This window comes from Esox lucius, chromosome 10 (genome assembly GCF_011004845.1).
Source record: "Esox lucius isolate fEsoLuc1 chromosome 10, fEsoLuc1.pri, whole genome shotgun sequence".
In the NCBI taxonomy this organism is placed as follows: domain Eukaryota; kingdom Metazoa; phylum Chordata; class Actinopteri; order Esociformes; family Esocidae; genus Esox; species Esox lucius.
The window spans coordinates 7,665,806-7,792,205 of NC_047578.1; the positions used below are offsets into that span (position 1 = coordinate 7,665,806).

Sequence of the window (126,400 nt, forward strand, 5' to 3'; positions counted from 1 at the left end):
GGGTGATGTGGTTATGTTTCCGTACTCACGTCAGATATCTGGATGGGGGTGATGTGGTTATGTATCCGTACTCACGTCAGAGATGTCCGGATGGGGGAGATGTGGTTATGTTTCCTTACTCACGTCAGAGATGTCCTGATGGGGGTGATGTGGTTATGTTTCCGTACTCACGTCAGAGATGTCCTGATGGGGGTGATGGTTTCCGTACTCACGTCAGGATCCTGGAAGCGCTGTTTTGGATGTATTGCAGTTTCTGGAGACTTCTGCCAGGGATCCCGATGAAGAGTTATTTGCAGTAGTCCAGCCTCAGTCGCATGGATGAGCTTCTCTGCATCAGATTTAGTCCGAGAGGGACAGAGTTTGGCTATATTTCTGAGGTGATCAAATGACACTTCACACAGTTGTTTGCTGTGGGTGTCAAAAGTCGGGGAGGAATCAAACTTTACACCCAGATTGGAGACTGATGGAGAGAGAGGGACCAAGAACATAACCTTGTGGCACACCACAGGTGACGTGACGGTTCTGGGACCTAGACCCACCTTGCGACACATACTCAGTCCTGTCTGAGAGGCATGAGTTGAACCAGCCCAAGGCTTGTTCTGTCAGGATTTTGGACATATCTTTGGCCACTAGGGGCCCCATTGTATCTCTTTTTGGTTTTCAGTCTTTGTCATTATGTCCTATTGTTGTCACCTGTGCCTTGTTGCATGTTTGTCTATGTAAGTCACCCTTCTCCTGAGCAATTTGCTCAGTGTTTCCAGTGCCATGACCAAGTCTAGGTCTATCCTTTGCTGTGCCTCATCTGGATTCTATAGCTACCTTGTGAAAATGGTATGGTTCTTTTTGTTTTTTCTTGACTTTGAGCTTTGACATTTTTGAATATTTTTGGAGTTTACATTTTGGATATTTCCTATGACAGTTTGGACATTCCTTTTCATCCAATAAAATATTTGCAGACATTGCACATAACTGTCATCTGGTTTTCTGCATTTGGGTTCACCATTTTGATCTGTTCCAGTTCTCACACTGGTTCTAACCCTGTGTTTCTGACATGTTCAGAGTCCAGTGGTAATAGGAGGATGAGTTGGTCGATGATGTCGAAGAGGGGACAGTAGGTCGTTGGTGACCCTGAGCAGGGCTGTTTCAGTGCTGTGGGCCGGAAACCTGACTGGAACGTCTCAAATAAGCTGTTCTGTTTGAGATGGTCCTGAAGCTGTATAGCAACCACTTTCTCCAACACCCCGGAGAGGAAGGGGAGATTGCAGATTGGCCTGTAATTGGCCAGCATTTTTGGGTCCAGGGTGGGTTTCTTTGGCAGCAGGCTGATGATGGCGGTATTAAGTATAGGAGGAACACATTCAGATTGAAGGGAGTGGTTAGTAATCTGGGTTATCAAAGGGCTTAGTGGTTAATAATCTGGGTTATCAAAGGGCTGAGTGGTTAATAATATGGGTTATCAAAGGGCTGAGTGGTTTATAATCAGGGTTATCAAATGGCTGAGTGGTTAATAGTCTGGGTTATCAAAGGTCTGAGTAATCTGTGTTTTCAGTGGGCTGAGTGTTTATTAATCTTGGTTGTCAAAGTGCTGAGCGGGTTAATAATCTGGGTTATCAGAGGGCTGATTGGTTAGTAATCTAAGTTATCAAAGGGCTGAGCAGTCTGGGTTTTTAGAGGGCCGAGTGGTTAATAATCTGGGTTGTCATAGGGCTGAGTGGTTAACAATCTGGGTCATCAGAGGGCTGAGTGGTTAATAATCTGGGTTATCAAATGGCTGAGTGGTTAATAATCTCGGTTATCAGAGGGCTGAGTGGTTAATAATCTCAGTTATCAGAGGGCTGAGTGGTTAGTAATCTGGGTCATCAGAGGGCTGAGTGGTTAATAATCTGGGTTATCAAATGGCTGAGTGGTTAATAATCTGGGTTGTCAGAGGGCTGAGTGGTTAGTAATCTGGGTTATCAGAGGGCTGAGTGGTTAATAATCTCAGTTATCAGAGGGCTGAGTGGTTAGTAATCTGGGTCATCAAAGGGCTGTGTGGTTAGTAATCTGGGTTATCAAAGGGCTGAGTGGTTAATTATCTGAGTAATCAGAGGGCTGAGTGGTTGGTAAACTGGGTTATCAGAGGGCTGAGTACAGGGATACAGGATTTCAGCAGGGCTGTTGGAATAGGATCCCAGGATCAGGAAGAGGTATTCATTATTGAAGTCATTTTCTCAACATCTCACTGAGTGACTCCAAGGAAACAGGAGAGAGATTGAGGTTTTGGACCTTCACTAGGAATAGACACAATAGACAGAGTAGAAATGGAGATGAGAAACCTGATGGTGTTGACCTTAGTTTTAAAGAAGTCACTAAAGCCATTACACAGCACTTCAGTTGGCTCAATAGGGGACTGGTACCTGGGTTTCAAAGGATGGTGGAGAACAGGTGCTTTGAGTTCCCACAAGTTTTACTGATCAGGTTGGAGAAGAACTTAAACCAGGCCTCTTTCATGGCATTAGAATAGGCTTTTCGGCACTTTATTGGGCAGTTTGAATACAGCAAGCTTGACTTCCTGAGACGCCGCTCTTGGATACGTCCAGTGGTTTTAGTGTTTCTCAGGTCTTCGGTAACCCAGGAAGCTGAGCGTGAGAAAGTGACATCCCGTGTTTTAAGGAAGCACCCTGCTAAAGGGATTGATTGTAGAAACTCCTCAGCTTCATCCATTGACGAAAAAGCTTGTAGGTAACAGGTTTAAGAAGACACCTGACAAACTTGCTGCATCTATGTTTTTCCAATTTCCAAAATGCATGCAATTCTTGTTCTTGATTAGAGTGGGAAGGAATGTTAATGCCATTGCAACACCTTTGTGATCTGACACACCAAGGCCATAGACTGTTGACAGGGGCGGAGTCAGTGATGGCCAGGCCAAATACGCCCTTAGGTATGTATGGGGACATCAACGAGTGGTTTCAGGTCTAGACAGGTAATCAAACTCAGAAACGTAGTAGCTCATGGAGTAGAGGGATTCCGATTTTACCGCAAGACATTCTGAAGAGCACGGTTCAGGCAGAGGCAGCACGATGCTAACCCGCCGTCACGGCCAGTGCTGTCAGCTTTCCCCAAGTAACCGCACCCAGGTGGACAGGCCTCATTAAGGCATGAGTAAACGCCCGGCCGATGCCAGGTTTCAGATGCGCACATGAAGTCAATCTTCTTGTCCGCTATGTGGTCATGCAGTAGGAGGGGTTTATGAGTGAGGGACCGGGCATTGAATAGTCCCATAGTGACAGGCAAGCCAGCTGTAGATGGAATAGGAGCTTTAGATGGAGTAGGAGCTTTAGATGGAATAAGAGCTACATAAACTCTTTGTGGAGGTCTCAATCTACTGACACCCACTCCCTGTTTTTTTTTATTTATTGCCCTGTGTGCAAAGATTTTGCAGTGTTTCCAAGTACATGAGGAGCATCCATACGACTTGGCCGGTGTTGTTCATAAATCAACTCTAATGGGCATGTAGTACTACTCTCAGTGAGAGCGCAAACAATGGACTTTGGTTCGGTTTTTAGTCTCCTACCCCCTCGTCGTCCTCGACGACTGCATTTATTCCCGAACGATCCAAAATTGAATAAGGCTTTTCTTGATCTCCACACACAAGGCTGTTTTAATCCATTCAAAACTTCTGAAGAAACCTCCTGTGTATTGAATTAGGATTGCTGTTATTTCTGGAGCTTTGATAAACTTATTGATTGCTAGATATTGCCATTACATTTTTGATTAGCTATCAAAAAACCAAAGGATTATAAAATCAATGCACATAAAACACACTCAAAACAAAATAATAAAGGACACGTTAAGGATAAGGTTAAGAGTAGATTTCAGGTTGTGTGTGGGCACATGTACAGTGGATATAAAAAGTCTACACACCCCTGTTAAAATGCCAGGTTCTTGTGATAAATCATGTCAGAACTTTTTCAACTTTTAAAGTGACCCATAACTTGAACAATCCAATTGAAAAACATACTTAAACTTTTTCTTCTTTGAGAAAAAATTTATAAAACTCACAATAACCTGGTTGCATAAGTGTGCACACCCTTAAACTAATACTTTGTTGAAGCACTTTTTGATTTTATTACAGCAGTCAGTCTTTTTGGGTAGGAGTCAATTAACATGGCCCACTCTTCTTTGCAAAAGCACTCCAAATCTGTCAGATTGCGAGGACATCTCTTGTGCATAGCAAAGAAAAACTGCTGCCACCACCATTCTTCACTGTGGGTATGGTGTTCTTTGGGTGATGTGCAGTGTTGTTTTTGTGCCAAACATTCCTTTTGGAATTATAGCCAAAAAGTTCAGCCTTGGTTTAATCAGACTATAACACATTTTCCCACGTGCTTTTGGGGGACTTGATGTTTGTTTTTGCAAACTTCAGCCGGGCTTGGATGTTTTTCTTTGTAAGAAAAGGCTTCCGTCTTGCCACCCTACCCCATAGCCCATTCAGATGAAGAATACAGGAGATTGTTGTCACTTGTAGCACACAGCCAGTACTTGCCAGAAATTCCTGCAGTTCCTTTAATGGGGCTGTAGAACTCTTGAAAGCCTCTCTGACCAATTTTCTTCTCATCTTTTCATCGATTTTGGAGGGACGTCCAGTTCTGGTTAATGTCTCTGTTGTGCCATATTTTCTCCACTTGATGATGCCTGTCTTCACTGTGTTCCATGGTATATCTAATGCTTTGGAAATTCTTTTGTACCCTTCTTCTGACTGATATCTTTCAACAGTGAGATCCCTCTGATGCTTTGGAAGCTCTCTGCGGACGATGGCTTTTGCTCTAAGATGCAACTAAGAAAATGTCAGGAAAACCCTACTAGAACAGCTGAACATTATTTGTGATTAATCAGAGTCACTTTAACCCTTGGTAGCCTATGGGGCTTTCGGCCGGATTTCACTACTGGGACATTTTGGGTCCTAGATTCATTTCTGTAACAGATACAACCTATTATGATGTATCCTGGTAATACCAACCCCTCTGGCTACAATAAAAACACATACTTCTGGGTCACTATTTATAAAACTCATCTGTTTGAAAGGCAAACATTTTTTTTTCTGAAAACATTTCTGCCATTCAGCATCAAGATTTTTTTTTAAAGCATTATGAGATTTTGTGTCAATGGTATTTCCTCATACTTTCATGCCTTTACTATCAAATTACACTGTAATTGGGTTGAAAATAATGAAATAAATATATAATAGAAGGTAAAAATATAGGCACCCCCAAAACATTTGGTTCTTCAACCTAGAAATGAAACACTATTAAATGAAAGATTAAAAACCAATATAACGGTTCCTTTAGGTGTAATGAAACAAAACGGCCAGCAGGTGGCAGCACTAGATCGCTAGTTACGTTTGGACTTATATATTTTATAAACTGGCTACAAATAATATACCATTGGAAAGTGGCTACAAATAATATACCATTGGAATCGGACGATTATGGCAAATACATTTTTCTAAATATTTATGCAAATGAGCACTGTCCGTGGTATCGCGGATGTCGACTATGGATGGTTAAATGATGGCAAGTGTGTAATGACTGATTTAACAAGAGTTTGAATGTGTAAGAAATCATGTCTGAACATTTGTTTATTCTGAACACAGCCACATCCCCAGTTATAAGAGGGTGTGCACACTTATGCAACCAGGTTATTGTAACGTTTTCATTTTTCCCCCTTTCAGATTTCAGTTTGTTTTTCAATTGAATTGTTCACATTATAGGTCACATTAAAAGTGGAAAAAGTTCAGACATGATTTCTCATTGCCTCATTCTTTTACATCACAAAAACCTGGCATTTTAAAAGGGGTGTGTAGACTTTTTATATCCACTGTATCTCTGGGTATGTGTGGTGTGTGTGTGTTGTGTGTGCATGTGTGAGGGGTGGGTTAGTGTGGTGTGTGAACTCAGGCCAGAAGGGCTGCAGTTCCCAAAGTGCCATGTTGCTTCTTTGTTAGTGGTTCCGTGGGCCTGCAGTACCCTACAACCTGTGCAGTGCTGTTCTCCTCCGGGCTTCTTTGGCACCATGACGGCCCATGTCTCTTCTTACCTCAGAGGTGGTATTGTTTGTTCTGTGTCTCATTTCAAGAGAACAGAGAGCGAGAACAGAGAGCGAGAACAGAGAGCGAGAACAGAGAGACGGAAAACAGAGAAAGAGATATATACAAAAAAAAAAAAGAGACAGAGAGAGAGAGAGAGAGAGAAAGAGCAACAGACAGAGAGAGAGTGTATGTGTGGGGCACAGAAAGAAAAGAGGGAGAGACAGACCAACACAGTCAGGGAAAAAGAGCGAAAGAGATAATGCAAGAAAGAAAATCCTCCCCATAGAAAGTTCTGTGGCTGCCCTTTACTTTCATTTCTCAATCATCTCCGTACAGAGCTACGGACACCAAGACGGGTTCAGTAGCTCATTTGGCATCCGGGTGGTCCAGTGCCCCTTGCCATATCAGCGCATATGCACACTTCAGTCAGCACCTGGAAAAACCAGGGGAAAAGGGAGGCAAGATGAAGGGTGTGAAGAAGAGAGGCGTTGTGTGGAAGTAAAGGGGTTAAATAGACACACTGTGCTGTCCTCCGCCAGTATGCCTCCAGCCACGACCAGCCTTAATCAGACTAACCCCCCATTTAATCCCAGACAAGGGGCCATGCCGCCATCTAGTGACTACTTTTTTTTTTTTACATGTGTGTACATACACACAGACATACACACCCACACACAGAGATTCACACACAGGGAGAACAAGACACACATATACACATAGAGTAGAGACAGACACACAGGGGGAGATGGATACACATACAGAAACACACACACCTACACATACGCACAGGGAGAGATAGAAACACAAACACGTACTGTACACACACACACACACACGTACATAACTCACAGGAGAAATCATCTCATCCTCCGGCAGCACCACGGCTCCGGTTAAGACGGGGTTGTAACCCAGGCTCCTGTCAGGCTCTGGGGCAGGTACGGTCCTTACCGCAGGGCACTGAGGCATAGCTGCAGACACCGCCGCCGAGCGAGCTAACTATGGACGTCTGGGGAACGTCCGGCCAACCCTCCGGTCGGTGTGGTAGTGTACCGGCGGTGGGGAGGGGGGGGGGGGGGGGGAGACAAACGTGGAGGCCTGACGCGCCGAGGAGCTGGCCATGAGGAGGGGGCGGGGAGCGGGGGCTGTTCTCGGCTCGCCCCGCGTCTCTCGGCAGAAGCCGCCTAGCCGCCTGCGTCCGACACACGCTCCCGGTTTTCGGACGTCGGGCCCGAGTCAGTACCAACGGACAGCCCGTTTCCTGCCGTGGGTCACAATTACACAGAGACACCCGGCGTGTAAACAGAACGTCACGACAGTCATTACCGGTAATGCGCGTTAGGGTATTCAAGACAGTCATTACTGGTAATGCGCGTTAGGGAATTAGCATGTCATCGTGAAATATCCGTAACGGAGTAGCTTTACAGCTGGGACTGACAAGCTGTCAATGATGGGTTTACGGAGACATTTTATTCAGCTTCCACATGCAAGTGTTTATAGAAGTGTGTGTATGTGATTAGCCCCCCAATGGCAACAAGGACACAGAATTACAGTCAATGAAATGCCCACAGCGGTCTAAACCACAGAACCGTAGCGAATTAGGAGAGTCAAGCTAAGCGTTGCAGCTTTGGGAGGTTACAACTCATTACCTGTCAATCAAGTTTGTGTCATACATTCCTGTGTCAGGAAGAGGGGAGGGGAGGGGCGAGAGAAGAGATAGCAAAGTGTACAAGAGAGAGAAGAGAGGGAACAGAATAGGAGGGGAAAGAGAAGGGGAAGGGGGAACAGGAGAAAAAGTAGACGAGAGAGGAGTGAGCTAAAAGAAAAACATTAGAAGTACACTGCTCAGCCAAAACATTATAACCATCTGCCTAATACACTGTTGGTCCTCCACATGTCGTCAAAACAGAGCCAACCCACCGAGGCATAGACTCTGCAAGATCCCTGCAGGTGTCCTGTGGTATCTGGCACCAAGACATTAGCAGCAGATCCTGTAAGTTGCGAGGTGGAGCCGCCATGGATTGGACTTGTTGGTCCAGCACATCCCACAGATGCTCAATCAGACTGAGATCTGGAGAATTTGGAGGCCAGGCCAACACCCTGAACTCATCATCATGTTCCCCAAACCATTCCCAAACAAAGTGTGCTGTGTCCAGGGCGAAGTATCGAGCTGAAGGAGGCCACTGCTCCCTCCACCGGCTTGCCGTGTTCCCACAGTGCATCCTGGTGCCATCACGTCCCCAGGTAAACAGCGCACACGTGCACGGCCGTCCACGTGATGTGAAAGAAAATCTGACTCATCGGACCAGGCGAACTTCTTCCAGGGTCCAGTTCCGACCCATTGGAGGCGCTTTCAACGGTGGACAGGGGTCATGATGCGCAATCTGACTAGTGTGCAGCTACGCAGCTCCAGACACAGCAGGGGGTGATGCACTGTGTTGTGACACATCCCTCCTGTAACCATCATTCAAATGTCCTGTAACTTGTGCCACTGTAGACCTTCTGTCTGTTCGGACCAGACAAGATAGCCTTTGTTACCCTCACACATTGATAAGCCTTGGGCGCCCAACACCGCCGGTATGTGGTTTGTCCCTCCTCGGACCGCTGTCGGTAGGTACTCACCACGGCAGACCAGCAACACCCCACAAGCCTTGCCGTTTCAGAGATGCTCTGACCCAGTCATCTGGCCATAACAATTTGGCCCTTGTCAAAGTCGCTCAGGTCTTTACTCCTGCACCTTTCTCCTGCAACCAACACGTTCACTAATAGAGCTAATTGTTCGTTTACCATCTAATCCACCAAGACCCAGACGTGCCCTCGTTAGATGATGATCAACATTATTTGCTTCACATGTGAGTGATATGAGTCATAATGTTCTGGCTCATCAGTGTATATCTTTATATTGTGAGAGAAACAATCTGAGGGACAGCTAATCACACAGTTTGTTTGGTGCCCGAGGCTTTTCGGTCATTTCAACACCAGTATCCTGCTATTTTATGATTACCGTTTAGTACCATTCTCATTACTTACCGTTGTTAATATGGAAAATGGTTTCTTGTTATTATCAGTATAATTGCCTGTTTTGCCATTGGTCTGACCATTGTTTTTTATGTAGACTTTGTCAGTGTAAGTAACCTTACTAACTAATTTCATATTGTAGACTCTTCAAAGTAGCAACACTTTTCCCTTGATGGCAGCTTTGTACACTCAGCTTTGTACATGCATTCTCGCAACCAGCTTCATGAAGTAGTCACACGGAATGCATTTCAGGTAAAATTTTCCTTTGCTGAAATAATTTTCTAAATGCAATAGTGTGGGTATACAGAAGACCATCAATATGTCTTTACTGTAGTAGTCTACATTATGGCAAGAACAGCTTAAATAAGCAAACAGAAAACAACACTCCAACATTACTTTAAGACAAGAAGATCAGTCAGTCTAGAACACTTCCAGAACTTCCAGGACATTTTCTCGAAGTGCAGTCGCAAAAAAACGTCAAGCATTATGATGAAACTGGCTCTCGTGACTGCATAAATCAGGCCTTTATGGTCAAATAGCTGCAAAGAAACCACTACTGAAGGCCACCAATTAGAAGAAAAGACTTGCTTGGGCCAAGAAACACAAGAAATGGACATTAAACCGGTGGAAATCTGCCCTTTGGTCTGATGAGTCCAAATCTGAGGTTTTTGGTTCCAACCGCCGTGTCTTTGTGAGACACAGAGTGGGTGAACAGATGATCCCTGCATGTATGGTTCCCATTGTGAAGCACAGAGGAGGTGTGATGGTCTGGGTGGGCTTTGCTGTTGACACTGTCTGTGATCTTTTGGGAATTCAATGCACACCAGACCAGCATGGTTACCATAGCATTCTGAAATTTAAAGATAACACTTCTGATGAAAACACTTTAATTTTCTAAGGCGAAAACAAGGCTTCACAATGTACATTTCAGTTTTGTTGTTGATAATTTGTTTTCTTTTATATTTGTAATAATGACTATTACTTAAAGAAGTTTGCTTTGGGAATTGTCACAACCATTCACTCAGGCAATAAAGCATATTTTGAATTGATATGACTATAAAGAGGGATACAAAGTGATATATAGAGAGACAACATAATATGTGGATGGAGTTAGTGATAAAGACAGAATGATGTAGAAATAAAGAGATAGAGAGACAAATAAATACAGACATAAAGAGACAGACTGATATAGAGGCACTGTCTGTAGAGAGATTAAGAAATATGGCTGACCTATGGCTCCCCTTAGCCCAGGGAAACCTACCCCGAAACTCAGTTAGTAAACAGAACTCATCAATTACACACACACACACACACATCCCTCACCAGCTCTGCTTTCTGTCAGCAGACCGAATAGAGGAAAGACGCCACTTTTTATGACACGCAGGGCCTCCCGAAAATAACACACAGCACAATAACACTGTACAGGACCCGCCATTAGAAAGTCATCTGTGGCCTACCGGGGAAGAGGGAGGGCCGGGTGTGGTGATAAGGCGGTTTCTGGGAACTCGCCGGTCCAGACAAACCCTCTCAACTCTCTGACACTGGGCTAGCTGATGACCTAGACAGCTGACAAGGCCTGGGAACAGAGAAGGAACTAACTAGGTCTCTGAGCAGATTTAAACTAGAACAAAGATGGACGGGTATAGGGCGATTCTGGCAAAAGCCAGATTGGTCTAATCCAACTTTGAAGTTCCCTGGATACTGCATGTTTTATATTGCATTCATACATGGGCCAATTCAGACCCGAGTTAAGCCTCAGTTAAATAGACCCGACATACCTTTTAATTCACTTTTATGTCGTTTTATCTATAAGCACATTGTGACCTTGAATTTAATGATTAGGTAACTGTTTAGGTAAGTGTTTCAACAAGAAATTTGTATGGAGTGAAGATGAAAGGTGAAATAAATGAAGGTGAAATAAATGGAGGTGTCTTGATATACAATGTTCCGGCCTTCACTTCGTGCCTTAAAAATTCCAGCACAAATCGTTTGATCGAGCCTGCTGGGTCCAAGTGGAAGAACATATTGCAACAGATCCTTTTGTCAAACAGAAATAACACAATTTTCTATGCACTTCATCCAGCAGTGTGATAATAGATATTGATGAGTGCTTGATGAATGGCTGAAGCGTTTAAGCGATGGATTCCACATTATGGGCTGGTTAACTGTTGTTTTAGGAGGATATCAACATATGGTATCAGCATTCTCACAATTCATGAACCATTGTCCCGTTGTGCAAAAATATCACGGTCAATAAGACAACGTTCCCCGGGAGGTCTTGATTCAAAGTCAATAGTCCAGTGTCAGCCATTTTATGAGCCCAGACCAAAACTCTTCACTTCTGAAGGCTTCATTCATACTTTAGGGAGTCTGTAGAACAAACCCGTCAGACCCTGTGACCCCGTGACCCCGTTAACCCTGTTCTGCCTACACCAGGTGGCTCCATTTGTCACATTGCACCCATCACAAGACCCCACTGAGGCGAATAAAGGGCAGTCCCACTGAAATCAACAGGGATGGTCCTGACCAATCGAATCTGTCAAGAACCTCAGTCATCTGGGGTGATCCTCAAACGACGTCCGTTCACCAAGGAAACAAAGAAGACACCTCGAAGACGCCTGAATAATCTACTGCGCTCCAGATTTGAGCCTTCATGACTAGAGCGGACAGAAATACGGACAGGCAGAAAACGGATGGGCAGCACAATCGCTTTAGAAACAAACCCTCACATTCTGCTCTTGGTCTCGTACCGTACGTTTGACTGTGCTCTGGGCTCAGGGTCTGCGGACTAGCATTTCAGTCGTCGGCGAGTGCTGACAGACTTCGTGTCTGTGTCCACATTAGCTTTGCGCTGGCTGCACCGGCCTGGAAACTGGTTAGTGGACACAAACGAACAGCAACATGGCGTACTTATAACATCAAAAAAATCTAAAAACATAGACATAGAGACCCTGAATGGAAAAACTGCACATGGAAATATACACTACATATGGGTACAACGTTTTAATACTTTAACAGGCAGCTGAAGCTATTTAAATTTAAATACATTTTGTTGGCTTATTTCCTCACCACAGCCAATGGCATTTAGTTAACTGACCATGCTCTTTACTTCATCAAGGTCTGCATCTACTTGCATTAAATTATGGTCAGTGTGACTGTGAGAAAAATGGAGCCCCGATAATCACCCAGGTTCATTACATTGTATAAAATAGGAAAGTACAAAGTTGAAAAACCTTGTAAATAAAATGTCGTTAATCTAAACCTACATTTCTAAATGCATGAGCTCCGTAGCTCTCTGTAGGATGAGCTCCGTTGTTGTCTGTAGGATGTCTAGTTGTCTATAGGACGACACCTAACTGTCAATAGGACGACACCTAACTGTCAATAGGACGACACCTAACTGTCAATAGGACGACATCTAACTGTCAATAGGATGACACCTTACTGTCAATAGGACGACATCTAGCTGTCTGTAGGATGACATCTAGCTGCCTGTAGGATGACATCTAGCTGTCTGTAGGATGACATCTAGCTGTCTATAGGATGATATCTATCTGTCAATAGGATGATATCTAGCTGTCTATAGGATGACATCTAGCTGTCTATAGGATAATGTGGGAGAACTGCATGACAGGATCCCTGGACTTGTCTTCCGGACTTGTCTTCCCTAGAAATGGTTTTAACACAGGATTTACATTTTTCACCTTTTTCAAGTTTATCATCTATTTCAATTTAAAATTGCTTCCGTGATGCTGGACATATTTTCCTTTTCCAATTTTATCTTTCTGTTTCTGTCCCTTTCCTTCATTATGTCTTTCCATTTGAACTTTCCTCTTTATTTCTCACTCTCTCTTTCTACATCTTTTTCTCTACCGCGCTGTTCCCTAACTAACACTGATTCACACACAAACGTGCGCACTTTATCTGAAATACTTCATCCAAATTAATAGATCAAATAGTCATTAATGTGGGACTGAAGTATTACAACAGTCTTGATGGGCATCGAGACCTGTGGACACAATATAACACCTTCTCCATTCAAATGGTTGCCCACGGCTGCTTTCTGGAAGCCATACCTCACCACGTACCTCTCGTTTGGCTTAGAGTGTGTAGAACCACCATCTGAAGGCCACATATTGTCAACATGGGAACGTGGCCATGTTTCCTGAACATGAATATCACAAGCTTGCAGTAGTAAGCAGTTCAGGCTTTATATGATTGATAATTAAGCAGCTTGTCGGCAGAGACTCACACACACACACACACACCTACAACATGCTCAGTGGCAAAGAGTCACCCAGTACAGTTGCTGTTAATCTTAAGAAATGTGTGTGTGCGTGCGTGCGTGTGTGTGTGATTATGACTGTTGGTTTTTGAGGGGGAAGCAATTCATTAGCAGCATAAGTCGGCTTCATCCTCTTTGCTGCCAAAACAAACCCTGTTGGGACCCTTACACATCACCCCATCACACCCATCCTTTCAGATCCCTCCGCCCTCTCAGAACTTTCCAAGTTCACACAGAAACCCGCCAGCCAAGGACAGGGAGAAGAAGAAAGGGCACAAGGACAGGGAGAAGAAGAAAGGGCACAAGGACAGGGAGAAGAAGAAAGGGCACAAGGACAGGGAGAAGAAGAAAGGGCACAAGGACAGGGAGAAGAAGAAAGGGCACAAGGACAGAGAGAAGAAGAAAGGGCACATGGCAGGTTTCTAGGTGAGCTGCTGTCCGTGCACAGATTTGTTCTTTCCGATAAGTTTGTTTGTTCCCAATCCTACCGGAGCAACTTCTGGCTATTAACCTGTAGGGAAGCATGTTAGGACACTTATGATTGTGTGCATCCCAAACAACATCCCATTCATGATGCACTAATGGGCTCTAGTTAATAGTGAACCAAGCAGAGAGTAGGGGGGCATTTAGTACAGAATCCAAGTCACACAAAACAACATAGCATAGGACTGACATAGAGGTAGTCCATGGGTTTGGATATTTTCGTATTCCCTGGATTTATGATATCTGACGGATACTTTATAATTGAATAAAGCCAGCAACACACTTTAGACCAGCTGAGGATAACACCCATCTTTAACGCCAGAAGAGGATAACAACCATCTGTTACACCAGAAGAGGATAACACCCATCTTTTACACCAGAAGAGGTTAATAACACCCATCTGTTATGCCAGAAGAGGTTAATAACACCCATCTGTTACACCAGAAGAGGTTAATAACACCCATCTGTTACGCCAGAAGAGAATAACACACATATGTTACAACAGAAGAGGATAACACACATATGTTACAACAGAAGAGGATAACACACATATGTTACACCAGAAGAAGATAACACCCATCTGTTACACCAGAAGAGGATAACACCCATCTGTTACACCAGAAGAGGATAACACCCATCTGTTACACCAGAAGAGGATAACACCCATCTGTTACAGCAGAAGAGGATAACACCCATCTGTTACAGCAGAAGAGGATAACACCGAACTGTTACATCAGAAGAAGATAACACCCATCTGTTACAGCAGAAGAGGATAACACCGAACTGTTACATCAGAAGAAGATAACACCCATCTGTGACATCAGAAGAGGATAACACCGAACTGTTACATCAGAAGAAGATAACACCCATCTGTGACATCAGAAGAGGATAACACCGATCTGTTACATCAGAAGAGGATAACACTGATCTGTTACATCAGAAGAGGATAACACCGATCTGTTACATCAGAAGAGGACAAAACACATCTGTTGGACCAGCTGAAGACAAACAGATTAACTAAACACCTTAATTCCTGTTGCTCTCCAGTTCAGCAGTCAGCAGGGCACCAGAAAGAATAGAAGGAGGATGGAGAACCGCCTGAGGGTAGATGAGAAAAATTAAAAATGTGACTTCCATGATCCTGCATGTGTGAATGACAATTAATTAGATCTCTAATGGTATCAGTGATGTTATACAGTGTGTGTGTGTGTGTGTGTGTGTGTGTGTGTATATATGTGTGTGTATGTGTGTGTGCAATGGAGGCCAGAGGCTGGGGGCGGCAGAGTGGAGCAGAGAGCAGAGGAGAGCAGGGTCTTGATGCTAATCCGATGTGGTCTAACCACAGACTGCAACACAATGTCCTCCACCGTAACCTGCAGGACTCAACCGATACGTGAGGTTGGCAGGCGCCCTACAGAGACACAGTGCTATAACATCCATGAAGCTGTTTCAAGATAAAGCCGGTGTACTGTAGGTTGACCCCGTAGGTTGACCCCGTAGGTTGACCCCGTAGGAGGACCCTGTTGGATCGATGTCGGACTGGGATGGATCAACCCCATCAGGCCCCACGAGGCATTGGTTTTGGATTTGTGTTTTATGTATATGTTTCTTCACCCTGCAGTCAGGAAGGTCACACTTAGAATAAAGTTTAGAGCTTCCTAGATGGTTCAGGAAGTAAAATGTACACAAAGTTTACACACACACATTTCTTTAAAAACTTTTCAAATAATGGTTCACCTTTATTTGACCTATTCCACATTTATAAGCATTATAACCATCATTTTTATCAAAATGCTTACGGTATGAATGACTGGCAGTTTTACTTCCTGTATCTTTATTTTGGAAAGGGGGGGTGGAGCTTGTAGCTCTACAGGCTTATAGGCTCTACAGGCTGGTATGGTTGTTGTAACTAAAGTTATTCAATATAATCCATAGAAGAATTAGCCTCTGGAACAGTTTTAGAACCAATTTGACAGCTAAACTCATGGGTATCAGATCAATGGTTGGTTTTACATATTTCTTTTTACATTTAGCAGACGCTCTTATCCAGGGCGACATACAAGAGCAATTAGGATTAACTGTCTTACTCTGCTCAAGGAAAGAACAGATTTTTCACCTTCCCAGCTCTGAAATTTGATAACACCCCTTCTCAGTTTCTGGGCAGATGCTCTAACCACTATGCTACCAGCTTGCACGCAGATATATTTTTTTACAGCAAGCTAGTCGTGACAGAGACAAAGAGTAAAGGTGACAGTCTACTTTCTCGGCAGGGGCGGTTTGAAAACCACTCTAACAAGACACCAGACACTACCATGCTGGGGAGGTTGCATACCGCAGTGCATGCTGGGAAGGAGCAAACTGCAGTGCATGCTGGGAGGGAGCAAACTGCGGTGCAGTGACCAGCCTGTGTTTGCAAAGCATCTTATACGATGAGCGCTGATCTAGGATCTGCACTGGATCATAATGAATACAGTCAGACAGAGGGGTAACTGCTCCCACATCCCCTCCAACTGAATTAATGAACTACCATCCCTCCATCGCTTCGTCCCTCCGTCTCTCCGGCCCTCCCTCCAGCCTGTGTGGGATTTGATTGATGGAGGCCTGTGCGGTGACACTTAGAGAAGCTGGCCGCGTAGCGTTAGCCAGGTCCCTGCTCCAATCAATCAAAGCATTTAAATAATCAATAGGATGTGAAGGAGGCAGGCAGCCCCGCAGGGAGGAAGAGCAGGGTCATCAATCCCGGCGAGGCACTCTGTCCTTCCTCCTCCATGCTCAGGGTAAGTGGATGTATACAACACACCCAATGTTCGCACCTCCCGCTCGGCCTGAACACACTCACCTTGCCGCCCGTGTGGCACACGCACGCACACGCCCCATAGCGAGGCACGCATGTAGAGAAGTGCAGTGCGTAAACACGCCGGCACGCAGAAGAACACACGCAAGGAGGTAATCAGGACATCTTGACACTGCGGGGCTGTGATTAAATCCCACAGATCCACTTCGCTGCTGGTCATCATCCTCCGTAGTCCTATGCAGGAAGTACACTGTACACGCACACACACACACACACACACACGCACACGCACACAGTGGTAAAACGTTCTGCGCCCATGCTCCCTGCTAGATCACCAGCAGGGTCATAATGGCCATCGAACTGTTAGGATAACGCAAACCAACAAATAGTCCAAAACGACCCATTCACTGCTCTCCCAGGACGGATGTTAATCAAACACATCACAGCAAATACACTACTTCCACGAGACGATCTATGGCTCCGAGATCATTTCAGACAGCAGGAAGCTGCGATCTTCAAATAATCTAGACTGTTATTTATGTGTTTATCAAACCCAGTTCCCTCCGCCCTTTTTCTCAGTGCCTTAGTTTGTGTGTGCGTGCGTGTGTGTTCTATCACGGCCCTGTCTGCAGTGTGGCACTCCAACCACCCTGGCTTGCAGTGCCACAGTGCCACCCGGTGGTCATTGTGAGGGATTGCGGCGCTCCTGTGCCGCAGGGCGTCGGAGGTGACGGAGGACGATTCGGATGCACGGCAGACCTGGCAGATGACAGATGTGACTGGCTGACTGACTCTTACACCATTTGAAGCTTGGCCATTCATGTCACTGGTCCCTGTCTGTGTCGTCCCACTGCCTGTGCCATTAGCCTGGACACCAGCAGAATGCAAACCTGGAGAATAACTTAACTTTCAGCCAGAGGCGAGATCCTTCAAGTATGGAGAGGAAGCCGAGGGTGTGTGTCTGTATGTGTGTGTGTGTGTGTGTTTGTGGGCATGAGTGGTCAATGCATGTGGAAATCTACATGTCTCCCGTTACATGTTAAAGTGACCCTCAGTCATCACAGTCTGACCGCTTCCTGACGCGGTGGAGCCCCAACAAACATGTTACACAAGGAACAAATTAAGTTCTCACAAGTGAAGCACTATCGGTAATGCATGATCTTCTTCATCTGGGCCTGTCTGGCTGCTTGACTGGCTGGTTGACCGGCTGGATGGCTGGGAGCATCTGGGGCTTAGGAGTGATGTGTAATTACTACTGCCGATAAATCCTGCTAATGAAAAAGAAAGAGGAAAACTCAGGGGAGAGCTAGCTAGCACAATGTAACACAGCAGAACTCCCATCTATCTGGGGAGAGCTAGTTAGCACAACGTAACACAGCAGAACTCCATCTATCTGGGAGGTAGCTAGCACAACGTAACACAGCAGAACTCCATCTATCTGGGGAGAGGTAGCTAGCACAATGTAACACAGCAGAACTCCATCTATCTGGGGAGACGTAGCTAGCACAATGTAACACAGCAGAACTCCATATATCTGGGGGGGAGCTAGCTAGCACAATGTAACACAGCAGAACTCCATCTATCTGGGGGAGAGCTAGCTAGCACAATGTAACACAGCAGAACTCCATCTATCTGGGGGAGAGCTAGCTAGCACAATGTAACACAGCAGAACTCCATCTATCTGGGGGAGAGCTAGCTAGCACAATGTAACACAGCAGAACTCCATCTATCTGGGGGAGAGCTAGCTAGCACAATGTAACACAGCAGAACTCCATCTAACTGGTTTTGTAGCAGACAGGGAGGAGGGGGGAGTGAGCGGAAGGGGATATGGAGAAGAGCGTGTGTGAGAGCTGAGCAGAAAGAACGAGAGCGCGAGGGAAGGACATCAAGGGAGATGTGGGGTTGCTGTGCATTTCATAGGCGGCTGGTGCCATCTAAATCGGGGAGGATGGGCTTCGGGTAACGGCTGGATTGGAATAAATGAGAAACGCTATTGGACACGTGCTCGTTATAACTCGTTATGCTACTATATTCTCTCCCTTCCAGGCCTCGTTGTGATCCGTCCTCAGCCCCGGCAGCCTGCTGTGATGCATTTAGGGACTAATGATGTCTGTATAATGGGTTCCCACATGAAAAAAACCCCAAAAACATATCAAATAAGGTATTCCACAAGCTCCAGTAATATAACATACTTTAAATACATGATTTAGTGTATTTCTAGTGTATCTCAAGCACACTATACATACAGTTTATTACCATTACACATCAGCACGCTTATTAAAAGTGTACTTCAAAGTAATTGGTTTTATACTAAAAAGTGTTTTAGTCTAGTAGATAATCACAATCAACTGGCATTCCACTTAAACAACGGTACTATTGTATATGTATTGAACATTATCATTTTCATTTAAAACTCTGCTTGTGGGTGATCAGGAAAATGATACATATAGTTTCATTGCTAATGAAGAGTTTCTGGCTGCATTTATTCAGTCCACGGAGCTATGATCTTTTTTCGCTAATTGGTATTTGTCACCAGCTGGAGCAGCTGTGATTTGAAAATATCTAATGCAATTGGTCAAAAGACTAATTAGTGTGAAAAGAATCCGATTTTGGCCGGCAGTTTAAATGCAGCCCTTGGATAGTGCAGACTCCAAGATAGTCCCCATTCCTCAGGCTCTGCAGATGGCTGCAGGATCTGTGTTACGGTTAGGCATTTCTCCAGAGAGGTATTGTACAAGTCAGCTCATGATAGTAGCTCAGTAGATGACACACCTTCGGTTGATTTATGCCACATCTGAGCTGGGGAAGGCGCCACAGAAAAAGTTGACATTGGATGTACATAGGCAGCCCAATCCCGATCTGATTTAAAGAGATTTTCCAACAAATTTGTGTTTCAATCTACGATATGTTCCCCTAATGACCGACCCAAAAACATTGTTGCTCAAACAAAAGGGAATTAGTCTCTGAGTTGCTACAAATATACCCTAACCTAACCTAATACCAACCGTGAATGCCCCCTGAATTTGCCTCAGGGAAGATGAACCAACAGCAAACGCGTCAGTTAGAATAGTGAGTAAAAATGTGGAGCAAATTGCTGCTGAAGTTTTAATTTATAATAGGATGATGCCCCTTGTATTTAGCATAATAAAATGTTTTGATGTTTATCTTCCAACTGAACAATGTTGTTCTTTTAATTGAACATTACTCATTCAAAAAAAATGAACAATAATTATCTCTGCAATGAGAATAACTTATGTAAAAAAATCACACTGGCGCACAGTTGTTATCTTATCACAGTTAAACATTATTGTAATTTGTTATTCCAACCCCAACATCTTTGTAAAGTTGGTTTTACTGTTGCCTGAGAAGATACTAATGGCTACTTGTTCAACAATTGGTTCTTGCAACCGTTAAATAAATGTTGTGTGAAAGACATTATGACATGGACACGTCATCAGGTATTCAACTGAATGTTCAAACATTCCACATTCCACACTTCCATTATAAGCAAAGACCCAAAACACTCAGAAAAAAGCGACCTGGAACGGTTAAGTGAAGTTGGGAGCCAGATCAGAAAGGCATGCACTCGTGAAAAAAAGCATCTACTAAGCTAGCTTATTTTAAGTTAGCAGCTACCTGCTCTACTTCTTCAATTTCCTTTAGATCTTTGACTGTTGCTGTGGACTCGTGAGGAGAGGCCATACAAATTGAAAGGAGAGAAGTTGGTTGAGTCCAGTAGAAAGGTGAAACTGACATTTTTAGAATTCTTATTTTCCAAAGCATGTGCAACCTGCACCACTGTAGATCTGGTTTGTTCATGTGATTAGTATTTTCTCAATTAATACTGTAAACTTAGGTAAACTAAATGGTTATGCAGTGTTGAAAATTTTACAGAGATAAAAGTAAGCTAATTGTGAATTATTTAGGAAATCTGTGTCTGTATATTTGGCTGTAATTGTTATTTCCTTCACACTTTGGTTGCTCTGTGTGTCACGGTGTTGGAGTCAAAAAGCTCATTAATTAGCGGTGAGCCTATTATTTACACCATGGATATTCTACAGCATTATCTCCAACATAGAAAGAAACTAAATCACAGCTACTCCCTGTGTACTCCACAAACACACACTGGCTTTCCTCAGCCAATCTGTGGTCCCCTGCTGATGCATGCTGGGAAGATGGAGGACCTGATCTCAGTGAGTGACAGCCAAATCCAGCATTGTGCGAAGCCAGCCCGACACGACTCAAACCTGCAACAGGGCTTGTTGATGCAGCCTTCACTTGGCAGTGGCTCAGTAGCAAAAAAGGAAGAGCCTGGCTTGGAAGGAGAGAGAGATTAGAAAATAACACACATCACACAAAATAACACAAAATCCCATCCTCTGTATGCCTGACTCACTGGCATTTGACAAGAGCAAGCCTCTGTGAAGAGAGAGTAGAAAGGAGGGAGGAGATGGAGGAGGAACGGAGACATACAGACAGGAACAGAGAGAGAAAGACAGAGAGAGAAAGACAGAGAGAATGTGACACAAAAAGACAGGGTGAGGGAGAGACTGAGAGAATGACAGAGGGAGAGCTAGAGGCAGCCCTCCATTATCCTCCAGCTCACAAGGAAGAGAGCTGAGGTGCAAACTGAAGTAGAGAATTCTCAGCAAAGTTTGGAGGGCAACAAGCAAGAAACAACAAATACTTTTTTATTTCTTCCATTGACCTCGAAGAGTTGCAGAATATCATCAGTTTTCTGTTCCAAAGCCAAGCTCTCAGCTCCCAGCCGAGAGTCACTAACACACCGTAACTAGACACAGCAGACCAACACACAGCCAGCAGTAGCCAGGATTATGAGAAGCCTACACAAAACAAAACAGGAGTGGTTTCCTTTTGCCAAACAAAACATGTTCGTTTGCTCCAGTTGACAAAACATTTTGCAACTCAAACATTTTGTTTGGCAGAATAAATACACCCCAGGTTTCACAAACAGGCTAGTTTGAGGACAGGCTGGAAGCAGAGGCTAGAAAGAAGAGGAGAGGGGGAGAATTGGGGAGTCTATAGGCCACCATGTCCATAACATTATCATCTAATTTCAGCCCCTGACCTGCAACATTATCATGTCATTTCAGCCCCTGACCTGCAACATTACCATGTCATTTCAGGCCCTGACCTGCAACATTACCATGTAATTTCAGCCCCTGACCTGCAACATTACCTTGTCATTTCAGCCCTGACCCACAACACTTCCGGGCCATTTGCCCCTGACCAGAAACATTGCCGGGTCATTTGCCCATGACCAGAAACATTGCCGGGTCAATTGCCCCTGACCAGAAACATTGCCGGGTCATTTGCCCCTGACCAGAAACATTACCGGGTCATTTGCCCCTGACCAGAAACATTGCCGGGTCATTTGCCCATGACCAGAAAAATTGCCGGGTCATTTGCCCCGACCAGAAACTTTACCGGATCACTTGAGTGTGGTTGTGTGAAGAGTGAGGGCAGGAAAACTGGAAGACCGGCAGACAGATTTCCTAAACATCTGTAGCGGTGGTCACTGATGAACAGCAGTTGCAAACATTCCTATTTGCAAAACTGTGAAAAATATTTTGTTGTAATATTAATTTTAATCTTCACCCAGTGGTCCTTGAGCCCAACCCAACATGAGCAGAGGAATAAACCCTTCTCTTAATCATGCATTATTTCTTACTCCAACTCCTCCTCTGTCACGCACTGCCTGAGGGGGTAGTGACCAGACACACACACACACACACACACACACACACACACACACACACACACAGGTTTCTGGAACCGCCTGAGGTTGTACTGTAGTAGAGACCAAAGAAAATAATCACATTATCTCGGTGTCACTTGCAGAAGATAACACACAACCACACTCTGTGTTCACAGCTGTGCACCTCTCCCCGGGCTGCAGGGCAGAAGAAAGGCCGGCCCACGCAGATGCACAAGACCCAACTTCCCTGAGTTCACCCTATTAGTTAGCACTACGAGGAAGCACTATGATGCAGAACTATGAGGTAGCTCTGTGAGGTAGCACTATGAGGAAGCACTATGAGGAGGCACTATGAGGAAGCACTATGAGGCAGAACTATGAGGTAGCTCTATGAGGTAGCACTATGAGGAAGCACTATGAGGAGGCACTATGAGGAAGCACTATAAGGCAGAACTATGAGGTAGCACTATGAGGCAGAACTATGAGGTAGCACTATGAGGCAGAACTATGAGGTACCACTATGAGATAGCACTATGAAGTAGTACTGTGAGGTAGCACTATGAGGAAGTACTATGAACTATGATTTAGTACTATGAGGTAGCACTATGAGGTACTACTACGAGGAAGCACTATGAGGTAGCACTATGATGTAGTACTATGAGGAAGCACAATGAATTTGGACGACTAGCCACTCCGACACGAACAGCTGACTATAGTATGGACCTGTTGCCTTCCTTCGGCCTGTCTGACTGATCCCTCCTGACCTCATCCATTGACACCCTCCTCCCTCACCTACCTCCCTACTGGATTCATCCAATAACATCCTCCTCCCTCCTCTACCTCTCTACTGGATTCATCCAATAACAACCTCCTCCCTCCCCTACCTCCCTACTGGATTCTTCCAATAACAACCTCCTCCCTCCCCTACCTCCCTACTGGATTCATCCACTAACAACCTCCTCCCTCCCCTACCTCCCTACTGGATTCATCCACTAACAACCTCCTCCCTCCCCTACCTCCCTACTGGATTCATCCACTAATAACCTCCTCCCTCCCCTACATCCCTACTGGATTCATCCAATAACAACCTCCTTCCTCCCCTACCTCCCTACTGGATTCATCCAATACCATACTCCTTTCTCCTTTAATCCCTCCCTCCCTCTTGACCTCATCCCCTGACATCCTCCCCCCTCCCCTCTTTCCATCCCTCCCTCCCTCTCGGTTCTATTGCGGGTGTTGTTGTTTTTTTTAGAACTAAACCAGACCATTCCTGGGTCGCTCTCAGGGTTCTGTAAACATCAGAGGTGAACCCAGCAGGGCTCGTATGAGAGGGACCCAGCAGAGGTGTCAACAATTTGGACTTCTTCATGTTGGAATTCAGCCAGTGCGTGAGACCCATGGGACTCATTCCGAATAATTATATAACACTTACGTCCTGGTAACAGGGGTTGAGGAAATAAGACAATACGTTAAGGATGATGACCACTGGAGGGTTTATGTGCTTACCAAAATATCAAGAGACCTGCAGTCACACTACGGAGAAAACAAAGACAAGACAGTGGGGATGAGGAAGAGCCATACTGGAGGAGGTAGACCTCTGCATTATTTCTTTGTTGGGGGTCGAGTGGAGTGGAGAAAAACAGCTGCAGGCGAAAGGAGCCCTACATCATTGAGATAAGCACAGTGCCAAGTCAAGCAAGGCCAGAGGGAATAATCAGATCCATCCCGAGTCTACAGCCCAAGCAGGGACAGGATTCTGCTGACAAAGCACTATTGATTTGTATGTCTGGAAGCTGGTGTCTGCTAACATTACAGAACCCAACATGCTGTTTAACCTGATACAGGCAGCAGAAAAAATAAAGGAAACACCTCAGTTACCTTATTCACCAAAGCATGTCCATTACTTATATGCCACGTAACAACACCTTGTGCTGGTATATTAAATGTCTTGCGTTTATGCCCAGCTTTTTACAGTCCGGTGAATGAGGAAACCAACGCCTCTCCTTTATTTTGACTCAGCTGTTCTTTTGTGTAGGTGGACTTTTTCTATTTTTTAGGACTTTTTTTTTACCATTCACTAACTAGAGTGCAACCTGATTAAATAAATATGTGTATATATTAATTACTTAGGCATTAAAATTAGACAAATCAAACTGCTCACAGTTCTACATATTTAGACTACCATATAACTTACTGTAGAATTCTATTTCTGTAGTACATTCAAAAGAATATAGTGTACTATACACCACTCTGTATTAACTTGGTGTGTAGTGCTAATTGTGTAGTATTCTGTGGAATACTATGCTGCATACCAGTAGATGTATAGGTTACAGCCAAGTCACATGTAATGTGTTTTATTAGTGTTGCATTTGCTGTGTAAAACAGCAACACCCATTACTCTTTGGTGTCATACAGCTTGTGAGATGGAAACTCCAGGTAAACGGCGTAAACATGTAAATCTGGTGAAACTTGACGTATCCCCAATGAGCAGACTGAGTTTAGGAGACTGATGGATGATCGCTGTGACACCAGCAATGTTAAGAACGTTGCTCGCCCCTCGGGATGCGCCTAAATACAGCTGGAAACGAAGGGGGGGGGGGAAATCTACAGGTTCTCCTTTTTGTAGTCCCAGTCGTGTGAAAGCAAATGGCCTTCTTTTGGGGCAAACGTGGAGGCGGCAACAGGAGACGCTGAGAAAGGCATGAGCAGGTTGACACGCTCTGATCCGCAGACAGGCCCGTTGGGGCATTCTGTACGGCGTTCTCCTCATCTCCTCGGCCCTTTTGTGAATGATAACGGGTCACTCTCAGGTAAGGTGCCTGACGATCCAAAAGGAAACTGGAGTGGTGAATTATAGGGTTACAGCCGCGCGGAGTGTGACGTTTAATGTCTGTACAGAACCTCCTCGGTTATTTTCTCTGGCCACCATAAGTCTATAAGTGCTTTTGTCTGACAGGCTTCACTTTCACCGCTGGCTGTGTCTCCACACATCTCTCTACGAAAGAAGGTTTTTCCACTATATCCTGGCCTTGTTTCACGCCTGGCTGGTTATTCCGTCTTAAAAGTCCCCGGGGGAATCATAGGCATTTAGTTAATATTGTTGAAGTTATTTGGCTTGTTCTACAAGTCAGGACAGGCAAGCTAAATTGCAGTCGTTAAGGTTAGTCGCATGATAATGAATTGTTACTTTGCCATTGCCAATATCAATACCTGACTCAAAGCTAACTGACCTAATCTAACTTGTGAAAAGATGTAGGCTATACACACCTACAGCAAAGTGGTCATTAAATCCTTTGGCCATTGTTAACCGTTGGGAATAGATTTGCAGTTTAAACGACTTCATGAAGTGTTCTTCACAAATTTTCAGTGGCGCCACAAGACAAAATAATGCGATCCATAACGCAATGGGAGTAAAGATTATGGGTTGAATTGAAGGCCACAAGGGGCCCGCCATCAGCCCCTGGACCTTGCAATGAAGAACACAGTTGATGCATCGTTCCGTCCTTAAAATGATGAAGGCTTGGAAGCAGAATGACAGCTGCATCTTGAGAAATGCTCTTGCTGAGGGATTTTCAAGTGAATTCACTTTGGTGTTCTAAAACCCTTATGTAAATACATGACCTTGAATGCAAACCTTTCTGACAAAACCTTTGAATGTTTTTAATGATTTCTTATCAAATCTGGGAAAACTATGTGCTCGACCCTGCCAGACACCATGTTATTTTTCTGATAGCCCAAACTCTAACCATTTGCTCACTACCATCCTACCACAGAACAATTACGCAACCAACAATTACTCAACAAAAAGCCAATTCCGTTCATTATTCTCATGATTACACAGTTCACTTAGCAACTAAGTGGTTGTTTGGTTGCGTAGTAAATGAATAAAGCATGATCACAGTTCCGGATCCAAGAGTTGACCCCGTTAAGTCCGAAATATGGATTGGTGCTGCTAATGAGTTTTCAACTTGCTGCCTACTTAACAGGAGGGGGCGAATTAGTCCAATCGGAGGATGTATTCATGGCTGTAGGGCTGAGCTGGGTTTTGGAAAGCTGCCATGTGATTATCAATCAGTGGGCGCTGGGCTGGAGGGACACATTTCAGAAGTCATGGGAGAGCACACATTCGCATACACACACAGACCTACTAGGTTTACTGTACTTTTGAGGACATTTGGGGAATTAAATTCCATATACAATTTCAATGCTATCTTTTCTAACCCCTAAACTTAATCTAAACCTCAAATCTTAACCCCTAAATCCCTAAAACCCCATCATAACCCTAAACCCAGTCCAATATAGCAATTCAAAGAGCTGAGGACCAGCAAAATGTCCTATTCCTCTTCCTTGGTTGCCATGGGTTACTGTACCTGTGATGTCATCTACATACACACACACACACACACACACACACAGACACACACAATAAGCTCTCATTTACAGGGAATACAATGTTCATCTCTATTATTTTGGCCTGATCCACCCCATATGTTCACAAATATACACACACACACACACACACACAATGCATGGTGGAGTGAGACCAAAGCGGCCACTTAGCGGACAGTTCTTTCCTGGTCAGGCAGCGGCGTAACCCTACATCACCCTACAGCCACCACAGAGCGGGGGCAATGTCCGCCAGCCGGATCTGTGAAGACACGGTGCCGCCACAGACATGGTGCCCCCCACCCGCTGTGCAGAAGGCACCGGCAACAGCGTTGGACATGGAGCGCTGGCGGCGCTACCAGTCGAACCAGAGAACTGCAGGGCGTCGCGACGGACAGAGGGAACCAGGGGCTCCGGAGACTGCTGTGAGGCGGCAGCGCTGAACGCCGCCCACACCATCCACGCCGGCTCTGTGCAACACCGCACATTTCAGTCCAGATGTGGCGCGCTACAGGTCCCGTTCACCTCCCCCACTGCCATGGCCTGTTCACATGCGAGTCGAACACAAGGCTGCAAGAGACTGCTGCCTGAGGAGAAAAACGAGGACAACTTCCCCTGTCAGTGGCTCGTTAGAGTCCTGAGGGAGACTGAAGGAGGGGGACGAGGGGAAAGGAAGGAAAAGAGAGACAAGAACATGAAAAGTAGGAAAGGTAGAGAGAAATAGGTAGAGAAAGAGAGGGACATCCAGTCAGAGTCCCTTGATCACTACATGGTTAATGAGGCGTGAGAATGAAACACTAGAAGAAACATCACACACATCCCCTTATTCACTAATCATTCATGATGCACAGGATGTACCGACACAACAAACAACACCCAGGAGTTAAACCAGCAGAAAGACAAACAACTCCCTGGAGTTAAAACAGCAGAAGGCAAACAACTCCCTGGAGATAAAACAGCAGAAGGCAAACAACTCCCTGGAGATAAAACAGCAGAAAGACAAACAATTCCCTGGAGTTAAAACAGCAGAAGGCAAACAACTCCCTGGAGTTAAAACAGCAGAAGGCAAACAACTCCCTGGAGTTAAACCAGCAGAAAGACAAACAACTCCCTGGACTTAAACCAGTAGAATGACAAACAGCTACCTCTAAATCTGGGAAAGAGACAAATACATTACGGCTGAGTTCAGACTCTCCACCTGTCGCCCAGAATGCAGTAGTGTAATAAAGGGAGAACCTTCCGGGACCTGATGCTTTCTCCTTCATAGCCTGTTGTTAGGTGATTATTCATGCTTCCAGATGGTGCTGTCTGTTTCTAAACCAGTGAGTATGTCCAGTATAAGCAGATCATGTAGTTTGTTGACTTCATTAGACAGCATAGATTTGGATCCACATCACTTTATTGGTTATTTAAAATGTCCCCAGGTATATTTTGAAGCGCATTGTGTGGCATTAGTATCTGAAATGTGCTATAAAAGATGAAGTTTGACTTGACTATATCACATGCATTTTGAGATATAAGGCACTATCGCTGTGGCCATTCTAAAGGTCTCTTAATACATGGCTCTTATATTGGAAAGAGTTTTATACCATGGTTAAATCCATGACAAACTGAAGAGAGTTCATACAAGTGACCTATATGACTAATGCAGGATGGATGGGGACACAGTTGACCCAGAGGGGCACAGGTTACCCAGCCTCCACAACTCTTCAACTTAATTGCATAATTTCATTTTTCTGGCCTACAAGGGAAGGGGTGGTTTGGGTAGTGTTCTTTTCGTGGTGGTGGTGGTGGGGGGGGGTTAGGTAAACCCAATTGTTCAACAAAAAAACACTTCACAAAAAAAAGGTTTGGGCTGTCAATCACCTCACACAAAATAATTTCAGGATTATTAAGACAGAATGCCTAAATAAAGGTTCAGTGAAAAGCATTCTCAGAATAACGAAAGGTTAGAAAGAGAAAACGTTCCTTCCAAGTGATGATGGTTGGTACAGGACAACAGAAATAACACGGGTGGGCTTCTACTTCTGAAATGCCAACAGCACATTTTAACATTAAGATATGCAATACTCGACCACAGAACACGGCAGGCATGCAAATTTTGTACTTGAAACTGAGGAAACCGAGGACGAAAATGCTCAGAAGGTTTGCAGGGAGTATAGAGCAAGACTCATAGAAAGAGTATGAACCTCATGGGAAGTCTGTAGCGCTCTGCCCTGAGGCTAAAATCCTGACCTGGTCCTGTGAGGGGAAGCCTTCCCTGAAGGAGAGATCAGGTCAGTAGAGGATAGGCCCACTGTGGTAAGGTAAACGAGGAAAAGCAGATCACCAGTCTTTCACACACACACACACACACACCAATTTTTATACAAGGTCTTCCAAATCCCAGAAAGCACAGAGTGTTGCTCCCCTGTGTCTCAGTGTTGACAAGGCTGTCTAACACAGCTCCGTCCACGCAGGAGAACTACCCTCCATGAATACTGAGAGAGCAGACAAGGACTAGCACTGTTGGAACAATCTCTGCTCAGAATGCCGCTTAGTTGCTGGTGTCTCGGTTTATGAATTACTCTCCGTAACTGATGACTGTGGGGACGGCGGTCTGCGCTGTTAGCCAATGGCTACACTCTTCCATACATACTGATAAACATGAATATACACACACACACACACACACAAACACACACGCGCGCACACGCACACAACAAATCTGCAGCCTATCCGACACTGCTGAAGTCGCTGAAGCAAGCACGCAGCCCGTTCAAGGACACAGAGCAATTTTGGTTTTGTTTATTTCCTCTTCTGGCGGCTCTCCCTGCCAGCACCGGCCACTCTCCTCCTCAGAATACTTCCTCAGCATCCCAACCATCAATCTATTTCAGCAGACTTGAGATGGTTTCAGCCAAATCAATGTTTCCTCTCCGGCTATTCATTTGTGTAGAGTGCAATCCCCTTCGCTCAACTCTTTTTTCCCAGAATTACCCATATTTTTTCTCCTCACGGTTTTGTGAAGTCCAATTTACACTTAAGGCCTTGCATTCAATGCAGCAAATCCGGGTGGGCTTGGGTGAGTCAAAGGTTGAGGCGTGTGCTTCCGAAGCATATTTCACCGAGACTTTCTGATTCTTAAAATGCAAGCTCAACCAGGAAGTGCTTTCCAGCACCTGCATGCTTGGAGGAGAACGCATTCACCGGCAAACAACAACACCTATGCTTGGAGGAGAATGCATTCACCGGCAAACAACAACACCTATGCTTGGAGGAGAATGCATTCACCGGCAAACAACAACACCTATGCTTGGAGGAGAACGCATTCACCGGCAAACAACAACACCTATGCTTGGAGGAGAATGCATTCACCGGCAAACAACAACACCTATGCTTGGAGGAGAATGCATTCACCGGCAAACAACAACACCTATGCACATTGTCTGTATGCCGTAACCAGGATTTGATCTTGTGGACGCATTGACACAGCAGTGACTTTATGGGTCTGCCATACGGCCCAATATGCCTTAGGACAGCTGCATAGTGCTGTCTCAGATCTGGAACTTATCAATACTTCCTGATCTTTCTGTTAGTCCAGGTAACCCCAGGGACATGAATATGCAACCACAGACCTTGCATGTCATCCATCCTGAACTGGGGTGCATTTGGTTACTTCTCCCACATGGAATGCCGGGAACAAAGTGTGACCTCCCAGATTCACACTTCGGGGTAGGTCTCCTATCACAACACGGAGTTAGTCTACTGAGCTGAAGCCTACGTGTCTCCTCGAGCAGATAATGCGAGTCATAAGGTCTCAGACAAGGCTACTTGTCACGCACGCTTGGTTCTGAAAAACATGGAGAAATTGAGAAAGATAGTGTGAGCGCGGCAGAGGAAGCGGGTCCCCAGGTCTTCTAACTCTCTGCCAAGGGCACAGTCCCACTCTCTTTCCACTACCTCGTGCCCTGCACCCACTGCCACCAGCTTCTGCTGATCACAGCAGTAATTAACAGACTGCAGGCTGCTCATTTTAAAACCGAGCAGATGCTTATTTTAAAACACTGATCGATTGACTTCCTGGTTGACATGTCCCTCTGTCTCCTCAGAGACAACCGATTACAACAGCAGTCCCCTCCCAAAAAACCTGACCTCCGCTACAAACCGAGATCAGCGTCCAGGTTGTTATTGGCTAATCGAGCTGAGAATACATAATGTGTTGTTTTTTTTCCCATTACATTGACTCAGAGGATGGCCCGAGGTCTTTGGAACTCAGTGCTCTTAATAACGGCAAAGAGGGAAACGTCCAATCCCTGGAGCTGAGCACAAACACCACCATCTGCCTGATTAATAGAGGGACTACTCCGCTCTGACCTTCGCTGGCCTGACACAGACATGTCCATTCAATGGATAATCAGGATGATAATTGTCATGTAGCTGCATGTGTCTATCTCTCCAGCTTTCTCACAGACCAACGCCGAGAATATCTGTTTTGTTGTCAGTCAAGACCCCTCAGCTGCCCATTAGCTCTTGATAGTGGCCTTTATTTCAAATGTTAAATATATTAAATTTTATCCATTTAGCAGATGCTCTTATCCGAAGGGACATACTGTAGGGACGGCATTCATTTTTCATGCTGGAAGCAACATACTTTAGTCTGGCCGGTCCACATACTGCACAAGAAGAAATTAAGTATGTGGAGATGCTTGGATAGCACAGTCTACATTAGAAATGCATTAAGGCAGATCTATAATAGCAGCTATTCCTTGGTAGCTGTGACACTGTCACAGAGATTGTTCACTTGAAAATGTTTTTCATACTAAAAGAACTGAACGCCAAGTTAAACCAACCATTCAACATTACACATTAGGGTAATTTCCACAGAAAGAAACTGACAAAAACCCATTTACTTAAAGAACAGAATGGCCCATTTACTTGAAGTATGGTAACAGAATGACAGTTTGTGCTGTTTTGTGCCCTGATTGTGCAACCAAACTTGACACTGCTCATTTTGAATGTGTTTTGGTAAAGTTTTCTGTGGAAATGTTTAAAAGTATTACATTTTTGAAATCATTTGTTTTGTTGAACAATGAAAGATCTGAGTCTTACTGTTAGGCTACTCTGTTACAGTCGAGTTCCAGCATTGTCCAAATTGTCAAGGACGTCCTCCAACGCAAGAAACCATGCAGCTGGTAAAAGGTCAGCCACTCCATCAGCCTCTAATGTAATACATTCGAGGGGAAAAAGTCAATTGGAGAACTTCAGTCTCTAAGGGTTTAAGATGTACTTTTGTTTCTCACCCACTAAATAACTTGGTCTTGAAGAACCTTCAGTATTTAAACTAGAACACCTAGTAAAACCCAGGCAAACACTTCTGCCCCCTTCTGGTGAACACAAAGGCCGGCGTGGTCCTATTTACCTACAGAGCATCGCAATTAAAGCTGCACTAGGAACAATTGTTTCAGTTAAAAAAAACAATTACAGTGTTACTCACCGGTCAAAAAACATTTCCGCACCAACGCCCGATAGAGAATGACATTACGATTAATAATATGAAAAATAGAAATGGCTTTTCCAAAACAAATTTTTTTTATAACGTTGTGTGTGCTAAAACGGGCTTAGGCAAGTTGATTTACAGATAGGCTTGTTTAGAACAAATTACGTTTGCGTGGGGTTTTTGTGGAGTCCGCAGGTGATTGTGTGGTATGCTGTCACAAAAACCTATCCAGCCATGGCAGTCGGTGTGCCATATCCACCACGCAGATCAGTGTTTGGACAAAAAACATCCATATGCTCATTGTAAAATGAAAGAGAAGAACCACTACAAATACCAGTTTAGTTTTCATGAGTTACTTCGTAAATTTTGTAAAAACGACTTGTTTTTATTTTACATGCCCCCCACCTTCTCGTAATGAAGGCTGGTTCAACAGCACATGGTTGTCCTGATGATTTCATTAGTTTGTGTTGGTGATAAACCTATTCAATACCGCTGTTGTTTTAAAAACAGCATGCTTGTTTTTCATTTTTTAAGTGATTCATTCAAAACTTTTGGGTTACATGGTCAGAATGTCTTCTGCAACTTCTGGAGAAGTGCGAATGTGATCTTTTCAGTATGTTTGGCAAACATTTTGTCAGCAGCAGTGTGAATATTCTCACATTAGCTTTTATCCTAACCCTAAACCTAATCCTAAACTCTTCACGCAGTTGCTTATTAAACGTTTTTTGACAGTATGACTGTCTGTAGAACATCTGCAGATGGAAATCAGCCCATCGCATCAGCCCATTATTTACTCACTGTTTAACAGTGTTTCCAGTATTGACAGTCATCCTGATGATCACTCTTTCTGTCTTGTCAGAAGACTGGCATGACAATCAAGAGGTTGGAGTGGTGGATGGTGAAGAAAGTGAACAAGTGCCTCTCACTTGTCAATCTGGGTATGGAGTGACGAAAGAACCAACAATTATCTACAACAACCCTCCGTCAACCTGTAGAGTGCCACACTCATTATAAAAAGCTGAACTGTGAGGGCAGGAACCACTGGATGAGGAAGTAAGTTGACTGTCTTGTTGACTGTCGGTTTAAATTAGAAAAGTTATCTTGCAATGTTGTAGCAGTTAGGAACACACTGAGTCTAGTGGCTCAAGGATAACAATATCTACCAGCTGCCAACTTTATCATGCAGGAACACAATAACTGCTACAAAACAAGACATTCATTTTTATATCAGATAACAGCCTCCGCCAATGATGTCGTAAACTGAACTTTCACAAAAATGCAAAAATAACGTTTAAGTGCATGTTTTTGTCTGAAACACCTGTCAGCCGATCAGTATGGAGTCTGTAAAAACAGACGGACCACTATAAACCAGGGGACACTTCCAGTATAAAGTCAGCCAAAAACAGAACTCCTCGTCTGAATGATAGGAAGCCATGAGTGCTTGCAAACCTCCTCTGTGACCTCACAAAATTCCTCTGTTAGAGAAAATGCATGATAAAAAGAAGCACTTCTCAGATGTGACATGTAAACAAACATCAGAGCAACAAAACATCAAAACTGAATCCAGCTTTAGAGGAAACGTCAAAGTTTATTTACGGTGAAATAATGTGCAAAATGCAACGGCAAAGTATTGGGTCTCTTCCGCAGAGGTTCGGAAAGTGAGAAGCATCACCTTGCGAAAGAGAAAAAGCGCCCACGAGAAGGGAAGGAGAATGTTGACTGGTGATACATACCATGCCCCGCAAGGATTTACAGCCAGGACTCTCTGTTTAAGCCGCTTATGCACCCAGGAGAAACCAGGCACTCCTAATCCACCGTTCACCTATTTCATGCATTTATTTATGTATGTATTCATTAGACAGACACAAAAGTTCAGCTGCGCCAATGTGGTTGCCTACAGAGAATCAACAATGGGGGGACAAAATTGAAGTCGGATACTGCAGATGGAACCAGTGCGTGTCTGTTCAAATGAAACAAGTTGTTTTCCTACTTAATCAGGATGGGGTGGAAGGGAAACAACCGTGCCCCAAACGGAGGTTCCGCGGCAGCGGGGAGTCGTTAGGGCGCCGGTCCCAAATGGCCACACTGTTCGTCATTGAGTGCACTGCTTCGGACCCAAATCATGTCATAGTGCTTCACAATATAGGGAATAGGATGCCATTTGAGATTCGGTTTTGGGATCCTTGCTACACTGTATGACCCTTGAATCTCCCAGCATGCTTTAACTTTCCACACAAAGCAAAAGAGCATAAAAGAACCCAGCTCTGATCCAATGTACCCAGCTCAGAACACATGTACACTAAAAGTACAAACAGCTTAACTTCACACATCTATGAGAAAATAGGCCTATACACACAGGTTCAGATACTGATAACATCCTAATAAATCCCCAACATTTTCTTTTATGAGAGCTACTTTTCAAAATGTGTACAGCTGAGCATACCCATTTTTCATGCAGTTTGAAATGTGCTTCAATGCCTGACCCATTTCTACATGATATTAGAAAAAATGCATTTGTTCTAAAGCATATTATTTGGCCCATGCAGACTGAAATGTCAGGTGACCATGGTCGACCGCAGTCAGTTAATAAAAAACATCAAGGTGGGTAAAAGCTCTGCAAATATCAGGAGGTATGAAAGATAGGGAGGTTCAAAATCCTCATAAGACACCACAGTAGAATGGGGTAATTCCTCTGGTGTTCTGTTGGATCTGGTTCCTCTATAGGTTTCTTCCTAGTTGTTTTTCACTGTGCTATCATTTCTTGTTGTTACTTTCTTTTTAGTTTTTTTTTTAAGGCCTGGCGTCTGTTTGAGCACTTTGAAGTTCGGCTTGTAGGAAAGGGCTTTCTAAAATAAATGTGATTGATTGGAAGGAACATTGCAAAAGGAAACAACAACATGATAAAATACTGTGAAAGATGGGCTGATCTGTGAACAATGGAGGGTAGAGATTGTTTAAGTTAACAATGGGCTCCATACCTGTCAGCGATGGATGGAGGAAATATACAATTTGTTTTATTCGTTTTTCTCCAGTTGGGTAGAGTGGGATGGCAATGGTGGGAACATATTATTGAAAAAAACATAGAAAAGGCTGTTTGATACAGGTGACTTTTTTTTTTTACAGAAGGAACGGGGTACTAGAATTTCTGACAAATGAACAAGAAATAATATATAACAAAACAATATATTTCTGGATAGGACAACGCTTTCACACAACACCATACAATACACCCTATACTAACCATGTGTAATGGATTTAGGAACATGTAGTAAAATCACTACAACACAGTTTTGCGTTAGCTCAAGTCACTGAAAAATTGTCAAGCCGACACACACACTATGTCAGACCCTAATATTGTTTCTAAAAAACAATAACACACACATATTTCAGATCTGAAAAAAGCATACGTGACCATCTTAAAACTGTTTCACATCACATATTTAATTATACGACAACCCAACTGTTCTGTACCCGGTTGCTATACCAACATGCTATACATTACCAGCCACTATTGGAGGACCAAGCCAAGTCCAACCGTACGTTTAAGTCTGAGACATATGGGAAGAGTTTGTCCTAGCGGAGGCCAAGACTTCAACTCCCTTTAATGAACACTTCTGTAATATTGGAAAATAATGGCACAGACACTTCAGAGCAGAACCCAATTAGTGGAGTGACTGCCAGAGGGAGAGTTGGCCACAGAGCAGGGACAAAATTACACACAGGCACACAGCCGTGCAAGCGCGCACACACACACCCTCACACACACACACACACACACACACACAGGAGGGAACAAAACGCTGTCCTGCTGAGGAAGAGGACCCGGGTTATCGTGATACCGACAGTCAGCCCGGTCTTCATCAGCACGGCACCGTCCAAAGAAGACAACCTGTCTCCTCCTCACATCTCCTCTGGGAACAAATCAAAGCGAGAGCCGGTTAGGGTGCCAGTCCTGTGCCCACACACGGTCCCTGGGGGGCGCGTTGATTGAGCGGTGGCATTCGGCCCTGCCTGAGCCACTTGAGCCACTTGAGCCACTTGAGCGTCTACACATCGCCGCCACCGCAGTCACCAGGACTTGGATGGCGCACTGAGTTTGCCAACCACTTCAAGTTCACAGGCTTGTAGATGACTCTCCATATCCTGCAACCAGTGTGGCGCAGAATATTAAGACAAGCTGAAGGGGACTAGTTGTGGTAGCGCGAAGCGGGATGATTCGGCAACCCGATAGGAGCGCGAGAGAGAGAGAGCGGAGGAGGGGATTTATGCTGAGTAGATGCTCCATTGTTATTTTGTGCTTGTTCATGGTCCTCAGGGCAGTCTGTCCTGACTGTGGCATCTGGAGGAAAATTATTGATTTATGATCTGCAGCTGTTTGAGAGGAGAAGGAAAAGAAGGAGAGGAGAGGAGGAGGGTGTCGAAAAAGACAGAGAGAGAGACTGTCTCCGTGCTCTCCTCTCTGTTCCCGTGGTGCTACCTCCCCTGACAGAGGCTGAGAGGAAATCAATCTCTTCTCTTCATATCTGCTTTAGAGAAAAAGTAATTAACGGCATGAGTTTGAATTTCTTTCTAGGTCTCATGACTATTTTGAATCTGATATTGTTCATTCACATCCCTTTCCCTACACATAAATTCAATATATTCTTCAAAAAAAATTTTTTTTGAATCAACACCTCACAAGCAAATGCAATAATTCAGGAGATACAGTCTCCCATTTGGTTAAGAATTCCAATGTAATTGATACGTCTCTCACTGAGCACCTGGGGAGGTTGGTTTAACCACTGGTGGAAAGGGCTGATCCTATAGGCTAACAAAAATACATTTATAGACTTGAGATTTAGTACCAGTCAAAATGGGTGTGTCCAAACTTTTTTGACTGGTAAGGTACATCAGTGTACCCTCAATAAAAAAAGGATCACAAACCAAAATCCTTATTTCAGAGTGCACCTCAAGCCGTAGGAGCCACAGGAAAATCAATGGGACCAACAATAGCAGCGTTTGCCTGCAGAAGGACATGTGAAGAGTCCCTTTTTAATGCACACTGCCTACTGACTTTTTGAGTAAGCTAAAAAAAACACACAAAAAAACAGTTGGGGTCGGCCCTATCAATGAACCTGGCATCCATCAAAGACAGGGCAACAGAAGGACAAACCTGAAGAATGGCTGTAGTTGAGTGATACTCGGTGCTTGACAACAGGGCAGCAGTGCCCTTTCAGCAAATAAGAGTGAGGGGGAGAAAAGGTTCACAAGCCTCAGGTCGAGGCTTGCATCCGCTACAAGAAAATGGTGCTAGCCAGTGGTGCAGCGAAGAGGACCGCCCCTTCCTTGCTCCAGGCTATGATCAAACCTGAACCCTCACACAATGAGTCATGTCTGGATGAGAGAGGTTAGGTAGATGTCTGCAGAGTACATTTTCACTCTTTGGAGACTGCCATTGTAGGCCTGAGTTACCATTGTAATACTTATGTGATGTCCACAGAATAGGAACAGAGCTCAGAGGCCTATCGTAACAAAACCATGTTGTTGTCTTGGGATTAATACTTTTTTTTAGTGTGAAGTTGTTACACATTGTAATGGAAATGCAACACATTGTGAGGACAAGGTATCTGCTATCATGCGAATGTTTGTGCCTTGCCTGAAATGTTCAAGGCAAATGATGTTAGAGGCTTAGGAACGAGTTCACATTGTGTAGTGTGATGTCTCCCTCTGTCGACAAAATATAGCATAGCATGGAAAATGTAACCCCCCCCCCCCCCCCATCGACGTCATCGTCACAGTCGGACCTGATTTATTGACGATTCTTGTCCTACATCGGACATGTGTTAACGTAACACCAAAACAATTAGTTATATGTTATTCTAGATGTTTTTAAATTGCATTTTTTTCGCATGGAATTAGTATCTAATCACAAGGAAGACATGCACGAACACGTTTCCTTAAAATATGTCAACATCACCCCGTCAAGAGATGAATGCGTCTACACGAGCTGCTACTGGTAAATATCAGCAATACATTCATAAATGCATATTCTATATTGGATGTATTTCGATTGGTAGCTACAGTAAGTACGTGTAATTAAGGTATTACACACAATACAAAATGTATTTTGCTTTTTCAGTGAGGAAAATGTATGGAAACTTTGTGAACACATCAGTACTCAAACGCAGGTGTCTTTGGACGAGGTTTATGCAGCCTTTATATCAAATGAACGAAGAAAGGTGAGTTCGTACATCTTCAAATTACTTTATTTTCTAAATCTCGCAACCTTTTAATATTTAAATTTAAAATCGTCTTAGGTCCCTATATGGAAGCAGAAGTCCAGTCGTGGATGTGAACCTGTTGTTTGGGTAAATAGTCTCAAATTCATGTCTTTGATTCCTCATGTTCTGTCTTCCCATTGGATGATACAGCGTAGAAGGTACGAGGTTCCTCCCCTCGGAGACCACTCATATGGGATCTGACTTCATAACGACAAAAACAGATGGAGTACAAAAACATTTTCTTTAGCCTTATGTATATAAGATTTCATCAAATTTCCAATATCATTGTGTAGATACTACATTTTCTCTAATTTATATTCTGTTTGTAGGATTATCACGTTATTTTACTACATCAAAATAAGCAAGGACAGAGTTTTATTTATGACCTGGACACGGTCCTACCTTTCCCTTGTCCCTTTGACATTTACACTAAGGAAGCCTTTCGGACAGACTGTGGTCTTAGACCAGCTTTCTGGAGGTAAGCCAACACATTTGCATTGTTAGTCCAAACATGTGTTGATTGGTTGTCCTCAGTGATAAACATCATTGAATATCTGTACATACAACTTTGCAGGAAGTTGCGAGTTATTCCGGCACAGACCTACCTGAAGAGGTTTTCCTCTGACCGGTCACATATGAAAGATTCGAGTGGGAAGTGGCGCATGCCCCCACCTCAATATCCTTGCATTACAACAACAGGTACCGCTTAGTCCCACTACGCATTTCCCCTTGAAATGAGAATGTCAGGATTGTCCGTATCTAACTTCAGAATGGGGTTTCTGTCCCTCCAGACTCTACAATGAACCTGGACGACTTCATCAGTATGGATTTGAAAGCGGGATATGGCGAAGTATACAGCCTTTCCGAATTTGTGGAACACTTTGGGGAGAAATCGTGATTGCTGGCTTTAACTACTCATTAATATACTTCAAAGACTGGTGGTGGAGATTTAACTGTGCCAACTGCCACTGTGCACATAGACCAGCAAGTAAGATAAACCGAGAACAGCTACATCCCAATGTTCCACTCCTTATCCCAGTGGAAAGTGTTTTAGCCACTGGGATAACCATAAATATCATAAACTAACATTATCGGCCAATTAGAAAACATTGTACATGACTCAGCACACCCAAGAAGTGTCCAAGAAGGGAGTCTTAACTGCTTCATATACATATGATACATTAAGATATGTCTGGATATTGTGTGTAATTGTTTACTTTCATGGTAAGATCACCACAAGGTAAAGATGTGACATGTTGGAGTCTCTTTACTTTCTGGCATTTATTGATTTATTGATTGGTTGGTTGTCAGAGGGGAAGGTGGTACTGGAATACAAACAAATAAATGCTGTTATGTTGAAAATACAGTAGTCAAATTATTTTAGCAATAACCAAAAGATGAACACAAATCATTAACAAGTCACATTTCTTTTATGCGATGGCTGCCAAGTAGTCTTTCACTTCGGTGGGTGAGAGTCGCCTGAAGCCTGCTTCATTGCAGATCCCCACTTCAATATTGTCTTCTGTCATCTGACCCTCAAAGCTTTCCTGTGAATAAGAAATAACATTATTTTGCTTTTCCAAAGATCGAGAATGGTCTCATGAAGCTTCGAAGGTGATTTCTAAAGTCAAAACAAGAGTAGCCAAATCTAACACTCAAACTTATTAAAATTTTTAAAAAATCATTAAAGGGGCACTGTAGTATCCTTCTGCAAAAAAAAAAGATGTTAAACAATAACACAGCTTGTCGCCTCCTCTTCCTTTACCAAACGAGACCGTAATAGTATTACCCAGTTTTAGGTGGGGGATAGAACCATGAGTATGAAGAGACTACACATCAATGCAAACGGAGACAGACCAACAATAAAAAATAAAATGGGGCATCTGTCAAGCACTTGGAATTATTTTGTTGAATTTCTTTTTAGTGGAAAAAAAACTAATTTTGATGTCTTCTGGTTATTTATGCTTGAAGTACAGTAGAAACCTTAAATGAGCATATTGCTAAATATAATAATCTGCTAAATGAGTATATTGTAACTGAATTTCAACCAATTCTGAAATTAAATATTAGTTTGTATGTCAGATAAGTGTAACCCCTTTCACATGGTGAGGCTTTCAAGGGAAACTCACCTTTAATGTTAAGATTGCTGTGTGGATGGCATCTTCCAGTTCCAGGTCCTCATTGTATCTGTGCGAGGAGGCAAACCACATGAAGGGTTACCCAACAGCTGAACACCAACTCCCCCACAACATGCAATTAGACAGGATACATTGAAATACCTTTTCTCAAGGAATGTTTTCCCATTGACATAGTTCTTCCCCATGGCAGTGGCTTTCCAGGCAAAATATGCTCCCTGTTTAGAGAAATTTCGTCATGGATTGCCACAGTCAGTCAGTCAGTAATCGAGGCCTTTCACAACAATACATGAAGAAAACGTGTTGCAAAATAATCACGCACAGACGGATCAGACTGGAAGAGGTATGGTCGGTCCTCATCCCAACCAGCAATCAGCAAGGACACCCCAAAAGGACGGACACCCCTGCAACAGAAAACACAATTCGGGTCATGTTCAAGCCACTGGTCAAATTAATTCCATGAAAACAGATTCACTTTGTTACAACCGTTCACCCCACATATGGTTTCTGAGAGACTACGGCGATCATCTTTCACCTCAGCTCCCAGCCTGAATTTGTTGGGACAACCGGTCCTATATAAATCACCAAGTGGTCTGGAATTTCCAATTCATAACTTTAAGCGATGTCCTCTGGCAAATGATGTACGGACATCTAGCTTTATATGTTCTTTTCACCCATGTAATTAAAACTTCCCACTGTACCCCGACTGTGTGTATTCCTGCATGACAGAGGCCACTCTCTGAACCAGCTGAGCAGTAGGGATGGGCTCCTGGTACACCAGGAAATACTGCTGAGCCAACTTTCTGGCTCTCCGTAGAAGCACCCTGGAAATACAAACGTTAATAATATTATTTTTGACAAATTGGTTGTTACTATGCATGCACACGGACTGTGAATGGTGTGGTTTAAGTTATTTCCCTATAAGCAGAAATTCCCTGTTCTCTTTACCTGTAGTCAGGCCCCATTCCACTGTACACCATGCCAATGTGTTTGGTTATGGGCTCAACCTTGTGCACACTGGTCTCATCATACAGGATGGATTTTTGTTTCTTCTCTGTTGCCAAGACCACTCCATTTGAGGCTGGGAGGGACGAAAAATGACATTTGGTTGCAATGTTTGGAATCCACTCCTATTACTTGAGGGTGAAAATGAAAGTGAATGTGAGGCATGTATGGAAGTCTACTGTGGTGTTTTAGCGGGCACTGAATCATTCAATACGTCAAAACACATGAATAAAAAGACTGGGTCGATGTAAATGATCTGCATCATAAGTGTTTCACTGCTCACCTTTGATTCCGACTGCAGGTGCACCTGCGGCCACCGCTGCAAGGGCATATTCAATTTGGACCAGCTTCCCAGACGGGCTGTAAAACAATATATTGGTAACGTTATATCTAGCTATTTAGTCATAGTATTTATCTATCCAATACATTATTTTCAGACTCGAAGTGTGATACTTTAGAAGAGTGGTAGCAAACTAGTTGGAGTTAATGAACTTCGAACCTAAACAACGCGCTTTGGTTCTGTAGGTAACGACGGTACCTAACTACATTAGTTTAGCTATGTAGCTAGCCAAGCAGCGAGTTGCAGTCACCAAACTTACAGACTACACAGCCATGATGTGGGGTATGATTGACATGACTTAGCTTTCATGCGTATCTGATTTGAATAAGAAATACATAGAAATCGAGTTGCTGCAGTGAAAATTACTTAATTGTTAACATGCTAACTAGTTTTACGCTAGCTAACTCGCTACTAACAGAACTCGCTGTAACATTACGCGCTAGCTAGTTAGCATCGGCGTGACACTGCATCTCTTGCTGTATTGCCTGATCAAGACCATTGTATTTAACGTCTAAATAACCAGAAAAACAGCCACATTTTTGCAGAAAATGACCCCACTTAAAGTTGTCATATACATGCTGATTACGTTTTGTTTTACTATTAATAAATTACATTTTTATTTACTTTACCTAAAGGTAGTAAGAGAGAAACTGTATCCTCGTTCAGCCATTGTTAATCTTCTTCTTCTCTTGGGTTAATGGCGGATTGCTATCAACTTTGAGGTGCATACCGCCACCTACTGTACAAGAATGTGTAACATCATTTCATTTGTCCAGCTCTTAGATTTTACATGCAAGCCCTGTATCACTTAAGAAAGTATAATGTCCCTCCCTGAAGACTCTCACTCCCTCTCCCTCTGTTCCCAGAATTCCTAACAGATTCCCCTCTCTACCCACCCCTTTAAGTTCATAACACAACTTTTTTCTTTCCTCTTCATGCCTAGGACAATAAATCTACATTTATCACTACCCCTTTTCCCCAGTACAAAAATGGTGTCATTTAGTCATGTGTGGTCCAGCCTGAGTCTCGTTATGATTATTTCTTCCCTTCTGCCCCTTTCCTTTAGTATTCTTCATTATGACTGACTTTTGTATTTTGTGATAGCCCCTTCCCTTCTGGTCATTCTCCCACTAATTCTGCCAAAACCCCAGTCCTTTCTTCTTAATTATCACTTTCCCTTCTCCTTTCCCAAGTGGGACTCATAGTATTATTCCTTTGCCCAATGCACTTTTTGCTAGCTTATCAGCATACTCATTGCCTTTTACCCCCTTGTGTGCTGGCACCCAACAGAACTGTACATCTACACCACCTCTGTGAAGTCTCAATAAACTATGATAAAGATCATTGAGTAAGTCTTCCCTGACGGATTCTGTTGATTGAATACTTTCCATGACGGCCCTTGAATCTGTGCACACCACCCCCCCATCCGGTTTCATTTCTTCAGCCCACAGCAACACGATAATTATTGCCACTATTTCTGCTGCGTATACAGACAGTTGGTCAGACAGCCTTTTGGAAATAACTACTCCAAACTCGGGAACATACTCACCAATTCCCACACACTGTTTGTTCTTAGAGCCATCTGTATAAATATGGATGTACAGTGGGGAGAACAAGTATTGGATACACTGCCGATTTTACAGGTTTTCCCACTTAAAGCATGTAGAAGTCTGTCATTTTTATCATAGGTACTCTTCAACTGTGAGGATCTAAAACAAAAATTCTGAAAATTTATGATTTTTAAGTAATTAATTAGCATTTTATTGCATGACATAAGTATTTGATACATCAGAAAAACAGAACTTAATATTTGGTACAGAAACCTTTGTTTGCAATTACAGAGATCATACGTTTCCTGTAGTTCTTGACCAGGTTTGCACTCACTGCAGCAGGGATTTTGGCCCACTCCTCCATACAGACCTTCTCCAGATCCTTCAAGATTCGGGGCTGTCGCTGGGCAATACAGACTTTCAGCTCCCTCCAAAGAATTTCTATTGGGTTCAGGTCTGGAGACTGGCTAGGCCACTCCAGGACCTTGAGATGCTTCTTACGGAGCCACTCTTTAGTTGCCCTGGCTGTGAGTTTCGGGTCGTTGTCAAGCTGGAAGACCGAGCCACGACCCAACTTCAATGCTCTTAGGTCTGTGCACGGTACTGATCAGGCATCCCACGGTTTGTGATATATTGCCAATACACCGTGGGTTATTACTGTGTCCAGGCAATATGCCATGCATATACCACACCCCCTTGTGCCATTTTGCTTACATAACCTACCTATTGGACTAGTTAAGAATCTCTCCAGTTTGTCTTTCCAGACAAAGGCTAGAAAAGCTGTGGGCGAAGCCCTGAGATCTCTCAACCAGTCCACATCCCACGTTACCCATAGCCACTGACGCTTCGGAATTAGTGAATAAATTAGTGAATGCACACTGATCTGCAAAGTATTGTTCAGTCCATTCAAGGATCTGACTCTCTCACAATGCTCGTTTCATCAGTGATAGATTTCAAGAAATGCAGAGGAGCATTCTCACTTCATTCCAACCATGAATGAAGGTATTAGGCGTTACAACAAACTAGACTATGACAGGCTAGAATAAGACTACCAAACAGGCTCTGGTGAATCGTTTAGATGGCCAGATGCCTTGTAGCAGTGAATTCCTGGAAATCCAACCAGACCTTGAATCTAGCACCCAACTGTGTATTTCTCGGAGGAATCCACAGAAAGAATGCCACTCTGGCCTTAAAGGAGATACAGCAGACGTGTCCAAGCTTTTGGACAAATTTGTTTCTCAGATTGATGTCCTTGCTGCATCCAGGTCATATTCACCTTGGGATGTTTCTCCTTTCAATTCACGGGGAACCTTGCCCACTGTATCCTTAAGTTCTATTTTGTGGAGCTCTGTGGCGGATCTCTCCTCCTAATGGTTGTCCCCTTGCTGCACAAGTGGCAACCACCCTGAGAATTTGAATGTACGCGCTCTGCGTCAGCCAATGAGAGTGCAGCAGTGCAACCCTATTGGACATCCTCCCTTTCACCTCAGCCAAATCGTTTTTTGAAGTTGTGCCTCCTGCGCCTCCCTCCCCATGAGGTGCTCCTCTCAGCATTGATGCTTTTTTCTAGAGTTCTCCTGCCATGACGGCGCTGGATACCGACACCTCTATGGACAACCAGTCTGAGGGCGACGATTCTGACATGGACACGAGAGAGGGCCCTCCTGGGTTTTCTCTCCCACTGACCCAGTTCGACGGACCCCCTCCCCCTCCGTTTGGGTTGGCGGAGAGCGTGTTCCCTACTGTGTCCTCCTTCTCTTTCCTCAGGACCAGTCTCGCTGTAACAAGGCGTGGTGTTTGGCATGTGTCATCGCCGGCCTTCTAGTCACGCCGCTCCTCCTCCCACGGCACTGTCATGTCTTGTTATTGCACGCACCTGGTGTCCATTCCCTCATTAGGTTGCCTATATTAGTTCCTGTGTTTCTGGGCATCTTTGTGAGATGCCTTGGACTCATTACTTCGACACACGCCATTGTGACACTCGTTTTATCGCAATTTTGGTTAAATCCTGTGGCGACTAGGCTGGAGATTCCTTTCCTTGGGGTATGCTGGCCAAAAATATATATAAGCCAACGAATTTGATGAATTTAAGAAAAATTCCCCAAGGTTCCGGGCTTAACTACCTATGGAAAATTTCATTTAAAATTCCAGAAATGTACTGGAAAGTTTCTGACTCTGATCCTTTAAAATCATTAAGTAATAAAAAAAATTATTAATATTTCAAAATGTATCTGTTTGGTTTGAGGTGGAACTGGGAAAGATATGTAAAATATAATTTTGGCTGCAAAGGATACAAACCATTACAATTGCAGACAGTTTTATCAGACAGTTTTATTCAATGGCCTGTCACCAATGAACTCATGTACCTCATTCAAAGAGCAGAGACTGATTTCGAACCAACACATCTTTTTTCCACTGCTGAGTAGTGTAGTCACAGCTTAACAGAAATGTTATACCACCACATTTTTTAAAACTCTTTTGGAAAACAATACCCAAAGAAGTTGTCATTATTCAGAAAGGTTTTTAATCAGATGATTTCCCATTTATACTGTCAGTGGTTTAAAAACCCCATCCTCATAGTTTTTTTTACCAGTACTGATATAATCGACTTTATTTTTCCAAATGTAAATAAAGTGTATCTGATTGATGGACTTGATGGCTTTGATGAAGACAGCCAAACAGTAAGCACGGTACATGCACCTGGAGAGATGGCTGTCAAATATATATTGCCAGAAATAGCACTTTCCCTCCTTAATCCATATATCTAAATTCTTGATCAAAGACAAATCTTTGGAAGTATCTATTCCCATGTATTTAACAGTCATTTTAAAGTGATAGCTGAAAGCTGCCACCAGAGAAAAGTCATGGACAGACATTAATTCCCATTTAATTAAATTCACCTTCAAACCTGGTGCTTCTGATAGGGTATCAGTAATTAGAGTACTTTAAGAAATTGTTCTAAATAAAAAATAAATACAAAAAAGTGTGTATCATCTGAAAGTTAGGTTAACAAATCTGATGGCCATATATTTAAGGTCTAAATACATTACAATGATAAGAATAGCCAACATCTTTTCAGCCAGTAATAACAAAAAAGGATACATTAATTTGACATCAAATCTAAGTGATCTGCCACTAGGTAAAGATACTGAACTGTTGGAAGCTTTGTAGAGGGACTCAATTACCGTCTAGAGCGAAATTCTAATAACACACAGTTTATTAATGGAGTGGAATGTAAAGACCCTATTTTGATCTTTTGTAGCAGATTGTATTCCTCATAATTTTCCAATGCCGATATGTTTTGGTATAAAATCTTTCCCCAGAGCATATTCCTCAGATAAATGAGAGTAATGATAGAAGATTTGGATAGACCAGCATTCTAGACAAATCCCAAGGACCAGATGGACTAACTAGTAATTTCTACAGACAAGTCTTATTTAACAGGTTAAAGAAAGCAACTACAAATGGGGTACTCCCCTCTTCTATGAATAAATGTCTAATTACTATTATTCACAAACCCAGGAAAGATGTTGTCAGAATGTTGGTTAACATATGTCCAATAATAAGTTGTTGATTCATAGCATTACACTAATCATATTAAGACACGATTAACTCAAGTTGTCAGTGTCAGTTCAGTTTTATAGATAAAATATCTATACTCAGTCACATGTGCTTGGTTTTGGATTTGCTTGAGTAGAAGGATTTAGTACTTGATGATAGCCTCATTTTATTCCCTGATTTCTATAAAGCATTGTTACTTTTCGTGCCTTGAAATTGTTTGCGTTTGATCGCACTTTGTCATTCCACTGTGGAGTTGTGCATGCTGGACAGCTTGACCTTCCACCTGAGGCCCTATGGATATCAGGTACAACCCTGATGGCAACAGAAATAACATGGCACCGCCTCTGGTTAACACAGGTGACAACGACAGATGACCGCACTTGGTTGTTAAATGTCAAGTACTCAAGTCCCCAAGAACCAATGGGTATCATTAATTCATGTAACATTTGGAAGGTAATCTTGCAGATAGCACTTTTAACTTACCACAAGTGTCAATTATATCTGTACATAGAATTTATTCATAGTAAAACAGCTTATGCATTCTGTATTTTCTTGAATCTTTTATGTATTTATTAATTCTGTTGTAAGTTTCACATTTCCTTCTTTACTTTGTTGTACAATGTGATTTATTTAAAAACAAATCTTACAAATCTTAGTAAAGCTATTTTTTTTAACTTAAAAATAAATGCAACTATGGTCTTTTTGTTTGAAATATGAAAAATAGACTAATCTACTGTATCTATGTCTTCTAGTTGTGGAGGTGTAGAGCAGGATGATAATGCAGAATTAAGTACAGTACAGACATAGATACATTATTAACCTGTCATGGCAATACTGACCTGTGAGAATATGTCCAGTTCACAGCATGTTTTCTTTGGAAGTTATATGGTCTTGTAAGGATAATTATTTTAAGCAAAATTGACAGTTCTTTAAAACAATACAATGGCTAAAAATGTATGATGTAAATATAAAAAAATATAAACATGTACAACCCCATTTCCCAAAAAGTTTGTATGCAATGTAAAATGTAAAGAAAAGCAGAATGCAAGGATGTGCAAATCATTTAAACCCTATATTCAATAGAAAATAATACAAAGACAACATATCAAAATATAAAATAAACTGGTGGAATATCACACAACAAATTATGTTAATTGCCAAAAGGTCAGTAACATGATTTGGTATAAAAAGATGGGGAGAGGTTTCACTGTGTATGCAAATAGTGCAACAATTTAAGAATAACGTTTCTCAAACTATAATTGCAAAGAGTTTGGGAATTTCATCTATGGAACCTAATATCATTAAAAGATTCAGAAATCTTCGGGCCCTCAGACGGAACTGCGTTAAAATCAGACATGATTCTGTAGTGGAGATCACTGCATGGGCTCAGACACACTTCCAAAAGCCACTGTCTGTGAACAGAGTACTGCATCCACAAATGCAAGTTAAAACTCTACTATGCAAAGAATAAACCAGTTATAAACAAGAGATCATTTAAGATGGACTGAGGTGAAGTGGAAAACTGTCCTGTGGTCTGACAAATCATAACTTTAACTTATATTTAGGAACCATGGACGTTGCGTGCTCCGAGCTAAAGAGGAGAGAGACCATTCAGCTTGTCATCAGTACACAGTTGAAAAGCCAGCATCCGTGATGGTATGGGGGTGCATTAGTGCACATAGCATGGGTGACTTGCACATCTGTGAAGGCACCATTAATGCTGAACAATATATACAGGTTTTGGAGCAACATACACTCACCTAAAGGATTATTAGGAACACCTGTTCAATTTCTCATTAATGCAATTATCTAATCAACCAATCACATGGCAGTTGCTTCAATGCATTTAGGGGTGTGGTCCTGGTCAAGACAATCTCCTGAACTCTAAACTGAATGTCAGAATGGGAAAGAAAGGTGATTTATGCAATTTTGAGCGTGACATGGTTGTTGGTGCCAGACGGGCCGGTCTGAGTATTTCACAATCTGCTCAGTTACTGGGATTTTCACGCACAACCATTTCTAGGGTTTACAAAGAATGGTGTGAAAAGGGAAAAACATCCAGTATGCGGCAGTCCTGTGGGCGAAAATGCCTTGTTGATGCCTTGCTTATTAAGACAATGCCAAATCACATTATGCACATATTATAACAGCATGGCTCCATAGTAAGAACATGTGTGCTAAACTGGCCTGCCTGCAGTCCAGACCTATCACCTACTGAAAATATTTAGCGTTTTATGAAATGACAAATACAGCAAAGGAAACCCCGAAATGTTGAGCAGCTGCAATGCTATATCAAGCAAGAAGGGGACATTCCACTTTCAAAACTACAGCAGTTGGTCTCCTCGTGTGTTGCTGGCATCAGATTCTAAATGGGCATCTATTTTTCCAAAAACAATAACAATTCTCAGTTTCAACATTTGATATGTTGTCTATGTACTATATTCAATTAAATACAGGGATAAAAAGATTTGCACATCATTGCATTCTGTTTTTATTAGCATTTTAAGCAGCATCCCAACTTTTTTGGGAATGGGGTTGTACTTCACGGAGATTGAAAGAAGATAACAGTAAAATAGAGTCTGCGCAGCGGTCCTTTCTGCTCTTGCATAGCGCTTCAGTGTAGTAGTGCTGTCATTTGCCTGAACTTTGGTCAAACTGTGAGCAATACTTGGCACTGTCCATATTCTTCACCCTTTGTGGAGGTACAGCAATTTGGCTACACAATCCACATCCTCAGCAGAATTGTGACGTGGCGATAGACAGGAGCCTATGCCCTCAGTGTCCTCTGACATCATCATCAGTGAATGTGCTGGCTTTGTACGCAGCCGTTTTGTCTCTGTACAAAGCGACCTTCTCATGTACGAACGCAGGAGCTCTTGCACTGGGCCTCTGATTTAAACTGGTTCCCATTTCCCTGGCAACCTCCATACCAGAATTGGGCGCAAGCGTTGGCTTCTGGGTCGTAGTACCACCTGACCACATACTGCCGACATGGACCCTGATCCAATGGCTGCCTGCAGCCCGCCACTGGAACCGACAAAACATCTTCATAAGACTTGATAAAGGCAAGCTACAAAGCATATAAGGACATAAGGCAATATGTGACTCTTCCTTTAAAATCCTTTAACAAATACGTAAAAAGAATTATCCCTGTGGCCTTAAAAGGAATAGTTTGACCTAAATTCATGATTGGGGGGGAAATAATGCTTAGCTTGAGTTGTTCCCAAAGCCATTATTCACCTTTGTCCCAGTCTGTAATTATTAGCATTATTAGCAATCTAATCAAAGTTTTGACGTAACTATTGACCACCCGGAAAAAAACGAATACATCTGATTACATTATTGCTTAATAACAGAGGCTGTATGTGGTGGCTACAGAAATGTGTTTGCATAGGGCCAGTTTGAAGTCACCAGATTCTGCCAGCTGTTTTGTCAGTATGTAGTAATAAAAATGGATGCTAGCGCAACAGATTAATTTAGTTTGAAGTGTTTTTTGAGTTTGTTTCCTTTTGCAATGCAGTTCTTTTTTTTGGGATGCACTGTTTCAATTAATGAATTTGGACAAATGCTCTTTCCAGGCTGGGACAGAGGTGAATAATGGCTTGTTGTGAAAAATGATTCTATGGGCCTTCAAGAACAACACAGGGTAAGAGTTATTTCACCCAAATGTGAATCTAGGTCGAACTATCCCTTTAAAGGTTCCCCAAGATATGTTTTACGTGGTGAAAGAATACAGAGTCTACAAAATACAAAACTTTTCTAGTGGAGGCATAGTGTAAGCAAACTATAAATCAACCTGCAAAAGCTTAGCTTCATAAGCTATAAAAAGACAAGTTTGACCTGAAAATGGTTATCAAGCTGGTGTGAAAAATAAATAAGGAATAATAAATTTATAAGAATAGGTTGAATAAATTATGTAGTAATATTGTCAAAAATTATTTGGCATACAGCATCTTTACTCAATGGGTGACTTGAGAAATGTAAATGTGATTCACCTGGTACAAATACATCTGGCCGTTGGGGTGGGGATGGCTTCGTCTGGGGGGGAGGAGGCTGGGTGGTCTCAGGGGCGTAGAGACGATTTCTGGGGGTCTGGGGTCCCACCATAGAAATAACAGGGGTTCGCTGCTTCCCCTCTTGCCCCCCAGATTTTGCTGCTATGACGTCTGGGAATTTGTTCAGGGGTACTTCAAATACCAACGCTGTCTTTCTGGAGTCAATTTCATTCTCGCTGAAGCCAGGGGGTTCAGGGCTCTGTGAGGTGGGAGTGGACTCAGTGGCAGATGTCATCGGTCCAGGCTGATGAAGGAGAATATACAAAGGAAAAACCCTAGTGAGTACGCATTCATGAAATAGTGATTTCTGTTCTTGGTGACAGATTTGATGGTAGGAAGGGGAGGTCCATATGTGGACTGTCACTGACAAACCTTTCCACCGAGAAACATTATTCAACAGAGACTTAACAAAGACATGCACACCCTAGAACGCTCTTCGAGACAATTAGAAACGGCACCGTCGTGTGAATTTTTATGTAGCTCTTCGTAAGTTCATCCTGTAAATTCACCCTAAAACCGGTTCATCTTACTCTTTTATATTCGTCCTCAGAGTCGGGTCTGCCCGAAACCTTTCTATTAACAACGGGAGGGGGCGTGGTTAAAGGTGTGGAGGCAGTCTTTCCATAGGCCGGTGGGCCGAGGAAGTTGGGGATGAAGAGGGTCCCGTCATCACGCTCACAGATCTGGTTAAGCAGTTTACTCTCCAGGCCTGTTCGAATACATCAAGGTAACAAATACTGTCACGGGTCACAAGGTTAATGTGAGGTATCAAATCAATGAACAAATCACCAATCGTTAACCAAGGACGTTCTAAACAGCAGTGACCGCAGCAGTCAAGATTAAGCGTGTGATTATCTAAGTGTGTAAGTGTTTATCTAAGTGTGTAAGTGTTTATCTAAGTGTGTAAGTGTTTATCTAAGTATGTAAGTGTTTATGTAAGTATGTAAGTGTTTATCTAAGTGTGTAAGTGTTTATGTAAGTGTGTAAGTGTTTATGTAAGTATGTAAGTGTTTATCTAAGTGTGTAAGTGTTTATCTAAGTGTGTAAGTGTTTATCTAAGTGTGTAAGTGTTTATCTAAGTGTGTAAGTGTTTATCTAAGTGTGTAAGTGTTTATCTAAGTGTAATCCTACATTTTCTTCTACAGACCACATTAAAATCATATGCAGCAAGGTCATAGCTTGATGTTAGTGACGTAATGCAATTCAGGCACCCATCTACAATGGGGACGGGACTCCTCTGTTTGCTAGTGTGGGTTCTCTTCATGCATGTCAATATATACATGCATTTGCAATGATGCTGTTTGCAATGAAGATCAGTTTCACTTATGGACGTGTGTGGAAATAAAACTGAAACATCCGCATCTTGAACTTGATCCAAAAACGACATACTGGGCAGCATCATGAAGTCATCGATCAGGTACAGATGCTCCTCATCGGGGTCGGAGGCCACAGCTGTCATCTCGGCCTGGAACTCAGCGTACATCGGGTCTTTCTTATTCACCACGCCAATGACGAACACCTCAGTGCCCGCGGCGTGGGCCTCCCTGGCGGCCTCCTCGGGCTGTATGGCATCGCGCCGGTCCGTCTGCCCGTCGGTTATTACCACAGCGACTTTGCGAACTCCAGGCCGCGCGGCCTGGAACAGCTGGTTGGCCGTCTGGATGGCGCTACCCGTGAATGTGCCCTCACCCAGGTACGGCATGTTCCTCACTGCGGCCTGAGATATATAAGACATAGACCAGGGGAGGAGTTGGTGTAACTACCATCACACACCCGGATAAACACAGAGATTCGCCCACATGAACGCACAGGTCGTCTTGAAAAAATCTCCGAAATGCTTCTGCGCAGGGCCACCAGGGTTGTGGCATGAAGGAGACCCGTGATCCAAACCCAGTCTGAGAAAACGGTAATGGTCTGTTTCACTGCTACCGACCTTGATGTTGTTCTGGCTGGACTGCTGTTTGAGGCTGACCACCACCACGTCCACGTGACTGTAAAGGACCACACCGACTCGGCTGGCCTCACGGCTCACGGACACGCGGTCGATCAGGGCGTTCACGAAATCCTTGACCACTTCGAAGTTTTCCGGTCCAACGCTCTCTGAGCTGTCGATCACAAACACCAGCTCCAGAGGACTCTCTCTGCATTTAAGACCACAGCCTAAGAACATCAACAGAGGGACAGACACTGTCATTCGGGACAAACACCAGTCAACCTACTCGGCTGTATTTACAGAACCCTTCATGGATCAGCAGTTGACGCAGCCTGTTTTAATTCAACCAGCCCTAGAAAACCCAAACCAGACAACAGCACATCTAACGTGTTACATGCCTTCTCGCGGATTTGTGCCAAAATACCATCCATTTGTTTCCTGACTGGGTCAGATATGACATTATGTTTTTGTTGGCTCTGTAATAAATCTCAGGATCTGAGGAAGAAGGAACTCACCACATATTTCCCGGATTATTCTGATGACCTCCTCTTTCTTGGGATAAAAGAAGAACATACAGATTTCAGTACTGTACAACAAAGTGGCCCTTTATTAACCAGTAAAGGATCTTGTGATCGACTCACTGTCAAGCCAGGTTCCCCCTTCCCACCAGATGGCCCCTGCAAGTTGGAACACAGGTTAGCACCCAACATGTAATTGGACCATTAAATGTCATTTTATGACCATATACGAACAGGAAGACAGTGATACCATGAGCCCCGAAGATCCCGGCTCCCCGAAGTCTCCTTTGTCTCCTTTCTTTCCACGGTCTCCGACAATCCCTCTTTCTCCCTGTGTACAGAAATATGAAACACCAGTGTGTTGCACATAAACGAGAACTATGCTGAATGGTAAATAGCTGCGTGTGTTGATGGTGGTGTTGAACCGGCCTTCATATCCAGCGCCAGTTGGTACGAGCGTGGAGGTGGCAACGCCAAGCGTTTTGGTTCAGTGCCTGCAGGTATCAAAAGGTGTCGGCTATGTTTGTACCTTTTCTCCAGGAAAGCCATCCCCTGGAGGCCCACGGGGGCCCACTGGACCCTGGAACCCCGATTCCCCCTGGTGAGTAACAAAAACGTTTGACGTATTTAACAGCCGATGAACACACAGCCAATCATGTCACAGAACCGCTCATCCCCGACTACGGTTTCGACACCTGAACGTGGCACACTCTTTTGTGTCTAGAAACCGTTAATGGCGTACAGTGACCACATTGACCTTCAAATGGAATCGCATCCCACGTGTATTGTGAGACCATGCCAGTGCCAGTCCAGTATAATGGTGTGACCTTACCTTCGGGCCCTGGATGCCTTCTCCTGGGATACCCGGCGGTCCAGGTGGGCCCGGCTGGCCGACAGGGCCCTGCGAAAACAGTTCAGTTGCATAATTCGTCTCCCAATTATGAAAAGTTAAAAAGTGCAATCTTATCCAAAGGACACCGGTAATGTGAAGATCTAAAGCGCACGTCTGTTGGGTTAGAGCCTATGGGGAAGAAGCTGGGGTCAAGGGGGTGGAGCCTGGGGTCAAGGGGGTGTACAGGCTGATTCAAGTCATTACTGACCTTCAGTCCCAGCCCACCAATGCCAGGTTGTCCTGTTTGCCCTGGAGGCCCGGATGAGCCTCTGTCACCCTGAAACAAGGTGGGGTACAGTTAAAGTAAGCCTCACAAACCATGAGGCCTGACTAGACTGGGAGCTGTGACCTAGCGAGACCAGGGTTAGTTTTACTTTGTTTTCTAATTGTTTTACAATGGGCACTCAAACAAACACAACAACATTTGGAATGTTTCCATTTTGTTCAGTCATTGGTCTCATTTCCCCATTGTACTGCAGTTATTTAACCTTTGCCTGCCTCACTTTTCCTTTATCAGAACAACTAATGTCCTCTTCAACCAAGACTACTTTCCGAAGGCTCTGTACTGTACGTTTTCGGCGTCAGTTCTTCGTCGACACTGTATGGATTTCAAAGGTGCTTTTGGCACAAAAGTTAATTTGTTCACATTCATGACACATAGGTACATTTGTGCATATTCAGTACCACAGCATATGGGCCCAACCCTATGCTAAATGAGTATAGGGTAAAAACTGTTTATGATCTGTGTGATTGTGTTTATGTATACACTCATGAGAGAGAGGAGAGAAATAGTGTGAATTAAGTGTTTGTATTGTGAAACCTTTATTCATTTTGTGTGGATGGTATGGTCAGAACGTACCTTAGGGCCAGGTAATCCTTTTCCTTCCACTCCCATCTCTCCTTGTTGTCCTGGCAACCCTGGGAGGCCCTGTTTAGCAACCAGATCAAAGCTGGGTTACATGTTGGGGTTTACATCTGCATGCTGACATTTTTATGAAACAAATCAAAGCAATAAATGTTTTCCCTCCCTTCAAAATCTTGCAACTTTCACTTATGGCAACTCTCAGCGTGAAAAAGATAGAGCAGAATTTCCTGACCAGCAACGACACATTTGGAGGAGAACGCATTTACTGTCCAAAGACCACGATCAAACCTGCAGTGGGTCAAAGCACCTCAGGTGAGAGCTCAGTGAGACAAGGCAACCATAGCACAACCAACCAAATGTGCAGGTTTGTACCTTTCTGCAACAATTGACCTCTGATGTGTGACTTTAATTGAATCCATTCTTTTTGCCATTAGGGTTTTTTGATAGCTTGGCTTGCTAGGCCAGGACAGGTCCAAAGACACCATGCTGGTGAGCGAGACTTTGATTTTGAAATACCCAACAGATCAATACTTCAGTCCATATCAAGATGATCCCCACAGTCTCTGTCCCTTAACACAACTTTAATGGTCTCACCTGGGGTCCCGGTTGGCTGTCTCCTTTCACCCCTGGAGGGCCCACAGGTCCAGGGTTGCCCCTCTCGCCCTGAAGAGGAGAAAAACACACAGTAGTAGCCTTCTGCCAAAGCATCGGTGAGAATGAAGGAAACATACTGCGTCGGAAGCAACATCCAGGGTGTGTTGAGGTTACCTTAGGTCCTGATATTCCAACTCCAGGCTCTCCTACTGGTCCAGGCTGACCAACTGGTCCAGCGTCCCCCTGTCAGTTTGAACAACAGTTATTTAGTGCTGTGCATGACAAACAGCTGAATGAACGACTGTATCAGTCATGATTAACTTTATCTTTACACCTGAAGAATTGTAGTGCCTATACTTAAGCACAGCAGGCTAATGCAGATTTATGGTGATCATGGGACCACGGTTTCAAAACCCAGGCAACATCAAGAACTCGTACTTGAACATTTGGTATATTGGTGTTAGTGTGTGTGTGTGTGTGTGTGTGTGGTGTGTGTGTGCAGGTTTTACTAACCTTGTGGAGACCAGACTTCCCTGCAGGTATTGTAAAACAAGGACAATTTGAACTTGTAGGGACATTCCACTGGTTATGTCAAGGGTTAAATTCCAGAGTAGGGTGAAAATAGTCATTTGAATGGGAATAAATGTAGGGGTCCCCACAAGGTTAGTGAGCGTATAATGTGTGTATGTGCATGCGTGTAAGTGCAGACAGGTATGTACACTTGTCTATGTCTACTTACCTTTGACCCCGGCAGTCCCCGTCCAGGAGGCCCTGGAACACCCATCATTCCGAAGCTACCCGGCTCCCCCTGAAAATATTATGGTGAGATGAGATATGTGACACCATGAACGTCACTGGTGACCGACAAAAAACAGGAACCCATACAGCTTGCATTAGCCCACACAAACATACACACATATGCACAAACAAACACTTTATGTAAACATGTACGTAAACACTTTAAATACATTTTGGAATGGTATTTGCCTTTTGTAAGATATGCGTTAGAAACTTAAAATAATTGCATTGTGGTGAAGGTATTTCATTTGAATGGAAAACACAGCACACCTTGACATGTAACAATTGTTGTTGGCTTCTTGTCAAAGCATTTGGGAAAGATTTCGGGATTTTATGAGAGCATTTGCATAGAGAGCCTGCAAAAGCGCAAACAACAGGAAGTGCTTAAAAAAGTAAGAGGGGAAAAGTGTGCAGATCTCTGCTCAGGAAAATCAACCAGACTGAACATGAATTCCTAGTGGCATTCCATGCATATAACTGGACTCTGATCATAAGGTTAGGCTAAGGTCGCTATTAAAGATGACCTGCATTTAACCCTAACATTCTCTACCATCTACAGAACCATAAAATGACATAATTGGAACACCAGGCTTGACGGTCCGTGACTTTCCACAGCAGCCCTGACCAGGCCATTGACTCTGACATTCCCTGTATTACCTGCTCAGGTCGCCCGGCTACAACAGGAGCCTGAAAATCATCTTGACCATTTGGATTTTGGTTGTCAAAAGCAGAAGTAACAGAAACGGCCACTCTTTAAGGGTATTCACATACTACAGAGTTTAACCACTGTCCTGTTGGCAGCTCCTCAAATGGCAGTCTCTTGTTCAGTCATCCAGTTCTGAAGGACGGCCTGATCTAGTCTAGGGTCTTGGTGACGCCATACACCCTCCACTTGGTAACATACCTTGGCTCCTGCCGGTCCAGCTAATCCCGGTGATCCCGGCAGTCCCCTAAGTCCCCGGTCACCTCGGTCACCCTGGAGACGAACACACACTTATCACATCATGATTATATCTTGCAGTGTTCCCTCTTGAGTCTGGCATCCCACTGATTCGCAGCCTAATATATTTGTCCCCGGGTTCTAGTTCCTGTTGCCGACTGTGGATCGCGGTGCTGTGGTCGGCGCTGACCATGATAGTTTTGTGTTTGATCGCATGTGTGTCTGTGTGGTGGTGGTGGTGGTGGTGGTAGGCGTTTCACTGCTTGGTTAGCGCAAAGGTTGTCCATCCTGCACTTTAAAGACTGAGCCTTCAAGATTCCCTCTGTTGTATTGTTTAAGGTTGAAGTATGTAATGATCATGATGGTGTCTGAAGGTATGACAGCTCCACCAGATGTTTCTATAGTAGTGTAGGGAGTTGTTGAAGGGGTAAACGTTATACATCACAATTATACAAGGACTCTACCTTCTCTCCAGGAAACCCTTTCCCTGGCGCGCCTTCAGTTCCTCGCAGTCCTAGGGAACCCATCTCACCCTTTTTTTTGCCCAAGACACAAAAGAGAATATGCAAATCCAGACAGTGAACAAGTCCAAACTTTATGCCGTAACTCTTTCAGATTCCTGTGACATCTGTGTGTAAAGTATGCATTAAATGTGCATTGTAGAGCAGTGAGCTGGAGAATAAATCATTCCTAATGTTCAACTCCGCAGTAGATATCAAATCGGGTGCAATGCAGTTTGAGCTCTGAACCCTTGCTTACGGTTTCCACTTCTAGAACATTCCCAAACTCAAACTTTGTGGCTGCGTTATTAACGGGGGGTGACACTTGCATACCTTAGGTCCAACCGCTCCATCTTCTCCAGGTATCCCAGGTATTCCAGAGGATCCGTCAGGGCCCGGTTCCCCCTGGAGATGACCACAGATCCAAATCACCCCTCCGCATTCATCTCAGTTCCACATACTGTACATGCACATTCTGTCCTGCGCAGGATGTCTCATTGGGGAGCGGTGCCATCCACTCACCTTGGCTCCTGGCTCGCCCAACCCTCTCTCACCCTGTGGTCCGTGCTCCCCTGGGAAGCCCTGGTCACCCTGTACAGAAGATACCTTAATTAGGCCCCTGGCTGCAGAATGAAATGATGACACACTTCAGACCTCAGTGTGTGGATGTTAGTATGGGGGCCAATGTGCCACGTCACCAACCACCATATTATCTACCACTGACCTTTGGGCCAACTATGCCTAGCCCTGGTGGCCCTCGAGGGCCAGAAGGGCCCGGTAGACCAGGGTCACCCTGCACGGAGAGTGGGGTAGATAGAAGTTATTTCACTGATATAACAGGGTGATGACACATAATAACAGGGAGATACTGGAATCATTTGACAGGCCCTGCCTTTTCCCCTTGGATGCCTGCGCCTGGAAATCCCACCAGTCCTGGCAACCCCGGGTCTCCTGTGTTTCCCTGGAGGTCAGAGTCCAGGGGTTACAGGTCATACCTTACAGATTTTTTTTTATGAACGTAGACGCAGATGCAAAGCACTTCATGTATGCTCACTGCCTCCCATCTTGAGGGGGGTTAGGTTAAGATGATGGTCAAAGTTAGGGTCAACATACCTTGTCACCTTTGATCCCTGAACCTGGGGTACCTCGGATCCCCTTAGGACCTTCATAACCCCTGTCACCCTGAAACATGTAAAGATGCTAAGCCATTAACTAGATTAAACACTTCACTGTAATAGTATGAAGGATATGCAAGTCCTCCATGACATACCTCACAAACAGTTCAAATGTAAATATACAGCACTATATCATCCATTATAAGTACATATCTAAGTTGTACTATATCATCCATTATCAGTAGATAAGTCAAACTAAAGCATCCATTATCAGTACTTATCTAAGTCATACTAAAGCATCCATTATCAGAATGTATCTAAGTCATACTATAGCATCCATTATCAGTACGTATCTAAGTGATACTGTATCACCCATTATCAGTATATTTCTAAGTGATACTGTATCATCCATTATCAGTGCATATCTAAGTCATACTACATCATCCATTATCAACACATATCTAAGTAATACTCTATCATCCATTATCAGTACATATCTAAGTAATACTCTATCATCCATTATCAGTACATATCTAAGTAATACTCTATCATCCATTATCAGCACATATCTAAGTAATACTTTATCATCCAATATCAGCACATATCTAAGCCTCTCTCTATTAACTCAGTTGAACAGACAGTGATGGTGTTCCCACCTTAGGCCCTGGTACACCCTCTCCTGGGAACCCCTGTGTTCCCTGAACCCCTGGAGCGCCGATCGGACCCTGGCAAGTATAACAAAGGGTCAAACGTGTCATTGATTTAACGGCTCAGTCGTGTATAACGTGACTCCACCTGGTGGACATCCTGACCATGCAGTGTAGTTCTATGAGGAGGCAGCCAAGGCAGTAACATGAAAACATAAAAGATTTCTAGCCATGTATAGGAACACTGTGAACTCACCGGCAGTCCAGGTTCACCCATGCCCATGGGACCGCTGGATCCAGGACTTCCCTGATTTCCCTTATCACCCTAGGACGCAGGGGATATTAGGATTAGACTCTAGTTTCACCCCTAAAAGAAAGTTTCACCCCTCAATGACAAATCTGAAACAACCTTAGGTCCAGGAAAGCCGACGCCAGTGTCCCCTGGTGGTCCTGTCACCCCAACAAGTCCACGGTCACCCTGGAAAACACCCGGGCGTCATCGTTCATCTTCTCCCAACTCAACCCAACTCAACTCAACCCAACTCAACCCAACTGTCAATACGTTTAAAGTGTATCTTGACCCAGAACATGTCTGGGTCTATTGGCCTCACTTTGGATCCAGCGGGTCCCTCGGGGCCCTGGTCTCCAGGACCTCCACTTGGACCCTGGAAATAAAAAACAAGGCAAACACCTCAGTTTAAAACAATCCGCAGGAGGCCACATTCATGTTCATTTCTGGTCCGAAAGCAACTACAAGTACAGTACAATCTCACAATGAAAACAAATCAATTAGTCTGCTGTACTTTTGCAAATTAATTTAAAATCCGTCAGTATCCCTGCTTGATTTTAATAATAATACCCTGCCAGGGATATTGACAAACATTATCTCTCAAGGAAATGCATGTCCTTTGGTGACTGTTATGGTATTACCATCCGGTCGTGCATATTTTGGAAGGTCAGGGTAAGGCCAATCAAATGATGTTTCCGATTCACTCATCCTCCATAGTTCTGCGATTATTCGCATAGGTACTCCCCAGTTCCCATGGGAAGATGGCTAAGAGTGAAACGTAAAAACCCACCAACCGCATTCAGACGACGGGCTGCTGTCGCGGTGCCAATGCTGAAGGGGCGTGAATAGCATTTAAGGTGGAATTAAGGATGGATGGAGAACATGTGCCGAAACACTAATCCTGCTGTACAATGGTGTGGTGGGAGAAAAAGACAATACTGTGCCGGCTTGGATTCCCTGCAGGGATAAGGACTAATCCGGGTCTCACATTCCATAAGTGCAGACTGGGAGATGGACTTTTCTATGAGACACAGGCTCTTCCAGGGGAGAATCGGATGTGAACGTGCTGGTATAGACACAGTAATCAGTCGCGCTCACCATTTTCTCATTCTCATTCACACGCAGGTATGAATGGGCAGAGTGTTGGGCGAGGATTTCAATTTTACCACATTCTTATGGCCATTGGAATTTCACCACAAAAAAATTATAATCAAATAATAATATACAATTTAGAACACGTAAAGTAAATACACTGGATTATAAAGTTACATATGTATGCTCTGACTACACAAGCAGACACATTTTACAACACAATTATTGGTAAAGATCAAGAAACTGGTCAAAGATATCAGGATACGATTGCCTGCCTGAATTCCCTGTGTGTCTCTAGGGAAATTCAAAATATTAACAACTTGTCGGCTACAGTGACGGTATGAACCAAGTGGACACAATGCTATGTTCTGATGTGGACCAAACCCTCATCCCTGGCACCCTTGCAAATGTTGACCTTAAGTCCATGTCTACATGTCAATAATCTGGCAGAATTTGCAGATGTCTTCTGGGGGAAAAAATGCCAAAGCCGCGTTGACCATATTGTTTTATAATGAGTCACCTGCTCTCCTCTGGTCCCCCGCGGGCCTGGAGGTCCTTCTGGTCCCTGTAAAGACAGGTCAAACAGAAGAGGGACAGACCGACTGTTTGAGAGTGCAGCCCATAAGCACACAAACATTCATAAGATATACAGTGGGGAGAACAAGTATTTCATAAACTGCCGATTTTGCAGGTTTTCCTACTTACAAAGCATGTAGAGGTCTGTAATTTTAATCATAGGTTCACTTCAATTGTGAGAGACGGAATCTAGAAAATCACATGGTATTTTTAAATAATTAATTTGCATTTTATTGCATGACATAAGTATTTGATCACCTACCAACCAGTAAGAATTCCAGTTCTCACAGACCTGTTTTTCTTTAAGAATTCCTCCTGTTCTCCACTTATTACTTGTATTAACTGCACCTGTTTGAACTCATTACCTGTATAAAAGACAACTGTCCACACACTCAATCAAACAGACTCCAACCTCTCCACAATGTCCAAGACCAGAGAGCTGTGTAAGGACATCAGGGATAAAATTGTAGACCTGCACAAGACTGGGATGGGCTACAGAACCATAAGCAAGCAGCTTGGTGAGAAGGCAACAACTGTTAGTGCAATTATTAGAAAATGGAAAAAGTTCAAGATGACGGTCAATCTCCCTCGGTCTCGGGCTCCATGCAAGATCTCACCTTGTGGGGCATCAATGATCATGAGGAAGGTTAGGGATCAGCCCAGAACTACACGGCAGGACCTGGTCAATGACCTGAAGAGAGCTGGGACCACAGTCGCAAAGAAAACCATTAGTAACATACTACGCCGTCATGGAATAAAATCCTGCAGCGTACGAAAGGTCAAGCCAGCGCATGTCCAGGCCCATCTGAAGTTTGCCAATGACCATCTGGATGATCCAGAGGAGGAATGGGAGAAGGTCATGTGGTCTGATGAGACAAAAATAGAGCTTTTTGGTCTAAACTCCACTCGCCTTGTTTGGAGGAAGAAGAAGGATGAGTGCAACCCCAAGAACACCATCCCAACTGTGAAGCATGGAGGTGGAAACATCATTCTTTGGTGATGCTTTTCTGCAAAGGGGACAGGACGACTGCACCGTATTGAGTGGAGGATGGATGGGGCCATGTATCACGAGATCTTGGCCAAAAACCTCCTTCCCTCAGTAAGAGCATTGAAGATGGGTCGTGGCTGGGTCTTCCAGCATGACAACGACCCGAAACCCACAGCCAGGGCAACTAAAGAGTGGCTCTGTAAGAAGCACCTCAAGGTCCTGGAGTGGCCTAGCCAGTCTCCAGACCTGAACCCAGTAGAAAATATTTGGAGGGAGCTGAAAGTCTGTATTGCTCAGCAACAGCCCCGAAACCTGAAGGATCTGGAGAAGGTCTGTATGGAGGAGTGGGCCAAAATCCCTGCTGCAGTGTGTGCAAACCTGGTCAAGAACTACAGGAAACGTATGATTTTCGTAATTGCAAACAAAGGTTTCTGTACCAAATATTAAGTTCTGCTTGTATCAAATACTTATGTCATGCAATAAAATGCAAATTAATTATTTAAAATCATACAATGTGATTTTCTGGATTTTCTTTTAGATACCGTTACTCACAGTTGAAGAATACCTATGATAAAAATGACAGAGTTCTACATGCTTTGTAAGTGGGAAAACCTGCAAAATCGTCAGTGTATCAAATACTTGTTCTCCCCACTGTATGCGCGACTATCACTTAGAGTTAAATGCTTACAGCTGTGGTAGTTACACATAAGTGTACAGCTACCTGTACTCTCTACCTATTACAGTGTTACCCATCCACAAAGACAACAGCCGGGTCAGCAAGCGAACAGAATTGACTCAGAAGCCGTTAGTCGGGGAGAGCATCAGAACAGACCCAGCAGCAGTCAGCTGAGGTGGGTCATTCAGAACGGACAGAGAAACGGCAGGGAGAGAGCCCGAAGGCATCAGTCATAAAAACGTACTTGATCTCCTTTTATCCCAGGGGCACCGCACTCGCCTCTTTCCCCCTGAAAAACAATGATGCAAAGAGAGCAAGTCATTTTTACGGCACCGAGGCCATTTCGACCAGGGACAGTTCATCAAACAGATGCAATCTAGCACGAGGCATAGAATGAACTCTAGGATCTTCCGTTTGTTGTCACAGTGACATTGGGACCAAGCTGTTTCACTTTGATACAGCATCCATGCACCAATTGTAATATATACTGTATAATATACATGAATATATGTTCAATATAAACAGAATATACTACAGACTGTGTACATATCTGCTTCTGGTAAAGAATCGACACGTCCTCTGGAAGTCTGCGTTTTTCTTTGCACATGTGCTGTAACGAATTCAAGGCAAACTAATAGTATTGGCATCTCACCTTTTCCCCTCTACTGCCAGGCCGGCCCTAAAACAAAAGAAGGGAACTTAAAAAAATGGACACGTCAGTTGTAAGCCAGTAATATAAAGGTTCAGTCAAGGATTTTCCAGTACCTCTATACCCTCAATCCCAGGCCTTCCGTTCACACCAGGTTCCCCCTACGGTGACATCAGAGTGGACCGTGAACGCATCCATACGGTACAGTACAAATAAAAACATTCCAACCAGCCTAAACATTCTAGGGTGTTTCCAAAAAAGGCTGGGGCGCTGCTCAAAATGTGAATAAAAACAGAATGTCATATATTTAATAGAAAACCGTACAAATACAACATATCGAATGTTGAAACCGAGACATTTTATTGTTCCTCGAAAAATGTATGCCCACTTTGAACTTGATGCCAGCAACACATTCCAAAAACGTTGGGACAGAGGCAACAAAAGACTGGAGAGAGAACTGCTAAAAACTAAACCTGGTGGAATATCCCAGATTGAATTAATTAACAGGTTAGTTACATGATTGGGTATAAAAAGATAATTCCAGAGAGGATGGGAGTGTAAGAAGTGAGGATGGGACGGGTTCACCACTCTGTGAAAGATTGTGCTGGCAAATAGTTTTATGAATAACACGGGTGACTTGCACATCTGTAAAGGCACCATTAAGGCTGATCAATATATACAGGCTTTGGAGCAACATATGCATCCATTTATCATCCATACAATGTCTTTTTCAGGGAAGGTCTTGCTCATTTCAGCAAGACAATGCCAAACCACATTCTGCATGTATTATAACAGCATGGCTCCATAGTAAAAGAGTCTGGGAGCTGAACTGGCCTGCCTGCAGTCCAGACCTGTCCCCCATGGAAAACATTTGGCGCATTACATAGGCGCCAATTTATGTTTTCCTCCGTGGGTGCTCATAGGCACACGCCATTTATATATATATATATATATATATATATATATATATATATATATATATATATACACACACCTATATATACCTATATATACACACATATATATACCTATATATACACCTATGTATACATATATAAACGCACTACGCACACCTATTCATTTACTTATTAATAAAGCCGTAAAGTAGATCTTTCAAAATTTACCACTTATCACAAATACAGGATTGGAGATGAAAAGTTTAACTGACACGTAGGCCTAACCGCGATCAGTTCGTGGGATTAAAAAAAACGACACATATAGTTTCTGGGAGTTTCTCCCTAATTTCTGCTACGAGTTTTTGATAGTGGCATTTTTTCATCTGAGAAACGCTGTGATTGGTGGATAGGGAGCACCCGGAGCAGGCGACTGGTTATGTCGCTGTCACTAACATCGACATAACCAATCACAGTGTGACAGACGCTTTACATATCACCAACGGCAAGTTTAATTTTAAATGAATGTAGCCTACTGGCGGACTGGCGGTCTGGCACACGTGGGTGCTCGTGCTCGGTATTTTCGTGGGTGCTCGCTATTTTCCGTGGGTGCTCGAGCCCCGGAGCACCCACGGTATCGGCGCCTATGGCGCATTATGAAACGAAAAACACGACAAAATCCTAAATCAAGCAAGAATGGGACAACATTCCACTTTCAATATTATCGGTCTCTTCAGTTCCCAAACACTTAGAGAGTGTTGTTAAAAGACAAGGTGATGCAACACAGTGGTAAACATGCCCTGGTCCCAACTTTTTTTAAACATGTTGCTGGCACCAAATAAAAAATGGACATGGATTTTCCCCAGATTTTTTTTTCCTCAGTTTCAACATTTGATATGTCATCCTTGTACTTTTTTCAATTAAATACAGGGATAAGTGATTTGCACATCATTGCAATCTGTTTTAATTTGCATTTTACACAGCGACAACATTTGTTTGGAAACAGGGTTGTATTTTAATTCAATTAACTTACACGATATCCTTTAGGACCCGGAGGACTGTTCGCTCCTGGCTGGCCTGTTTTCCCCTGCAGATTACACAGGAATGGGGACAGAATTCCATCAGAGGACAGAATGGACAGCATGTGATTATTTGGGAGCTTTGTTGATCCTTGGTTAGTCTAATGACATTCCTGCAGTGTGTCTAGAGATGATGCGCAGTAAGTAGGTGACCGTGATTTGTAGGTTCAAGTCCCATTTCTATGCCCTTTGTGCAACCTCTCTGTATATTAGCCTCGACCTATGGACAACGGCCTAGTTCAGCAGACACCCTAACGCACTGATGCTCAACGCCTAATCTCCTCCTTGACCCGTGCTTCCAGCCAAAAGCCTGTCTTCAATGGTTTGGCTGGTCAAAACACACACGGCCTCTTGGTGCTATTCTTTTATTTCATACCATGACCCTTCACCCTCACAAAGCACAGGCCTGCTACACTTGCATTGTGGGAAACACACTTCCTGCTCTTTGATGTCTTGCAGCGGACCCTTCTTGTATACACAGAGGCCAGATGCATGTCATCCTATGCACCCACAGTAGCATACATAGGGGTAATGCAGGGGTTTTGGGGGGGGGGGGGCTAGCTGTATGCAGGGGGTTATGTAGTTATAGGCCTTGGTTGTACATTTTGACAAACTTCCCAGCAATAACAAAGGTCAGAATGAGGATTACTGCTTGTCTGTACTACGGATCAAGCCTGTGTGAACCTGAACATAACAGATCTGACATACAGACAAAACCGACCTGATGTACAGACACAACATACCTGACGTACAGACACAACATTCCTGACGTACAGACACAACATATCTGACATACAGACACAACATACCTGATGTACAGACACAACATACCTGACGTACAGACACAACAGACCTGATGTACAGACACAACATACCTGACGTACAGACACAACATACCTGATGTACAGACACAACATACCTGACGTACAGACACAACAGACCTGCCATACAGACATATAAGACCTAATGTACAGACAAAACATACCTGACGTACAGACACAACATACCTGACGTACAGACACAACATACCTGACGTACAGACACAACAGACCTGACGTACAGACAAAACAGACCTGATGTACAGACACAACATACCTGACGTACAGACACAACAGACCTGCCATACAGACATATAAGACCTGACGTACAGACACAACAGACCTGACGTACAGACACAACAGACCTGACGTACAGACAAAACAGACCTGATGTACAGACACAACATACCTGACGTACAGACACAATATACCTGACGTACAGACACAACAGACCTGCCATACAGACATATAAGACCTGACGTACAGACACAACAGACCTGACGTACAGACACAACATATCTGACGTACAGACACAACATACCTGATGTACAGACACAACATACCTGACGTACAGACAAAACAGACCTGATGTACAGACACAACATACCTGACGTACAGACACAACAGACCTGCCATACAGACATATAAGACCTGACGTACAGACACAACAGTGGGAAATACGGAGGACAGGGGTGATGTCAGTTGTATGTGTGTCTACTCACTGGGATTCCAGGCGGACCTCTCTCTCCTTTATCACAAAGACAGGACTTTGGCTGCGGGCACTGAATGCCAGAGGAACCAAGTGTCAGTATACAACCCAGAGTTGATCATATTCCAAATGGATGGATACAATAGGAGGGGCCACTTACCCCTGTGTTTACAATCTTGCTCTAAAAAGAGTAAATAGGGAAAAAATGCTTTATACTTCTACGACATTTTTAGTATACCAAACCAATTTCAATCCTGTTCAGTCATTTCCCCTCATGAGCCAAACTGACATGGGATTTAGTGGCTGAGGTAACATAAACATCTGGAATTGTTTGACATCGCAAGAGCCCTTGAGGACACATCCCTCCTCCCACTCACCAGCTCTCGGAAGAGTTTATCCTCCAGCAGTCTGTCTGTGAGGCTGAAGACATGCTGGTGTGGCGGTGCGCTGGCGATGGAACGCAGCCTGGCATTGGCTGGCCCGTCCCTAGGTAGGCCCGATAGACCGATTGTGAATAGGCGGATGTTGTGGTTTTTGGCCTCGGCCGCGGCGGTAACAGCACTGGGGCTGCGGGGATGATCCACGCCGTCGGTCATCAACAGCGCCACCCTCAGGCTGTTGGCCGCTGTCTCACGGCTAAACACCTAAGTGTAGTCAAAATTATCGTACTCAGGAGTTTGGTGGTTTTTCATGTGGTTCTAAGCACTTTGGATAGTTATTCACAGACGAGCTATCAACCAAAATAGTAATAATGAATAGTTGGGGGAACATTTAATTCATGGTTAATTTAACATTCAGTAAGCATCTTGAGGGGACTATCCAAACCAAGTGTTAGCAACCAGCAACAGTCAGACCTGTGTGCTGTTGGTGACAGCATAGGCTGAGTAGGTTCCGTGTCCGATGTAGGTCATTGATGCCACCCGGCTCTGGAACACGTCCACATCCTGCCAGTCTCGGAAGTTGTGCTCCAGAGACACGGAGCTATGAGAGGAGAATGAAGAATACGGAGGGCAGTGAAATGGGGAGCAATTTAATGGAGAGCAGTTAAATGGAGAGCGGTTGAGTGAAGAGCAGTTAAATGGTGAGCAGTTCAGTGAAGAGCAGTTAACTGGAGAGCAGTTAAATGGAGAGCAGTTAAATGCAGAGCAGTTAAATGGAGAGCAGGTAAATGGAGAGCGGTTAAATGGAGAGCGGTTTAATGGAGAGCGGTTAAATGGAGAACGGTTAAATGGAGAGAGGGTAAATGGAGAGCGGTTAAATGGAGGGCAGGTAAATGGAGAGCAGGTAAATGGAGAGCAGTTAAATGGAGAGCGCTTAAATGGAGAGCGCTTAAATGGAGAGCGCTTAAATGGAGAGCAGGTAAATGGAGAGCAGTTAAATGGAGAGCAGGTAATTGGAGAGCAGTTAAATGGAGAGCGCTTAAATGGAGAGCAGGTAAATGGAGAGCAGTTAAATGGAGAGCGCTTAAATGGAGAGCAGGTAAATGGAGAGCAGTTAAATGGAGAGCGCTTAAATGGAGAGCAGGTAAATGGAGAGCGGTTAAATGGAGAGCAGTTTAATGGAGAGCAGTTTAATGGAGAGCAGGTAAATGGAGAGCAGGTAAATGGAGAGCAGGTAAATGGAGAGCAGTTAAATGGAGAGCGCTTAAATGGAGAGCAGGTAAATGGAGAGCAGTTAAATGGAGAGCGCTTAAATGGAGAGCAGGTAAATGGAGAGCAGTTAAATGGAGAGCGCTTAAATGGAGAGCAGGTAAATGGAGAGCGGTTAAATGGAGAGCAGTTTAATGGAGAGCAGTTTAATGGAGAGCAGGTAAATGGAGAGCAGTTTAATGGAGAGCAGTTTAATGGAGAGCAGTTTAATGGAGAGCAGGTAAATGGAAAGTGATTAAATGGAGAGCGGTCAAATTCAGAGCGGTTAAATGGAGAGCAGTTAAGTGGAGAGCAGTTAAGTGGAGAGCAGGTAAATGCTTTGGTCGGCATCACAACTATAGAATATTACATCTAAGACAAGGGTCCTCAAACCTGGAAACAAAGTTCTACCCTTCAAGTGTTTTACTAAATCAAAAACGTGTAAGGCCTTGCATGAAGAACATGTGTTGTGTAACATCCTATACTCCCCCAATAACAAACATTTCATTCCTGTCTATCCTATACTCCCCCAATAACAAACATTTTACAGTAGTTTTCTTTAAGATTAGGTTTCCCTTCTGATTCTCTACAGGAGTCGGTGGCACTTGCCGGCTTGTCCCAAGACCACCAACCTGCTGTACTGTATCACAGCCAGCCGCAACCTCAGCCTCCAGCCTGCTGCCTGGACCTGCATGAGACGAGTACTGAAACGCAGGACAAAGTCTTTCTGCTTCTCGAACAGCAGAACCTTGGCTTTCTCTGAGCTGTCCACAATGAACATGATCTCCACCGGGCAGATCAAAACTATAAGAAGGCAGAGAGAAGAGGGATAGAGATATGACAGAAAGGGTGAGGTGTGTGGGTTGACATGGGGGTTTGACAGGTCAAGGAATGAATGAACCATGGACATTTGCTTTCTGCGGCCCGCATACTTTTGCCTTTATTTTGGATGACTTGGTTGTCGTCTCTCTGGCCCTTCTTCGTCCTGCCCTGGCACCTGGCCGAGTGCATCAGGGCCACCATGAAGAGGGTCAGCTCCACAACCTTCCACATTGTGATCACTTGTCCTGCAGCTCAGCTTGGACACATAGACAGGGTTAAGACTCTCTCCTAAAGTAGAACACATACACGCACGCACCACGGGCGTGTACACACCCTAGTCACAGAAGAGTGCCATGTCTCCAGTACACACAAGAGGGAGCCAAGCCAGCACCACATTGCAACTGTTGATGCCAGCTAAATTAAAGCTGGTGTGATACCATATTTTATGGGCAAACATAGTTTCCACTTGAAGCCTCCTGAGAGAATTGCTGCAGGTGTCACCTATAATGACCACACACAAAATAGTGTGTAGTCATTATGTGGAAATAGAAAAACATCTCGTGTCACATTCTCTGTTTCGTTTAACATAAAAAAATTTAATAAAAATCCACGATTCTACCCAGTTGCCTTTTGTGCTGTGGAGTTAACTCTGTATAATGTTTATGCGGTATTTTAAGAGGGATGAATTGCGTTGAATGAAAGCACAGTCTATACAGCTAAAATCTTTGTAAAACAAGTTGATATTGAGTTTAAACCCTGCTTTCTCATTCTACCACATTTTGATGTTACTTTGTACAACATTTTGTATTAGAAATTGTATGAAAAATCGCACATTTCCAAATTCTCAATTAATAAATAATGACAAAAAATAGCATCAGATCTTTCAAGTTAGCTCGATTTTGTTGTACGGTTTGACATCCCTATTTTTTGTTTTATAGCAGGTTACAGTCTAACTCTTTTAGACAGCTGAAGCAAGCACCCACAATTGTCATGAGGTAATTACCCTATGTAGTAAATATATATATATAGCACAAATAGAACAAATCGCCTATAACTCTATTCTACTTTGAAGTAACGATGCGCTTATGCGATGTTTAAGAGTCCACACTTGACACCAATGTGCTGAACGTTGTTTTAAATCAATTAAGCCTTACCTTTATTCTCATTTAAATACAACCACCAACCGCAATAGTCCGGTTATTCGGTCTGAATTACATAACCAGGTGGGTGTGCGTCTTATCCCGGGTTTAGTAGAAAAGCAACAGAGTAAACGTTAAACAACCCGCTCGAATCGATTCAAAGGTGCAGCACGGGGATGCGCTGCGAACACTGAATATTTATGAAGCTCACTGACCATCGCAATGTTGTTAAACAGCATGGGAATGCCTCCTTCTCCCAGTGTTTTCTAAATCTACAGGGATGACATTATCAGACTGATGGAGGGTAATATAGGTATATTTCTCATATCTTTTTTTTAAATTGACAACATAGTTGTTTATTTTCTTTCGTTCTACAACATTGACAGGCCACACAACCTTCAGGTTTACTCCATCCCATCATTTACATAGTGTATTGGTCTATAATATATTTGTATGTATTCCCTCACAACCTCAGAGTTTATTACTGTGTTACAGGCAAATACATTACCTAAACGGGACTGCATATGTACCTACAGGCTAAGAGTCCCTTTGAACCCACAGACAGTGGTGTTGAAATAACCCCCCACCCAACTTTCCCCTAATACCGGAAGGGTTTTACTACTTTTTTGATGAGATCTTTTGAAGATTTCCACCTGAGCACTTATTCATTCCATGGTCAAACTAACCCACCTGAGTTATCTGCTTAGAGAGTGATGGAGTTTCTGGAGGATTCCATTGATTCAAATACCAATCTTCACTGACATGCAGCTTAAACTCGACAGGGTCATTGTAGCAATAAATGTGACTTATGATGTTAAGTTGTTAGACAGGTACAGAACATGAGTATTGCAGGCCAGGGGTGAAGTGCATACTGCTAGTCAGATCATTTTGCTTGCTAGGGTTGGAGTGAATTATCTGCTGGAGGAGCATTTGGATTGAAACGTCATTGATCGATTTCCAATAGGTAATAACTTGGAGACACACAAAGCAATATCAACACAACTACATGGACCAGCAAACGCCAGACCTTGCCTGGATTATTTGAACATGAAAGAGACATCATCACTGTACCAGCCTGCTTCCTCAAACTCACAAAAGGAGACAGGGCCGAGGGTTTCATCCTTGTGGCATGAATCAAAAAGGCTCTGAGAACAGGGGTTGCTCTAGCTAAACATTTTAACAGGATGAACAGGATATTGGCTATACTAAAACCCCTCAACTACCAACCTTAAGAATAAGACAACGTGTTGGTTGAGTTTCTTGGACAGCATTGGAGCTTAATATATTAGAATTTCACTGTACTTAAAATGTCATTCAGTGGAATAAGCCATAAACGTACCTTGTTGAAGGTTGCCAAGGAAGGTGCTCACTAGCTGGAGGGGGGCAGTGATCTACTACACATCTACAGTCTATGACAGGGATCATACATGCCGCAGGTTAGCCGTTTTTGCCATGAATCTTTTTCTGGAGGCAGATCAGCCCCTAAGGTAGAAACTAGGTAATTGGAAGAGTCAAACGATAAAGGCAGTGTTATGTCCCAGTTCCGAAGTCAAACGCCTGAAGTTAACCTTTCAGAAAGTAAAGAGATAAATAGGTTAGGTAAGGTTTATGGTAAGGGTAGGGACGAGTGCTAACCATGGTCAAGTGTCCAATTAAAACTTTGCAGATCGTTTGAAATGTGAACTCCACCTGAACACTGACGAAGCCAATCACATAATTTCGCCTTCGGGCTACATCTGTCTCCAGAACAAGATTCATGACAAAAAACTACAACCTGTCTGCTCTGTGTTTACCAAAACGTCTTTGTTTGCAGAAACAACAACAAGCAGAAACACCAACAAGCTAACATGATAACTGCAAGTTACTGATTTGACTAGTAAAACCACCCCAAATAAATAAAATAAAAAACAATAAAGGCCAAAACATTTATAATTTTCTATGTTCAGAATCAATCAGGTTTGTTTTATATATATATATATATAGAGAGAGAGAGAGAGAGAGAGAGAGAGAGAAATATATATATATATATATATATATATATATAAATAATAAATATATGAATGTATATTTATACAGTATAATGTATTTTTTTTATATTAGGGATTATTTTATTAATTCTGATAAAAGTGCGGAAGAGTTGTTTACGTTAGACTGCTTAAATGTTTTTGTTAAAATCCAGCATTTCAGTTCCCTACTACTCTGACCTACTACTCTGTCTCACAGCAGCTTTGGGCGTGTTGCACCAATGAGAAACTAGGGACGGCGTCACACGACTGTTGCAGCACGGTGTTAATGGACCACTTCGGGGCGCTGAATGTATTAATTGAAGTAACTCTCTACTGCATGTCTATCCTAGACTGTGCCAAAAAGTAAGTAACACAGTCCCTCATTCATTGTCATTATGGCAATACCACATGGCAAGTGCAATCTGACAAGGAAAAACATCACTTTGGTATGTTTATTGATTGCATCACTTGAAAATGCCTTCATGTCAATACTAATTTATTATGTACTTTATTTTACAGTGACTACCCTATCACCTGTAATGGGTGTGACGCCGGGATTCACCATGAGCTATGCAGTAGACCCACTTCCTCAAGAAACTAGCCGACGAATGCAAACGTTGATCTTCCCCCCCAAAAAACGATCAAAACGTCATCATCTGTTTCAGTTAGATAACAAGCAAGGTGTCATGTCATCATCTCAACACCAAAGATGGTTACTAACAAGGCCGTTTCCATTGGAGATGGGCCCGTTCCTGATTAGCTATGAGTTATGCCCAGCTCCAGGATGAAATTACTGAGGGGGCATTTCTTATAAATCAGGGGGCATAATCTAATTTATATACCGTTTGTAGTGCTTATGGGGAAACAAAACCTCAGGGGGCACATATTCTAAATAGGGGGGAAGTGTCTCCATCTGCCCCGTCTTGGGGCCGGGCCTGACAATGGGGCTCTATTTTTTATAGATTTTTGTAATCAATAGAACTTTCAATAGAAAGTGCCTACTAGTCACACTGATTGCTAAATAAATAGAAATAGAAATTAGAAACATCTTAATTTCCAGTTATTATTTACAGACTGGTTGCATTGGTCCCAACATTCTACATCCAAGGTGAGCGCACATCCCTTGGCCGACGTCAGTGTGACATCGACTGGAAAACTGTCCATCGTGTTATTTTTTTATACAAACGGCGGTTGTTACAACACCCACGCTCTGCCACTGTGTGGGTGAATCAAGGGCCGGTGACCGGCCTCTGCAGGGCAGACAGGGCCAGGCAACGTTAAACCAACAAAGCCAATTAAAGCAACAAAGACAGGGTGACAGCACCAACAACGGCCCCGTCTCCGCTGCGTGGGGAGTTTGGAGAGCAGCATCCCGCCGTCGTTCCTGGTGCAGCAATACTGAAAGACAAACAAAGGATGTGTAAAAAAGAGATAAGGAATCCGAACTCAGGTCATCTTGTCTTTCCAACAGTTGGGAAATAAGCACCCTGGTCCCTTCTACCTCCCAGGCACCCTCACCCCCACAACTTACATTCCCTGTTCCCCCACTGCTTGGCTAGGACAAAAGCACTAAAATGGAAAAACATTCAGGCAGTGGCATTAGGTGTCTACAATGTAATTATGTCGCTATATTGTCCAGATAAAACGTTTGCCTGATGCCTGATGATGATTTTGGTCATTTGACACTCGTAATACACCAAATACTTTCTAAATGTAAGGTATTTGCCAATATTCTGAGAAAAAATATATTATCGTTTCATGAACTATCTGCCCTGTTAAAAAGGGTCCATGTTCTATCTGCAACTTTCTAAATGTCTTATTTTATATCTCTCCAGCTCTATTTGATATTCAACATTCCAAAGGTTCTATCTGCCACATTCAGTAATGCTTTATGTGCTTTCTGCAATATTCTTGCGGCTCCATCCGATATCTGCAACATTTTTAATGTTATAATTATTAAGCTCTTGCACTGGATTAGCAGTGGCATCTATGGCACTGCACTAGATGAATTCCAGAGCAATCTTCTGCCCAGGGCCCTCATTTTGGAGATATGAAGCTGCAAAGAATCTGGTGTGTGACCTTTTTCCTTTTAACAGCATTTGCCTTGCAGCTTGGTACAAGCAGCACCGAGGCCTGGGCTTAAAACTGTAAAACTACATTTGGCCGGCCTGTAACTCTGGGTGTTCGGTTTAATAAAAAGATGTGCTCAAATGTACGAAATGCAACTTCAAAGTGCTTCATATCTCTGCGGCAGCATTCAAAACCCAGGAGAGACTTTAACGGACGAGGTGGCTACACAAGCAGCCCGAGGGTGTGCAGTTTTTCCTGAACCCACCATCACTGAATCATGTCGAACATCTAACAGGTGTGACATCAACCCTCCCTGTGGCCGTTTCTACTTCAGCACTGCCGGGTGTCGCGGCTTCCTGCAGTTGTGTGAAACCGCTCAGATAGCAATGATGCTGAGACGGACACAGTTACCCAAACTGTCAAGTAGGCTGTTTTAGAGAGTTTTTCATAGAGTGTCTTTACAGGTGCTGGGAAACAGCAACATAAAAGGTAATGGAAGAAATAGCAGGGACCTTTCTAACCATTTAAAATCCTTTTGTCTGTTTAGCGTTAGACCATAATGGGGAATGAACAGGCTCCCCTTGCATACCTTGCACACCAGTACGAAAGATGAGCAGAAAATACCCAGTCATTCAGAAACAGAAAAAAATCTAATGTGATTGGAAAAGGTGTTCTAGTGAGGGATAGGCCAGTTAACCCTCTGACAGAAAAACCTCAGTAGCAGCTAGAGGTACCAAAGTGAACACCCTAACAGTCACTGCTATGTCTGAACATGTCACAAAATGGCAGCTGCCCCCCTCTAGGCTATACCTCCTCTGTCCCGCCCATCAAGCAGATAACACACACAGCATATCATATATATTGCCACTATCAAACAATCATCACAGCGCCGTTGTTGCCATCTCATACACAGTCAGTGATTTGCCATAAAGCGTTTACCGTAATGATTTTCCCATTATTTGAAAACGTGTCTTCTGCACTACGACCCCATTGAGAATTCAAGAGAACATTCATTCCAGGTGATTTGCCAAAGGGTATTATGAGGTTTTCCCACCATTTAATCATGTCATGCACATTGGGCTGATTCAGACTTGGGGGCAAGTTGACCATACTGTATCGAGACCTGACAAACTTAAATCATTTGAAAGAGAAATACTTCAGTGGGAAAGAAGTGTGGGCTCCCATGATGAAGTGCGTGCAACATTCTCACGCCTCTCAGATGTTTTGATGTTGGCAAAAGGCTGTCTGTCTAAGCAGAAATTGTCAGCTATAAACATATCAGTGCTTGGTTATTGCCTGCTCTTCAGTAACTCTAAAAACATGTTTAACTTGTTGCTGATGAAGACTTGAGGAAGGGAATAGGGCAGCTACGGAAGGCATTACTGACTCCCGTTTGAAAAGGGATTTCAAAATATGTTAAATGCCATTTCCAAAAAACAACTGGTGTGTGGCCAAAGAAGTGTTTTCATTTCATCCGACCAAAGCAACAGTTTCAATGTGACAGTGCGGTTTAGGAAATGCCACATTTTAGCCCGTACCCCCTAACAGACAACTTGGCATCTAAATGAGCAGAAAAGAATCCCATACTTGATGTAAATTATGTCATGGGGCCATTTGGCTTTCACTTGTCCTGGGGCCTTTGTCAAAGTGAATGTCAGCATGAACTCTCCTGAGAAATGTTTGCCAAAAATCTGGGTGCCCCTGCCAGAACATTGTATGTGCTTGTGGTGAACACTTTTTACCAACAGAGGGAGCTATAACACAAACATGTGTAAAGCAGCAGGAGCAGAAAGCAACGTCAAAATTCTAAGGGGCATTAGAGAGAATTGTTGCATATAATATAGGTATATAATGTGCAGTAATAGTGTAATGAAAGTATTTCACTTTTCAATTTTTCATTATTTTATTTTATAAAAAGAACAATATAAGAATCTGTACACATCTTTCACACTCAATAGTATGACATAAATGGTTAAGTGCTCATCCACTGGTGGCTATTTCAAACGGGTAATGCTGGGGGAAATCGTGGACGACTTTCAAAGCTTCATTGTACAGCTCGAGGTCTAGAAAGAAAAGAAAAAAAATACATGAAATGACCAGTTATACATACACACATTTCAGACATAATTAAATACCACAGCAGCATTTCAGAAAGTTTGAGGAGGAAATGTTTACTGATTGATGGAGCATGCTGTCCAATATAAAAGTCGGATTTATGTTTTCTAGCAATTATCGCAGGTTTTGTGTTTCAGAAATTGCTCAATCTTACTAGTGGAAGGTAATGTGGTTGTCCTTTATGAAAGGAGACGCGGGCCTCAACAATGTCCCAATTGGCCCCACATTGCAGGACAGACAGGTTGACTAATATTCTCTGGCTTGGTACAGAATATGGCGTCTGGGCGCCCTATTCCCACCATCAAAGGGAAGCTTTACAAAATGGGGGTGGGACTAATTCTTAGAGATTCAAGAGCTCGCTAGGTAGCTTGTCTTTTTGATTCTGCGAAACAATGACTGCTTCTGATTATTGAAAAATTAGCTCTGAATTCTGATTGTGAATTGCTCACAACCAGGAAATGTAAATGGCCCTTTTCTTTATATTTAAATACAACCCCTTTTACTCCCCACCCAATTATGTCATATCAAAACTGTACCTATGGCCCTGTCTCATAACAACACCTACCAACATATTCAGTAGTAAAAAAATTGCCACTCTAGACTGTGGTGGACTGCTTGGTGCTTGAACACCTTCAGCCACAGATACAACTGGGGGGAATATATGACAGAATGGCGGTGTGGTATTATCAACTGGCATATGACAATTTCATATGCGTTATATGACAATTTCTAGACTGCACCATATTTTATTTATTATTTTAGCTAAGCAGACAGTTTTATTTAAAAATAATTCAGAGTAGAGTTTGTGTCCGGGGATTCCAACCTGCCTACATCCAACTGAGGTACAGACCACCATCACTGGATCTTCACAATATGCTTTCCCTTAAACTAAGCCCACATTAGAAAGAGAAATCAGTGGCAGCATGGGCATATATGAAGTTTGTTGATTCGGTTGCAAGATGTGAGATACCTCAAGGTGTCATCCCGCCTACATCCTAGAGTCATTAGGATCTCACATGGCTGGCTTCATAGATCCCAAACACGGTTTTAACATTTAGAAACATCAAATCATCACCAGTGATACGTTTCTTTAAACATACAGCGGTTCTCTTTGAAATAAAAAATCTATACATAATGTAACCAATTAGCACAGACCCACTCGCTGTGTATGACTCCAGCCAATGACCTACAATCCTGCACACTTCCTCTGCAGTTAAACTCAACACAAACATGTTCAAGGCAAGCTAGCTAATTAAAACAGATGGGCACAGTTGCTTTCCAATCTGGAGACACGACCCTAACCCAGACCCTTTGAAGGTGAATACGGTCTGTACATTTCTAATTCATTTATTCTCATTTATACGACAGCCACTTTGACCTTTAAAACGTTTACAAAACTGCACGGCAAGAGACTAGCATCAAGATTCTTAACAAACCCCCCCCCCCCCCCCCCCCCCCCGGGAAGAAAATCTATCAAAGTTGTCACAAAGTGCTTAGGGAAAACCCTGCCATCAAGACACTTAAGGTGGTAGTTGGCTTGGCATCCGAGAATGGGCTATCAGTAATTTTGCTGTGTATAATGCTCAGCTGTGCATAATGAGAACCACTTTCCATTATCCAAAGTTGATGTCCAGTATGCACTCACCAAAAGGAATGCCTTTATCTTCTCTGAGGATGTTGTATGCAGAAGCCATTATTGTCCCTTTGTTTGATACAGTCCCAACAACCTCCAGAACCCCGCTGAGCTCTTCATCAAGCTTGGAAAGAGAAACAACACAGTAAATAAATAACACAGCATTTTCAATACCACTAAGAAAGGACTGATAACTCCCCCACACAAAAAAAAAACACCCATCATGATTTGATGGCCACACACAGACACACACACACACACACACGTCCTCTGGAAAAGAATAACTAACAGGTTTGCCGTTTGTATTGAGGCCTCTTTTAAGACCTCTAAAAGATTCACTTGCAAGTACCAAAAAGCAAAAATGTGTAGCATTTTGAAAAAAAATACCAACATGGATATTAATCAAATATGCCATAAACCAACCCAATATATTCTGCCAATACTGTTGAAAATTGTCTCTCATAGAAGCATTGATGCTGTGAACTTTGACCTGAATGGCTGTACGATCTCTGTAATCATTTGTATTGGTTCGGGGTGAACTACATGTAAAGGTTAGCAACCTTGATTATGTACCCCTTTCTGACCCAGGCCCCACAGGTTATCACCATCAGATCAGACCCTCACTCTGAGACGGTTAGCAGGGTAACTGACTGGATAGCATACTCTGATCTATGTATCACAACCGTAGGCAACCTGTACAAACTGTCAGAAACCGTGTAACGGTAGCTCATCTGCATGTCTGTGGTCCTCACCAGGGTTTGCTGACTTATGCGTGTATGTGGAGCGTCGTGTTGTGAACAGAGTGCTCCATAGTTGGGAGGGGATAACGGCATGGGCAGGCATAAGCTTTGGACAACAAACAATTGCATTTCATCGATTGTAATTTGAATGAGCAGAGGCACCGTGACGAGCACCTGAGGCCCATTGTCGTGCCATTTATCCACTTCCATCACCTCGTGTTTCAGCATGATAAAGCATGGCCCGTGTTGCAATGATCCAGTGTCCAGTTCTGCATATTCACACTTTTTTTAACCAAATAAAAAGCAGGCCTATTTATGTGGTTCCCCATTCCAGAAAAATGTTCCTTTGTTTTAGGAACAATACTTGAAAGATGATTCCCCTGCAATTGGTTGAGCTATAAATATGTAACTGTAAAAATCTGAGAATCATTCATATTCCCTTCATCTTGGTTTCATCAGCAATCACACAAGTTACTGCCCATTTCCTAGGTATAGTGCTAATTTCTCAAGTTGACAGCAGTTCAATCGGTTCACAGTAGCTAACTAATTGACTGCTAGTGTGTAGTATTACTAGTGTTGCACGATATACCGTTTCAGCATCGACATTGCGATGTACGTATCCGCAATAGTCACATCGCAGAACGTGCGATTTAGTAAGGTAAACATATATCAGTCTACAATATATATTTTTTCCAAATGGAAAACCAGCATTAGATCTGTCTGATATAACGTAATTTACTCCGATTTATGGATTATTGGATACGCAGTTAATAGTAATAATTATTATTATTTTAAACATGGAGTTCGTTGCTGCACGTGGTTGACATGCAGGCTCTGCTTGCGCGTGATGAAATTATGAGTGAGGAACAGGCAAAAAAGGCCGAAATTGAGAATTTGGTTGCAAAAAGAAATGCATCCATTATATGGAAATATTTCAGCTACAGACAGGATGATGTGGACCAAAAACAGGTACTTTGTCGAGAGTGCCTTGAAATTGTTGCCACAACACGAGGCGACACGATCAATTTTTTGATCATTTAAGGCGGCATCATAAATCTTTGTATGACGAGCCGTCCAAAGCAAAAACACCATACAAGGTTCCAAACGGCAGAGAAAAATCACAGATTCTATAACATTTCACATCGCCAAAGACATGGTACCAATTAACACGGTTACCAAAGAGGGTTTTAAAAACATGATCAGTTTGCTTGACAAGTGGTATGTAAAGCCATCGCGCAACTATTTTTCTCAAGTTGCCATCCCAGAGCTGTACGAGAAATGCAAAACACAATTTGAAACAGAGCTGTCACAAGTGGAATATTATACAGCAACAACAGACTTGTGGTCTGACCTTACTCTTTATTAATGAGGACTTCCACCTAAAAAGTCACTGTTTGCAACCTGCATTTTCCCAGAGGATCAAGTGAGAACATCGCAACAGGGATGAGAGCTTTAGCTGTCGTCTAGTCTGTATTACAACAGAGAATGCCACGAACATGGTGAAGACTGCTGCCCTAAACAAGTGGACCAGATTGCAGTGCTTTGGCCACAGACTGCATCTTGCATCTGGTAAGTTATGCCAAATTGTTCATTCTATTTTTCTACTGTTGCTATTGATATACTTTTACTGTTACATATTATCACAAGTTTCATACATTTCTATTGTAGAGGATGGGGCTGGGGAAGAAAGAAGTATACAGTATACAGACTGTCAGGTTGATAGCCAAAGCTCTTTCTGAAGACATCCTCTATTTTTTCATATCACAATATATATTGCAGAAAAACAAAATAAAGCAATGTCAGTTACTTCCAATATTGTGCAACCCTCATTATTACCAGAGAGAAGTGTTTACATGGTGCAATTGTGTCACAATCCACAACAAAAACAAATAAACAAAAATGGTCTCCTTTAAGCAGTCACCCAGTCTTTCCACCTTCAGGTGGAGACATGAAGATCATTATTATATGCGGTATCTCCGTTACCACTCACAGGCTCGTTGAGTTCCACTGAGGCAAACTTCCCCTCTCCATCTGAGAGTGTGAATAACTTTCCTGTTGGGTGGACCTGTTAATGAAGACGAGAAACAATTAAATGCCATCACTGTTTCTGGCAGTTTCGCACTACCCAATCAGCACGCAAGACTGCAATCATAGTTTTGGCTATTGATACATTTGGCTGATCAGCTCAGTCACATTAATTTCATATTTACAGCTGCTGTTGTCACAACATGCTCATACAGAACAGCAACGACAAGCAGTCGCCCAGACTGAAATTGATGCAGTGGCTAAGAAAAGAAAACAAACTAAAGAAGCTAATCCAACTTGTGCCCCTCAATCATGTTCATCTGAAATCTTCTCTAATGAAATGAAACAGGTGATTGAGTGTCCATGTTTGTAATCAAAAAGGATTTATTCAATGATAGAATGAATTCAATAATAAAATAAAAACCCTACAAGTGAAGAGATATTGATGGATCCCCGAATTTTCACACTATTCTGGGGGGCGGGGGTGACATTGACCTGTCTGTAATATTGGGTGGTCATGACCCTCCCGTCCCCCAAAATCTACACCACTGGTTACCCTGGTAAACCATAATTGACAGCACTTTTCGGAAATACTGGATGTGCAGTAAATTTTAGCGAACGGTGAACAATCAATGCAGAGTTGTTTATTTTTCTAAATATAGAGTTACCAATAAATACCACCAGCAATTTCATGTAGCGACAGTGTGAGTGCTACGCTAGCTAGGCCCATTAAGACACATACATTACCTTCTCAACACGTCCTACGAAACATACTGGTCTGCTGATATACTGAGACAGCATAGAAGAGTTTATTCTCGCTTTTGGTGACTCGAAAACAGACATTCTTTAAAGACTATACGTAGCACAAGATGCATGAACTACCAAAACCAAGCGGAGACGCGGGAAATCTCTGGAAATGACGATATTTCCGGTCTGATTATTGCAACCTTATTTTCCCCCGCATACAAGTTACGTGTGCTATCGTTCCTTGTATTATACATGGTATATAAACGTATAATTTTATTTAAAACAATAAAATACAACATAACAATCAAAAATAATAATTGGGGTGATATATTTTACTGTATTCCTTTAAGACTGATAACAACTGAAGATGGTTCTCTCTCTTGTTTCTACATGGACCAATTATACACTAGGAACAACCGGAAACAGCTTGAACAACAACACACGGGATGACCAGATGAAATTGCATTAATAATCGAACAAAACATTGTCTTTATTTTAGTATATTTTTATGCGAAACAAAATATTTGTGGAGTAAGCTATTTGTTTCCGACGAAGACCTCAAAGCTATCTAAGTACGTGTGCATAATACCGTCCGATAACGTCGTTACGTGACATTTGATATTTCGGAAGTTAGTTCGCTAGTACAGTACTGTTTCTACGTACTGTACTGTCTATTGCTAAAGTACTGTAATGTCAATCCGAAAGTCACGTAAATTATTTTGTGATATAAATTAGCACCTTTCTGGATTAGCTAGCTGGAGATACATTTCGAAAGAGTTCATCTGAAGCCATATGTTTCTCCAGCAATTGTATTTTAAAAGTTGTACAGTGAGTGCATACCTTACCATCGAACACAATATCTCGAAGTTGCAGGCAACATTATTTCTACCCGAAATGTGGACAAGCCCTGGAACAAGCTTTACAGTGTTTTTATTTCTAAAAACAGAAGTTGATTGTGTATTTATGCTGTAAATTTGTTCGTAATTGCCACCAGTGTAAACGTTGGTTAAAGTAAACAAATATTAATATAAACATTCTATCACATAATGTAAATATAGATCGAAGGCATTTGCCGATATACTTTCGGTTTCATACTCTACCACCAAAGATTCATCTTCTAATCTTCTAAATCTTCCTCAAGAAGTGGAACTCCACAGCGAGTGCAATATGTGATGCTGACACTCACAAGCACGTTGTTCAAATACTTAATTGAGGAAGTATCTCTTTGATCTTTGATCTCAAGTTTAACATTGAAAAAAGACAACATCTGAAAAAAGCAGACAGAAACATTTAGGAGATGAGTCACGATGTGGTCTTACTAACATTGTTTTATTTTAATTTTGCATTTGCAGGCAGAGTAAGGAGACAGTATGTTCAATTTGTTTGGACGTAATAAAGACTCTTCAAAGAAGTCGTCGTCAGAGGCGGAAACAGATGGGTTCGTGATAATAGGTGAGAAGTACAACATTAACTGTCATTCTGCTGACTCAGTCAGGAATGTGTAGTTACTGTGCACTCAACTTATCAGTGCTCAAAAGTAGGATTCATTAATTCCGATACCACTACGTTGACCCAGCATCCGAATAACCTTTAATTGCTAAGTTCATTTACACATACTCAGAATTTTAGATGTTGGAATGGCGCTGCTAGTGTTTGACAACAACATCAGGACATAATACACCAAAATTAAACTTTGTTGCAATAGAATTGCAATGTGTGGTGTGCATATACAATACATTTACCGTTGATGTACATATTAACCCAGCATCAACACACTGGGCCGAATGGCCAGATGGACACACAATGTAGGTCTAATGCTCTGATTGTTTTATAATATGTAAAAATACAGCTCTTGGTTAATCAAATGTCCCTAAATATGGGGGCTTGGCCTCTCAGGAATCCTCCTCTCCCCTGCCTCAATCTTCTCCAAGTAAAATGCAATATAATTGGCTTTTCATTGAATGGCTTTGACACAGAGCGCTACTGGTGGACCTGAGTTGAACTACTACTCTAAATAATTCCAAATGCATTCACTGTGGTCCATTAGTCTTTCCTACTGCAGTGGAACCAAAAAAAAAAATATTGCCAAATTACAAACATCTCCCTTATGGCACGCCAAATAGGCTAAAGTAAACAACCAAGTATTTAAAATGTATTTAAACCCAGGTCTGGCTGTTGCTAGATCTGTGGGCTCAGATGGCCAGGGGTTGTATGTTTCTCTTGGCAGACAGAATAGAGCCTGTCTCAGACCCAGAATTTTGTTCCCTCCAGATAAAATAACTTAATCTGACTGAGTTCTGACGTTATAGTGTAATTACAATGCTCTGCGTAATTACATTCACTCATCAAAGGGTCCAGTACTGAGAGAAATGTGGTTTTGTGTTGGTGTGTCTTTGTTTGTGTATGGAAGGCCTCAGTCAGATGACCCAATTTTTTTTTAATAGATTTAGTCTGTGTCTAATTGGTGTCGATAAGAGTTGTTACTGAGCACACATTCAGCTGTAGGATGGGTGGATTATGTTCATGGTTGCCTTGTTTAGTCACGATCTGGCAAGTGCTTGTGGTAGGTTAGGCACTTGTGAACTACATCAGGGTTGTTGGCCCGAGAATTCATTTCCTCCTGCCCGTATGTACTGAGGACTACTCCCGGGATGAGCAACCTGTGTGATCAGAAGGAATTGGCTTTCTGCATCAGAGGAAATGTCTCCACCTTAAACTCACCAGAGCATGCTGTGGAATTGTTATAAGTAAAGGATGCAAAATGGGATAAAATGGAAGATATAAAATGAAATATTAGCTAGCCCATGTGTTTCCTTCCCATTTGCCATTCATAATGTGCCATCCGCACCACAGTCTCTTTCCACATTACCCTTTACTGGAATTGGTGGCACCTGACCAAAGGAAGCAGATGTTCTTACAAAGCTGGCCCCGGGGTCTGTATGGTAGGTGGCATATCATGTGACACTCCTCTACCCTTTCACTTCCAGTGCCAGCGACCTGTCGTGATTGAGCCAGGGCCGTCGGGGGGAACATGTGGCAGGCAGGTGGGGTTGGTTCAGGCCTGGGCTGTGGGAGAGAGCCAGCGGAAAATCCCAGTGGGGAGGGGACTGGGAGGATTGTAGCCTGATCCTTTGTGGCTCTTCTCGCCTCTGTCCATACGCATTCTCTAATTCGGGCCAAGATAAATCCTCATGGGGAGAGAGTGAGGAAAAGGAGGGAGGAGATCTGAAGGAAAAAACATATGCCAAGTGTGTCTCTGACACTAGATGGAGGGCTCACATTTCTCAGGGGTCATGAAGTCAAATGTTATTTTAGCTCGGAAGATTAGCTAATTTGCAATTACAATAACTTCTTTATTCTCTGACAGTTTGTGGCCTATATCAGACAATTCTTAAGCTATTCAGTTTGCAACGTCTTCATTAACAGTTCTGTACTGTATCTAGGCTCTAAGAGAAAAACAAATCTCCATTCTATCTGATAGAATCAGATGAGAAATTTGGTTGTATTATTCCAACCAAATGTGTCTGTGAAGATCCAAGTCTGTTTCTCTGAGTGTCTGTTTCTCTGAGTGTCTGTTTGTCTGAGTGTCTGTTTGTCTGAGTGTCTGTTTGTCTGAGTGTCTGCTTGTCTCAGTGTCTGCTTGTCTCAGTGTCTGCCTGTAGTTGCCGTGGTTGATGAGACCTGGCTTGGGACTGGCTGACAAATGAAGTCATGAGCAGCTGCCCGGGCCTCTTCTGGGAGCCCATCTCACTCTGTCATTGGCTCATCAACCAGTCTGCAGACAGACAATGGCCTTGCTATCTTGTTCAATTGGCCTACACCCCCACACCACCTTTCTTTGAATCTTTGTCCTCAACCAGGCTTTTCTTTTCAAAAGTCATTATTTATTTATTTAACCAGGATGGTCCACTAAGTAACAATTGCCTCTCTTTTCCAGGTAGTCCAAAAGTCTCTCCAGGTAGGCTAGTGCAAGCATATGTCTGTGTGCATGCATACATGTTAGTCATTGACCACTGGGCTCTTAGAAAAGGAAAACGAAAGAGAAGAAGACTGACTTAACCCATTCAAAAATAACTTAACCCTAGTTATCCTATCATATTCATAGTGCCCTGCCTTACAGTGCCTTAGTAGAGATGTGTTGTTTTTTTCTGGACTGGTGAGCCACAGAAGCCTGCTAGCCTGTCAAGATGCATGACATTGACACGGTTCTCACTGCACAGAGGAAGTTGATGCGGTCTCCTCTGGGTCTTGTCTTAATCTATGCTGCCTTGCATTCCCCTTCACTTGGGTTAAGTTGATTAGTTCATGAACCAAGCAAGAATGTTAGGGCCTCACTTCTGAGCCCCCCCCCCCTCAACCCTTCAAAAAAAAAAAAAAAGAAGAAAACATGAACTTGCCAGTCGTCTCCACTGGTATTTATCCAAACAAACGAAGAGGAAGTCCTTTTATGCTATTAAATCATATGCTTAGTCTGTTCAAAATTCGAACAAAATCCCTTATAAATGTTTCATAACAGCCTATCCTCTGCTCTATATCTTAAGTCAAAGGTTGTGTATATTTGTAATGCTCTAGCCTGGTTATCGCAGTGACCTTTGTAATGCTTTAGCCTGGTTACCCCAGTGTCCTTTGTAATGCTTTAGCCTGGTTATCCAGGTGTCCTTTGTGATGATTTAGTATATATGGAAGTGATGAACTCCGGTAGACTGTTGAGCAGACACTGAAAGATCCTGAGGACACTGAATATAGGCTCGTTTTAATTTACATTGCATTATTCAGATGCCCTTGTCCTGGAGGACTGGCATGGCTTACTGTGGAATAACGTCTGACCTGTAGGTGAGCAATGGCTACCATCCCAGTTGTTATTCACAAATTTGGAAAAGTGGGAAGATATCTTCCATATTTAGGCCTAAGGGGTGAAATCAAAGCACTTAAATTCATTAATTCCATGGCTGGAACATGGGTGGATTTGAATTACGCATGATGAGACAAGCTGAATGACTTTGTCTTATCATAGAGTTCATAGATCAGATAGTAACTCGGCCCAGAGTAGATTAACGCCTGTTTCTCGTGTGGAGCTCATTGTTCCCTGTATGGAGAGAGAGACGTGTGGAGACATCGAGCTCAGATCAAAGGCAGCTGATGAAATCAAGGAGGATGACTCCATGCTGGACTGACACATCCGTCCCAGAGGAGATGGGATGAAGTGGAGACGGTTGGAAAATCGAGAAAATGGATGAGATGAAAGTGAGGGAGTGATTCTGTGGCCCTTTGACTATATGCTGTTAATTAGTCGAGTTTCCATGGCTCACTAGTTGATGACATGATGCAAGAGTAATGGGCTTGGGATCACAGGCTAGTCTACCCCGCAGTGAGCTGCAGCCATGCCCTGATCCACATCGTGCTCTGTCCCTAACCGAGCTAATGCCATGTAATCCATTAATGTGATCCGAACACCGCTCTACGCGTTAAACCGTGCTAATCACCCAATTGACCTGGTTGTCCCAAGAATGGAAATAACACATCTTAAGTTCTGCCATGAAAACCACAGGGCCATTAGGCCATTTATAGATGGGTAGAATAGTGGATTCCGTGGCCATTTGTTTTTCTTACCAACGTAGGGCCACAGTGTCATCATTACCGACTGTTTTGTGTTGTCTCTCTTTTCTTGTCAGGAGATGTGGCGGAGGAACAGCGGCAGAGGAATCAGAACGCAAACGTCGGCAAGCCCTCATGTAACGTCATCGTTCAGCCATCAAAGGTGGTTGTCTTTATAACCAGGCAGCTATTGCTTTGCAGAACTTAATGCAGCCTAGGTCCCCTTGTCAAAGTAGTGCACTAAACGAGGGTAGTTTTGGATACACCATGGGTATATATATATATATATATATATATATATATATATATATGCATGCTGTCTGTGGCATCTTGGTATGTTTTGCATGAGAGTTCATGCTCGCTACTGTAAATGGTCTATCTTAAAATCTTGAGTGCTGTCAGGAACATGTTTTTTGTTCTTCTAAACTATCAATTTAAACACATAGCAGTGATACTGGCTGATTGAGTGGATTGTGGGGTCTCTTTCTGGCCAGGTTGATCCTGCCCACATACAGTATGTTCGACTGCTGCTGTGTTCCTTATCCATGCACCCACGCCAACAAGTGCCACTACTTCTCACCACACATTTCTGCTGTACTGGGTCTGAGAGCATTTGGTGGCTTTAGAGTCTGTATTGCGTTGCTGCCAGTTGTCTGGTTAAGTCTACTCTCCAGGTGTTCATGGTGCCTGTAGTGACTACATTTGGTTTAATCAAGGGCAGTATGTACATTGTGTGTGTGTGTGGTTGGCTCCTACTCAGTCAGATCGACAGTGTGCCCTGCTCAGATCTGCCCAGCCATAACTTGCCCTGCCCAGCCATAACCTGTCCACCCATAACTTGCCCTGCCCAGCCATAACCTGTCCACCCATAACTTGCCCTGCCCAGCCATAACCTGTCCACCCATAACTTGCCCTGCCCAGCCATAACCTGTCCACCCATAACTTGCCCTGCCCAGCCATAACCTGTCCTGCCATAACCTGCCCTGCCCAGCTATAACCAGTCCAGCCCTGCCATAACCTGACCTGCAATAACCTGTCCAGCCCTGCCATAACCTGTCCAGCTGTGACATAACCTGCCCAGCCATAACCTGTCCAGCTGTGCTGTAACCTGCCCAGACCCTGCCATGCAATGCACATTGAACGTTATGTGAAACTGCAGCTTACAGACCAAACTCCAGTCTCATTGCATAGGCCCCTATCTAACATTGTTACCACCATGTTTGAGAGAATGAACACTCAGAGGTATTATTTTAGATGGCAATCAGCAGTAGAAACAAAACAACAGCTTTCTCCCATGCCCTTTTCCATGTACAGATGGGGGGGGGGGGGGGGGTGGCGGCTGGAGAACTGTAACCTCTCACATTCCCTGACAGAGCTATGGGTGCTCAGGCTGAACCTCCATTACATTAACCACGGAAGGTGCACAGTATTGTGTGTTTACATTGACGCTGTTTACCAACACGTTCGGTGCTCAGACAGTTACGTTCTTAAGGCATATAAAGGTATATTTCTCAAGAACAAAGGGGCACATGTTCCTTTACGAGTGTAAAAGCTGACTGAGGCAACTGCTGATTGCTCCTTTAAGGACGTTCCTGTGGTTTCGTCCCTACGGAATGCTCTCTTAATTGCACAGGAATAAGCCGTTTCCTGTAGCATCTCTGCATTCGGGCTTTCATTCATTCTTAATTACATGGCCCAAAGCACAGCTTAAGTCTCAGATCTAGCACTTTGTGTACACCAAATCCTATCGAATCAACAATGTCTATCGAAGGGCAAAATTACCGGGCACACAATATCCAGAGCATAACACGTTTCACTTTTGGCCTGTAGAGAGATGTCTGTTTACTGTATTGTGTTCCCAGGGACACTCACTGGATGAGAAAATATTCACATCCGTCCCGCAACCTCCAAGCAAGCAAGAATGATTTCACTCTGATGCTTGCTGGTGTTTACTGGGACGTGTACCCGTTGTGGAGTTCAGTTGCTGCAGTTATGGAGGGGATAGCAGAAAGCACACTATTGACTTTGTTCCTTTTGGAAGTTACAGGTTTTCAAAACCCCATTACGCCTGCATCACAACACAGTCTTGTTTTGCGTTGCTAGTGTTTTAGTTGCAGCCTAACGATCCTCAACGGTCTGCTTTCACGTTTGACCAAAGTTTGTGTTCTGTAGCCGTTTCTAAAAGCAATACCTGAAGGCAGAAATGTTCCTCTCCTCCTCCCCCAGTCCTCCAGTGCTGTGCCTCATCAGCTCCACACTTCTTTGGCTCCAGCTCCGCCTTCCATGATCAACCAATCGCCAGGGCCTGCGTGGAAGCCCCCTGCGCCTGTCGCGGAGGACCCCCCATCTTTCCCAGAGCTATTAGGAGACGTCCCGTTCACCCTGGCCCCCCATGTCCTTGCCATGCAGACAGGGGGTCCCGGGTTCCCCCACTTCTCAGAGATGCTGATGTCCAGCCGAGACATCAACCACAACCTGGCCTCTTTCAGCTACGATTTCACCCTGGAGAACTCTGTGCTCTGTGATCATTGACCTGTGGATGATCTACTTCCTGATTGTTTGAGCTTAACCTGTCAACCTCTCCTTAACAAGCCAATATCAGTCCTGGGCTATGTTCATTGGGCATCAAATGGAAGAAGACATTAAAACAGGACATGTGTACTAAGACACGCTTTAGCTTTCTGTTGCCTAGAGTTGAGCTACATGTGCCCTAATGAACACGACCTTGGACTGCCTTGGCTCGTTACTATTCAGGTTCAGTTTCATGGGGCTCTGTCCGATAATGAATGTTAGCTAAAATGTAGTTAATGATCAACGTGGTTGTGGTGTTGATCAGCATAGGAAAAAAGGTGTCAGTGGGGTGGGGTCAAAACCACCTGGCAAAAGTGCTGTATTTGTCAATGCTGTAGATGGGTATGCAGAGTCATTGTGGACTGTGAATGCTAGTTATGTGAAGTTAATCACTTGCTGAAGAATGTTACAGTAGTTCTGGTTCACCGTTTTAAGAATTTGCTAGTTTGTGCATATCACCAGTGCTGTTTGCATGTCAGAGTATCTAGACATGCTTCATAGTTGCTGGGGTGTTTATTGAAGAATTTGGGGTCTGGAGGTTCAACTGTTTTTGCTGTTAGTTTATGGGTCACTGATTGACCTTTGGGTTTGCAGTGAGGTACTGTACATATGAGACTGAAACAGTTTTATAACCTTTTAAAGAAATGTCTATTATTTATCTGGTAAGATTTTTACCCCACTGTTCCCACATTTGGAAAGTAAGAAATGTTTAACATTTTAAAAGATATTTTGTCATTTTGACATATTTAAAAGAATGGAGAGACAGACTAGGGGGAATGTGGGTCGGGTTTAAGATTGAACCCCGGTTTCCAGGATTGTTTAAATCACCATATCCTTGGAAGATACAGAAGTCTTTGCCAAGATGTGCAAAAATCTTTTCTATAGAAGAACTGTGTAGCTTTTTGTTAATATATGTTTTAAAAAAAATGAAAATATGTGCCCTATTTTGCGGGATTGTATTCTGACCCTAATGTGGCCTTCCTATTTTGATCTTTAGTGTCTAGTACTGCATTGAACACTGGTGAACAACTGTTCTTCTGATCAAATACATATATCTCTCCATAAAAATGTTTTTAACTGAAGCCAGATTATATTTTCTAAAGTAAATTTTGAGGACAGCCATTTCAGTAGAACAGACATACATACGTAAGACAACCACTAAAGAATATGAAATGACTGCTCATAACTTATACTGGTATTTTCAATGCAATGTTATAGTATATCAAATAATGTGAAATCTTCCACCACTTTGCATTGCAAAATGTTTGTGATTAATTCTCTGAACAACCTTTGAGGTGTATAGCAACAAAAACGGTATTTCTCTCTGTATGTGGATTTTCTGAGTCCTGTGTCACTGACCTAACCTTGCACCTTGCTTTTGTTTGACCAGGGTGGTGCCTCGCTTTTTTGCTTTGAATTGTTGAGGGATGGGTTTTGCTTGGTTTACTTATAATGTGGTTCATTTATGTGGTGGTTTTGCAAATTTGATATAAACAAGACATTGCTTTTATTATTATCCTGTCCTGCTGTTATTTGAAGTTTGTTTTAACTGATGAGGGTTCTCTACAAAAAAGTTGACTTATCGGAGCATGTATGTATGCTTTCATTTTATATTAGTAGCTAGTAAATAGGAAATGTGTAGTTATTGGATCTGAGGATTTTGTTTTTATTTCTATCTGCCATACTTACCTGCTACTGTTTCCTAAATGCTAGTTACTAAGCATGTACAAAGAATGTGCACATTATCCTGATATAATGTACCAAGTACTGTAATTTCACATGGCTTTGAATATCGTCTCGAACATGTAAATGTTTCTACACGTGAAGAGGTTTGAAGACGTTTGGCACTGACAGAAGTGTGAGAAATTGTTTTTACCCTTGTTGTTACAGTTTAAACCAACACATTCTGACCCCTATCTTCCACTTTACATCCTTTTCCGTATGTGTTCAAACCCTTTCACATGATATATTTTGAGTTTATTCCTTGTTTCAATTGTAGCATATGCGTTTGTAAAGTATACATCCTCTGTTTTATTAAATGTGGGTGAAATAATTGTTGTTGGAGAAGAAGAAAAAATTATTTGTACAAAAACAGATTATTAAAAACGTTATGGTTCTTTTATTGGTTGACAATTCAAATGCCTGTGGTCCAACTTTAATCTTCTATCAAGTTCATGAAGTTCCTTCTGTGAAGGAGTTTTGTGAGGGATCTAGCAATACTAAACGTTGTTACATTAAAACTTACGTAGACCAACGAGGAGCTTAGTGTGTGATTACGCTCCGCCTTCCCCAGTTAGCCAATAGTTTTGCTAGGGGACAACAAACTCATGGTAGAGAGAATACAGGCATGTAAAATAGTTTAGTTATAAGGCATTCATAAGTAACATTGGTGCTTTCTATATCAGTGTTGTTAGTGTTGAGTTTTAGCATGCATAACTGGTTAGACCACTTGAAGTAGCAGAAGTGCGAAAATGTAACAGGCTAAGCTAACTGTTCAGCTAACCTGCTAGTACTCAACTGGACTTTTAGTAGCTTGTTGGATAATTTGACTTGCATTTATCATCTCAAGTTATATGTATTTGAGAAAACCAAAGAAATTACTTTAGGTGAATTTGAGGCTTATTTACGTCGTCACTTTGCAAAGTTTGTATAAGTTTGTCAAGTGGAACATCATCGATCATGTCAGCAGCCTCCTCAGCAACCAATTTAACCCAACAGCGGGTCAAGCGCAGCGGGGGCTCCCCAACAATCTCTCCAGCCGGCTGCAGTAACGGCAACAACAGCGCTACGATCCGGTTACAGCCTATTCGTGCCACCGTGCCTTACCAGCTCTTGCGTGGAAGTCAGCACAGCCCAACCCGTCCCTCCTCTGTAGCGAGCAACACAGGACCGACATCAACGTCCCGCTGCAACAGTCCTGCCAGCCCGACACAGCTCATATTCACGAACCCGGGTGGAAACGGCTCGGTGGAGGCTAGGCTGGTCGCAAGGCAGAGACGCTCGCCACAGGACAGCAAAAGCTCACCGGAGAGGTGTCCAAACTCTCCTGTTTTCAAAGGTACAGTTGCCGCTTGTCCATTATTTATTTTTGTATCCAACGATAGGCTAGCATGTTGCTATGTCTAGTAAGCTAATTGGGTCAGTTCGGGGGTCTCTTCTAGACGGATCAGCATCACTAGCTGAATGCTAATATGCTATTATTTTTCCCGACATTTCTTGTTCCAACATTGTATCAGTGGGTTTATAAGCCAAGTCAGATGTAGCAAATAAGAGACCATTGATAAACCATGAAACAGCTTTCATTTATTGCGTACGCTATGCTATGACTCGTATGAATGATCACGGCCGCGTTGTGCTAAACGTTCAAATGGGTTATTGGCATCGAGTGGATGCTTTAAAAATAAGAAAATCATATTGACAAAATATGAACATTTTATGTGCATATCATGTTGTTTATTTAGCTTTGTGTATATGTGTGTTTCGGGGAGGGGGGGTGGTATGGTCATGATGCAGATTCGGTACGATTCGTTGGGTTAAATATACCGAGCACGGATGAATGGCAACCTCATCAAAGGCCACATTAAAACACAGCAGTTAGTGTGACCTGTCTTCAATTTAGCTAGGTATCTCTGAGATTCATCTCTGATATTACCCACGCGAATAATGGAAATAATTGCGTCGTTGACTTGGGAAGGTCGCACGGAAGCAAACCTGGGGCCTAGCAAAAGCAAACGCATCTCGAGACATAAACAAGATAATGCGATTGAAAATATGAGAGCTCAGCTCTAGTAATTTTATTTTTATAGCAGCAGTTTTAATTCATCCCTTACAGGAGCGTGCAATTTACTCTATTTGACAGGTAAGTAAATAGATTAATCAAGGTGGGATATTACAGAAATATAAATCCTTGTGTTTAATGTTATTCTTTCCCTGAACACTCTTCTTTGAATCAAGAATTGGTAGAAATGGGGCATTTCAATGCATTTCGCTGGCTACCAGTCCACAACAAGCTCTTTATATAATCTCTGTGCACCCTCTCTAAATGGGAAATCCCAGTGCAGCATGGGTATGCATGGCTAGTATTACTATCTGCTGGTAGTAGTGCTAGTAGTACTGCTTTGACAATGGAATCCCAGGGCCCAGACCCCTAGAAAGACTTGACCCTTAACCACACTTCATATCCAGCCACATAATATAACATGCTTTGTAAAAGTATTCAAACCCCTAATCAATTCTCCCATAATACTGAATTACAAATGGAACATTGACACATTGTCACCTTTTCTGGATTAATCCTGACTGTTTAATTAATTGTTAATTGGCTGTGAATTTGAAGAAATGTTGAGACCCTGATCGATCATATCCAGAACTCTGTAAAAGAGCAGTGAACGCTGGTATCTTTTTCAATTGTTGATATCACTTGCTCTGAGACCTTGAGGTATGTAGTTGTTTCTTTCAGGGTGGTGTCTTTTGAAAAGCTGTGGTGTTTCTGCTTTAGGGTTAACCGTTGGGTTCGGAGACCACCGCTTCGAGACCAGTATGGGGCAGTCGGAATGTGTGGGAATTAAAACTGTTACACTAACAAAGAGCAGGAGTGCACACACAATACCCTGCAGTGGTTGACTGCTAGTTTTAGAATTACTTAAAATATTACTTCATACACTGTTGAAGCACCCCAGGACCTTGCATCCAAATATATGTCTGAGATGCTGCCTTCAGCCAAAATGGTCATGGACTTTAAAAATAACATGCTTTAGGATTTGTGGTTGTCAGCAAATAGACATTTGATTAATTATATTAAGAAAAGCAGCCCCAAACCATAATGCCACCAACACCTTTATGCTTTGTGGTTTGCATGAGGTCTTTTTCGAGGGCAGTGTTTTGTTTTCACCCACAATGGCATCTGACATTGTGGCTAAACAACACCACTTTTGGCTCATCTGTCCGGCGCACATTGCTTCTGTGGTTTTGGTCTTTACCCAGGTGTTGTTTAGCAGTGTCAGTCGTGTCTTGATATTCTTGTTTGAAAGCAGAGGCTTCTTCGTTTCTGACCTCCCATGTACCAAAAAAAGCAAGTGAAACACTTGCACTGTATTGAGCCCTGTGGGAGGACCCACCAGCCTGCCTGGATAAATAAACAGTCTACTGCCAAAGTCTACCTGGATTTGGTGGGTGGATGGTTTTAATGTTAGTCCCTGTTAATAAACAAATAAAATAGGATTCTTGGTTGTGGGGAATTTTTGTTTATACTGGACTGTTAAGATTATAATAATACTAGTATAATTAAATCAACATACAGCATTTCAATACACAGACATTGTTTTAAAATATGCAACAGGTCCTTAATGATATTGAAACAATGTTGGGATTACATGCTCATCACTACTACTCTTACACTGACATTGGAGTGGGCCCTTGGGCCCTGGATATGTTGGTTATGAAACTTACTCACAAGTCTGTGTGTAAATAAGTGTTAATACATAAACAGGTCTATCACGAGTCAGGCCGTGCATTTCTTTCCTGCTCAAATTCTAGGTCAAAGATGCAAGTCAGGGTTTGTTTGTCAGTTGACAGAATACAACAGGTGTAAAACACACTGCTGAGTCCTTGCTTACAGCCTTCTCCTCCTCAACAATACACCGTTCAGTGTTGCTAAGTAGAAAATCCAGAAAAGCCTCTTAAAAAGCACAGAAACGACACTAGTCATGTAAAAATGAAAAGAGAAGAGAGAGAAAACCCACAGGAAGTTAAGCTACAAGGCCAATGCCAAGACAAAAATGTGCCGAGGAACGTTGGAAGGTGAGACCTCTAGTCATGGTGAAACATAAATGCTGAGGGAAGGATTATTATCAGTAAACAGTAGTAGTCATATTGTATACCAGGAACGTTCTTGTGGGTGTGCGTGTGTAGAATTACTACATTGTTTCATTAAAACCGAAAACGTCAGGGGGATTCATGAGACGAGAAGTAGTAAAGCAGTAAAATTGTGTCGTCATAGCTTGTATAGCAGGCTTATAGAGGAAGACTACAGACTGAGAGTCATTTAGAAAGCGTTACTCTGGCATCAACGCCTGGAATGAGTATTAAAAGTAATGTATGGCCTAAATTAGAACACCTGCTAAATAACTAATATGTACTTTTTATCATTCTGATTTCATGGAGACAGATTAGGCCTAGAGTATAAGGACTGTATGAAAAAGCCAAGTAAAAGGTATTTTGGTTCTCAGTTTCACATTTTTATCACAGCCCCCTGTGCGAATTATGTCAGTTATGAACAAGGGGACAGTGACTATGCTGATTTGTCTGTTTCTACCTATTCTAGTATACTTTCCTTTTGACAAATTATAAACTCTATTAAATCAGTTATTTAGCTAGTCCACTACGATGTTGTAGTTATAAAATGAGGCAAGGCAGCTTTCTGTAATTGGCTTGGCATTAAAGTAACACAACAGTATATTAGGCATTAATATTAGCCTGTTCTGCTAGTGATAGTCCTCATAAGAGCCTGCTGAATCACCAGCATTTGAGGTGAGAGACGGATTATGACTGATTAGGCACATGGTATCGTCATTGCGAAACAGAGAACACAACCTGTTTCTCTTCCAGACTCAAATATGGGTCAATGCTGCCCTTAAATAGTAAGAGAGTTGAATGAGTTATTTGTGCAGTTAGAGAGATTGCAAATCCTGATGGAATGCTGTGCATTCAACCACTGGCAAAACCACAGCTGTCAGTTCGTACAGTGATCACACATACAAATGTGTATTTTTCTGCATATATTAGACTAGTTATTAAAGTATAGTCTTTAGTTATTAAAATTATTCATCTCACAACTATAATTAGTCTTTAATAACAGCCTCTGCTGTGAACGAACCTTCCAACAGTGCTTGGAGGGAAGTGATATTTCTTAAATAATCAACACATTATTTCAGACCTTGATATGTTCTCGTGCTGACCCCCGTGGGACTCGAACCCACAACCCCAACTTTGTAAGTATGCTCCACCAACTTGATACACAACTTGTATACATTGCAAACCTTTAGCTTCATAAAGGCTAAAGTAGCTTGGGTAGAAATGCTTGTACCTGGGACCGGACCCAACGCTAGGCTGTTTCAACTGTTATTTCCACCACACAACATATTCCTTCCCACTGCTGGCAGGGCTGTCCTTTGTCTTGCGAAAATCCATTCAGATAGCTGGAAAGCAAGCACGCTCAGTGGCACCAGTCCAACGTGGGAATGTGTTGGATCTTTCGTACTTTCTTCTTTTACGGGACAACAATGGATGAATTGGCTTCCTAGGAAGTGACTGCAAGAAAAGTTTCCAAAATAGCAGCCGAGCTGCTTTTACTGGTTGCCTTGCATTTCATTGTGCATCTTACACCAGGTTGGTATCTGCACTTTGGCTTGGCAGTCATTTTAATGGGTGGGCTAGTCATTTTAATGGGTAGGCTAGTCATTTTAATGGGTAGGCTAGTCATTTTAATGGGTGGGCTTGTCATTTTAATGGGTGGGCTTCACTGAACATTTTCGGATGAGCAGAGTTACCACGGTGATGTAGTGCCATTGTGGGTGTAGTGGGTGTGAGATATTTCATTATGCTGGAGTGCTTGAGGTCGTATCTTGATAACGATGTGACACCTTTGGTTATTGTGTGTTGTTTCTGTCACATGGCGTTGGGCTGGTGTGATGTGCTGCATGCCTGTTTCCTCAAACGTTGTCCTGGATTGATGTGTGACATCTTTTCTGTTATGATCTGCATGAACACCATTCCCTCCTCTCTCTTGTGATCTATGAATACCATTCTTTTCTCTCTGTTGTGATCTGTGAACACTTCCTTTTTCTCTTTTGCGATCTGTGTGAACACAATTCTTTTCTCTCCGTTTTGATCCGTGAACACTTCCTTTCACTCTGTTGTGATCTGTGTGAACTTCATTCCTCTCTCTCTGTTGTGATCTGTGTGAACTTCATTCCTCTCTCTCTGTTGTGATCTGTGTGAACTTCATTCCTCTCTCTCTGTTGTGATCTGTGTGAACTTCATTCCTCTCTCTCTGTTGTGATCTGTGTGAACTTCATTCCTCTCTCTCTGTTGTGATCTGTGTGAACTTCATTCCTCTCTCTCTGTTGTGATCTGTGTGAACTTCATTCCTCTCTCTCTGTTGTGATCTGTGTGAACTTCATTCCTTATTCACTGTTGTGATCTGTGAAGTTTGTCAACACCATTCCTTTCTCTGTTGTTATCTGTTAACACCATTAATTTCTCTCTGTTGTGATCTGTGAACACCCTTTCCCTCAGTTATGGTCCGTGTGAACACCATTTCTTTCCCACGGTTGCACCCAGTAATTGCCGTCATATTAAACTAAATAATCTAGGTTATACTGATACATATGTAGTTGCTCCATGCCTCATTAACTGCATGGTTGCACAATGCAAATACAGTATGTGCTTGCCAAAGGCGATAGAATGGCTGGGGTGTTACTAATGGGTGTTTGTTACACTTAAGGCTAAAGAATTAGATAATTCTTGTCTGGACTGACACCCTTCAGAAACGTGTGATAATTTAGGATGTCAGTCAAGTCAGAACAGTATTGTGTCTTTGTAACTGTCTTGTGGCTGTATTTCTTTGACTAATTTATAGTAGGCCAATTCCATAATTTATTTTATTTTGTAATTGTTATTTTGGGGCCTCTATTTAATAACTCTTCCTTCAAGTCTGACTGCCTGGTTGGCCCTAGCCTGGCACCAGAACGGCATTTGTCCTTGTTGCCATGGTGAGAGCAGCTCGTTGTCAGGTGGCACTATGTTGGCCCTCTTCCCCTCATCACATTTTCCACTTTTCCTCGGGAACCTTATGAAACCTGCCGGACCTCATTTCAATATGGCCTCCTGAAGAGTTCAGCTTGTATGTTTTGGTCTTTCTAATCTGACTGCTTATACTGGTTTATCTTAGGTTTCGTGTCACAGTGTGTCACACTACTGGCCTTGTAGAAGACATTGCACAATCTAATTTGAGCATTTGCATATCCAGAGGCTTATACTTATTTCTGTTTCCTTTGTACAATGGGGTTTCGTGCAACGGCGCATATAATCAAGCTCATGTTTTTCCCCCCTTATTCCCTTATGTTGACATTAATGCTGTTTGTATTGCCAACTATGAGAGAATACAGGCAGGGTTTTGCAGTGCCCTGGATGTGGGACAAGTTTCCAACTCTCTAGGCCTAATGTAACGTGCACTTTCTAGGTAGCTTTTCCGCCTGTGTTTGGTGGCTTGTGGAAAAGGTCTGGAAAAGGTCAAGCTTAGCTTTGGTGACAATGTCGCTTAGGTTGTGGATGCAGTTTGTCAGTCATTGAATGCCCACTTAACCTGCGAGTAGATGCATGAGGTACATGCAAGGCATGTTTGTACACACAGACACACGGCCCATACACACACACACACACACTCTACATACTGAACATACACACACACACTCTACATACTGAACATACACACACACACTCTACATACTGAACATACACACACACACTCTACATACTGAACATACACACACACACACACACTCTACATACTGAACATACACACACACACACTCTACATACTGAACATACACACACACACTCTACATACTGAACATACACACACACACTCTACATACTGAACATACACACACACACACACACACTCTACATACTGAACATACACACACACACACACACACTCTACATACTGAACATACACACACACACACACACACTCTACATACTGAACATACACACACACACACACACACACACACACACACTCTACATACTGAACATACACACACACACACACTCTACACACTGAACACACACACACTCTACACACTGAACATACACACACTCTACACACTAAACACACACAGACACAACACTGTGCTTTGATGGTGTCATTGGGTTTTTCCATGAGAGCTACTGGCAGAGCCCAGCTCCTCTCTTTCTCTATCTCTCTCCCCTTGTCCATCTGCTCTAGGGCGAAAAAATGGTGTGTCAAGATGCTGACATCTAATGTGGTAGTCTAAAAGGGCTATGCCTGACCACTGGACCCAATGTTGTGGTTCTAGGTCCCAGGAAATCCTGCCGGATATGGAGGAACATTTGAACCATTTGCAGCTCAGTCAAAGGCTAACCATTTACAAGCATAACCAGAGAAAAGGCTTAGTAGAAAACATACATAGTCTCAGGCTCAACTGCTTAGACAGATAGTGATTAAATATGTTGTTAAAGGCTAACTCCGATCAGAGGCCCACAGTGTGAAACATGCTATGGTATTAATAGTGTATTAATTAACACAGACTAAATGAAAAGACCAGTGTGTTTGAGATGTGTTTTAGGTGTTAATATTTATATCAACCCTATGACATGCAATAAATGCAAGTGTTCAAATGTGTCTTCACCCATTACACAACAGATTATATAAAGTTAAATATATTCCAGGCTTGCATCAGAAGAACAACAGTCCAAAACCTATGTTTCTACCACACACAATTCAAAAGCTAGAGAGAATTTACTATGATCATTTGGCCGGTTTAGAGTCAAAATAGGCTAATTGTTATCAAAGCCACGCTCAAAAAGTGGTTGGCTAACGGTGGCTGATACCTTGACCAGCACTCAAGCTGTGGTTCCAAAATAATCACGCCAAAAGTCAAAACACCTTTTGGGAGCATCTTTACCGTTTGTAATACATTTGCTCACCTACATTTTACGTCTGTTTAACGGTAAATCAACTTTGTGTGGCCTCAGTGTAATTCCCTGTGTCTTCTTTAGTCCTCTGCTAACCTCAGCTACCGCAGCTTGATGTAGCGTGGCAGATCCCAGCTAAGACCGCATTATTAGTTCCCTCAGCATTTGTCCTGTGTTCCTGGAATCCAGTGGATTTGTCAGTGTCCAGTGTTTTAGGTCTAACTATACTCATGGGGACCAAATGTCCCCATGAGTATAGTAGAACCAGAAAATGTTTTACTCATTGGGATTCATGAGGCAAAAGTCAATTTCCAGCTCAGGGTTTAGGTTTAGGGCCAAACCTAAAATTAAATGGGGTTTCTTTAAGGTCCAGGCGTTGTTGGTTAAGTTTAGGGTTAAGGTCAAGCATTACATCTAGGTAAAGATTTGGCATAAATGTTACTTTATTGAGCTTTAGGGTTAAGATTAGGGCAAAATTGCATGCAGTTTCTATTTTCTGGTCCCCATGAGGATAGCCATACAAACTTGTGTATGTGTGTGTATGTTTGTGTGTTCGTGCGTGCATGTGTAAGACAGTCTGGACTGGGCTTGGCCCCAGCATGTACAGTAAATAGCATTGTTTCTATCGTACATACACGCACACAGACACACACAAACACACACTAGAGTGTTGCTAAAACAAACACACAGCCCTTGACCCAGATGCTCAGGTCCCAAGGAGCCCTGTGGTGTTGAGGCAGTGTTATCAGGTCCCAGTGATCCCTGTGGTGTTGAGGCGGTGTAATCAGGTCCCAGGGAGCCCTGTGGTGTTGAGGCGGTGTTATCAGGTCCCAGGGAGCCCTGTGGTGTTGAGGCGGGTGTTATCAGGTCCCAGGGAGCCCTGTGGTGTTGAGGCGGTGTTATCAGGTCCCAGGGAGCCCTGTGGTGTTGAGGCGGTGTTATCAGGTCCCAGGGAGCCCTGTGGTGTTGAGGCGGTGTTATCAGGTCCCAGGGAGCCCTGTGGTGTTGAGGCGGTGTTATCAGGTCCCAGGGAGCCCTGTGGTGTTGAGGCGGTGTTATCAGGTCCCAGGGAGCCCTGTGGTGTTGAGGCGGTGTTATCAGGTCCCAGGGAGCCATGTACTGTTCATGCGGTGTTATCAGGTCCCAGGGAGCCCTGTACTGTTCAGGCGGTGTTATCAGGTCCCAGTGAGCGCTGTACTGTTCGGGCGGTGTTATCAGGTCCCATTGAGCCCTGTGGTGTTGGGGCGGTGTTATCAGGTCCCATTGAGCCCAGTGGTGTTGAGGCGGTGTTATCCGTTCCTAGTGAGCCCTGTGGTGTTGAGGCGGTGTTATCAGGTCCCAGGGAGCCCTGTGGTGTTCAGGCGGTTTTATCAGGTCCCAGGGAGCCCTGTACTGTTCAGGCGGTGTTATCAGGTCCCAGTGCGCCCTGTACTGTTCAGGCAGTGTTATCAGGTCCCAGGGAGCCCTGTGGTTTAGGGGCGGTGTTATCAGGTCCCAGGGAGCCCAGTGGTGTTGAGGCGGTGTTATCCGTTCCTAGTGAGCCCTGTGGTGTTGAGGCGGTGTTATCAGGTCCCAGTGAGCCCTTTACTGTTCAGGCGGTGTTATCAGGTCCCAGTGAGCGCTGTACTGTTCGGGCGGTGTTATCAGGTCCCAGGGAGCCCTGTGGTGTTGGGGCGGTGTTATCAGTTCCCAGGGAGCCCTGTGGTGTTGGGGCGGTGTTATCAGGTCCCAGGGAGCCCTGTGGTGTTGATGCAGTGTTATCAGGTGTAGTCTTGCCTCAGCGGGAGGGCAGGGCCTTTCCTGACTTAACCAAGTCAAGGTCCAGTCCCATTCTCTCAAAATGGCCTCTAGAACTGATTGTAAGGGCTTTGGAAAGGCCTTGTGCTTCCCAAAGTAAGGGTGGACATGCCTCATACTCTTACTGGTAGTTAATCAGTTAGAAACACAATAGTTAATGTACAGTATCTGACATTATACCTCCCTGGCTCCTCAAGTAAAACCTGTCTCCATCCTCTCCCTCCCTCCCTCCCTGGCCCTCTCCTTCACTCTCCAGTAGAGCGGTCCAGGCCCCAGCAACAGGTGTCCAACTCTGGGGCCATCCGACGGACGTCGTCCCTGGGCACCATCACCGGCCCGTATCTCACCGGCCAGTGGCCTCGCGACCACCACGTCAACTACCCTTCGTGCATGAACGACAAATCCACCCAGGTCGGTGCCCCCTCACTTCCTGTCCCCCTATTGGCACTGTGTCACCTTCTATCTGCCCCCCCACCACCACCACCAACTGAGATGAATGGATGGGACCCTATGTGCATGAAAGTCAAATGGTCGGTGCCTCGTCACTTCCTGTCCCCCTGTCCTTTACTCTACTCTACCCCTGCATGTGTCACGTTTTGTCTGGTTCCCCTTACTGAGATGAATGTGGTCGGTGCCCCCCCCCCCCATCGGGACGAATGCATGTGACATTCCATTCAAAGAGCGACACCTGCAGATATTCCAGTCGGAAGACAGTGCATGGACGGTGGCCCGGGATGAGCTGGCCCGCTGAGGCGGAGTGCAGGAACTGCTAGGGAGAAGTGGCTGAGTTACATGTGGGAAGTAAGTTCTTTCTGGTGGCAGTTCGGTATGTGCACAGAGTCATTGATTTACCTGCCGCCACAGAGATCAGTGAGCCGTTGTTTTCCTCTTCTACAGTACGGCCAGTTTGTGCCCGTCACTACAATGTTTACTGGCCACAGTTCTGTGGGCCTCTCTTACTCTAGGCAGACCATCCAGGTCTGTTTTCTGGTGACCCGGGTGTCACAGCAGCACAGATAGTGTGTCATAGCAGATTCTAGTTGTCAGCTGAAGTCAAATGTTTGTACAGAGCCACGTTTCCCATCACCCCTGCCTCTGTTCTCTTTGCCCTGCTCCTCCTTCTCCTCTTTCCTCTCCCCCTCTCCTCCCTCGCTATTCCTCTCCTCCCCCTCGGTAATTCTCTGGGCCGGTGACCTGGAATGTTCTCCTCCTCCTTCCTCCTCTAGCTTGCCCTGTTTGGTGCAGTGAATGGGAACAGTCACACAATGCTCCCAGGTCCGACAGGCCAATGCACAACACTAAGATACTGTCAAGACCAAGAACCGGGCCGGTCTCTGTGTGACATTACTGATAGCACAGGCCAGGGTGTGTACTGTACACTGGTGCTGCTGACCTGGGTTTAACTTGCCTGGGCCTGATAACCTTTCAAACGGACAGACTGGCCGGTGAATGGTTCGATTTGGCCTTTTCTTCTGTCTATAGTGCTGGAACGAGTCTAAGTGAGCGCATTGTCAGTCAGAGAGGACATCCCATAATGTCCCTTTACATCCTGTTTTTACTGCTCAACAACCAGGGCCCAACAACCAGGGCAACAAGAGCCAAATGACCTCCTCAGTCTGGCAAACGTCATGCTGCTAGATCTTCCAAAAGCACCAGTCATACACTTTACCGTACGAATAAGCCTGTCCGTTCCACACCCATCCCTTTATTTCAGCCCTGTGTCTCATGCATGGAGAAACCTGCCACATCCACACGTGCAGAATGGAACTGCTCTGGTTGTCGCCCTCAGATCAAGGGTTATCCTTGGCTCATGGCATAAGGCCACTATTCATATGCCAAACAGCCGAACCCTAACCAACGGAAAACCTGGAATTTCCCTTCAGAGTGTTTGTTCATTGACAGAACACATGCAGTGCAGGTGGACCAATCAGGGATCGGTATGCAGTCACACATGTTAGAGGAAAGGAGATGCTCTCTGTGTGTGTGTGTGTGTGTGTGTGTGTGTGTGTGTGTGTGTGTGTGTGTTGTCTTTGTAGAGAGGAAAATAGCCTATGCTCCAAGTCTTCTTTCTGTGTCTCTGGCAATGCTACCGACCTTGCTACAGAGACAACCTTTGAAATCTCCACATGTGAATGGAGGGACACGTTTTACCACATACACCCACTCTTCTGTCTTCTTAAAGTGCACGGTATATTCTCTCTCCTCATTTTCTCCTGCCCCCCTCTGACCTCTTGAAATTAGAGAGACACAGGGCTGTTCCTGATCAGAACACAGACCCTATTTATCCCTGTCTGATGCCTGACTGGCTGAGAGAGCCCGTCTCCTCTCTCTTACGCTTGTCTTCCCCTCCTGTCTTTCAACCCCTTCCCTCTGCTACAGGAACAGGTCGGACCAGGGGTAACCAGGGGACAAGGCGAGGCCTTCTGAGGTTTACGTAATGACTTGTTTGTCACTCCGTTTCTAGTTGAGGCCTCGCCCAGCCATCTATTGTGCCCAGTCACACACAGGATCACTCCTAACTAGTTGAGGCCTCGTTACATGTTGATGGAGATAACACTAACGAGAACAAGGTAGATAATGCCATGGAATGTTCCCTCTGCGTATCCTGTTTGACCATGACCCTGTCTTTGGCTTTCTTGTGGTTCACAGACTCCCGGATGTTGGAGTGAAGAAGCAGGAGAGAAGAAGGCCACACACCAGCGCTCGGCGTCTTGGGGCAGCGCCGACCAGCTCAAAGAGGTACACGCTCACACGCGCTTGCATACACACCGCGCAGACGCGCGTGCCGAAATCCCAACCCGGCTCTCAGGAGCCCAGTCTCATATCTCTATCCCAACGGAGGTTGTTTCTCTGACAGAACTTGGAACTTGGAAGGCCGACCTCCTTACCAGCGACGCAGTGTGCGGTCTTGTTGCATGCTGTGCACGGGCAATACTGGCGTCATTCTTCTATATATAACTTCCTGTATGACCTCAGACTTCCTCAAGCTCGGGGCTTGTCTGTTGGATGTCAGTGGCGGAGCGCTGTCTTATCATTCTGTCTCAGCTCCACCCTGATGCCGTACAGCCACCAGCCGGCAGAAGGTCGATAACACTATCTGTCTCCCCACTAACTAACCGGTCACTTCCCCCCCAGCAACCAACTGCCAGCCCATAACCCAGCATGCAATTTATTGGCAGGAAGGACAGCCAGACAGGGCTTTCTCTGTCTCTTTCTCTCTCCCTGCTTTATCTCTCACTCCCTAGTTTAGAGGCGGAGTCAAGTTGAGATTGCTCTACTCAGGCATATTCTCTACTGAGAGTAGTGGGGCTGCAGGGTGAATGTGTAAAGCTGAGGTCCAGGGCGTGTCCTACGCATGGTTCCGTGGTCTACGCTGATGATGCCGATGCTCATGTGTTGCTGCAGCAGGGGTTCGATTCCGGCTCGGTGCTCTCTCCTTTCCACCTGTGCTCCTGTAAAATAAAGCATAAAATGTCTGAGGAAAAATAGGTCTTTAAGTTGAAGTCCCATTTGGCTGGGCGTCGTCGTTGTGGTGGTTGGTGGGGCTAGGTAACCTCCACATTGCCCATGAGAGATCCCGGGATTGTTAAACCACTGTAATCCACAGTAATCCTAATCTCATAGACCTAATTATTACAAACACTTCCTCTCTCTTAAACGGTTTCTGTGTCCTCATTAGCGTGGAGGTTTTGGATGCACACGCTCTACTTTCAAACCTGCGCTATGCGCTGCCCCAGCGCAGCTTAATGTCTTTCAACTGACACATTCCCACGTGCGTGCCACGCATGCACACATACACACACGCACAAACACACACACCACAGATACACACACATTAATGCCTTACAACTCCTTTCACCTTGCTGAGTGGATGTTTGCATGTGCATGTGCATGGCGAACAACAAACGCATTCATGCCCCTTCCCTGCTGCCTGGTTTTACGACCACCATATTCTGTCGGGTTTGACTCCAAATATTTCCTCGGTTAGTTATCTGCTATTTGTAGTAGCTGTGCTACTACATTTTCACTTCAGCCGCTCGCGTTCAGAGTCCACAAACCAGCACTGAAGCACGAACATGTCAGTGAATCGATGGGAAATGTACAGACATGCGAGGATTACGAGTGTGTGATTTGGAGTGAGTTTTCAATGTGTGTGATTTTGACTGAGTTTTTGGTATGTGTGATTATTTTTTTTTGGTGTGTTTTCAGTGTGCACTTTTGAGTGAGTTTTCAGTGTGTGTGTGTTTAAGATTTTGAGTAATTCAGGAAATGTTTTTGCTGAATCGGGCAACGTAGCAAGATGCGGTAGTTTGAAGCGGTGCAGGCTTTCTCTGTCGTTCCGTGTTGGGGATCTAAAAAGCTGACCAACCGCTGGATGCACCATGAGCTTGATGGCTGTAGGAAGTGGATGAAATCAGCTTGTCCGTTCAGCAGGACTGCCTGTTTGGGTGTTGCTATATTACAATAACTTGGTGAACCAGTCGAAGGACAGTTTTGTGTAAATGCGTCGTGAAAATAAGCGTGCTGCTGGTGTATGAGGTGACCTAGCTTTGTTTTGTTGCCATTGTAAAATCCTGAAACGACCAAGCCTACAGTGACTCGTGTGTGGAGGCCAGTTGAAGGAGGGTTTGTGTAAAGGCACAGGGAAGACAACATGTTTAAGCCTGTCCTGGTTGGTGCTGAGATGCTGTACACAGTGGAGCAAGAATTGAGGTAGACACTGTGTTGCAAGGAAGATCTGTTGTGTTGAAATGTATGATACTTCTGTATTTAAAAATTGAATAGCCAAAAACAATGACAGGAGAGCCTGCCAGGTCTTATTAGTCAGTCCCTCTAGAATGTAACAATCAGTCAGATTGGTTTTCTAGACCTAAACATGCCTGATATGTATCGTTTCATAGTGACCCCTCACCTGGGAGGTCATTTTTTGATTTTAGGGGCAGGGCCAATCTGTCTTATGACAGTGCCTTTTAGTCAGGGAACCAAGGCCATTGGCCAAAAAATTGTCATTTAAGAAAGACAAGCAGTTAATATAGAATAGTCTTTTAGGAAAGACGTAAACAGTTACTGTAGCGTAATCCTTTAGGGAAGACACAAGCAGTTACTGTAGAATAGCCCTTTAGGAAAGACATTAGCAGTTATTGTAGAATAGCCCTTTAGGAAAGACATTAACAGTTACTGTAGAATAGTAATTTAGGAAAGACAAGCAGTTACTGTAGAATAGCCATTTAGGAAAGATGTTAGCAGTTACTTTAGAATAGCCCTTTAGGAGAGACATAAGTACTTGTTGTTGTTGTTTTGGTAAGAGAAAAGCAGTTACTGTAGAATAGTCATTTAGGAAAGACAACAGTTACTGTAGAATAGTCCCTAAGGAAAGACATTAACAGTTACTGTAGAATAGTCCCTAAGGAAAGTGTGTGCGGTCCGCCCCTCAGCTTAAAGTTAGTGACCAAGAGTTTTCCAGTGGCAGGAAGAATGTAAAGAGTCACTGGTAAACTCTTGGTCACACTTGGTCTCTCACTTTGTCTGTGATCTTTTGGTCTGTGCCAGGAACTGTACTGCACTTCTATCTGATGTATGAGCCCCCCACTTGTCTGCAATGTTCTTATCTTTGTGGGCTAATATGTATGCAAAATTCTGAAGACATAAAGATCTGAGTTAAGATATAAAGCCACACCGGACATGAGTCCATTCCTTAGTCCTTATTGGTCAGAGAAGAGAGGAATGCAGTACTCAATCATATCTTCTGTTAGATAGATGAACTGCATAGCGTTGTCGGTGGGCCTTCGAAAAGTTTTAACACACCATGCAAATTGCAATATATGATCTACTGTAAATCATGTAGCCTTTGGCTTTTAAGATGTTTGCATACTCAAATTGACTGAGTCAAATTGATGTGCTCGTTAGGTTTCTCTGGATTCTTCCTTGAGCTGTTAGATGAATGACAAGCCTGTCCTTTGCTTTTCTTTCACACCATCTGCTGTATATGTACATTATTTTGGGACTACACAGATGAAGCTGTACATCTGACGCATTCATCACTGTAGCCATGTCCGGTGGCTTTTCCCATGTACTACGCTGACCCCTTGAGGACATTTTGAGTAACGTCAAAAACATGATTTGAACCAGGCAACATGAGATAAAGAAGTACATCCGTCAAAGTGTTACTATTCCCTTCTCTCTTTCTCCCCATGTCTAGTTTTCTGTAATTTCCTCGTCTGTTCTCCACTCCGCTGCCTTATCTACTCCCTGTTTCCCTCCTTCCTCTCCTTCTCCGTCCTCCGCAGATAGCCAAGCTCCGGCACCAGCTCAGAGGCAGGCAACAGGGTCAATCTCAGAGGGACAAAGACAGCCTGTCTCCTTTCCAGGGACCCAACGCCGTCCTCAGCCACAACCCCATTACCAACACGCTCATCCAAGCACAGGCGAGTACCTGCCGTGAGTGCGGTGCCCCAGACTTCCCACTGCTCGTCGATGTGTAATAGAACTACAACTCTCTCGCGAAGGGTTCGTCATTTCCTGTTGTAAGTCTGGAAGGAATGCCAGTAAACAATTGTGTTTACTGTTGTGCGAAGGAAGGAAGTCTCCTCCCTCCAAGGGAACTCTTAGATTGACCCCACCCTTCTACTCAGATCCCTTGAGTTATCATTGATTTCTACAATATAGCCTTTTTTGTCTTTGTGGCTGTGGAATTTTTTTAGAAACCCTTTATCAACTGCACAATGGAATCTGGCTGCACCGGTTGAAGCACTCCAGGTCTCCTAATCTTTATTTAGTTAAAGGTCCACTATTGAATCTTGCAAGACTGACATTTAAATAGTTTCTTCCATTACAGTACGAGACTGGAACAGCATTAGCTGGGTGGATATTACTGATAGTGTCTAACGCGAGTAAGAGGAGACTACAAGTCAATTTAAATTGCCCAAACCACCAGGTGCCCAAACCACCAGGCCACCGTGCCTCCCCCTAACCATGGTGTTGTAACAAGTCTATCTCTTTATGTGTTCCAGTGGCCCTGCATGTCTAAATCATCCCAGATGTCCATGACAGTGCCCAAGCCCTCCATCTCCAGAGTGCCCAGCAGCATGGAGGGCATCAACCACGAGCTGGAGAAGGTCTTCATCAGAGACAACAATGGAGAGAAGGAGGAGCTCAAGGTGTGGGAGATGTGCTGACACAGAAAGTTATGTTGGTTAACGGTGACTTCAGTCGGGCTGGTGTGTTTAGTGGGGGCTGACGATCAGAAGTACACACATCCTGTCCTCTCAGACCCCCCCCCCCCCCGCCCCCCGCCCCGCCCTGGATGTGTGGCGTCAGTGGCAGTCCCTATTACTTCAGGTTGTAACTGAAAAACGTCTCTTTTCTCTACACGCGCCGGGTCTCCCTTCCTCCGCCCTCCGGACCCCCCCCGCCCCGCCCTCTCAGGCGTTGGAAGTGCCGGACGGGCGGAGGGCCCCCTTCCCCCCACAGCAGCGTAGCAGCAGCACCCGTAGCGTGGACACGCAGACGCCCTCCGTGCCCGGCCGCTCCTCCAGCTGCTCCAGCCTGTCCCCCTGCCCCTCCCCAGCCTGCCCCCCAGAGTCAGGCTCGCAAGGCGGGAGCCCCTACTCCACGGATGACCTGCTGTATGACCGGGACAAAGGTAAGTCGTCCCGCCCCCAGGTTTGGTTTAGCTAGCTGTCCGTATCTGTGCCGGGGGGAGGGGGGGGGGCTGGATGTGGCTCTGGCTTTTGCCTCGGTGCCCGTGAGGCATCATCGTCCCCATTTTCTCCTGACCCGGGTGTCTCTGCGTCTCCCTGTCCACAGACAGTGGCAGTAGCTCACCGCTGCCGAAGTTTGCGTCGTCTCCTAAACCCAACAACAGCTACATGTTCAAGAGGGAGCCCCCAGAGGGATGTGAGAAGATCAAGGTGTTTGAGGAAATGAGGTGAGCACCTTTGGGCTAGCTCGGAAAAAGGACGGCGAGACCACTTCCTGGTTCGGCCTCGCCGCCTTAGCGGTCGCGGGCTCTTTGATCTGTCGCGTGTATAATATGCTAGTCTATGCTATGACTGGCCATGCCGAAATGAAGTTACAACTCACAAGATACGTCATTCTGTTGTGGTGTACAGTTTTAGGTGACTGATAGCTAACTCTGTAACCGCACAACGATGCCTGGTGGCCATTTGGGACAATAGTACTTACTTTATCCCCCATGCCTTGCTTGCTATTTAAGAAAAAAGTGTTAGTTTTCTCTGATGTTTGGCTCCTTTTCGGTCGCCTCTCTTTCTGTGTGGCTTGCAAGTCCAATTTTAGCTGTTTTATTGAGATGTTTGTCTTGTGTAGGAAGTCCAAAACTAGCTCACATTCCCATGCGTCATCACTCGGCTACATCAGCAGTCGAGTGAGAAAGGGTTTTGGACATTGAACCACTTGGATCACTGATTGATTTATTAGCTGAGAGTCTAATAACTAACATTACTGCATTGATAAGCCAGGCATTGATAAGCCAGTGCAAGTGACCAACACAAGTTGTCCCAAACCGGAGACAGCTTAACGGCGTCTCTGGCGGTAACATGGAGCCATTTTTCTCCCCTGCCTGGACCCATACAGTGCTATGCGAGTAATGAATTGTATTATTGGTCCAGTTATTGTTTACCTTCAATATACTGTGTTACTCAATGGAGATGGGAGCATGCCAGCTGTGTCCTTTACCACCATATAATGAGTACTGTGCTGTCAAGGGAAGGCCTGTTGCTAATGTTAGCCATGGCAGCTAATCATGACTGATGAATGATGCAAGGAAAACAACCTCACCGCACTCGCTGTGATCAGTGGAATTAGGGACGGCAGCTCCTAGCTGAAATACCTGTCTACACCAATGGTATTTATTTATAATGTAAACCGATAAGAAGCTAATATACCCATTTGACCTGGAAGACAGATTTCGAAAACAAAAAATAAACGCTTTAGTCTAAATTTCACTAAAAAGGCTTGGAAATATGGGGACATTGCTAAAGCAGGTAAATAAATGTGCTGTAGGAAACAACTGTGCCATCCAAAGTAAATGTCTCAACATGGTAAATGCTGACGATGGCATTATTCTCTTCAGCTAACGTTGGCCATGTTATAAAAATTGGCAACAATGTAGTTAGTCAAAGAAAGATGCTGACTGAGAAAAGGGAGGGGTGAAGTCAGCTACCGTGTTTCTGTGAATGGGAATTACTGGCAAAGAAGAGCAGGGTCAAAGTGAAAAGTGTCATTTGATGATGCAAATTAAAGAATGCTATCTTTTTGCTAACTTTTTAACACACTGGGTGTTTTGTTGGCTATGTTGGAAACATAAACTAAATTATGATATTTTAGAGGATTCACTTTGAAAATATGGAAATTAAACAACGTTGTGGTAAAATGCACCACATAGAATATATTGAGCTCCAGTAATTGTTGTAGTGCTTCGGGGAAATGCTAAAGGTGAGACCCGGTCTGTTGATGTCAGGGGTCACACACACACACACGTGACTCATGAAAGCCCACTGTAATGCAGGTGATACACCTGAAATCTGCCCCAGCGGCCATACATGGTCACGCCTAATTACAGCAACCGTATATGACACGCCCATCTTCATTTGTCACCTCAGTAGCAAGTAAAGCAAGACATCAAGCACTCATCTACATTATTCCCTACTGTTATCAGCATCCAGCCAAACCAGCTGCTGGTCGTAACTGGCAACCATAGTTACGTTATCTCAACCTACTCAAGAATTTTGCAGTTTTTTTTTTGTTTGTTTTTTTTCTATACTTTTAACCACAACTAGGTTAATGTTTGAAGTCCTGGTTACTGTCGATGTTATGAAGAGTTAAAGTGTCTTGTCCTCTTGGTCTGTCCAGCTCTAGGCAGTCAGCATCTGTCCCTCTCTTCTCCTGCCCCGACAAGAACAAGGTCAACTTCATCCCTACCGGCACGGCCTTCTGCCCCGTCAGACTGACCCCCGGCGCTCTGCACCTCTCTGTGACCTCTCACCCGGACGATGACTCGGAGGCCGGGCCCAGCTCCATGATGTCAGCGTTCTGCCGTGTCCCCCCAACTCAGGTTCACACCTCCACCAGCACAGATGACCCTCCCACCCCCGAGGAGGCTACCCCTGAAATGACCACCTCCCCCCAGCAGGGGGAGACACCAGAGACTGCACCCCAGACAGACAGCCTGGCCATCAGCTAGACCTGGGCAGAGCTGGCCTCCGCCACATGGTTCTGGTTCTTCTTCTTCTTCTTAATAATGATATTATTACTATGCCCCCCTCCTCCCGCGTCATCATTGTCATTGACATCCAGCCCCCCCCCCCCCCCCCCCGTGTGTGCTGAACCCCACTCTCTGCATGGCGTACCAGTAGCAACCGTTACCAGGCAACAATAACAAACGGGAGATCTCCTAGCATATCGTTACAACACTGTTTATGTCAGGGATAGACATGGTGATATTATATACCATGTAATAAGTAGGTTTATTGAACGCTGTCATTGGATGGATGGATGGATGGATGGATGGGAAATGAGACACTTTGAATGGGGGGATGGGGGCATGCATTTTAAACTGGTAGTATGTTTATGATTAACTTATGTGTTATTGTGTTCTGTTTTGACATTCTCCACAGTATGAATAAGCTCTATACACCATATCACATATATATCTTATGAAAAGATAAATGCTTCTTGAAATTGAGAAATGTGTATTGCTGTGTTATGATATGTACAGTAATAGAAAAAAAAAAAAAAACGTTTTTAGGATTTGTTTAAACAATCCAGGTTGCATTTTCAAACCTCCTTTAAAACATGCAATGCAAAACTAGATAAAAAGGGGGGGAAAATACACTGACGTGAAAGAATTCTAAATGACCACAGCAACACGTTGCACAGTCTCCTACATCTGGCCTTGCTTCAGGTAAATATCATTAACGGAGTCTAAACTCAGGTAATTTGGAATGTATGTCCATATTCCATGAAATAGATTGACTGGAGTTCCTCATTGAAACAGAGATCATTCTATTTCTTTGGCTTTATCTCATTCCAGATTCCATTCCAGATTCCATTCCAGAGATTGTGATACAATCCAGTTTGAATCCCCCTTATACATTCCGCGGTGTTATGATGTGCTGACACAGTAGAGGGCATCGTTCAGAGGTCATGACATGCCTTTACAAGAGGCTTGTAAAATACCAGGTCCACTGTGAGAGAATGCTTTAATGGGCTGTGCTTGTTGAGATAATGGTTCTGATGTCTAAGAGATCTTTAATGGCTTTGACCGGTAGAATTCTGTGGTTGGACCTTTTGCAGCTGTGGTCAAGTTCAGGTAGCAAATCAGTGGTCCAACTTCAGGTCGATTTGGTTTGACTGGTGTCGGTCATGGCCTGCAGAAACAAACAAAACAAACATTTGGTTGGTTACATTCAGTTGACGCAAATTCTAAGACTGTTTAAAAATCAAATGGATAAATCATGAGACATTCCATGAGGCTGTAACCCCTGGTTGGGTTGGTCAAGAAGGCCAGTTCGAGGCAGACTCCTCAATTCAATCAGATTAGTAGTGGTTTTGATAACGTCAAACCCCCAGGGTCGTACTTAAGCTGTCAAATACAGAATCTAGACAATTATGGGTCCTACAGGTAAAAGCACTGTGAGTATCAGTAATCGGCGCGGCGATGTGAGGTGTTCTCCCAGAACCAGTAGCTGAGCGCGTGGCCGAGAAGCCCTAGAGGTGATGGAGCATTGCCTGTTGGGGGATGGGTGGCACCGTCCGCTGTGTCGTTCAAATTCCATCGCACCGTTCGGAGCTCCCTCAGGCAGCTCAGGTACTTAGAGCGAGCGTGCCCTTACATGGCTTGACCCCTTGGAAGAGAAGCGTGGAAGAGAAAAACAATGCCTCGACGCGGAAGTCTTTGAAGAAAACGTTTCCTTGATCAACTTTTCTCCCATGTCAGCGAGTTGTTGTTGTTGTTGTTGTTGTTGTGACCAGACAGGACCATGAATACAGTTGGGTCAGATGTAGGGAGATGATTGGGGTGAATTCTTTTCCATTTCCAGTTTGATCTTCCTTACGTTGGTTTAACTGTACAGCCTGGATTGTGGGTCAGACGTGGCTTTGTAACAAAAACAAGAGCTGCCTTTCACTGAAATGAAGCTACACCTCTGACATTAAGCAACACCAAATCACCAGCTACGTGACCTGTTGGCTATTGAGAGATGAGGCTAAGCCTGATTGAATCCAGGCCAAAGTTATGTCCGAGTTCTTTATTTTAGCCCCTCAGTCACTGGGTTTGAGGTTCGATTGTAGATTACCTTGTTGCTTTATTTCATCTCCAGACTGGGAGGCTGAGCTTTATGGAAGTTTCTCACAGCGGCAGTTGTTAGAAGATTCATTTTTGGATTTTAATACATAACCGGTCAGCTGTCCTGATCCCTATCCAGTCCCATGTTATGAGTCATTATTAGCATCGTCGTCATCAAAGGACACGATTATCTCATGAGCATCTCATATTTTATTCTGCGCACAATTCCCTTTACAGATTTGCCTGTAACATTAGTCCTGTATTCAACACAGCATAACACGTCCCATTGTACATGATTCTATTATGAATATATTCAAGTCAAAAGATAAATCCTTTATCAAAAAACATTATTTATTTTGATATGCTAATGTTTGCGTGCTTGTGGAATTCCTGTCCGCATTGATACTCTTGGTAGATATACTATCTGGCTTTAAAAAAGATCAATGCAATGTTAAATAATTATTGTAATTCAGCACCTTATTATCAAGAGATATAGCTTAATCCAATGACTGACATACATGATCTATGTGGCATTGGTTAACTAGATGTGTGCAATAAAAGACAAGGTATAGGTGTCCTCCATTAGTTCAGACATGGTTTTTCTTTTTCTTTGACACTCCAATTTTCTCCTCTGCTTTGGTATTGACCCAAATCAGCACGGCAGCCACCATAGGACACACCAGAAACCGTTCCAATAACTATGAGGGATGTGTTCGTACACCGACACGGGAGCGCTATTGTTTTGCCAGGCTCAGAAATAGTATGAAAAGGGTGACCGGTTAATGCTCAATTATTGTTTGCATCATATAAGTCATCCTTCAATTGGATGGTTGCTTATAGGTTTGGTTAGTTTACATAGCAACATGTGTTAGTCAATACATAAACCAGTGCTGGATACAATGTCACCAGAGCACATTGCTATTGGCTAGCAGGTCATCCGTGTTCATCAGTTCGTCCAATCAGCCCGCTCCTTGTTGGACCGGCGGGTTAAAAGGTAATGCACAAACGTAATAAAGCGATTGGCTGTTGATGTGACAGACCACTCTGTCCGTGACAGTCAGTAATGGAATGACAGTTTGTAAGGGACCTATCATTAAAAAGTTAACAAAACATAAGAAACTATTGCAAACACATTTTGCAAGATAAAAGCACCAACTAATGTTACTATGCCAACTGGTCGGAAGAGTCATAAAAACGTTCTGAAATGTCTTAAGTGCACAGCAACAAACTGCTTTGAACGTCCTCCCACCTGTAGAATAGACAGACCACTGTTGCAAGATTAGCCCCTGGGTCACATGAAGAAAAAAATACTTGCAAGAAGCCTTACTGCATTTGGTTTCCCTCTGTTTAATTCACCTAACCCTTGGTGTGTACACAAACATGTTATTGGAGAGTGTTGTTAGGCGACAAGCTTGCTTGCTTAGTGTACAGCACTTTTAGGTCCACTGTGCTAGAATTACTGGACCTAATACAATGCCACACTTTGTTTTTTGTGTTCTGTAACGGACGGCCGTTTATGGCTGATGATTATTTTGTATTTTTATCAACATAGATCTTGTGTCTTATTTAAATAAAGTTATTAGCAGAACCAAAGCAAGTCTTGTGAAGTTGTGTGAATATGACAGTTTCCTTTTGTTAAGTACGGTAGCTCACAAAAATGAGTACAGCCTTCAGATTTTTGTAAATATTTGATTATAGTAACGTCTAAACCGCTGGCAACACCCCTAAGTGAAAATTTTCAAATTGGGCCCAAAGTGTCAATGTTTTGTGTGGCCACCATTATTTTCCAGCACTGCCTTAACCCTTTTGGGCATGGAGTTTACCAGAGCTTCACAGGTTGCCACTGGAGTCCTCCTCCATGACAACATCACGGAGCTGGTGGATGTTAGAGACCTTGCGCTCCTCCACCTTCCATTTGAGGATGCCCCACAGATGTTCAATAGGGTTCAGGTCTGGAGACATGCTTGGTCAGTCCATCAACTTAGCAACATGTGTTAGTACAGCTTGTATTAACAAGGCAGTGGTCATCTTGGGGGTGTGTTTGGGGTCGTTGTTGGGGTCATGTTGGAATACTGCCCTGCAGCCCAGTCTCTGAAGGGAGGGGATCATGCTCTGCTTCAGTATATGTCACAGTACATGTTGGCATTCTTGATTACCTCAATGAACTGTAGCTCCCCAGTGCCAGAAGCACTCATGCAGCCCCAGACCATGACACTCCCACCACCATGCTTGACTGTAGGCAATACACACTTGTCTTTGTACTCCTCAACTGGTTGCCGCCACACACCCTTGACACCATCTGAACCAAATAAGTGTATCTTGGTCTCAACAGACCACAGGACATGGTTCCAGTAATCCATGTCCTTAGTCTGCTTGTATTCAGCAAACTGTTTGCGGGCTTTCTTGTGCATCATCTTTAGAAGAGGCTTCCTTCTGGGATGACAGCCATGCAGACCAATTTGATGCAGTGTGTGGCGTATAGTCTGAGCATTGACAGGCTGACACCCCACCCCTTCAACCTCTGCAACAATGCTGGCAGCACTCATACGTCTATTTCCCAAAGACAACCTCTGGATAAGACGCTGAGCACGTGCACTCAACTTCTTTGGTCGACCATGGCATGGTCTGTTTTGAGTGGAACCTGTCCTGTTAAACCGCTGTATGGTCTTAGCCACCGTGCTGCAGCTCAGTTTCAGGGTCTTGGCAATCTTCTTATAGTCTAGGCCACAGGTATCAAACCGGTTCCTTGGAGGGCCAAGTGTCTGCAGGTACCTGATTGATTAATTAGGTCACTAATTGGTTAGTTTCTACCTTCACCTGGTTATTTAGGTCTGACCTGGGAACCAATTTAAAGGAAAAACCAAAAACCTGCAGACACTCGGCCCTCCGTGGAACCGGTTTGACACCCCTGGTCTAGGCCATCTTTATGTTTTTTTCAGATCCTCAGAGTTTTTTGCCATGAGGTGCCATGTTGAACTTCCAGTGACCAGTATGAGGGAGTGTGAGAGCGATAACACCAAATTTAACACCTGAGACCTAACGCATGCATACAATATCAAATACTTTTATTTTCACAGACAAGTTGGAGCTGTATTGATTGTGTATTAACCACAATCTGCAAAATAATTATATCTGCCATAATGCAAATTGAGTTGAATCCAAAGGAAAATCACTCTAAAGCACATCTTATCTGCTGTCAATGGGGCCAAGAAAATGTAATGAAAAATGTAGGGAACAGGCCCCCCAACCAAATCTCTCTTAAGGCCCCCAAAAGGCCATAGCCGATCCTGAGGACACCCTACGGAGAGCGTGTCCCATTCCCATTTCATCTTTAGACCAGAGGGAAGAATGCCCCCTATTGGTCTTCCCAACGCCACTTCCAGCAGTACCTCTGGTGTCCCATTCAGGGATTGACCAGGTCCGATCGTGCTCGAGGCAGCACAGGAGTGCAGGGTGGTCTGCTACTGGAAATACAATTGCACGAGCATTGCTGGCTTTTTTTTTATGGCTCTCTTTAGGCTATCCTAAGCTCTGCTGTGGAAGGTGTCAGACATAACTGTCTGACAAACATAAATCTTCTCGCTCTCTCTGTCAAAGCTGTAGATAGACCCTTCTCTATGATGGCAAGAAAGAGACATTTTGCTTCAAACAATCTTTGATAGAGGATCAAGAACACTGTGTGTTTAATGGTTGCAAAGAGGGCAGAATTGATTTATACATTTTAAAAAGGACTAAGGTCAAAGGAGGTGAATGTATCTCGTGTTTGACACAGACCATAAAAAGAAGAGAAATGGCAGAAAGGCAGCCACCCTAAATTTGCTAAGAGTCCCTGTGGTGAAAAGTGCAACCTTGACAAGATAAACGTTGCCCCGCAGCAATCAGTTAGCGGCTGACCATGGCTAAGCTGTCATTTAGAGGGGTGAGGAAAGGAGGTTAGTGTCTCTCTCTTCTCCTGGGAACACGGGAGCAACAAGTACCCCCTGTCAACTTCCGTGGGGGGACATAAATAATATATAGCTCTTTCATAGCCCTGGCCTTGAACAGGAGAGGTGTTGACAGACAGCCTGTCCGATAACACGGCTGTTTGCTAGTTTACTCAGTGACTGAGGGGCAGGGTACCAGCAACAGGACCGCTCCGTTGGACAGACTATAAATAGCGTCCGACCGAGACGTTACGCATCTTGACACGAGCGGAATGTTCCGTCGATGGCGGCGGGACACCACAATGTTACATTGTAATATTAAACGACGCCAAGCGTAAAATACGAAAATACGTGCATGCTTTTGCTAGTTAAAGTCTCTCCGGGTAAGAGTGTCTGCTCTATGACAGAAAATGTAAATGTAAATGTCTCATGATTTCAAAAAGACAGTCAATTTTGTCTGAAGCCTTGGCTGGAGGATTAAATTAAAGACACTGAGGAATTAGACCTAAGTCTTATATAATTAGTTTTCATATTACAGGCTGGGGTATATGCATACATTTAACAGCTGACCTCATATATTTGAGATTAAAGGACATTAAACCCAAGACATCCAAGAAATCCATCCCATCCTTTCGGAAATTCTCAACTGACATAGCCGTTAGTCAATCGAAAATATAAAGAAAACAGGGCAAATGTAGCCTATATTTTGATCCTTTAAGTAGGCTAAAGCATGCTGGCCTATTCCAAGTCTTTGCTTCTTGAACCTTAGTACCTCTTACCCAGTAAAACTAAATGTTGACAGATTCAAGCACCTAATCCAAGAGACACACTGAAGGGGAATTGATTAAGGTCTTACAACTTTAACATTTTAAAGTATAATTTTAGTTTTAAAAGCCTCTAATGAGATTTGGGGTGAAATATAAAAAGAACAACCAAATACATGTCTTTATAGTATTAATCATATGGAAACAGTGGGAGATGTACTTCTTGTATCCACCAGATGGTAATATAGGACCAAAAGTGTCAACTATAACTGTTCAGAGATCCTTATCTGGAGCATAATATTAGATCCTATATGTGCGATTGAAATGCTATTCAAATGTATGAGAAGGGCTATTTGAAATGTCTCTGAATATACAGTAAATGCAGATACATGATGGAATGTTACAAAAATGTAAGTACAATTTTGGACAGTACAGCATCTGCTAATATTTGGTGTAACGTCATGAAATGACAATAACGTAAATTATCACAAAGCATAAATCACATTCATTATGTAAATATGAATGATTTCTTCACATTTTTACTTTTGATTGAGCATACAGCAAACAGACCTTTATTTTAACGGAGAATGAAAACTCAATTTGGCCCTGTTTCAATTCTGGCTAATCGGCTTTCAGACCAACTCCATTCTGTGAGCTAATCTCCACCTCCCACCAGCCTTACTGGGAAACAGGAACAAAGGTAAGACTCTTTCTTTTAAAATCACATTATGGAGCAAAAAGCCTCTTGTAATCCTCTGTTTTCTGTCCTTCTTACTAGTGTTGCTGAATATTATTCAAAGCAAATATTTTATGCATAATCATAATAGTAATAATAATAATTATAATTATATTAATGAACCAACAGAAGCTAATTCAGTGAGGTTCTATTTAATCAAAGACTACCTGAATACAATTGCCTGAATAGAGGGCTCTGATGACTAACAACATTGGCATATGTAGCAAAATCAGTTGATGCACTCAATCTACTTTGTTGTATTATGCATTACAACAGTAACACATGCATACTACATTGGCGACGTAGGCGTTACGTAAAGGCTTTAGATAAAAGACGGTGTGATGCAGTTGTAACTGAGCAATAAGGAGCAAGAGGGTGTGGTATATGACCAATTTAACACTACAAACAGCTGTTTGCTGCACCTGGATCCAGCCCTTATTCAGCCATGGTATATTCGCAATGTACCACAGACCCCTTATGAACTGGTTAATATTGTAATTTGAACAGTAAATACATACATATACAGTGGATATAAAAAGTCTACACACCCCTGTTAAAATGCCAGGTTTTTGTGATGTAAAAGAATGAGACAAAGATAAATAATGCCAGAACTTTTTCCACTTTTAATGTGATCTATAATGTCAACAATTCAACTGAAAAACAAACTGAAATCTTCAAGGGGGAAAAATGAATAAGAAAAACTGCAATAAAGCTGTATAAAATGTATTACAAATGTTATTGTTTCTTGAAAAATAAATGCCCACGCCAGCCACGTATTTCAAAATAGATGGGAGAGAGGCAACAAAAGACTGGAAAAGTAGTGCAATGCAAAAGAAAAACCTGGGGAAACCTCTCACAACTAATTAGGTAAATTAGCAACAGGTCACTAACATGACTGTGTATGAAAAGAGCATCCCAGAGAGAGTCTTTCAGAAGATGGGAAGCGGTTCATCACTCTGTGAAAGACTACAGGCAAACAGTCCAACAATTCAACATAAAATTGCTAAGAGTTTGGGGATCTCATCATCTATGGTACATAATATCATTAAAAGATTCAGAGAATCGGGAGAAATCTCTGCACGCAAGGGACAAGGCCGAAAACCAATATTGGATGGCCATGATCTTCGGGCCCTCAGGCGGCACTGCATTAAAAACAGACATGATTCTGTAGTGGAAATCACTACATGGGCTCAGGAAGACTTCTGAAAACCATTGTCTGTGAACACAGTTTGTCAAAGCATCCACAAATGCAAGTTAAAACGCTACCATGCAAAGAAGAAACCATATATAAGCAAGATCCAGAAATGCCACCGCCTTCCCTGGGCCTGAGCTCATTTAAGATGGACTGAGGGGAGGAGGAAAACTGTCCTGTGGTCTGATGAATCAAAATTTGAAATTATTTTTGGGAATCATGGACACCACGTCTTCTAGACTAAAGAGGAGAGGGACCATCCAGCTTGTTATCAGCACACAGTTCAAACGCCAGCATCCATGATGGTATGGGGGTGCATTAGTGTACATGGCATGGGTGACTTGCACATCTGTGAAGGCAATATACAGCTCCGGGAAAAAAAAAGTTAAGAGACCACTGCACATTTTTCTTTCCTTTCCAAAAAAGTAGAAAAGGAAAGTTTTGAGTGAGGAACAGAGGCGTTCAATTTGCAGTGGTCTCTTTATTTTAACCCTTCTGTTCCTCACTTAAAACCTTTCTTTTCGACTTTTTTGGAAAGGAAGGAAAAAGTTGCAGTGGTCTCTTGATTTTTTCCGGAGCTGTATGTGATCAATACGTACAGGTTATGTGATCAATACGTACAATTGACGCCTTTTCCTGGGAAGGTCTTGCTTAGTTCAGCGAGACAATTCCAAAGTACATTCTGCACATATTACAACAGCATGGCTCCGCAGTAAAAGAGTCTGGGTGCTAAACTGGCCTGCCTGCAGTCAAGACCTCTCCCCTATTTGAAATTATTTGGTGCGTTATAAAATGAAAAATATGACAAAGGAGACCCTGAACTGTTGAGTAGCTGTAATCCTACATCAAGCAAGAATGGGAATACATGTCACTTACATAGCTACAGCAATTGGTTTCCTCAGTTCCCAAACACTTACAGAGTGTTGTTAAAAGAAAAGGAGATGCAACACAGTGGTAAACATGCCCCTGTCCCAAATTTGAAACATGTTGTTGGCATCAAATTAAAATTGGCTATGTATTTTTCCAAAAACAATAAAGTTTCTCAGTTTCAACATTTGATATGTTGTCTTTGACCTATTCTCAATAGAAAACGGTGATAAATGATTTGCACATCGTTGCATTCTGTTTTTATTTGCATTTTACACAGCTTCCCATATTTTTTGGAAATTAGGTTATATAACCCTGCATATATATATATATATATATCACATTCATGGCACACAGTCTAATTTACAATGTATTTCATCCAGTCAGCATTCAGGTCTTGAATCACGTTTTTTTTTTAATGCATTTTTAAATCCCGATATGCCTTTTTACCTGCATAAAGTGTTGCAGACAAAACTTGTCAGAGATGACCCAAAACATGCAGACGGGTTAGTTTACCCTTCACGGTAATTTACACCCAGAGCAATCAGCTCTACAATTACTGGCTAGTTAGTGATCTGGCCCCAATCAGAGCCCTCTTCACCTGACCAATCAACAGTCAGGACACAGAGCCCATGCTCAGAGGTTAAACTCACACTTCCTCACTTTAGTTTCTATCATTTCTATAGTCCAGGTGATACGCTCAGAAGGCAAAACTAAATATTTAGTTTCATAATCTGTAAACCTAACTATCCCCAATATTTTCTGCAGATTTTATTAAATAGGTTTAAGGCATGAAACACCCCGAGAGCCAACCATTTTATAGGTAACCTGGCTAGCTTTCAATTCTATCAAGCTTATCAAATATCATTCGCCACACGGATAAATCAGTCAGAATGTATTTTATGAATCAGGAAAAACTGTGGACAGCCATTCCGTGCTCCCTGGGGACCGTAGCAGTGGCAGTGGATGGACAGTGGATGGACAGTGGATGGACAGGACTGCCAGTCTCAGCTCCATTGTGTGTCCGTCTGTCTCGTGGGCCCATTGTGTTCAACTGGACAGCCAGGCAGGCGGCAGGCAGATCCCATGGATGTCAGAGCCCAGCCATCCTCCCTGCCTCGTGTGCACGTCCACCTCCCCCATCTCTCCACTTGTCCCCGCGAGCCTATCCAATTGTTCTCTCTCCCTTTCAAATGGATCCCTTGAATGCTACAATGATCAAGCGAAATAATCAACTGGCCTTTTGTTTTAGCAGCCGTTTCAATAGGAGAAAATAAACTTATGGTAATGAAGTCTTATCGTATTCAGTTCAGATGTTCAGGGTGCAGAGCGATGTGATTCGTCTGCCAGTCTGTCAGAGCCATCCAACAGTAAGCTTCTCTCTCCTGCCACCAGAAGGGGGTTTGATGCCAGCAATCCACTGTCCAGCACATTTTAATGCTCAAGTGTTTTCTCTCACACACACACACACACACACACACACACACACACACACACACACACACACACACACACACACACACACACACACACACACACACACACACACACACACACACAGCTATGTTACTATGAGAATGCTATGCCATCGGTTGCTCGCTAACGTTGCTAACACTGGGAGAACATTGTAGGAATGTTGGGAGTCTGTCAGCTGGAAGGAAGTAGGGGTGACGGGGGCCTGCGATTCCATGGTATCCGCTGTGCCATCCATTTTGTTCCAGTCCAAATCCTCCCCTGAAAGGCTCTGATGGCTGTCATTGTGTGGCTGAGAAAGAGGAAGCTGCGCACTAGCCAAGAGGAGGATGAGCTTTTCTTTTTTTTCTTTACCAGCAATGACAGACAGGTGTCGGACTCTTCAATGCAATGGCCGTTTACCAGTCACAGAATCGATGGGCAGAGTCGTCAATAGAATGTAATGTTACTGAAAGCCAGGTGTCATACTGTGAGATGGGATAGTATCGACACATCCTTCTCATGAATCTATTGTCGACTAATCAAAATAGGATGTAATTAAATGACATGTGCGATGTATGGCAACGCGGTGGAATTTGCTCTACTGTGTAGGGAGGTTTTCATGGTGGCATTTTGGATGCTGGTTTTCTGTGTCTCACCAATTGAAAATGTCGACTTTCCAGAAATGTAAATGAAATCAGAATACTGTTCTGTGAGAACAAAAATCTGGGGAGTAAATTGCTGTATAACTCAACCTTTGCCTCTGTGTGTGTGTGTGTGTGTGTGTGAGAGAGAGAGACGAGAGGTGATGACCCCTAAGAAAGGCCTTATTTAAATGAAGTGCTCGGCTGGGGAGATTACACTGTCGGCGTGTGTAGGACATGCTGCGCCCAGGGAGCGAGAAACCAGAGAAGGGGAAGTTAGACAGAGAGAAAGCGAGAGAGCATGAAAAGAATACAGAGAGAAATGGAGGCGGGAGACGAAGAGAGAGGGAGCGAGAAAGAGAAACCAAACGAAAGAAAGATAAAGATGAGAAAACTAACGGAAATTACCAGCTAGCGTACCTTAAGCCCAACGCTATCACCCCAGCGCAGAGCTGGAGGTGAGAGACAGAACAGAGCTGTAGCAAAAAACCAAACGCAGGGTAAAGAAAAACGACCTTTCACAATATTATACACAGAGAGCAGGGCTAAGCATCCGTATCTGTCCGCAACACCGCAGCAACCACGCTCACTTCAAATTTGGATTTTTCCTCACTGTCAGCTTCTGTGGAGCTTGGTGTGGGCAAGAGAGCGTGGAAACAGCAATGTCAAATTCGAGGAACCATCCTGGACTACATTAATTCAATATCAGAGTGATATCACTTCATTTAGGTTAGCAGCTCTGTGCAGATAACAGCACATCGTGATATAACTGTGTGTTACAATGTGCACAAAGAACAACAGTTTAAAGACCTTGACCGGCATTGCCTTGATTGGCTACAACTTTAACGACCACACTAACAACATTTTAGGCCAGGGATCATAAATTAGATTGAGCTGCAGGCTGATATTTTCTTGAGCAGTTTAATTATTGATAAAAATGGGCCTGGTCGTTTTAGTGTGTGTGTTATTTCTTATGTGCAAAACAACATTTTGTTAGGATGGAATGAATCAACACTTGGCACAAAGGACCAACCTGCCATTCGTAACCAGGCAGTGGTTTATCAAAACTAAGAATACCAATACGGACTCCATGTAATTGTCCCAGACGATGAAATCAGGCACGGGAATATGATGATTGGTCTCTGTACATACTGACGATTTCTTAAACACCACTGGCCTGATTTTGAAAGAACTTGGGTGAAT

General features: G+C 43.5%; 6 protein-coding genes across 15 annotated transcripts; 3 read left to right on the forward strand and 3 right to left on the reverse strand.

Annotated features, from left to right (window-relative positions):
* Positions 1-38,019: 38,019 nt before the first annotated feature.
* Positions 38,020-39,878, forward strand: wdyhv1 (WDYHV motif containing 1). The gene is made up of 6 exons (XM_010873174.4): positions 38,020-38,223; positions 38,347-38,446; positions 38,525-38,575; positions 38,818-38,966; positions 39,063-39,187; positions 39,280-39,878. The coding sequence occupies exons 1-6, from the start codon at positions 38,117-38,119 to the stop codon at positions 39,384-39,386; spliced, it is 639 nt and encodes a 212-aa protein (XP_010871476.1). The 5' UTR covers positions 38,020-38,116; the 3' UTR covers positions 39,387-39,878.
* si:rp71-45k5.4 (proteasome subunit alpha 2) lies at positions 39,756-42,647 on the reverse strand. The gene is given in 8 exon segments (NM_001304001.1): positions 39,756-40,035; positions 40,618-40,675; positions 40,768-40,841; positions 40,946-41,027; positions 41,325-41,447; positions 41,572-41,704; positions 41,912-41,988; positions 42,598-42,647. Coding segments are annotated over 8 exon segments (705 nt in total). The 5' UTR covers positions 42,639-42,647; the 3' UTR covers positions 39,756-39,918.
* A 6,899-nt stretch (positions 42,648-49,546) lies between these two features.
* On the reverse strand, positions 49,547-71,813 carry col28a1a (collagen, type XXVIII, alpha 1a). Of its 2 annotated transcripts, XM_010873175.3 has the most exons (38): positions 71,310-71,813; positions 70,266-70,411; positions 69,966-70,137; positions 68,560-68,686; positions 68,083-68,349; positions 67,866-67,886; positions 67,719-67,778; positions 66,133-66,186; positions 64,323-64,367; positions 64,210-64,236; positions 63,802-63,846; positions 61,838-61,882; positions 60,548-60,601; positions 60,346-60,414; positions 60,193-60,261; positions 59,946-60,014; positions 59,288-59,356; positions 59,067-59,135; positions 58,899-58,967; positions 58,697-58,765; positions 58,508-58,579; positions 58,139-58,207; positions 57,639-57,710; positions 56,676-56,744; positions 56,111-56,179; positions 55,937-56,005; positions 55,337-55,405; positions 54,686-54,754; positions 54,418-54,486; positions 54,115-54,183; positions 53,836-53,916; positions 53,709-53,744; positions 53,583-53,619; positions 53,068-53,294; positions 52,524-52,851; positions 51,665-51,843; positions 51,075-51,378; positions 49,547-50,106 (listed from the first exon to the last, which is right to left on the reverse strand). In XM_010873175.3, exons 2-38 carry the CDS (start codon positions 70,384-70,386, stop codon positions 49,934-49,936), a joined length of 3,582 nt encoding a protein of 1,193 aa, XP_010871477.2. In that variant the 5' UTR covers positions 70,387-70,411; positions 71,310-71,813; the 3' UTR covers positions 49,547-49,933. The 2 variants fall into 2 exon arrangements, with proteins under 2 accessions (XP_010871477.2, XP_034150561.1); XM_034294670.1 differs by lacking the exon at positions 71,310-71,813 and having other exon boundaries at positions 70,266-70,427.
* A 5,454-nt stretch (positions 71,814-77,267) lies between these two features.
* rpa3 (replication protein A3) lies at positions 77,268-82,818 on the reverse strand. Its single transcript, NM_001304020.1, is given in 4 exon segments — positions 77,268-77,433; positions 79,131-79,242; positions 81,849-81,923; positions 82,631-82,818. Coding segments are annotated over 4 exon segments (366 nt in total). The 5' UTR covers positions 82,727-82,818; the 3' UTR covers positions 77,268-77,350.
* Positions 82,819-82,919: 101 nt separating this feature from the next.
* umad1 (UBAP1-MVB12-associated (UMA) domain containing 1) lies at positions 82,920-93,050 on the forward strand. 8 transcript variants are annotated; one of them, XM_034294593.1, is made up of 6 exons: positions 83,242-83,458; positions 83,983-84,082; positions 85,484-85,572; positions 86,568-86,588; positions 88,303-88,388; positions 90,452-93,050. In XM_034294593.1, exons 3-6 carry the CDS (start codon positions 85,539-85,541, stop codon positions 90,755-90,757), a joined length of 447 nt encoding a protein of 148 aa, XP_034150484.1. In that variant the 5' UTR covers positions 83,242-83,458; positions 83,983-84,082; positions 85,484-85,538; the 3' UTR covers positions 90,758-93,050. The 8 variants fall into 8 exon arrangements, with proteins under 8 accessions (XP_019905839.1, XP_012991052.1, XP_012991055.1 ...); XM_034294594.1 differs by having other exon boundaries at positions 88,306-88,388; XM_020050280.3 differs by lacking the exons at positions 83,242-83,458; positions 85,484-85,572 and adding an exon at positions 82,920-83,202 and having other exon boundaries at positions 88,306-88,388.
* Positions 93,051-93,136: 86 nt separating this feature from the next.
* glcci1a (glucocorticoid induced 1a) lies at positions 93,137-113,640 on the forward strand. 2 transcript variants are annotated; one of them, XM_010873178.5, is made up of 8 exons: positions 93,137-93,854; positions 103,572-103,726; positions 105,965-106,054; positions 109,603-109,740; positions 110,326-110,472; positions 110,741-110,957; positions 111,122-111,242; positions 113,186-113,640. In XM_010873178.5, exons 1-8 carry the CDS (start codon positions 93,476-93,478, stop codon positions 113,514-113,516), a joined length of 1,578 nt encoding a protein of 525 aa, XP_010871480.1. In that variant the 5' UTR covers positions 93,137-93,475; the 3' UTR covers positions 113,517-113,640. The 2 variants fall into 2 exon arrangements, with proteins under 2 accessions (XP_010871480.1, XP_010871481.1); XM_010873179.5 differs by having other exon boundaries at positions 103,575-103,726.
* Positions 113,641-126,400: the final 12,760 nt, after the last annotated feature.

Coding starts and splice junctions, on each gene's coding strand:
- wdyhv1 (XM_010873174.4), top strand. CDS start 38,117: ATGGAATTAGTATCTAATCACAAGGAAGACATGCACGAACACGTTTCC. Junction 38,224..38,346: donor GTCTACACGAGCTGCTACTG/GTAAATATCAGC, acceptor TTGCTTTTTCAG/TGAGGAAAATGTATGGAAAC. Junction 39,188..39,279: donor TCCTTGCATTACAACAACAG/GTACCGCTTAGT, acceptor CTGTCCCTCCAG/ACTCTACAATGAACCTGGAC.
- col28a1a (XM_010873175.3), bottom strand. CDS start 70,386: ATGTGGAAGGTTGTGGAGCTGACCCTCTTCATGGTGGCCCTGATGCAC. Junction 68,350..68,559: donor CTGTCACCAACAGCACACAG/GTCTGACTGTTG, acceptor GACTACACTTAG/GTGTTTAGCCGTGAGACAGC. Junction 58,208..58,507: donor ATGGAGCGGTTGGACCTAAG/GTATGCAAGTGT, acceptor GGCAAAAAAAAG/GGTGAGATGGGTTCCCTAGG.
- umad1 (XM_013135598.4), top strand. CDS start 84,001: ATGTTCAATTTGTTTGGACGTAATAAAGACTCTTCAAAGAAGTCGTCG. Junction 84,083..86,567: donor AGATGGGTTCGTGATAATAG/GTGAGAAGTACA, acceptor TCTCTTTTCCAG/GTAGTCCAAAAGTCTCTCCA. Junction 86,589..88,302: donor TAGTCCAAAAGTCTCTCCAG/GTAGGCTAGTGC, acceptor TTTTCTTGTCAG/GAGATGTGGCGGAGGAACAG.
- glcci1a (XM_010873178.5), top strand. CDS start 93,476: ATGTCAGCAGCCTCCTCAGCAACCAATTTAACCCAACAGCGGGTCAAG. Junction 109,741..110,325: donor ACACGCTCATCCAAGCACAG/GCGAGTACCTGC, acceptor TATGTGTTCCAG/TGGCCCTGCATGTCTAAATC. Junction 111,243..113,185: donor AAGGTGTTTGAGGAAATGAG/GTGAGCACCTTT, acceptor TGGTCTGTCCAG/CTCTAGGCAGTCAGCATCTG.